This window comes from Arachis stenosperma, chromosome 5 (assembly GCF_014773155.1).
Source record: "Arachis stenosperma cultivar V10309 chromosome 5, arast.V10309.gnm1.PFL2, whole genome shotgun sequence".
Classification (NCBI taxonomy): Eukaryota; Viridiplantae; Streptophyta; class Magnoliopsida; order Fabales; family Fabaceae; genus Arachis; species Arachis stenosperma.
This window is the reverse complement of record NC_080381.1, coordinates 3,901,211-4,023,715: the sequence shown is the minus strand read 5'-3', so window position 1 is coordinate 4,023,715 and position 122,505 is coordinate 3,901,211. Positions and strand designations below refer to the sequence as shown.

At 32.2% G+C, this 122,505-nt stretch overlaps 10 protein-coding genes and 1 long non-coding RNA gene across 12 annotated transcripts in view; 6 read left to right on the top strand and 5 right to left on the bottom strand.

Moving 5' to 3' along the window:
- Nucleotides 1–16,024: 16,024 nt before the first annotated feature.
- LOC130981863 (ubiquitin domain-containing protein DSK2b-like) lies at nt 16,025–20,402 on the top strand. The gene is made up of 9 exons (XM_057905600.1): nt 16,025–16,522; nt 16,963–17,658; nt 17,761–17,975; nt 18,043–18,153; nt 18,641–18,699; nt 19,016–19,044; nt 19,508–19,597; nt 19,668–19,819; nt 20,148–20,402. The coding sequence occupies exons 1-8, from the start codon at nt 16,276–16,278 to the stop codon at nt 19,814–19,816; spliced, it is 1,596 nt and encodes a 531-aa protein (XP_057761583.1). The 5' UTR covers nt 16,025–16,275; the 3' UTR covers nt 19,817–19,819; nt 20,148–20,402.
- A 5,963-nt stretch (nt 20,403–26,365) lies between these two features.
- On the top strand, nt 26,366–27,763 carry LOC130980291 (uncharacterized). Its single transcript, XM_057903980.1, has one exon. It carries the CDS (start codon nt 26,366–26,368, stop codon nt 27,761–27,763), a length of 1,398 nt encoding a protein of 465 aa, XP_057759963.1.
- A 23,390-nt stretch (nt 27,764–51,153) lies between these two features.
- LOC130980290 (uncharacterized) lies at nt 51,154–51,996 on the top strand. The gene is made up of 2 exons (XM_057903979.1): nt 51,154–51,670; nt 51,794–51,996. The coding sequence occupies exons 1-2, from the start codon at nt 51,154–51,156 to the stop codon at nt 51,994–51,996; spliced, it is 720 nt and encodes a 239-aa protein (XP_057759962.1).
- Nucleotides 51,997–54,115: 2,119 nt separating this feature from the next.
- Nucleotides 54,116–56,637, top strand: LOC130980289 (uncharacterized). The gene is made up of 2 exons (XM_057903978.1): nt 54,116–54,644; nt 56,432–56,637. Exons 1-2 carry the CDS (start codon nt 54,116–54,118, stop codon nt 56,635–56,637), a joined length of 735 nt encoding a protein of 244 aa, XP_057759961.1.
- Nucleotides 56,638–61,734: 5,097 nt separating this feature from the next.
- On the top strand, nt 61,735–62,103 carry LOC130979573 (uncharacterized). The gene is made up of 3 exons (XR_009086679.1): nt 61,735–61,762; nt 61,856–61,933; nt 62,063–62,103. It is a non-coding gene; the product is annotated as an uncharacterized LOC130979573 (long non-coding RNA).
- Nucleotides 62,104–64,369: 2,266 nt separating this feature from the next.
- Nucleotides 64,370–65,008, bottom strand: LOC130980288 (uncharacterized). The gene has a single exon (XM_057903977.1). It carries the CDS (start codon nt 65,006–65,008, stop codon nt 64,370–64,372), a length of 639 nt encoding a protein of 212 aa, XP_057759960.1.
- Nucleotides 65,009–86,354: 21,346 nt separating this feature from the next.
- On the top strand, nt 86,355–96,140 carry LOC130981780 (phosphoinositide phosphatase SAC7-like). Its single transcript, XM_057905482.1, has 21 exons — nt 86,355–86,502; nt 86,702–86,869; nt 87,001–87,084; nt 87,575–87,702; nt 87,793–87,881; nt 88,687–88,744; nt 88,900–88,956; nt 89,059–89,092; nt 89,322–89,402; nt 90,194–90,300; nt 91,820–91,906; nt 91,993–92,070; nt 92,290–92,360; nt 92,462–92,560; nt 92,836–92,935; nt 93,222–93,330; nt 93,447–93,519; nt 93,853–93,946; nt 94,384–94,476; nt 94,999–95,065; nt 95,513–96,140. The coding sequence occupies exons 2-21, from the start codon at nt 86,722–86,724 to the stop codon at nt 95,641–95,643; spliced, it is 1,788 nt and encodes a 595-aa protein (XP_057761465.1). The 5' UTR covers nt 86,355–86,502; nt 86,702–86,721; the 3' UTR covers nt 95,644–96,140.
- Nucleotides 96,141–96,296: 156 nt separating this feature from the next.
- On the bottom strand, nt 96,297–98,701 carry LOC130979942 (protein MODIFYING WALL LIGNIN-2-like). The gene is made up of 3 exons (XM_057903504.1): nt 97,938–98,701; nt 97,636–97,838; nt 96,297–97,160 (listed from the first exon to the last, which is right to left on the bottom strand). The coding sequence occupies exons 1-3, from the start codon at nt 98,049–98,051 to the stop codon at nt 96,926–96,928; spliced, it is 552 nt and encodes a 183-aa protein (XP_057759487.1). The 5' UTR covers nt 98,052–98,701; the 3' UTR covers nt 96,297–96,925.
- Nucleotides 98,702–100,087: 1,386 nt separating this feature from the next.
- On the bottom strand, nt 100,088–100,987 carry LOC130979489 (dirigent protein 19-like). The gene has a single exon (XM_057902946.1). The coding sequence runs from the start codon at nt 100,911–100,913 to the stop codon at nt 100,332–100,334; it is 582 nt and encodes a 193-aa protein (XP_057758929.1). The 5' UTR covers nt 100,914–100,987; the 3' UTR covers nt 100,088–100,331.
- A 10,311-nt stretch (nt 100,988–111,298) lies between these two features.
- Nucleotides 111,299–118,041, bottom strand: LOC130980239 (probable serine/threonine-protein kinase CST). Of its 2 annotated transcripts, none has more exons than XM_057903907.1 (6): nt 117,846–118,041; nt 117,083–117,477; nt 113,885–114,020; nt 113,631–113,776; nt 113,366–113,489; nt 111,299–111,911 (listed from the first exon to the last, which is right to left on the bottom strand). In XM_057903907.1, exons 1-6 carry the CDS (start codon nt 117,916–117,918, stop codon nt 111,544–111,546), a joined length of 1,242 nt encoding a protein of 413 aa, XP_057759890.1. In that variant the 5' UTR covers nt 117,919–118,041; the 3' UTR covers nt 111,299–111,543. The 2 variants fall into 2 exon arrangements, with proteins under 2 accessions (XP_057759890.1, XP_057759891.1); XM_057903908.1 differs by having other exon boundaries at nt 111,299–111,869.
- A 4,025-nt stretch (nt 118,042–122,066) lies between these two features.
- LOC130982809 (protein RKD5-like) overlaps nt 122,067–122,505 on the bottom strand; it is a 4,013-nt gene continuing 3,574 nt past the window's right edge. The window contains exon 5 of the mRNA XM_057906908.1: nt 122,067–122,503. Within this exon, the coding sequence (XP_057762891.1) occupies nt 122,300–122,503 (204 nt within the window). The 3' untranslated portion in view covers nt 122,067–122,299. The remainder of the gene's footprint in view (nt 122,504–122,505) is intronic.

Below are 122,505 nucleotides of genomic sequence, written 5' to 3'. Positions count from 1 at the left end.
TAGAGTTTAGGTTTTAGGGTGTAGGATTTAGGGTTTATGTTTTAGGGATTTAGGATTTATGGGTTTAGGGTTCAGTGTTCAAAGTTCTGGTTTTAGTGTTTAGGGTTTAGGGTTTAGAGTTCAGTGTTTAGGGGTCCATAATTTTTTGGTAAACAGGAGAGCGATTTGGATTACTCTTCTGAAACGAATTAAACTGACAAAGTTCAGATTATTCAGTTTTGAATCGAATTAAATGGACGGAGGTGTATTGAATTGAATTGAATTGATAATATGTAAATTGTAGGCAGAGTTATTTGAATTTGATTTTATATAATGAATTATATTTCATTTACTCAATACTATACAATTGTATTGTTTTCGATTCACCATGAGTACTATGTTCGGTTCACCATAAGTACTGTGTTCTGTTCACCATGCACTATTCAAAACTTTTCTTCCTCGCCTTCTAGTGCTTCTTCACCAGAGAGAGAATGAGGAAAAGATAAAAAAAAAAATACAGAAGCAACAACAACAAAAGAATGACGATAAGAAGAAAACACGTGAAGAAGAAGGAACGCGAAAAAGGAGGAGAAGGATGAACGCAAAAAAAAGAAGGCGAAGAAGAAGAAGACGCTCCGTGCATAAACGAGCATGAGAAGAAGAAGAAGAAGCGTTGGGCGATTTCGTGTGTATTGGACGTGTATTTCACGTTTGATTTAATGGTATTAATTCTTTTTTTTTGTTGGGCCAACTTGATTACATGATTACATAGATGTGTAGCATCAAAATAACTTATTCTTCAAAAGATGGATATAATTGTTCATACTTTGATCTAAAATAAAACTATGTTCAAGAAGAATAAAAATCCACCTTTATAAATGAGGATTTCTCTACTCTTATCCTACTTTATAGAAGTTGGGCACAATTAGGGTGTACATTAAAAAAATCAAAATATGATTAATCGGTTAAAAAATCATAACCACATTTTGGTTAATTAATTTAACATATTCATATTTTTTAATATTAGTTAACCAAAACTAAATTTAAAAAATCAATTAACGAAAACCAAAATAAAAAAAAATAAAAAATTGTTTTTTTAAATAACAGGTTTTTGGTCTAAAAATTGGGTTTTTTTTTCTTCCAAAAATCGGTTTTAATTTTCCAATGGCCAATTCTTTTATTCAAGAACCAGCTATTTTTTTAAAAATTAGTTTTTATTTTTATAACCAGTTAAAAATTGAATTTTAAATTTTATAACAGGTTAATAATTAATTTTATCATATAAAATTAATTTGGTTAATTAATCAAGATTAAATTTTTGGTTAACAAAAAAATAGGTTTGGTTTTTGGATTAACCAAACCATATACAGTCCTAGGCACGATGATAAAAATTCAACCTTACTTATTTGAATAAGTAATTAACTCCTAAAATATCTCTTATCCATCTAGAAGAGAGATCTAAATAACTTCTTTAGAAAAGAGAAAATGACCATCAACCATCTAAGGAGAATTTACTCTAAAAGGTGATTATCTTTTTATTATAAATACACTGAGACCCTCAGGTATATTCAAACCCCAGCTTACTAAAAATTTGCCTAAAAACTTTGCTAACTTAAGCATCGGAGTCTCTAGCAGGAACCACCTCCCACCTCCTGATGAAGAATCCGGACGACGGCACTTCGGCACCAGTACAAGTCGGACGCAACCAAAGAAAAATCTGGACCTTAGGTTCAGACCCAAATTACCGTTTTAGGTAACTCCCGAAACATTGGCGCTGTTACTAGAGACCTAGAAGTCTACACTTTATCATGGCAGACGAACAATTTAAAAATGAATACACAGCGTCCAAGTCCGAGCCAGAGCCCCAAAACGATGAACGAGCCCTGTTGTACCTTTGCGACAAAAAGGAACAAGTAACTCTAATAGGGAAGGAACATCGCGAAATTCGCACACCTGATGACTACAATCAAAGGTATATTCACCTGAGGACGAAGAACATCCTCATCTCACAGAAATACTAGGACTCGTACATAGTCATGGCGGCCAATTGGAACAATTCGAACAGGAGGCTGAACGACAGCAAGAAGCAAAAAGAGAATTACAAAAAGAAGTAAGATGACGAAGAGAGATGGAGAAAATTAGAGACCAACCTTCGAAGTTGAAGCAATCAGACGGATACGTGTTTAAAAATTTGTAGCTTGTAAACGAGATATATTTTTAATTAATTCGTTTACACCATAAACTAAATAAATAATAAGATATAAAAACGTAAATGATATCTAAATTATTTATATCAATAAATAAAATATTTAAAATATTTAGTTAAAAAAATCCTAAATCCTGCTAGCAATTGACCGAATTAGGTGTTAATCACTTAGGGCCCATTTGAGAAGCTTTAAAAATATTTTTTTTGAATTTTTGACTTATGAAAAGTAGTAGTATTAATAGATTAATAGTCGAATTCGTCCCTGAAAGATCACTCATTCTTCAAATGATTTTTTTAATCATATTAATCCTTGAAAGATAAAACATAAGTCAATTTGGTCCTTCTATTAGTTAGACGATGACATATCACGTTAAGTGTCACGTGACATGATGATGTGTCATGTTAAGTGCCACGTGTCACCAGATGATTGGTTGATGTGTTAGGTCAGTGACACCTAACACGCCACGTGTCACTTGACATGTAAAAAAGTTATTTATAATAAAAATCGTCCCTGAAAGTCCAAACATAAGTCATTTTCATCCCTAAAATTTTAAAAATTAATCAAATTAGTCCTTATATATATTTTTAAATTTTTTTCATAGTATTAAATTTAAAATATTTTTTGATAGTACTAATTAATAATTATAAAGTTATTTTGTCACTTGTATTTTAAAATTTTATCTTTTCAAATTGTAATTTTTTATAGTAAAAATTTTGTATAGTAAATTTTTTTTATTTAAACGAATTTATCAAATTATTGTTGATTATATATTTAAAAATTTAATAATTTAAATCTCACTAAATAATATAATAGTTATTTTAAAATTTAAATCTTTTAAAGTTTTTAAATTATAATTTTATTATTGTTTAATTTATATGGTAAAACTCAATAATTAAAAATTCGATTTGTTGGATTACTTGTTGAATCTTAACATTTTAATATAAAATATTTATATGGTAGAACTCAAATTATTGTTAAATCTTAATAACTAGTATATACTAAAATTTTTAATGTTTTGGATTTTACTAAATATATATAGTAGTGATTTTAAATATTTTAATCTTTTATTCAACAAGTAATCTTATAAATCGGTTTTTTAATTATTGAGTTCTATCATATAAATTAAATAATAATATAAATGATAATTTTAAAAAATTTAAAAGATTTAAATTTTAAAATAACTAGTATATTATTTAGTAAGATTTAAAATATTAAATTTTTTAAATATATAATCAACAATAATTTGATAAACTCATTTAAATAAAAAAATTTCACTATAATAAAAACTTACAATTTGAAAATGTAAAATTTTAAAATACAAATAACAAAATAATTTTATAATAATTTAATGATTTTTATTATTTTATATAAAGAGAATTTTGTTTATTAAGATCTAAAAATAATATTAAAATTAGTACTATCAAAAAATATTTTAAATTTAATATTATGAAAAAAATAAAAAAAATTATATAAGGACTAATTTGATTAATTTTTAAAATTTTAGAGATGAAAATGACTTACGTTTAAACTTTCAGGAACTATTTTGATTATAAATAATTTTTTTACATGTGAAGTGACACGTGCTGTGCTAGGTGTTACTGACTTGACACATCAACCAATCATATGGTGATACGTGGCACTTAACATAACACGTCATCATGCCACATGGCACTTAATGTGACACGTCATCATCTAACTAACGGAATGACCAATTTGACTTACGTTTTATCTTTCAATGACTAATATGACTACAAATATCATTTGAAGACTGATTTGAAGAACCATGATCTTTTAGGGACGAATTTGACTATTAATCATAATATTCATAATATTAATGTTTGGTGTAATTTTTAAAACCAAATTGCGATTTTCTAAAAAACTATTTAAGAGTTTATAAAAAAGTTAAAAAAATGATTTCTTTTATAATACTATTTTTTTATCACATTTTTATAAAATAAACACTTTTAAAATTAAAAATTTAAATATAAAATAATTTATTTATAAATTACTTTTAATATAATTATTTATTATTTAAATTATTTTAAAAAAATTAATTATCCAAACTGTACCATAATCGCTTTTATATTCGCATGACATCTTTGACTGACACGGGCAGGGGAAGCAAGTGGATCTAATTTACCAATAACAACCAACCTCAATTCTTTCCTGCTTAGGTGGGTTAAGTACCTCTGCCTCGGTGCCTCTGTTTACAACTTTTTTTAACAAATAGCATACAAAATAATTTTTTTCATAGTATTATTTATTTAAACGTTTATGATTTTCAATAAGTGAATGATAGATTGATATGATAAAAAAATATATTTGTAATATAGAAATATAATTAAATATTATTATAATATTTTATAATTTTATACTAAGCATCGAATAATACTTTACCATTATAACCAATTAAAAAGTATACTACAATCTGATCTATATTGTGAAATAAATAAAAGATATATAAAATAAAGATGTATAAATAAAAGACTCTATTATTAATATAATTAGCTCAATAATTTTTATATATATATAATAATATTATATGTTGTATTGTGTATATATATACAAAGATAAGAAAAAGTATTAAAAATAAAGAGAGAGAGAGATTTGTATTTGATACTATCTCAATATAATAAAGATGGTTAATATTGCTATTAATATTATATGTAAAGAGTAATAGAAAATAGAATTTAAAATACTTATAAAATAAAAGAAGAGAAAGAATTGTAATAGTAATATAAGGAGAAGGGTATTTGATTGCAACATAAAAGAGAATCGATCTCTTATTATTTGGTTGTGTGTAGAAAGAGAAAAGAAACTAAATACTTTATAATAAGAAAGAGAGAGAGGGAATATATTAGCTTTTATTTATTACCGTGTGTTTATTCAGATGGATGCTACTCCTATTTATACACACAAATGGTCATCACTTTTCAACCTTCATTAAATCCATTCTCTCTTGAGAATGATTCCTTCAATATTGAGAAGGTGAGTCTACGTGGTCATCCATATCACAACACTTCCCCTTGGATGACCATTTAGGGTTATTGCCTCATTAAAACCTTACTAAAGAAAACCCTGTGGGAAAAACCTTAGTGAAGGAAAAAGAGTACAATATCCTTTGTGATGGGGATTGCCTCATTAAAAACCTTGTCAAGAAAAACCTAATGGGAAAAAAACCTGACCAAGGAAAAAAGAGTACAGTCTCCCCCTCTTGCCGACATCATTTAATGTCTCGAAATCGGCGCATCCCAATCTCATGTACCAATCTTTCAAAAGATGATTTTGGGAGTGACTTTGTAAATAAATCTGCCAGATTGTCACTTGAACGGATCTGTTGGACATCAATTGTCCCTTGATTTTGAAGATCATGAGTGAAGAAGAATTTGGGAGAAATATGCTTTGTTCTATCACCCTTGATGTATCCACCCTTAAGTTGAGCAATGCATGCTGTATTATCTTCAAACAGGACAGTTGGAGCTATCTTATGATCAATCAGTCCACATGTTGACAAAATATATTGAATCAGACTCCTCAGCCAAAAACACTCGCGACTAGCTTCATGAATCGCCAGTATTTCAGCATGATTAGAGGATGTTGCAGCAATCGTCTGTTTCGTGGACCTCCAAGATATAGCTGTACCACCATATGTGAACAGGTATCCTGTTTGAGATCTCCCTTTATGTGGATCAGACAAGTATCCGGCATCTGCATAGCCAACTAGTTGTGATTTGGATCCATAGGGATAAAACAATCCCATATCAACCGTTCCATGAAGATATCGAAAAATTTGTTTGATTCCACTCCAATGTCTTCTGGTTGGAGAGGAACTATACCTTGCTAGTAAATTCACCGCGAATGATATGTCAGGTCGCGTATTATTAGCAAGATACATTAGTGCTCCAATGGCACTAAGATATGGTACTTCAGGACCAAGGATATCTTCATTTTCTTCTTTAGGACGGAATTGATCCTTTTTCACATCCAAAGATCTTACGATCATTGGTGTACTTAATGGATGTGACTTATCCATATAAAATCTCTTCAAGATCTTTTCTGTGTATGTTGTTTGATGAATAAAGATCCCGTCTTTTATATGCTCGATCTGCAGGCCGAGACAAAATTTAGTCTTTCCAAGGTCTTTCATCTCAAACTCTTCTTTTAGAGTTTTTATAATTGTTGGAATCTCTTCAGGAGTCCCAATGATATTTAAATCATCAACGTACACAGCAATTATAATGAACCCAGATGTAGTTTTCTTTATGAAAACACATGGGCAGATGTCATCATTCTTGAAACCGTTTTTGGCTAGATACTCAGTAAGACGATTATACCACATTCGTCCAGATTGCTTTAGACCATATAAAGATCTTTACAATTTGACTGAGTATAACCCTTGCGAATATTCATTGGATGGTTTAGATATCTTTAGTCCTTCAGGGACTTTCATATAGATATCCCGATCTAATGAGCCGTATAAATAGGCTGTTACCACATCCATTAAATGCATATGCAGTTTATGATATGCAGATAAGCTGACCAAATAACGCAAAGTTATCGCATCCACTACAGGGGAATACGTTTCTTCATAATCTATACCGGGCCTTTGTGAAAAACCTTGTGCCACAAGTCGGGCTTTGTAGCGCACGACTTCATTTTTTTCATTTCGTTTTCTCACAAATACCCATTTGTATCCAACAGGTTTTACATCTGCAGGTGTACGGACTACATGTCCAAAGACTTCACGTTTTGCGAGTGAGTCTAATTCAGCCTTCATGGCTGCTTCCCATTTTGGCCAATCATTTCTTTGTCGACATTCTTCAACTGATCTTGGCTCAAGATCCTTACTTTCATGCATGATATCTAATGCCACATTATATGCAAATATTTCATTGACAATTGTCTTATTTCGGTCCCATTTCTCTCCTGTAAAGACATAATTTATTGAGATCTCATCATTTTCACAATTTTCAGGTACCTGAACGTCTTCTGGCGTTATATCAGAATTTTGGACAACTGCCGGTGTCTTTACTATGTCTTTTTCAACAGGAATCGTATTTATCTCTTTTCTCTTTCGAGGATTTTTATCTTTGGAACCGACAGGCCTGCCACGCTTCTGGCGTGTATTTGCTTCCGTGGCTATTTGTCCTACTGGGACATCAATTCGAATTGGGGCATTTTCCGCCCTGCCACGCTTCTGGCGTGAATTTGCTTCAGTGGCTACTTGTCCTACTGGGATGTCAATTCGAATTGAGGCATTTTCCGCTGGTATGTAAGATTTGGTTATTCTCTTTGTATCGGAAAATGCATCAGGCAATTCATTTGCTATTCTTTGCAAATGTATAATCTTTTAAACTTCTAGTTCACATTGCCCTGATCGAGGATCTAAATGCATCAACGATGATGCATTCCAATTAAGTTCCTTTTCAGGAAGCTTATTCTCTCCCCCTAATGTTGGAAATTTTGATTCATCAAAATGACAATCCGCAAACCGGGCTTTAAACACATCACCATTTTGTATCTCAAGATACCTCACTATAGAGGGAGAATCATATCCAACATATATCCCCAATTTTCTTTGGGGTCCCATTTTGGTGCGATTAGGTGGTGCAATGGGAACATATATTGCACACCCAAATATTCTTAAATGGGAAACATTTGGCTGCTGGCCAAAAGCTAATTGTATAGGAGAGAATTGATGATAACTCGTTGGCCTCAAACGAATAAGTGCTGCGGCATGTAAAATAGCATGCCCCCAAACTGAGGTTGGGAGATTTGTTCTTATAAGCAAGGGTCTAGCAATTAATTGGAGGCGCTTAATAAGTGATTCTGCTAACCCATTTTGCGTGTGAACATAAGCTACTGGATGTTCAACACTTATTCCATTAGCCATACAATAAGCATCAAAAGCTTGGGAAGTAAATTCACCAGCATTATCAAGACGAATTGCTTTGATTGGATTTTCTGAAAATTGTGCTTTTAATCGAATAATTTGAGCCAGTAATCTCGCAAACGCCAGGTTGCGAGAAGATAATAAGCACACATGTGACCATCTCGAAGATGCGTCTATTAGAACCATAAAATATCTAAAAGATCCACATGGTGGATGAATAGGTCCACATATATCACCTTGAATCCTTTCTAGGAATTCAGGGGACTCAAATCCAATCTTTACTGGTGATGGCCTTAAAATTAACTTTCCCTGAAAACATGCAGCACAACAAAATTCACTAGTTTTAAGAATCTTCTGGTTCTTTAGTGAATGTCCATGAGAATTTTCAATAATTCTCCTCATCATGGTTGTTCCCGGATGACCCAAACGGTCGTGCCAAGTTATGAATTCATTTGGGCTAGTAAACTTCTGGTTTACAGTGGCATGTGATTCAATTGCACTAATCTTGGTATAATACAACCCAGATGAAAGAGAGGGTAATTTTTCTAATATAACTTTCTTATTTGAATCATGAGTTGTGATACATAAATACTCATGATTTCCCTCATTCATCGTCTCAACATGATATCCATTTCGGCGAATATCTTTGAAACTCAACAAGTTCCTCAGAGACTTGGTAGATAATAGTGCATTATTTATTATAAATTTTGTTCCTCCAGGAAACAAAATTATAGCTCTTCCGGAGCCTTCAATCACATTGCCTGAGCCAATAATAGTATTAACATATTCCTCTTTTGGCACAAGATGGGTAAAATATATATCACTTTTGAGAATAGTGTGCGAACTTGCACTATCCGCAAGGCATACATCTTCATTACATATCCTTGCCATTTTCTGAGTCTTCCTAAAGATTTGACCAGAGTCTTGTGCTGATAACGTATTGTGAAATAAATAAAAGATATATAAAATAAAGATGTATAAATAGAAGACTCTATTATTAATATAATTAGCTCAATAATTTATATATATATATAATAATATTATATGTTGTATTGTGTATATATATACAAAGATAAGAAAAAGTATTAAAAATAAAGAGAGAGAGATTTGCATTTGATACTATCTCAATATAATAAATATGGTTAATATTGCTATTAATATTATATGTAAAGAGTAATAGAAAATAGAATTTAAAATACTTATAAAATAAAAGAAGAGAAAGAATTGTAATAGTAATATAAGGAGAAGGGTATTTGATTGCAACATAAAAGAGAATCGATCTCTTATTATTTGGTTGTGTGTAGAAAGAGAAAAGAAACTAAATACTTTATAATAAGAAAGAGAGAGAGGGAATATATTAGCTTTTATTTATTGCCGTGTGTTTATTCAAATGGATGCTACTCCTATTTATACACACAAATGGTCATCACTTTTCAACATTCATTAAATCCATTCTCTCTTGAGAATGATTCCTTCAATATTGAGAAGGTGAGTCTACGTGGTCATCCATATCACAACAATCTAAAATTAATTTTAGTTCAAAATTTTAAAAACTATTTGCATAAGTGAGATGCAAACTTTTGGTTAACTCGTGATACAATAAAATATGAGTAAATAATTATTTTTAATTATTAAAAAGTTAGAAGTGGATTAAATTAACCACGAAAAACTAAAATTAATATTGTAATTCTAAAAAAAAATTATAATATTATCCAATTATTAAATTTAGTGTTAACGGCATAAAATTTCTTTTAAAATTCTTAATTATCCTTTATATCATGTTCATTGCAATTCTTTTACTTGTTCTATAATTATTACTCAATCTATTACCAAAAAAAATCAAAGAGCAATTTACTTCTCTTTCTTTTTGTTTTCTTCTTCTTTCAACTACTAATTTACTCTTCTTTTTTTTTTTTAATCTCTTCTACTCTTTTCCCCAAATTTTCTAGCATATTCCTTTTTTGGCTATACATTGTCACTCTTTCAATCCCTTCTCACAATAAACTCAAGACAAAAAAGATCTTTCTCCATCATTTATATTTTAAATGTTGCCTCTCTATCATCGTCTCCCGCACTAATACCAACCGTACCACTGCCCTCTCCGCCAGCCATCACGACTCTAAGATCACAACCCATGAATATCTGATATATTTGGAATCGATACTGACCTGAAGATTTTGTCACTGCCAATTTTTTCATTCATCGACAACGTCTGTTAGACTGCATTTGTATTTTCGAGAACAGGATAGAACAAACACTGAAAATAGAATAAAACAAGACAAGATACAGATAGAGACACAAAATTTTGTGTTATTATATTATTTAGTGATAAATTAAAATAAAGGGTTAAGTATGATTTTGGTCCCTAATGTAGAGGCTAAAAATTTCTTTCGTCCCTCGGCTTCTTTTTGCTTCAAAATGGTCCCTAAAGTTTCAGTTTATTTTAAAATCGTCCTTTTTACCAATTATATTTTTTTTATTACCAAATTACCCTTTATTAAAAAATTATAAAATAAAATAAATATAAAATAAATAAAAAAAAGAAAAAAAAGAAAGAAAAGGGGATAGGATACAGAAGGGGGGGAGAAAGAAAGAAAAGGGGGGGGGGGGGGGGGGTGGAGGGTGGAGGGTGGAGGGTGGAGAGAAGAAGGACGTCATGCCGCCGCACCGCCGCTCGCCAACCCCACCGCCGCACCGCCGACTCCACCGCCGACCCCACCGCCACTTCTTCTTCTTCTTCTTCTTCTTCCCCACCGCCGCACCGCCGCCCGCTGTCCGCCTCTTCTTCTTCTTCCCGCCGACACCACCGCCGAGCTGTTATCCGCCGCCCGCCGCTTCTTCTTCTTCTTCTTCTTCTTGATTCTGGGTTCTTGATGATGATGATTTTCTGATTCTAAGTATATTGTTGTTTGATTTTTCTAGATTTTTTGAATTCTGGATTTTGATGAGGATGACAATAATGATGTTGATTTTCTGATGTTTTGATTTTTCTGATTTTCTGATGTTGATTTTTCTGGATTTTCTGATGTTTTGGTGTGATGGATGCTGGTGATGGAGTGATAGTGGATGAGGGGTGGTGGTGGTGGTGGTTGTTCTGATTCTGAGTTATGATGATGATGATAATGATGATGGTGGTGGTGGTGGTTGTTGTTCTGATTCTGAGTTCTGGTGGTGGTGGTGGTGGTGGTGGTGGTGGTGGTTGCATAATTTTGGAGAAGAAGGGAGAATTTTGGGGAAGAAGGGATAGGGGCATTTTGGTCCGAAGGACGATTTTAAAATAAACTGAAACTTTGGGGACCATTTTGAAGCAAAAAAAAGCCGAGGGACGAAAGAAATTTTTAGCCTCTACATTAGGGACCAAAATCATACTTAACCCTAAAATAAATTATGAAAATTCAATTTATTCTCATTTTTTTTTTCATTCAAAAAATTTGAGGTGAAAAATATAATAATAAAAAATATAATTATAAAAAAATTAACAAAAATAATGAAAGAAAAAATAAAAAAATTGTGTTCCTTGCTAGTGTCTCTGTATCCTTCCTGTCATGATGAACACAAAATATACATTGTCTCTGTCCATGTCTCCTCTACCAAACATAATTTTGTGTCTCTGTATTTCTGTCTTAGTGTTCTATTTCTGTAAATAAACGCAGTCTTAAGAACATCTATATCGATCCCTTCACATTTTTCGGTATTCGAATTTTTTTCTTCTGAACTTCATGCAACTCTAATTAATACCAACAACGTTACTCACACTAGATTATAGATTTTATCCCCAAGAAAAAAAAGTTGGTTTGATTTTGCTCTTGATTTTAAAAAAGGTATAATAATTTGAACTTCAGTTAGTTCTGAATCTAAAAAGATTTTCATAGTTTAAGATTAATTTTGGTTCTGATTTTAAATGTTTTTTTAGAGTTAATTCTAGTTTTAATTTTAAAAGAATTTTTATAGTTTAGGATTGATTTTCATTTTGATTTTCGAAAGATTTTTATGGTTTAAGGTTGATTTTAGTTTTGGTTATTGAAGAGATTAATGGTTGAAATGAAAAAAATAATATAAAGAGTAATTTACAATTTTTAAAAAAAATTTAATAAAACCAATTCTAAATTTAACAATTGGTTATTATTATCAAAGAACATTAATCTTTTATAGTTATCATTTATAACATTAGTTTTATTTATTTATAGTTAATTTTGTCATTGTCTAAATTTTTGTAGTAAAAAATAGTTATTTATTCCGTAAAATATTTATATTTTTTATTATTGTAACAATATAACCAAAGTTTAATATATTATATATATTATTTTAATTCGTTATCAATAAATAATTTTCAATGTCTTTTAAAATTAATTTTTATATAATATATAATATTAATTTACTGACATATATCTTTTAAATTATTAAATCATTATTTATTTTATATATGTGACTTTACGATATTAGTAAATAAATAACAATAAAATTAGGTGTTCAAATATTTTGTAAACAAAGTTTATAACTAAGTTATTCTAAATATTTTTCTTCTACCTCCTCATTTATTACTTATTATGGTTGTCGTGGTCTTCTTCTTTTATTGCATGTTTCTTTTTTTTGTTATTGTTGTTGCTACATTTGTCGTTACCACTACTACTATTGTTTTATTGTTGTTTAGCTTTTTCTCATTTTTTTAATTATTTGTCTTTTTTTATTATCATTATCATTATCGTACTTTTTATTTTATTCTTCTCTTATATATATATTCAAAAAAACTAAATTATTAAAATTTTAATACATAATACATAAATTTTTGTGTATAATACAAAAAATTTTAAAAACCACATATTTAAAATATTAATATTCAATTAATAAAATACGTACAATATATAAATTTTGGTATATAATATAAAATTTTGATATATAATACAAAATTTGAGCATAAAACACAGTTAATTAACAAAATATATTCAAAACAAAAATTTATGTGTTATATAAAAGTTTTTTGTAATTTCTGCACTCAAAAAGTGCTAGAAATGAAAAAGTGGGGAGTTGTGTGTGTGTTTTTTTTAAATAAAATTTTACATTCAAACAAAATACTTAATTAAATTTAATCAAATTGTTATAACAATTTTTTAAATTATGCAATCCTTCTCTTTCTCCTTTACGTCTTTCTTCTTCTTCTTCTCCTCCTTTTTCTTCTTATTTTTTCAAATTTGAACACTCAAGTTCTTTTTTGCGAACATTTTTATTAGTTCTAATTTTTTCTGCTGCAATTATTAAATAATTTCGGTTTATTTATGTGTTAATTGAGATTCACTTGATACTGCTGATAAATATTGACCAAATTTTTTTATTCCTTATGTAATTTTGATTTATTTTTTAATTTAATTGAGATTCAAATACAGAAATTAATTCGATGTGTTTTTGTTAATGATAAAATCTTTTTTTAGCAAAAAAAAAGAAATTATTTATTATCACTTTATTCAAGTGGATTAGATTTCATTTCATTCAATTCAATTTGTCTTAAAGGCCATTTCAACCATTGGGACAAATTATTCATCACAACACATAAATGAACCAAAAATATTATTAAAGCGAAACTATTTTATAATACCAAATAAACATTTGTCCATTATATAAATTCAGATTCAAAACCACCTGCGTCTAGAATGAATCGAAAATATTATCAAAGCAAAACTATTGTATAATACAAAGTGAACCGAATATTTGTCCATTATATAAATTCGAATTCAGTTCAATTCAAAAAATTGTTTTTGTTAGTAAAATGTTGGTAGTGTTGGACTGTTGGTGATTACGATAACGAAAGAGAAGAAGAAGAATTTATGTGCCTGAATTAAAAAAAGAGAAGAAAGAGGAGAAAGAGGATGAGGAGGAAATGAAAAACAATTCAACTAGGTATTTTTTAAAAATGGTACAATATTCAGCTTTTTATTACAATAATTTAAAAAATTAAAACAAACATATTTAAAAATTATGAATAGATTTAGTATTTTTTTAAAATTAAATACACATTTAAAATACAAACTAAATAAAACTAAATTTTAAATTTTAAATTTTAAACTTTTGTTTCAGATTTAATATGTTTAATTATTAATATATTATAATTTAAATACATATCTAAAAATTAAATTATTTAAAATTTAAAATTTAAATTTTAAAATTTTAAAATAAATCTTAAACCATCTCATTATTAACTAAACCCGTAAAAAACACTCAAAAGAAGCAAAGAAGTCACATTTGCCCCACATTCAAAATCCAGAGTCGCACATCAAACACTCAGAGACGCACATCGAAAACCCAAAGAAATCATTCTCTACCGCTATTCATCTACACCACCTTCTTCTTCTGCGCTCATCCTCAACGCTGCCTTCCTCCTCATTGGCGCTCATTCACAACGCCGCATTTTGTTTTGTCAACACTCATTTTCGTCGCCAATTTTTAACCCAAACAATTTTTATTTATATACTTACCTTTTTATCCCCTTTAAGGCTTTAACCCAAACACATGAAGTTGCTCCCTGTGCCAATGGCTTTGAAAACTTGCTTCACTCTTCTCCACCATTCATAACATTCTTCTTCCAGAACCTTCTTCTCATTTCCCTCTTTCAATTCTGCTACCTGCATTCTTGACAATGAATCTCACAACAACCACATCCTCCATTTATCAACATTTTTGACTAAGAGGAAGCTCCAGCTTGTTCTTCTTGGTAAGGTTTAAATGGGTTTCTCACATTATTATTATTTTTTATTATTTTGTATAAATTTTTTATTTTTGTTTTAAAATAAAAAATCGAATAAAATGATCTGAAGAGATTTTTATATATATTGTAATGTTAAATTATTTTTATATGTGTAATTTTTATATTTTAGAAGTATTTCAAAAATATTTTTTTTTGTATAATTTTATAATTTTAGATGTGTTACAATTGTTTTTTAATGTTTAAATTTAAATTTTAAATTTATGATTTTGAATGTGTTTTAAAAATATTTTTGGTATAATTTCATAATTTAATTTTAGATGTGTTACAATTATTTTTTAATGTTTAAATTTAAATTTTAAATTTATAATTTTTGATGTGTTTCAAAAATATCTTTTGTATAACTTAATAATTTTAAATGTGTTATACTTGAAAAAGAAATTATGACTGCCGTAAGAATATCTTTTGTATAACTTAATAATTTTAAATGTATTATACTTGAAAAAGAAATTACGACTGCTGTAAGGATATCTAATAAACTCTAAAATTATAAAGAAAGAAGAAGAAGAAGAGGGTGCTACTTGACTTCACCGATGATAACGTTCTGGTTGAGTTCCAATACAAATGTAAAAGAAAGTATAAGAAATCGCCAAACGTTCTGGTTGAGCTCCAATACAAATGTAAAAGAAAGTATAAGAAATCGTGTTATATGAAGTCACGTAAAAAAAGGAAAAAAATAATAACTAACTATGAAGTAGGTAGAAAGTTAGAGAAATTTAAGTTTTTAAGATTTAAATTAAGTTTAATTATAAATTATAAATATGTATCTAAAAAATAAGGATATTAAGTTTAATTATAAATATGTATTTTTTTTAGTGATTAATTATAAATATGTATCTAAATAATAGAGATATATTTCTCTAAAAAATAATTAAATAATATTAAAGACTGACTAAAGACTAATTTATATTATATAAGTAGCAAAAGCGAAAGACAAAGACAATTTTTTTTTATTAAAACATACGCTAGTGTGTGATAAAATTAATTTTTGTTGAATTTGAAGCAATATGACTAAATTTGATTGTCAAAAATACTTTTAGATGTATATAATTGGACTGTTTTTTTTTTGCCCGATTTATGTTTCTTTAGGTACTAAAACGCTTATTCCAATAAATAATGGGGGTGTTTTCAAATCAAATTTTTTGTTACATTTTTAATGTATTTAATTAATAATTAACGCACACCCAATTTTGTCATCGTCATTATTATTTTCGTGTCTAATTTTTCATTTCTCTGTTATCCCTCGAATTTCCCAGCTCCCACTTTCTCCTTCTCCCCCAATTCGTACGCTTCCGATTTCACCTTCCCTTCGATAAATTAATTAATTTAGGGTTACCGCTTTGATTTTCCTTTTCTTTGTTCCGTTCATTGGATTCAATTTGTCTTTTTGAGTCACCGTTTCTGAGCAGCCTCCCATTCTTGCTTGCAAACGGAGGAACGCCATGGGAGGTGAAGGCGCTGTGGAGGACTCCAAGGCCAACACCACCGAGGGAGGAGGCGGTGGAGGAGGAGTCAACATCAACATTCGGTGCTCGAACGGTTCAAAGTTCTCCGTTTCAATTGGTCTAGATTCCACCGTCGTCTCCTTCAAGGAGGTTGTGGCTCGCAGTTGTGACATACCTGCTAACCAACAGCGCCTGATTTACAAAGGTCGCATCCTCAAGGATGATCAAACTCTCCAGAGCTACGGTATTTCCTCCCGATCTTTCTGTTTTTTTTTGTTGGTGTTCTTAATTTTAATTGGCACTGTTATTTTATTTACTTTATTCTGATTATAGGTTTTGCTCAACAGTTCTATTTTCCTGCCTTTTCAAATCATATAGAAAGATTTATATTCTGTATTTTTTGAATTTTTTAATTTTTTTATTACCACGGTTGTTGTGTTTTTAGGTTCAAATTCTTTAATTAGAAGTTCTGATTATGGAATGAGCCTCTTTGCAATTCGTAATAGACTAATAGTGTAGTATTAATTTGTTGAATGTCGACATCGTTAATATTCTATTTGCACATGTTTGGTTAGGCACCGGATGGAATGTTTATGTCTTGTGTTCCTCGAGTTGAATGTAACGTGGAAATAATTTTTGAATACTTTATTCAATTAATCTTTGTATTTGTATTCATATTTATAGGTTTGGAGGCAGACCACACTGTCCATTTGGTTCGTGGCTTTGCGCCTTCAGGTGCTGGTGGTGGGACCAATAGTACTGGTGCTAACAGCACAGCTAATACGAGAGGTGCCGGTGCTACTGAGGGTGGGGGCTTAGGTGCTTCACCATTCCCTGGGTTAGGACTCAATGGGATGGGGGGCAATGGCCTTGGTGGCTTATTTGGAGCGGGCTTTCCTGATCTTGAACAGATGCAGCAACCATTCTTGTCGAATCCCAATATTGTGAGGGAAATAATGAACACACCTGCCATGCAGAATTTAATAAATAATCCCGAGATAGTGCGGAATCTTATAATGAATAACCCACAGATGCAAGAGCTCATGGATCGAAACCCTGAGCTAGCACACATCCTTAATGATCCCAGCACACTTCGCCAAACACTTGAAGCTACAAGGAATCCTGAGATCATGCGCGAAATGATGAGGAATACGGACAGAGCAATGAGCAACATTGAATCCTCTCCTGAGGGATTCAACATGCTGAGGCGTATGTACGAAAATGTTCAAGAGCCCTTTCTAAATGCCACTACAATGACTGGTAATACAGGAAATGAACAAGTTAGGAACCAAGCGACAAATCCCTCAACTACTAGTTCTGATGCAACTTCCCCCGTGCCCAATACTAACCCACTTCCCAATCCTTGGTCATCTGCTGGGAGTAAGTTTTCATACTTAATTTCTTCCTTTTCTAAAGCTACTGGCTACATTTTCGAGGGGTTGGGACAAGTACTATTATGCTAATTCATTTTAAATATTGCAGCTGGAGGTGCCCAAAATACCACTAGAAGATCAACTACTGGTGCGGATGCTCGGCAGCAGACACCACCCACTGGCTTAGGAGGGGCTGGTCTGCCCGATCTTGATGGTATGTTGGGTGGCATGCCAGATTCTGCTTTACTCACACAGTTAATGCAAAATCCAGCTATTTCACAGATGATGCAAAGTATCCTCTCCAATCCGCAGACTATGAATCAGGTATTTACATATGTGCCATCTGAGTTGTGCATATGTTGAACATATCTAACATCCTTTTTTACTTTAGATTCTTGGAGTCAATGCTGAGCAGCGTGGCATGCCTGATTTAAATTCTCTCAGAGAAGTGATGCAAAACCCAGAATTTCTTCGTCTATTTTCCTCACCAGAGACCCTGCAGGTTGAGAGATTTATTGTTTCAAATTTGTTGATGAATATGACTTAGTTTTCTCCCTCAAACACAGGGTTGATTGCATGTCATTACGTCCATTAATAACTATGTGATCTCAAACTGAAACATAGTCATGCTTATGTGCTTTATGCCTTTATTAAGAATGTTAATTTTGAATGTTGGTGCAGCCGTTTGCATTTAGTTTATTCTGTAATGGGTTATAGACTTGTATTTAGTAATTAGTATTGAAGAAATGATGAGTGACAGTCATAGTGGGATATGGGCTGCTTAGTTCAAATTGTTGGATAATGGCCCTCCTTGCTAAGCATTCAAGAAAAATTGACTTACATTCTGGGGTTAAATTTGATGCTTTTCTTTAGGTATTAAGACCGGGTTCTTTAAACTACGATCTAATATGATAATGAGGTTGTAGTATTTTGTTTGCTAAAGTAATATATACAAAATAATTTTCTCATTAATGTGTGTTCTATTGCAGCAACTTATGTCTTTCCAGCAAGCTCTCTTGTCCCAGCTTGGTCAGCAACAATCAACACAGTAAGTAATGGAGAAAACGTGGCATTTCCATTCTCATATGCCAAATTTGTTTTACCCCATGAAAAAAAGGAACTCTCATTAATTGTTGCTAACTTTTTGCTGAAACATGCCAATAATGGAGGATTTTCCTTTCACCCTAAACTTTTTTTTTCTCTGGGGAAAGAATTGTACACAATAGAATGCCCTTTGAATGTGAATTTTCCTTGTTATAAAATAAGTACTTATGAATTCTGATGAATTTGTTGAATTTTATTTTGTTTCTTATTGTTGCTGGCTTGATGCTCCAGTAATCTAATCTGCTGTGCATTTATTACAGGGAACCAGGTCAAACAGGTGGAGGCCCTGGTAAGGCAGACAAATGACATTGTTGGTTACTGTCCAGTGTCCATAGAATTATGTGATTTATTGGAGTATTTTGTTGTTGTAGTCATGCATTGTCAATTCATAATGTTTGATATATCTTCAGATTTCCAATAGATAATTATTTGAATTACAAGTTTTGGACCTGTTTAATTGTTTATCATTTAATACTGTGAATGGGTTTCCCCTTCTATATTTCTGCATATGTGCTATATAAGTGAAGAAGTAGGGATAATTGGTTTTTTCTTTTACTTATTTCTTTTTGTTAAACTAGAGAAGAAAATAATTGTTTGGAGAATGGTTTTTTACTTATTACTTATTTCATAAATCATGAAATTGGGTTTGGGTGTTGAAAAATATCACTCTTCAGGAATGGTTTTTCCAATTGATTGCATGCAAAAATTGATAAGCATTTTCAGTAATTGCCATCGGTTGTTCTTGTTGGTAGGATCGATGAACAACTTGAGTTTGGAAATGCTATCGAGCATGTTTGGCGGACTTGGAGCTGGCAGCCTAGCTGTTCCAAACAGATCAAATGGTTAGTGTTATTGTTATCCTCCAATTCTCCAATCATATTACACTGCTCTAATTGACTGTTGTATTCTCAGAACCACCTGAGCAGCTGTATGCTACCCAACTTTCGCAGCTGCAAGAGATGGGATTCTTCGACACGCAAGAAAACATAAGGGCTCTTATTGCCACGTCGGGGAATGTTCATGCAGCTGTTGAGCGCCTTTTGGGGAACTCTGGACAGTAGCAGGTAATGTTGGCTGATTTCATTTTTGTGAAGGTCCTTCAGTGAACTCCTAGTTTTGTCGTTTTGAAGTTATCAGTTGGGGTTCAAGGTGCTTTGGAATTATAAATAGAATCAGGATTCTATCCAAATCATCATGGCCAGAACTGACTTGGTGTACGTTATAGATTTAAATTGATCTGTGATCCCATTTTAACTTGTGATGTCATGCGTTTTCTTGTATATATACTAAAATATTGAAATAAGTATAGACATGCGTTTTCCTCTAGACACTATTTGTATTGATATTATTTGTGTAAATGCTTCAATAACTTCATAATTACTGATTTGGCAGGTGGGAACGGACACGAGACTAGCAATTAAATCCCAAATGCTAAAAATTGGTGTGAGATATTAATCAATTTCGCTTCTATTTTCGTCATGGGAATTGTTTTAAACAAATCTGTTGATTTTTTCCCCTTATACATGATTTATAGAATGTAGTAGGATTTCCAATACTTACATTTTTTTAATTATACATTCACATGCAAGAAAGTACCGGCCTTTTGTACCATATACGTATAATTCCAACTTGGGTTATTTTCAAGTACTTAATCCGGAAAATATTATATTTACAGCTGTTTAAATATTTTTACACCAAATAAGTTATAATTGTTGATGCTTCTGATATGTTGTAATTTTTGCATAAGGAAAGGAAAAACGAAAGGCCAGTGGATGATAATTTTACACATTTGCTTTCTATTTGTTCTATTTATTCAAACATGAAAACTTATTTCAAAACAGGCTTCATCCAAAAGAAAATGTAATTTCTAATTATTCATTTTGCAATGTATAAAGAGGAAGGTAAAAGAGAAAGTTGGAATTACCTGCCAGATTTAATTTCTTGTATACAAGAAAGACAAATGAAGCTTGGCTTTAGTGCAGTGCGATCCTGTTGGGGTTTGACTGCTTTGTCCCCGTTATATTTATGGGATACGGGTCTCTGCATGTGTATACATGTTATGCTAAGTCATACTGCATAATCGAAGACTAAAAAAAGAGGGGGATTATCAAATATGATTTTCCCCTTGCCAACAATAAAGTGAATTGTTGATCAAACAATAATAAGAAAAATAAATAGCTAGGCTTATAAAAAAAAAATAGTATATAAGAGCAAAAACCGTGTTTAAGAGAGAGTATATTTCTTTGTTATAGACTTTACTTGAATGTAAATCTTTGATCTGTAGTGATAACCCATAGATAGTGAAATAATTATCTCAAACATTAATTATTTCAAAGGTGAGGATAAGTATATTTTAAACTTTAATGGGCAATAGTCACCAAAAAAAAAAAAAATTAAAGGGCAACATGGACTTTAAATGAGCTAATATTTAAAATGGTCTCTGAAAATTTGACTCTTGGTTTAATTTAGTCCTCCAATCTCTAATTGATCCAAATTGTACAATAAAATTTTAAGACATGACTCAATTTAGGTCTATCCATTTCCGTCACTGAAAAGATGATGTGACATGTTATTTTGCTGTTTGTACCTAAACGAGGTCGTTTTACTCCTTCGTTCTTCTTCTTCCTCCTCCTCAAAAATCTATGTGACAGACATTCAGTCAATTCATATTATCACATTGCAATCACTAATTAGTTGTTATTTGCAAGTTGTTCAAGTTAGTCATAATAGATTTAACTGTATATGCAAAGAAACTAGTAACAGAGGTAAGTTCTCTTCCATCTATACATGAAACGATCCTAAATGAATAGCAATATTTCTCATTCAAATCAATTCATGGATGCTTCAGCACATGATAAAAATGAGAGATCTCTTCCTATACCACCACAAATCGTGGACATTCTGCTCCCTCTCTCTTTCCACTTCGCATCGAATTTTTCATTCCCTTCATCTTTCACAATTGAAAGATTCGGTAAGGTTTCTTTGAAGACATGCAGCATTGACTTTTAGAGTTGTTCCTCAATGAAATACGACCGAACCAGACGAAGTTTCATCAACACAAAGAAGAACTAGGCCATGGCTCAACTTGCAGCAAGCTAATTGCACTGATTTGACGCTCCAATGCCACAAACACACTGGTAGAGTTTTAATGAAAATAAATAAAGTAAAAAATTTTATATTGATAAAGAAATTTGTTGTTTGATTTTGCTATATCTCTGATTTCAAGCTCCTTGAATTGAGGTTGCTACGTTTGGCTTTTAAGTTTTTTCAATTGAGTTGATTGTTTGACCGTTTTTTTTTATTGAGGATGGTGGAGTTGGGAAGATATGATTGAGGGTTGTGATAATGGGGTGGCGGGAGATTAAGACATTGAGGACAAGGAGGAAGTAGAGGGGAAGGAGTAAAACGACGTTGTTTAGACGTAATTAGTAAATCAACGTCATTTAATAGTGCCACGTTATTTTTTTGGTGATAGAAATGAACGGAAGGGCCAATTTGAATCACATCTTAAATTTTTAGGTATAATTTGTGTCAATTAAAAATTGAAAAGCTAAATTGAGTCGAAAGTTAAATTTCAATGATCATTTTGAATATTAACTCGACTTTAAACCCATTTTAAATATGTCAACTCTTTATGAGAATTTTAACTTTCTTACCTAGGTTTCTTTTATCTTACCTAATTAGGACTTTCTTTAAGAGTAAACACTAATTCGATTTCCTAATAAAACGGACAGCTTGGACCTTGAACCTATGAAACATGGGATAACGCAAATCCTTTGTCATCTCTATTTAAAACTCATAGTGGAAATTACCTAATTAGCACATTAGGGTGATGACCTGGTGGTTAAGTATCATGCTGGAAGTGATAGGACTGGTTAAGATTGATTTGTCCTTTTATTAGTTTTTAACTTTTTTATGATTCCACTGCCACCAACTTGGACCTCTACACAAAAGTCAAAACCCTCTCGTCCTTTTATTTTTTGTTTGGGGTGGTAGCTATTGTGGGATTTGGAATGAGAGGGTGGTGGACTGGGGAGCAGTAGCGGGTGGTGAATGTTGTTGATGAAGATGGAGAGTGCCTTCGGAGGAGTTGTGTTGTTGCACGTTGACCAGGTAACGGGTCAAAGCATGGTTATCAAATCCAGCTCGATTCGACCGGTTCGACCGAAAACTCTGTCGCCCAGTCATCTAACTGGACCGAGCCACTCATTGGACCAGTCATGCATCAAATCCGTCGAAATTTGAGTTGATTCGGCCAGTTTTCAGCAAAACTGGCGACCCGTCCGATTTATTCGACTAATATTATCAAAAATAAAAAAAATTCATCATATAAATAACAAAAGACATAGTTGATAAAAAAAAGATTTGGATCTTTTAAAGGTTGAATTTTACTTTAAAGAGTAAAGTGTGATCTTTTACTATTATTTATCAATGTAGTTTAAATTTTAGTCCAACAAATTCATCACTCAGCTTAAATTTGTTCGTTGCTGAAAATTATTACCGAATTTATTAAACCCTGAATTTAAAACTGTTTTACTGAATAATCACTTAGTTAAATTTTTTATTATTGTAAATCTGTAAATTATGTTGAATTTGTTACTTATTATGATTACTCAAGATTGAATCAGTAAATCACTTATATTGAAAGTGTCTTTTTCTTGGTCACATTGTTATTAGAAAAATAAATATATATCGAAAATAGATATTTACTTTTTTTTGTTGTAATACAAAAAATGTAATTATTAATACTTAATAGTGCTTAAAATATGGGTCTAAGTTGTCAAAATATTAAAATTTAATATTTAAAATTTAATGTAAAAAATAAACGCTAAATCACAGATACTATTCATGAAATGTCTTCATGAAGAAGCTCCAAAGTAGTAGTTAAGGTTGCGAGAACCGGATCGATCAATGAACCGATAAAATTATTGGTTCAATAATTTATTGGTTCGACCGAAATTCAATCGGTTTAATTAAATATTAAATAAAATTATTAAAAACCTAAAAATAATTTTAAATATATAAATTTAATAATTTTTAACTTAATAAAATTTAAAATTTCACATAATAAATTATCTATAACTTAATATTAGAGCTTCACAAACAACTTCAAATATCAAAGTTTATAACTAAATAAAAGAAACGTACATAATGACAAACCCATAATGTTCTACATTCAAAAGAAATAATTACTAGCAAGTTTTCAACTAATCAAAGGTGCAACTCATCAAAAATCATAATCATCATTAAGTGTTTCAATATCTCTATCATAAACAGGTAATCCAAAAAATAAAAAACAAAAACAAAAATAACCTCAGAAAATCATGAACAAATAAATAACCTCAGAAAATAAAAAATCATGAATCCAAAATAACATCAGAAAACTATGAATTCAGCAACCAGAATCATGAAGCAGCATACAAATAAATCATGAACAAATAACCTCAAAAAATAAAAAATCAAAATCATGAATCTAGCAAACAAATAAATCAAGAAATCATGCACAGAAAATTAGAAGGCAGCGAGGAGGAATAAGTGAATAACAGCCGGCGCCGAGTAACGGCGACGAAAGAGAAGGCGAGCTCGGTGACGAAAGAAGAGGCGAGTTCGGCGACAAAAGAGGAGGAGTAATAAAATGACGCTGTTTAGATGTTTTATTTTCAAACCAAAAACTTGCTAAAAAATCGGACAGTTTTACCGGTTTACCGGTTAACTGCCGGTTCAACCGATTTTTTTATCGATTTTTTGTCAAACAATTTCTACATTTATCCAAATCGACTAAATGACTAATTTTCGGTTAATCCGGTTGAACCAGTCGATTTGGTTCAATTTTCAGAACCATAGTAATAATAGTTTAATTAGTACTAATGTGTTAATAATTTGAGTATAATACAGATAACTTTTTGTTATCAATTAATACGAAACATCGTACTATACCATTTCAGTTAAAGAAAAATATTAGGAGAGTAATAAAATTTATTTTTTTATAAGTAATTAATCATAATATTTAAATAATATAAATTAAAAATATATTATTAAATTATAAAATAAAAAAAATTAGATTAATAATTAAAAATAATAAATTGTGCTAACTTTTTAATATTATTATTTAATATAATAATTAAATTTGAGAGCACTCCGTATAATTTAATAAGAAATTTTTATATACACAATGGAATAGTTAAAAAAACCTAAAAAAGAGTACGTAAAAAGAAGATGAATGAATAATAATATTATAAACAAATATAGTGTAATTTTTTTTATTATTGTTCTATGAATTTTGAGATAATTTTTCTAATAATAACTATTGTAAATATTTACTCTTTACCGTTAATACCTGATGAGTTGATGTTTATAATTGAATTTTTTATTTTTTTAAAAATGTTATTTTGCATTATGTAACAGGTTTGGTTTATACAATATTATTGTGTTTGATTTTGAATTTTATAATACCTAATCTGAATTATTTAATATGATTTACTGTTAAGTAATAAGTATTCTTAGAAAAATAAAGAGTAAGCTAAATCTCAAAGTAGGAAACATAAACCACTATTACTTATCTAGAATGAATTTTTTTTATCAAATAATTTATTTTTTAATTTTTAGTTTAATCTAAAATTTTTTATTTAAATGCATAGACAGAACTATTAAAATTAGAAAGCTAAAAATCAAAGAAACTAATAATTTATCTAGAGATAAATAAGTTGTTGTAAATTTTGAAGATCAACAAGCTATTGAAAAAGTCCAAAGTTTACTCATTGAATATTTAAAAATATTGGTAGTTGATTGTAAGTTATTTCCAATCAATTTCTAAAAGTGGTCAAGACCTTTATGAGTATCTCGATCTAGATTTGAAGAGTGTTTTAGCAACTTGTTGAAAGTACGTATTTAAAATATTTACGTGTATTAAATTACTATTAAAATTATATATTTTTAACGACATTTTGTTATTTACGTATGATTCTTTTTTAAAGCCCAAATTTTATTTCAAAATTTATGAGGGCATTACAAAGCAATATTGCAAAATGAGCCTTACGAAAAAGTAGTCACAATGCAACATAGAATTAAGTTGTAGAAGGAGTTCTATAATGGTTTAATTACTCTGTTGGTCCCTATAGTTTAGCGAATTTTTCAATTAGGTCCCTACACTTTTTTTCCTTTCAATTGGGTCCCTGCCCCCAATTTTTTTTTTCAATTAGGTCCCTACCGTGACCAAACTGTTAGATTTAACGGAATATTCCGTTCCTAAGTTAAAGATTCCCTAACTTTATATGAAATCCCTAATGCTCTTTCACTCATATTATTCTGAAATACCATTTTACCCTCTTGGAAACTGTTCGGTCTCTTCTCCCAAACTTAGAGAAGAAACTCGTGTGCATGCCTTGCTTCCCAACTCGCTCAGCTGCAGAGATTAATCCCACCGGAATATTGCGGGAGGGTTTGGCATCTCCGATATCACTGCCGTCGTCGTAGGCGTTGCTTCTTCCTCTAGGTAAGGGTTTTTGTTCTTTTCTCCTGTGAAAATTTGTCATTCTGTTTATTAGAGCTTCCTTGTGTTTCTCAAAGTGTTTGAAGAGGGATTTATGGCATTTTTTTTTTGGTATGCAGTTATGGGTGATTTGGATTTCAGTATCGAAATCCACCATGGTGGCAAATTTATTGACAGTGGACAACGATTAGAGTATTTAGGAGGAATGGTTGTGGAGGATTTACATTTTGAGGTTGATGAATGGTCATTACAAGAGATTGTCAGTCAGCTAAAGCAACTAGGGTATAAGGGTTTCGCTAGGGTCTGGTACAAGGAACCTGGGATGGATTTGAAGTCAGGTCTTAGAGAGTTGAAGTCCGATGGGGATGCAATGAGAATGGCTAGGTCACTGGTGTCAAATTCCTGCAAACATTGCGAGGTATATGTTGTCGATGGAGCCAGAGAAAGTAATGGGATTCAGATCACTTCAACTGATGCTGATTATGTGCCAGAGGAAGGTGAGGACAGTGCTGATGATGATGGGTTGTTAGAGGTTGAAGTGGATGATGAGTCAGAGCCTTCTACTGAAGAAGAGGTATTTGATGATAGTGCTGATGATGGTGACCATGATGATCAGTTTGGGTTTGAGGTGGAGGATAATGATCCACCATCAAATGCATTTGGGGAATTTACTGGTCCACTAAATGATGAGAGAACTGCAGCAGCTGGAACAGCTGAAGGTGATGAAGGTTTAAGGGAGGGTGATGAGCAAGTTGGGGGCTTATCTGATGGATATGAGACTGATGACATAGATAGTTATGAGGGAGACTCTGATGATATGATAAAAAAGAGGAGGTTCCCTAAGTACAATGAGGCAGAGATGAACAGAGAGTATGAATTTCAGGTGGGGTTGGAATTTAAATCACTTAGTCAATTCAAAGAGGCTATTAAGGAGCATGCCCTATTGAATGGTAGGGACATTAGGTTTCGAAAAAATGATAAGGTGAGGTGTATAGTTGTTTGCAAAGGAAGAAAGGGAAAGTGCAAGTGGGTTTGTTTTGCGAGTAAGGTGGGGGGTTCTGACTGTTTCCGGATCAAGACGTTGAATGGAAAGCATACATGTGGAAGGAACTATAGCGGAAGACTTGCATCAAGTAGTTGGATCTCAAAGAAGATTGCCAACAACATCAGTAGAGGGGAAGAGATGAAACTTGCGACAGTTATTCAGACTATACAAGACAAATACATGGCCAATATCAGTGTTGGTAAGGCTTACTGGGCAAGGAGGAAGGCAAGAGAAGAGGTACATGGGCGGGCAATCCAACAGTATGCTAAACTAAGGGATTACTGTGCAGAGATACTTAGGGCAAATCCAGGATCTAGTCTGACCATATTGGTTGATAGGCCTTCTCTTACGCACCAGCCCCGATTTATGAGAATGTACATGTGCCTTGATGCAGTCAAGAAAGGCTTCTTGGCGGGGTGTAGATCTATTATTGGCGTGGATGGATGTCACTTGAAGGGCGACCATGGACAGTAGCTGCTAGTTGCTGTTGGCAGAGATCCAAATGACAATTACTTTCCCATTGCCGTAGCTGCAGTAGAGGCAGAGACTAAGGACAGTTGGGGGTGGTTCTTAGAGATGCTGTTAAATGACATTGGAGAATCAAGAAAATGGGTTTTTATGAGTGACCAACAAAAGGTATCAGTTTAATTTTTTGCAACTAATTTTATTTAAATATAAGAATGCCATGTTTATGATGATATATGCAACTGATATGAGTTTGTGAATATAAGTTTGTGAATATAAGTCTGCCATGTTTATGATGATATATGAAATTTGTAGATGTAAATCTGAAATTTATATGATCATATATGCAATGCCTCTATACAAGTGATGATATTTAATTTGGAAAAAGCTGTTCCTGAAATAAGAATAGAAGGAGTGGAGTTTTCTTGGTAAGACACATGGTTTTCTACGCATTATTTATAATTGAATAGTAAGTTGTATTCTTAATCTATAAATACAGTATATATATTACTCTATATTCTCTATTCATTAAGTCATATATGCATTAACACATATAATTTGATTATTAATTAGTTCAGTATAGCGAATCAGCGAATGTAATTAGTTTGAATGAAATCAATTAGTTGTCAATTTCAAGTTAAAAAGTTAGGAAATAATAATCTTATTCTATTTGTTTAAGATTTTTTTACATTGTATGATTTTATAAATTAAGAAAAAGAGTGAGAGTGAGATTATTAAAATGAGTAACATAAGGTATATTAAAAGTTAGGAAATAATAATCTTATTATGTAATATGTATAAAGCTTTAAAAATCAACTGATATGATATATGCAACTGATATGAGTTTGTGAATATAAGGTTGTGAATCTAAGTCTGCCATGTTTATGATGATATATGCAACTGGAGGCTTGTGAATATTAATCTGATATGTATATAATCATATATGCACTTGATAAGTTTGTAGATGTAAATATGAAATTTATATGATCATATATGCAATGCCTAAGATTGTGAACATAAGCTTGACATGTTAGTGATGTTATGTTTAGATGCAATGGCTAAGCTTTTGAACATTAATGTTGAATATTTGATATGTTAGTGAACATTTACCTGACTATATTGTGTATATTGTGTTCTGGACTGAATCAATAAAACAGGGGCTGATGCAAATCTTTCAAGAGGCATTGCCAACACTGGAGCATAGGCTTTGTCTGAGGCATTTATATGCCAACTGTAAGAAAGCATATGGGGGTGGTACTATACTAAGGGACCTAATTCTGTCTATTGCCAAAGCTACCTATGTGGAAGAATGGGAAAGAAGGATGAATCAACTAAAGGAGCTCAACAGAGACTGTTATGAGAAGTTGTTTGCTCTGGAGCCAAAATTGTGGACAAAGAGTCACTTTACATTTCTGGCCAAGAGTGACATGCTGATGAACAACATCTCCGAGGCATTCAATGGAAGAATCCTAGAGGCAAGAGACAAGCCAATTCTGACAATGTTTGAATGGATTAGGTGCTATTTGATGACAAGGTTTGCAGAAAAAAAGAAGAAGGCAGAGAGGTATGATGGTACACTTTTGCCAAAACCCAAGAAACGGCTAGATATCATCGCGGTTAGAGCTATGGAGTGGCAAGCTAAATGGGCAGGAGACCTGAAGTATGAAGTCCACCATAAGAACAGGATGATCATGGAAAGGTTTGTGGTTGATTTGATGGCTGGAAGGTGTAGTTGTAGGTTCTGGGGTTTGTGTGGTATGCCGTGTCCCCATGCTTGCTGTGCTATCTTTGAGAAGGGTGACAACCCGGAAGATTATTGTAGTAACTATTACAGCAAGGCAGCATACCTTGCTACATATGGGCAGTCAATATCACCAATCAATGGAGAAAATTTGTGGCCAAAGATACAATGCGATACCATCATCCCTCCAATTTTTAGAGTTAAACCAGGAAGGCCAAGGATGGTTAGGATAAGGGAACCCGATGAAAACAGATCACAGACAAAGTATAGAAGATCTGGAACTTCTGTTACCTGCAGTAATTGTGGCCAATACGGACACAATAGGAGACTCTGTCCAAACCCTATAGTGACAGGTATTGTTTGCCAACTTATTTTGTTCAATTGTTGATGAACTATTATTAACTGCTATTTCATCTTGTAGCTCCTGAAGGCACACAAGGATCTGATGCTGCAACTGGAACTGGAGGAGTTGACTCTGCTGCTAATGAACCTGCTGCTGCTGATGAAACAAATGGATCTGCAGCTGCTGCAACTGCTAGATCTAGGATGGTTAAAGGGAGAGGCAGAGGAAGAGCAGCAGCAGGGATGGTTAAAGGCAGAGGAAGATCACCAGGAGGGATGGCCAGAGGAAGGGGTAGAGGGAGGGCTGCACCCATGACTGCAACAGCACCAAGGCCTTCAAACACCCCTGCACCCACATCCCAGCCACCACACACCCCTGCACCCCCATCCCAGCCACCACACACCCCTGCACCCCCATCCCAGCCACCACACACCCCTGTCCCACCTTCACAGCATACAAACACCCATGCACCACCATCACAGCCTGCACCACCATCACAGCCTACCACCTTACCCACACCCGCATCACTGCCCACCACTTTGCCTACACCTGCATCACTGTCCACTGCACCAGCATCTCAACCTTTGCCCAAGACCAAAATCTTTGGTGTCAGAAGAAGTGGAAGACTGAAGATTGGAGTTAGGAAGCCAACAAATCAGCCGCCTGAACATGTTGACCTTACACTTGATTGAGGCTGAATAGAGTTTAGGGTTTCTTTTTGATATCTCTTGTGTTATGTAGGATTTGTGTTCACCTGTGACTCTGGTTTCTTTATTGTTTGGACCACTGTTGTTATGTGTTGTGGACCACTTTTGTTATGTTGGTAGAAAACTGTTTTGAGTGGGTGTCACATTTATTTTGTTGCTATCTAGGTGTCCTACATTATATAATGTACAAAACAATGGTATCTACTATCATACAATTCATCACTTAGTATCACATTTCATATAACTTCATTGAACCCATGCTAAACAGTACACTATTGTCTTATATAGACTATTACATTATCATAACAACCATGCTTTCTACATCTTTACATATAACACTGCAACAATCAAAACACCTAATATCAAGCCCAGCATAACTAGCATCTTGTATTGCTTTTTCATACTATCTTCCATCTTAGCAAATTGCTCCTCCACTGAACTCAACTCAGCACATAACCTTCCTACCCAGGCATCTACTTCTCCAACCTCTGCAATTAATCTTTCTAGATCAACACTTAATCTGTCTATCTTCCTTTCTTGTGCCTCCAATTCTCTAACCCTTCCAAGTACTTGCTGTGAACTATTCACTGCATCTTCTCCAGATATCTTTTTTTCTTTCCCATCAACCCACTCAAAAAACTTGCATCTCCTATTAGGGCAAGAAATGAATCTTCTGTTTGGATTTTTTGATGTACTTGAACTACGAAGAATCAGAGTGTCTCCACAAAAGCACCGGACCCTCCTTTCCTTTTGCTTCAACCATCCGCTCTTCTCATCTTCTTCATCATCAATCCACTCGAAGAACTTGCATTTTGGCATTCTCCCACTACCAACATACCTTCTTCCATGGCTTGCTACTGCCGAAGAAGACATCACAGCAACTGCCTCACCACAAAAACAAAGATGTCTCTTCTTGACGAGGGTTCTGGAACTACAGACTCCTGAAGATAACTGACTCTGATCTATGAGTATTGACATAGTAAGGGTAAGGGTTGCAAAAAGAGGGGCAGAAGTTTGAGGAAGAGGCGAGAAGAAGAGAGTTAGAACTCAGATCCTCAGATCCCTACTGAGTATCCTTCATTTGTAAGGGATAAGTGAGGGTTATAATGGTCAAATCACTCAATCTTAACGTTTTTTGTAACGTTTACCGTCAATAGGGACCTAATTGAAAAAAAAAATTGGGGGCAAGGACCCAATTGAAAGGAAAAAAAGTGTAGGGACCTAATTGAAAAATTCGCTAAACTATAGGGACCAACAGAGTAATTAAACCTTCTATAATCTATGCATGAGTAGACAGGCATAAACAAAGATTAATGGATATCCTTTGTTCAGTATCGTTTTCTACCTTCTACAATGATAACATGCTAAATTTTTTAACATTAATATTAATACATAATCATTTTTTTAATCTTCAATTTTCTTTCTTAATAGGAGATGTGTAGGAGAAACAAAAAAGTTCTTAGTAAGCAAATAATTTATCGTGGCTCAAAACCCATCTAAAAAAAGACATAAAATAGTATGAAGCATAATTTAAATTTTTTGTATTTACTCTTATTTACCATATGCTTTTTAACTTTATTTGATATTTTTTTATATAATTTTTAGAAACGGAACAAAAAAATAGCCGTGAAGAAATGTAAATAGAAAATCATAATTAAAAAGAAAGATGTGGCGTTTGTAACCGATGAAGCAAGGAATATAGCGGTAAGTTGAATTTATTGGCCAATTTTAGTATAAAGTGAAACTTGAAATTCCGACAAACATTAATATTACTTTGTTGTTTTTCGTTGTGTAAATCTCAATTGTAAGAACAAATTAAACTAGTCACTCAAGATGAGAAAGATGGATATGATCCATCCCAAATGATGCTATTGGCAAAGTGTTTGGAGAAGAGCATTCTGGTAAGGTGCGATGCATGGATACCGGAATGATGATTGGATTTTTGACGGTTTAGAATTTCACAAATGAATTCTCGTTGCAAGTATAGTTTCTAAACCAATCACTAATCCTTTCATACAAAAAGTTGTTTGTCACTAAAACAAACCCCTAAAATTAATAAACCGAAGTATTCAAACCTCAGGTCATTCTCCCTAGGAATTACAATAAAGTGTCTTGTTATTGGTTAGAAATGTGTTTTGGGGTTTTGGATAAGAAGCATGAAAGTAAATGGCAATGAAAATAAACTAACAACTATAAAAGGCTCTTGGCAAGGTATGAAAATTAGAAGTCCTATCCTAGTTATCCTTCTCAATTGTGATGAGAATTGTTCATTGCTACCACTTAGTTAACCCTTACTAAATAAAGGAAAGTCAAGTGGATGAATTGACTTGAGCCACAAGTCCTAGCCAACTCCCAAGGAAAGAAGTGCACTCCAAACCAATTAGCAATCTCTCCAATTACCAATCAACAAAGGAATTAGATAACTCAAGTGTCACTAATTACTCTCCCTAGGCCAAGAGGAACAAAATCTATACTATATCTAAAAGAGGCATTTCAACAAATACATAAAAGGCAATAAAAGTAAACAACATAAATTGCCAATCGTCCTAATCAGCTAGCCAATTCTTTGACTTCAATGTCTTCTACCAATTACTCCCAAGCTAATTTTAAACGTTTTGAGTCTAAATTTGATGGGACATTGACCGCACTAAAAACATATTTTCTTTCTAAAAAAGGAAGAATTCATGATAAATTTACTAGTATCTTTGACCATGGAGTTCGATAAATTGCTTCCTCTTCCTGAATTTATGTTGCAATCCTTATTTTGAATTTTATCTTAAATGATAACTATTATATTAAGCTACTATTCTAGCATTGATAGTCTCATATATTCTAACCTCACTCACACATCTTATTAATTCATTGTTCAAATTTTTGACACTTGAAAAAGTTAATGCTTTTTTTTAAAATTTTTTTTCTTTGAATTATTTTTATAGTGCTATAGATGTTGGCCGTTGTTATGTTGACATTTTTTGTTTTTAATTTATTTTATACTAATGATGGTGAAAATGATCCTATTACACCAACAATAGAAAGAACATTATCAAGCGAAAGCAATAAAAATCGTAAACGCATTGTTTAGTGTTGCTTTAAAGACTAATTAGTTGTTAATTCTTTGACATTTTGTTTAGGTATTATGTTGTATTTTATTTACTAAACAAACTTATTCAAGTAGTGAACTTATTAATGGTAGATGTGAATTTATTGAATTTTAACATGTTTAATTTTTAGGATTAGATATATGAAGATAATGTTGATTACGATATTATGCATTTTATTATAATATAAAGAAATCATTATTTATTACAATGAATTATGAATTATATTTATATTTTAAATAATTTTATTAGTATTAATTTTTTTTATATATTAATATCTTATAAAATAAAAAAAATTATATATATTGTAACACCCTACCACACAGAGCTTTACGTTTAAGTCGTAAAACAGAAGTGGTGTGGTATTACGACCTCTAAAATAAAATATTTAAATAATAATAGTGAAAAGAATATAATAAACTAGAAGTCTTGAAAAACAGGTGAAACAAAAATTGCGAAAATAAAAGCACAACGCTCAGGAACGAGATAACTTGTGTGCCAAGAAGCTGTAGTTAACAAGTGAAAGATAACAAAATTAGGAATAGAGGATCAAAGATACAAAATAACAAGCTCCTAACTCAGCCTGCGAAGCGAAGCCTGACCGGAGAATATTTACATGCATAAATACACATCCCAAAAACCCCAAAATACATAGCTAAAACCCCAACTCTCCTTAAACCTCTAAGAGGAACAAAATAAACAAGTTATTCGGAGAGAAAGTTAAGTACATATATATAAAACTGTACATCAAAATAAAACCCAGAGACTACTCCACTTCAGAAGTCTAGACGTCTAGCAAGGAGCCTCTCGACCTGCATCTGAAAATAACAACACAGTATGCGGTGAGAACTAGAGGTTTTCAGCATAGTTAAGGTGCCACACACATAATATATAAGATCCTGGGAATGTTAGAGGCAATCCTAGAACGCCGACACTTAGATTATAAAGCTTAAAATTACTAAACAGAAACCATAAAAGGGGTAGGTGTCTAGGGAATTCAAAACTCAACTTAAACTTTATCTTAACACTCAACCTGTCCACCTTTCCTCTGTTCCTCTATCTCCAATGAGTTTGCAAAGACAGCCAAACAAGCAATTGCAAGCACAGGTAGGAGACAAGTAATACAAGTAGCAATTATCACAATTATCATAATATATTCAGTTAGGCAATCCCAAATAAGGCATAGCAAACAAACAAACAAAAATACATATGATGAATGTCTGTCCTACTGGCCGTGAGCTCACATGTTGGTTACTTTGCCAGAATCCGACATATCCGGCAGCTAACCCGGATATCGTCCTCTCGAAAATCGATCGGCGGTACACTACCATGAACCCCACCTGGCGGGCGGTACACCACCACGAACCCCACCATTGCGAGGTGTACCTCACAAGATCTTCAATTGGAAAAATAACACACACATGTGGGTAGTAAACCACCACGAACCCTACAAAGCATTCACTTTTTAAAAAAAATATGTGGGTGGTAAATCATCACGAACCCCACACCAGTCCCTTTTAAAAACATGTCAGCGGTACACCACCACGAACCCCACATACTTCTCGACACTAGGCAAGTGGTAAACCACCACGAACCTTGCCAGGTCAAGCTTAAAAAATTTCGATTCAAAATCATTATACATATTCATCATTCTCAATTCATTAATCATACATAATCACAAATTCTACACTTTTCCAACCCCAACTTATCCTTCCAAACCTTTCTTCTCTTCCAAGTAACCTTGCTTTCTATAGTCTAATATCATCACTTTCAACCTTTTACTTCATCTCCAAATTACCTCTATTCCCCAACTCCCTTTTTATTACTAATCTTTCTATCCAAATTTAGAACTAACAATGTGAAAACAGAGGTTTAGGAGGTCAAACTGGCTTGAAAACACAAAATATCCATTTGTTGAAAAATAGGGGTATGCATACGCATGTCATATGTATGCGTATGTATACGTGCAATTTTGCCCAGGTCACGCGTACGCATGGGCCACGCGTACGCATAGACTCATTTGCGCACGCATGTACGCGAGGCAGTAGCTACCACATGCGTATGAGAGGGTATGTGTATGCATGCGGGGGTTTTTTGGTAAAATTTTGGCTAAGTTAAAAAGCTGCAGAATTTAATTTAAAACCTCAAACTTCCGACTTGTACAACTTTTTCATTTCAAAACATTTTTCATCCATTCTTTGAACGGCGTAAACTTCACGGACCAAATTTTTACATAAAACAAGTTTGAAACCATTTGGGGGTATGAAAACAAAGTTATAGCTCGTCAAAGTTCGTCCAAAAATCCATTTTTTACAAAAATCTAAAACCTCAAATTTTTATCAAGCCAACCTTCAAAAATCAACCTATCATGCCTAAATTCAGCACCAACTCAAGCAACATCGTAGCAAATCACTTCCCATCCTTCCTCCACCCAATTAAACTCCAATTTAAACAACTCTAGTACATGAACTTCACACTTATATCAATAAAAACATCAGTAAATCAATGCCCATACAAATTCATTATTATCAACATGGCAATTATCATCATAGCATCATTTAGCACTCCATTTTCCATGCCCAATATCCAATCATAGTCAACCCTCAACCTAGTTCACAATTATCATCAAGGCACTAAACCATCACATATATTCATTCTTATCCTATGGTTACCTAGCCTAAGTTTTCATAGAACATTACATATTAAATACGTGAAACCTAAACCATACCTTTGCCGATTTTTGCATATTGTCCAAGGCGAAACACCAACCAACACAGCCCCTCCAGCCCCAAAACCATCAAAGCTCGAATACCCAACCTCCACCAAGTTCCAAAGCTCACAATTCAAGCTCCAACATATACTTATATACACCTAATTTCACATATATCACCATACATACTCAAAATTCACAATTTAACATACTAGAACCAAATTTGGCTAGGATTAGAGACCTTACCGTATCCACAGACCAAGAGAGCCAAGTCCAAAAAGCTTCACGAGCTAAATTGAATCTAAAGAACCAAAATCAACTAATTCTCAACTTGGATTCTCTTAAATGTCAAAAAATTGAGAAGTAGAGAGGCTGAAATGATAGAAAGGCTTACCTTTGAAATTATTCTGGTAGAATCGTAGAGCTTAACGCGGTGGTCACGTGACCGCAAACAGTACGACAATCAGAACTTAGAACGGAGAGTTATGGTGGTTTAAATTGAAGTTAGGATTTGAGAGCTCTCTTCCTTCCTCCCCTAATGTTTTGCAGCGTGAATGATGAGAAGGGAGGAAGGGGAAGCTGTCTTCATAAGGGTTATTGGGTTGAATTGGGCTTTGGGCCTATTTTGGGCCCAGTTCGGTCCGTTCGACCCAATCTTGGGCCAAATTCTTTAAAATTAGTGTCAAAATTCTCTCTATCACATTAAACTATCTAATCTCATTTTCTAATTATTTTGATTAATAATTAAATTATTAGTTAGTTAATTACTAATTGCTCGGGGTTTACATCCTATCTCCCTAACAAAAATTTTCGTCCTCGAAAATTCACTCTCAAACCTTCTTATATGCCCTCTCAGATTTAACTAACCTTCCATCATTAATTTTGTCATTCTCCCAACACTAATTCGAATATAAAGTCACATTCTCTAGTCTCAGATACAAGATTATAGACTTATTCAAATTCAAGCTTAAACTATACCCGTTTGTTTCAATCTTAACTTAGTCTAGTTCTTTTTCAACGACTACAAATTTCCTTATCCTGGATAAATGTCATCTAATTCAATTTAAATCTCGAGTCCTTCTCAACCAATTCAAACACTATACAATTACCCTATCTCCTAGTCTGAGTCAAATCATTCTAACCTAAACCCATATACATGCACTCTCGATTTTCTTGGTCCTATGTCAATCCTCAATTTATTCTCATATCCCAATATTCCTTTCTCACGTCATTACAATTCTATAGCCACTAAATTCACAGCGCTTCCACCGCGTCACTCTGATTCTAAACCATTAAGGACCTAATCACTCGCCTATTCTGCCAAAACACTTCTTGAATCTCTTTATCCTTCTAACTAAGCGTTATTGACCTCCACTCTGACTCCACGAGTCCTAATAACCTCTACCACCTAATCAATTATTGCCTCTATTACAATTCCTAAGTTGTCCACTCCATTCCTTCAGCAGTAGCTCGTACAGTAGCAACTAGAGAATCTACCATATTACCTCACTCGAGTCCACGAGACGCCATTTGGGTTTTGTCCATACCGAAATATTGATATTAAGGTGATCAGTCTTAATATCTAAAGTCTAGTGCTTCGAAGCTCCAAAGGTAATGCTCATGAACATTTATGTTATATATGTCAAGCAGACATCCTAAGTAGCATGTACACACAGCCATAATATGCTCAGAAGCATAGTTAGTCGATTTTTCAGGCTCTATGGGAACGAACAGCTCTGATACCATAATGTAACACTCTACTACACAGAGCTTTATGCTTAAGTCGTAAAACAGAGGTGGTGTGGTATTACAACCTCTAAAATAAAATATTTAAATAATAATAGTGAAAAGAATATTATAAACTAGGAGCCTTGAAAAACAGATGAAACAAAAATTGCGAAAATAAAAGCGCAACGCTTAGGAACGAGATAACCTGCGTGCCAAGAAAGATGTAGTTAACAAGTGAAAGATAACAAAACTAGGAATAGAGGATCAAAGATACAAAATAACAAACTCCTAACTCAGACTGCGAAGTCAAGACTGGCCGGAGAATATTTACATACATATATACGCATCCCAAAAACCACAAAATACATAGCTAAAACCCTAACTCTTCTTAAGCCTCTAAGAGGAACAAAATAAACATGTTATTCGGAGAGAAAGTTAAGTATATATATAAAACTGTACATCAAAGTAAAACCCAGAGACTACTCCACTTCAAAAGTCCAGACGCCTAGCGAGGAGCCTTTCGACCTGCATCTGAAAACAACAACACAGTATGGGATGAGAACCGGAGGTTCTCAGCACGGTAAAGGTGCCACACACATAATATATAAGGTCTTGGGAATGTCAGAGGCAATCCTAGAACGCCGACACTCAGATTATAAAACTTAAAATTACTAAACAGAAACCATAAAAGGGGTAGGTGTCTAGGAAATTCTAAACTCAACTTAAACTTTATTTTAACACTCAACTTGTCCAACTTTTCTCTATTCCTCCATCTCCAATGAGTTTGCAAAGACAGACAAATAAGCAATTGCAAGCACAGGTAGGAGACAAGTAATGCAAGTAGCAATTATCACAATTATCATAATATATTCAGTTAGGCAATCCCAAATAAGGCATAGCAAACAAACAAACAAAAATGCATATGATGAATGTCTATCCTACTGGCTGTGAGCTCACGTGTCGATTACTTTTCCAGAATCCAACACATCTGGTAACTAACCTGGATATCGTCTTCTCGAAAACCGGTGGGCGGTACACCACCATGAACCCCTCCTGGCGGGCGGTACACCACCACAAATCTCGCAAGATCTTCAATTGGAAAAACAACACATACATGTGGGCAGTAAACCACCACGAACCCCACAAATCATTCACTTTTTTAAAAAAAATATGTGGGCGGTAAATCACCATGAACCCCACACCAGTCCCGTTTAAAAACATGTGGGCAGTACACCACCACGAACCCCACAAAATTCTCGACATTAGGCAAGTGGTAAACGACCACGAACCTTGCCAGGTCAAGCTTAATAAACAATTTTGATTTCGAAATCATTATACATATTCATCATTCTCAATTCATTAATCATACATCATCACAAATTCTACACTTTTCCAACCCCAACTTATCCTTCCAAACCTTTCTTCTCTTCCAAGTAACCTTGATTTCCATTGTCTAATCTCATCACTTCTAACCTTTACTTCATTTTCAAGTTACCTTTATTCCCCAACTCTCTTTTTATTACTAAGCTTTCTATCTAAATTTAGAACTAACAATGTAAAAACAGAGGTTTAGGAGGTTAAACTGGCTTGAAAATACAAAATATCCATTTACTGAAAAACAGGGGTATGCGTACGCATGTCATATGTATGCGTACGCATAAGAGCAATTTTGCCCAGGTAACGCGTACGCGTGAGCGTGCATATTGGCCCATTTCGCGTACGTATGTACGCGAGGCAGTAGCTACCACATGCGTATGAGAGGGTATGCGTATGCATAGGTGGGATTTTGGGTAAAATTTTGGCTAAGTTAAAAAGCTGCAGAATTTAATTTAAAACCTCAAACTTCCGACATGTATAACTTTTTCATTTCAAAATATTTTTCATCCGTTCTTCAAACGACGTAAATTTTACGGACCAAATTTTCACATAAAACAAGTTTGAAACTATTTGGGGGTTCGAAAGCCAAGTTATGACTCGCTGAAGTTCGTCAAAAAATCCATTTTTTACAAAAATCTAAAACCTCAATTTTTTATCAAGCCAACCTTCAAAAATCAACCTATCATGCCTAAATTCAGCACCAACTCAAGCAACATCATAGCATATCACTTCCCATCCTTCCTCCACTCAATTATACTCCAATTTAAACAACTCTAGTACATGAACTTCACACTTATATCAATAAAAACATCAGTAAATCAATGCCCATACAAATTCATTATTATCAACATGGCAATTATCATCATAGCATCATTTAGCACTCCATTTTTCATGCCCAATATCCAATCATAGTCAATCCTCAACCTAATTCACAATTATCATCAAGGCACTAAACCATACAGCATACACATATATTCATTCTTATCCTATATATGGTCACCTAGTCTAAGTTTTCACAGAATATTACATATTAAATATGCAAAACCTAAACCATACTTTGGCCAATTTTTGCGTATTGTCTAAGGTGAAACTCCAACCAACACAGCCCCTCCAGCCCCAAAATTATCAAAGCTTGAATACCCAACCTCCACCAAGTTCTAAAGCTCACAATTCAAGCTCCAACATATACATATATACACCTAATTTCACATATATCACCATACATACTCAAAATTTACAATTTAACATACTAGAACCGAATTTGGTCAGGGTTAGAGACCTCACTGTATTCACAGACCAAGAGAGCTAAGTCCAACAAGATTCACGAGCTAAATTGAACCTACAGAACTAAAATCAACTAATTCTCAACTTGGATTCTTTTAAATGTCAAAAAATTGAGGAGTAGAGAGGCTAAGGTGATAGAGCGCATTACCTATAAAATTGTTCTGGTAGAATCGTAAAGCTCGACGCGATGATCGCGTGGCCGCAAATGGTGCGGCGATCGGAGCTCAGAGTGGAGAGTTATGGTGGTTTGAATTGAAGCTAGGGTTTGAGAGCTCTCTTCCTTCCTCCTCTAATGTTTTGCAGCATGAATGATGAGAAGGGAGGAAGGGGAAGCTGTCTTCATAAGGGTTATTGGGTTGAATTGGATCTTGGGCCCATTTTGGGCCCAGTTCAGTTCGTTCGGTCTAATTTTGGACCAAATTCTTTAAAATTAGTGTCAAAATTCTAGTTTTAATTTTTTCTATCACATTAAACTATCTAATCTCATTTTCTAATTACTTTGATTAATAATTAATTTATTAGTTAATTGGTTACTAATTGTTCGGAGTTTACATATATACATAATAAAAATATTATGGCAATTTTATTTGTGCAATAATTTTTAAATTTAGGCAGTTTACATCTCCGACAAATAGAAAAACAGTTTTCAGTCTAAGCACTACTAGAATTTAGATATTTACTCACACTTTTTATCTAACATTTTTTAAAATGTTAGCTATATTAATAAAATTATACTTTTAGTAACATTTATAAAATAAATGTTAAAAAATATATTTTTTTCTTAAAAAAAAAAAGAAAAACTAGATCTAAATGTTACCAAATGTGTAAACATGTGAAAATTATACTAAGACATCATTTTTTAATCTCTTTTATGTTCTTCACAACGGAGAAACCACTTCACTTCCAAAGTTCCAAGTTCCATCGCATCTCCTTCCTCTACACTTCATCTTCTTCCTCGATCTCAATCGCAATCTGAATCCTTCTCCAGATTCAGATTCTCTTCTCAATTTTGGTTATCATTTTTTCTCTTTTTCATCGCAATCTGAATCACTCTGTTCTTTAATTTCTCATCTCTTACTGATTTTGATACAGATCTGAATCATGACGTGATTTCTCGCCTCTAGTTCATCCTCTCGTCGCCTGCACTGCCGTTGTGCCGTCCTCTTCTTGCCTACGCCATCGTCTTCTCGCTGCACAGTCGTCTCTCGCCGATTTCATCGTTTGCTCATCCCACGGCTTGGTGAGTTTCAGTTCTTTTGTTCAGTTATCTTCTTGCTCCTTCAATCCTCTTTAATCTTTCCTTGATAATTAATCTGTAATTAATTTGTTGTATAATTATTAGTTAATTTAGGTTTTTAATTGGTTATTTAGTAGTTAGATTTTGAATTTAGGTTTTGATAAAGTTGTTTATTTGAATTTAGGTTTTGATTAAGTTGTATATTTGAATTTAGGTAGCATTATACTAGTATTACAATGATTTCTTGTGGCATGAATTGGAGAACTATGCTCCAATCGTAGAGTGAAAATGTTCACTGAGAAATTGAACAACTTCTCTGGTGTGAAAGGATACTATGTGTATACTTGCATTACTCTTATTTTTTTATATTAATTTCTTCAAAAGAAATTGATTGTCTCTTGAGCCAACTTTACTTAAAAAGTTCGTTTGTTGTAGCACAATTATTTAACAAATTTCCGAAGCCTTGAATCTACACTTTTTTACTAAATTTTATTGATGTAAAAATGATATGATAGAGTTGTACGAATTATTTTTGCAGTTCCTCAGTTGGATGCAGAATAAATTCAGTGGAAATCAAGGGAGCACAAAACCAAACTCATGTACAACTACTACTACATGTAAGTCTTCGTCTATAGTTTAAACAAGTATGTTAGCTGTACACATCAAATTAGCTACTAATTTAATTTGGTGCTTTGATTTCATTGAATAAAATATCTCATCAATAAAGTTCAAGATTAATTTGATTCATTATTCATTCACCAGAATGTGCTTCCATTCAACATTATCTTTCGTGAATGAAGAAAAGAATGAGAATGAGGAGAAGAAGATCAAATTTTTATATACAACGTTCATTTGCATCACATTTTTCTTACTTGTTATCATATATATCATCACTCATGCATCATCAGACAGTCCTGGAAACTGTTTAATCAGGATACCATCTTTAGTGTTCACATCCTTGGCTAGAACAAGTTATACTAGGGTTGGCAAATTGAGTCATGACTCATGAGCCTACTAATCTACATCCATCTAATCCAATTAAGGCAAAACCCAAACCAATATAGTTTCTAGGAGTAACTCATCCATAAATAGAAAACACATACACATTAGTAACTAAAGGAATAAAAATGCTCAGCTTAGCCACTGGAAATTAATAAAATTGGAGATATTAGTGCTTTATAGGGACTCATGAATGGGCTCATATGAATAACATTTTCAATTATCAAAGACTATGTAAGCCATTTTGATTTCTTAGGGACTAAATGGATTGTGATCTAATTTCTAAACGGATTGATTCCAAGGTCCCAAATGCAGTCTCACATAACACGGTACAAATACAATGCAAATACAATTTTACTTTTGAATCTCTCTCTAGTTCATTTTTTATGTGATCCTTTCAGATCCCTTTTCAATTCATGTGTATGAATGTTGAATATAAGTGACACTTCTAATCCAACAAGTTCCCTTAAATTCCTTAGAGGAATTCTCTATCCACATACTTCTATGTTATATAACAAGCTTCCCATTTTCTTGCAGAAATCCCTTCTTGGCAGAATTAATTATTTAATTATGCCATGGCTCAGCGGTTTTTGTTTTGCTTTTCTGCTTTCAAGGTAACAAGCTGACTATGTCTCTGTATGATAGGTGTAGAGAATATAAAAGAATAATAATTTGTGAGTTCCATTAGAAAAAAGAAAAAGTATAATTATATGTTTGATTAGAGTGTGGATAATATAAGAAAGGTCAATGATGTCAAAAGGGCTCTCCCATTGGGTGAATCCACGTGATTTCAGGGCCTTCAAATGTTTATAGTTCAGCGTTCTACCTTATAGATGCGCAAATTATTATTTCCACCTTTCCATGACTATGGTTACTGGTTTGGTCATGAAATTCTCTAACTCAACTTTTAGATCCTCATGAAATTCTTTAACTCAATTTCTTTATTTCTTTTGTTCATTGTTATATTCTTTATTTTCATTTAATTTGTTCTTGTTTCTTGTTCAAGAGTGGAATGCATGTATACATAAAAAGTGAAATTTGCTACTGTCAATATTAAGAGAGTGACATTTCTATATTTTTTATACTATTAGTTAATAGTTAATGCTCTCACACTCTCGGTCAGTCACAAAGCTCTCAACCTCTGACTCTGGCCAATCTATGTTCACCTCTCTCTTGCCGGTGCTCGCCTCTCACTCTTGACAGTCTGTACTCGCCTCTAGCTGGCTCATCTGCTCATCTCTGTGTGTGCTCCTCTGCTCGCTTTCGTCTGTCGCCTTGAATTTCTGTTTGAATAGGTAAAAGTTTAATGCTTCTGATAAGTACATCTTTCTTTCAATGTATTGGTTTGCAGAGAAATAAAAATAACTAAGTACTTGTGTGTACTGCCACACACACACTCAGTAGTGTCTCAGTGTCTGATAAATCATTTTGGAACAATCATAGCCATTTTTATATGCATTGTATATCTTTGTCCCGCTCGTCAAAGATCCTCAAATCTGAAACAGGGAAAAATATTTAAACAAGGTGTGTCAATAGAAAAAGTTGAAGGGAACATATATATCAAAGTTGGAATAACGAATTATTGTATATCTGCGTTGTCTTTCAATTACAATGATTTAAAATATAAATGTAACAGTGTGTTGTGAATTATTTGAACAGGAAAGGTGTAAAGGGTGAAACACAATTTGAGTATTGTTCATTCCTTTATATATCTTTGAGCTTTGGCCTTGAGATTTTATCTTACGCACTTTCTATAATTGTTATAGTGTTATAGGAAACAAGAAAGAGAAAACTTTAAGGTCAAGCATCTCAATGAGAGATATTATCTATGAATAAGAAGAGCAAATTGGATTAGGTCTTCGTCAATCCCGATTAATATCAACGGTGAAGAAAAGTAGAGGATTGAAAGGTGGTTCTATGGTTAATATCATTGGTGAGCTAGAGGATACTGCATCAAGCCCTTCTCAAACACCTTTAGTACCATATGCTAATGATGACAGTAAGTGTGCCTTTATTTCATGTGATTTGAAAGAAATAAAATAATACTATTTTTAATTTCCTGCTTGTGTATGTGTATTTTATTCTTGAATTTGATAATACCTTAATACTATTGCCCAATTCTTTTTTAAAAAAAGAAAAAAAAACACAAACAAACAAGTTAGAAAATTGAGATAAATTTTTTACTTTTGTCACAGTTAATCTATTTCCTTTCAAATGACTTTTGCTTTTAATACTTGATAACAGGACCAGTTTTAGCATCACCCCAAACTAATGATGATGATAGTAAGTAATTATGTTTTATGTTTAGTTTAATACTTATAATCAATGTATATTATTCTTTGCATTATTGTCTTTTATTTCTTTATTTCCATAACAGGACCAGCAACCAAAAGAAAAAGGGGTCCGACAAAGTGCCTTAAAACTCATGGTTTAAGCTATGAGGATCGGCTGCCAATAAGATTAAATAAGTATGGTCAACCAATTGGTTGCAATCGAGCCAAGTTAAGCAGTCATTTAGGGACTTTGGTTAGAAATGCACATCTTGCTCCATTGACATACACAAGTTGGCATAGACTTAAAGATAATTGGGAAGATTTGTGGGAAGCTACCATTGTATTACACTTTTACCTCTTTTAACTTAGGTGTTTTTTTTTATTGATCTTAAAAACTAAGTATTACTACATCATGGTGTAGGAAAAGTTTGACATTGGAGAAAGAGCTAAAAGGTGGGTTTTCAAAACCTTAAGTTCATCTTGGAGGACATATAAAAGTCGCTTAAAAAATTAATATTTTAAAGAAAACATGCCACTAGTTTACAATATAAAGAATTGTCCTCGTACTGTTCCACTTGAACATTGGAAGATTCTTGTTCAATTTTGGAGCCTAGATATGATTAAGGTATATTAATTCTTAGCATGTAATTTCCATGACATTATAATTAGTTATACTATCTAATTTTGCTTGTTTATGTATTTTTAGGCTTAATTATTCAATTATGTTTTTATGATTTTAAAGGAACAAAGCAAGAAGAATAAAGCTAGTAGAGCAAAGAATACAAGTCAGCATACAACAGGATTAAAAACATTTGCTGAAATACGTGAAGAAGAGGTAGAATTAATCTGTTCACACTTGTCTTATTTGTATTTATTTTTTTAGTTGATTGTGCTTTTTCTTAATAGGCAATGAAAAATCCTGATAGAAGAGAACCATCTTGGGTGAACATGTTCTTTTTAACATACAAACCAAGAGATGGAAAACCAATGAGTGAGGGAACAAGTAAAATTTTTGTAAGATATGTATTTCTTTTAATATATACTTTTTGTGATATAGATTTTTTGTCATAGATTAATGTAGTTTGAATTTTGGATTTTAGTCTGAGCTTGAGGATGCCATAGTTTCACATCCTAAAAAATTAGAAAGCACAAATCAAGATGATATACTTTTTCAAGTATTAGAAAAAGATCAACCCGATCGTGTCCGTACTTATGGTAGAGGTGTTGTAGCTTCAGATTTGTGGGGATCTAGATCTCAAGTTGAGACGGAGAGGTTAATTGAAGAAGTTAAAGAGAATGCTTAAACAGAAATTCAGAATATACAACAAAAGATGCAAGAGGAGATGGAAATAAAATTTCAAGAAAGAGTGGAGGACATGAAGTCACAGATGTTGTGTGGATTTAATGTGTTTTTGAATCAACTAAAGAAAAATCTCCCAGGAGTAGAAATTCCAAATCTCTCTTTTCTGTCAACTACTTTAAAAAATACGAAGGAAGTAGAAGCTACTGCAACAGCAAATCATAAATTTTTTACTGCTAAAAAAGAGGTATTTATATCATTCTTTGCATTTTTTCTTAATAATAATTTATAAAATTTACTTTTCATAGTGTTAAATGTATTCAATCATTTAATCTACAATGAACCAATCTTAGCGTGTATAGACTAATCGTATCATTTGCATTCATTCCGAATTCAAAGAATGATATTTAAGTCTATAATTTTCTGTTTTAGATTTAAGCTACCCTCAAAGTATTTGTACAATAGTACTCAAGCTATATTATATCTATTTTATATTTAAATAAATATTAACTACTTCTTTTCTTACTAAAATATTGGCAACTAGTATTTTCTTATTATTTTATTTTGTTCAATAATTTTTAACTTGTTTGTAAATTTTCAATTTTTCATAGTGGGCTGATGAACGCCTTTGGACCTCTCTTAAGATTTTTTAAACCTTTACATTTCTAATGTGTTTGTTCATTATATTTTGATTCTGGTTTAATATATCTCTTGTTTTTAATTCCTTTATTTTTTATCTTCACTTTACAAACACTTGCAATTTGAATCAATATTATTATTTTCTATTTTATTTAATAACCAACAACTATAACGATAAAACTTCTTAACAAATTAATATGTGAATTGAATATTAAAAAAATGAAGCCATAAAACAAACAGAGTTCTGCATGCACTTTTGAGTGCCCCTTTATTTTTTTTCCCTTTCTTATTATGGGTGGTTTAATAATATTATGGGTGGTCTAATAATATTTTATTTTTCTTATATTTTAGGTTCCAAGTAAATCATCTACTATAACAGAAAGTGTTTCTAAATCTCATACTAAATCATTATCTCAAACAAGGGAGAAGAATGTGATTCTTTCACCTAAAAAGAAGCAGGTATATTTATACCTAAAATTGAAGAGTTTAAAATAGCATTTATAATTCATGCTTTAATAATCATATTGAGATTTATTATAGAAATATTGGTATTGGTGTCTTAAAATAGTTATTTTTTGCAGGCTTTTTGTTCTTCTCTTACTCAAGAGGTTCTTGACTTGAAATTGGAGAAAATGAAGCATGACCAGCATAAGAAAATATCAAAAAAAAGAAAGTGGTGTGCTTGTAATATTGAGATGAATTTGTGAATTTAATGAAAGAGACAAACTTGTACAATGATTATTGATTAAAGAGGCTATAAAAATTTCATTTTGTGAATTTGTGTATTTAATGAAATATTTCATGTTGTAGTAATTAATTTTAGTATATTTATATTGTGTATAATATAAAATAAAAAATAGTATAATAGAACTAAAAAAATATTACTAAAGATCTATTGTAACATTTTATAAGTGTTAAAAGAAATATTTATGGTAATATTTTTTTAAGTGTTACAAAAAATATCTATGGTAACATTTCTTTAAATGTTATAAAAAAATATTTATGGTAACATTTTTTAAGTATTATAAAAAATATCTACGATAATATTTTTCTAAGTGTTGTTACAAAAAATATCTACGGTAACATTTTTCTAAATGTTACAAAAAATATCTATGGTAATATTTTTTTAAGTGTTACAAAAAATATCTATTATAACATTTCTCTAAGTGTTACCAAGAAATGTCTATTGTAACATTTCTCAAAATATTACTATAGAATATCTTTTGTAACATTTTTACTAAATGTTATTAAATCTTTAAAAAAATGTTAGTAAAACTCTTTAATAACATAGGATATATTTAACATTTGTTAAATTATTACTAATATACATAGATAACATTTTAATATGATTAATTTGGTAACATTTTTTAAATATTAGTAAAAGTCAAGTATGTAGTAGTGAAGTAATTTGCAGGGATTTAAAAACCCCACAACCTCAATCAAAATTGCTGCAAAACAGTGTAGTTGTATGCCTTTAGAAACCTGACGCAATATACTAAAAACCATCATAAATTACAGAAGGTAAAAAACCGTCATAATTTAAATTTGAAATAGTGTCGCTTTTTTAAAAATTTCGGTAACTAAACTTCAGGCCACCTAATTCCGTCAGTTAATAAAATCGTCGTAATGTAACTTGCAGGGATTAAAAATCGCTGCAAAACTTAAAAAAATCCTATAAATTAGCGCCTTTTTTGTAATGATGCCTTTCAAAAATCTTTTTTATTTTTCTAAAATAAAATTAAGAAAGGAGCTACACACTTTAAAAGTTTGAGATATTGTTAGTTTATTATTTATTACACATGGTGTAAATGTTATTCAAGCTAAAAAATTTTACTTTGGGCGGGGCAAGTCATGGATATGTAATTTTTTTTTTTTGGACAGAGATATGTAATATTTAAGATTGATAAAAAATATTTATGATCTCGAACTTAATTTTCATATATTAGCGGTGTATATGTATAATATTTTATATAAAATATTAAATTATATGTTATTACATTAATAATAAGTATCATACTTTCCCTATTTTAAAAGGGATATAAACATAATATAACATATATAATAGGGTTAATAATAAGTATCATACTTTTCCTATTTTAAAAGGGGTATAAACATAATATAACATATATAATAGGGTTAAGTATGATTTTGATCCTTAAGGTATAAGTCAAAATTTTTTTGATTTTAACCTTTTTTATATACTAAATCATCTATAAGGTTTAACTTAAATTTTAAATTGTTCTTTTTACCTAAATTTTAAATTTTATTACCAAATTATTCTTAACCAAAAAACTATAAAAAAAAAGAAAAAAAAAAGAGAAAGAAATAGATGAGAGAGAAGGAAATCACGAGAGAGGGGAGGGAAGAAGAAGAAGGCCCGGGAAGCGGGCGGAAGGAAGAGAAGCAGGGGGAATCGACGCCATTCTTCTTCTCTTTTTCCTACCACAGTGCCGCCGCATGTCTCCTTACCCACCTCCCTCTTCTCCCTTTCGCGCTAGCTCTATCGCGGTGAGCTCTCTGTCCCTCTCTCCGCGAACCCAAAATCCCGGATTCCTAGTGTTGCTGTCGACACTCAAGTCGTCGTAACGTCTCCCTCCTTTGTTCCTGTCCAACCTAGCCATTCACCCTTGGTCGCCCTCAGTTTTTTCACTGAACAGAGGCCACTGAAACCAGCCTCTTTTCTCCAACAAACTGCTGGCGACGTCACCATCATCTTCATCAGCTTCTCTATCGCTGAACCAGACATAGAAGACAGCCCCTGTTCTACCTCCACCACTAGCGGCCAACACTGCCACTGCAACTCTACCAATTCTACTTCTGTTTGTTTTATTAATTGCATTGTTAGATTTATTAATTTATTAATTTTGTTAATCACATTGTTGTTGACTCTGATTTCATTCTGATTAATTTTATTATTCTTTTACTTCTGTTTTTTCTGTTTTTGATTCTGATTTCATTCTTCTGTTTTTGATATTTTGGTAGTTAAAATTCTATTTTTAATTTTTTGATATTTGTTAGTTGAAATTCTGTTACTACTGTTAAAATTTTAGTTGAAGAAAAAAAAAAAGAAGAATAGGTGATGCTATGATGAAGAAGAAGAAAAAGAAGAATAGAAACTGAGTATTTTAATGAAAAAGGAGAATGATATTTTGATTTGAAGGATGATTTTAAAACCAAATTAAATTTTAGAGACGATTTTGTATGCAAAAAAGGTTAGAAACGAAAAAAATTTTTAACCTATACTTTAGGAATCAAAATTGTATTTAACCCTATATTATATAGGTAAATGCTTATAAAAAAATTATTATAATAACAGTGTATTAGAATTCAACTCATATACTCGATTAATTTATTAGAACTATTTTAACTTTTAATGCATTTTCCATAAATTTATTATATATTAAAATTATTGTTTTAGTAAAATTATGTTCTTTTAATAACCGTGATAAATAGATACTAACAATATAATATAATATAATATAATATAATATAATATTTGACTTAGTATTTATGTAACTAAATTTACAATTAGCTATATGATTTTATTCCTTTCATATGTGTATGTTTTGCATTATTATATCAAAACTAAACTTTTGTATATATACCTCGTCCATTTTATTATTACAAACAAAGAAATATAATTTGGACATTATTATGATTTCCATTTCCTTCACTAACTTTTGAAATACACGTAGAAATGAAATGAAGAGACAATAGTTTTAATTAATTTGGCACCAAAATTTGTGTGTTGGCGCTAAACATTTAAACTTGTTCCGGCGTCTCGAAAAGGTGTTTATTGGCATCGCATCCTTTCACAAAGCTACGTGTTCTCTTAAACACGCACACACCCTCTTAAACTTGATTCTGTATTTCTCTGTATATATATACATAACAGTAATTAATCATTTTCATTCATGCACCCTTTCTTCTCCTTCACACTCCGTCTCATTTCTTGGTTCAATTATGGACAAAAATGCTTCCTCCTCCTCCTCCTCCTCCTCTCCTTCAACCTCCACCACCGAACAACCACCACCACCGTCGCCGCAAGATGTCCCTGTTGAAGAGCCACCAGTAATTCTGAAAACACCAGAAGAAGTGCTGGCTGAACTCTCCGAAAGCGGGGAAAGCCCGCCGCCTCCTCCGCCTTCGGCTGCAGAAGAAGGAGGGATTGGCGGGTCGGCTATGGCAATAGCGGTTGGTGTTGGTGGAGAGGGAGTGGTGTTGGGTGAAGCGGGTTCCGGTGGAAGTGGTGCAGGTGGTGCAAGTAGAAAGAGAAAGGCATCGGAAGTGAAGGACCCTCCAACTGGAACACCAACATGCCCAGTTTGTAACAAAACTTTTGCAAGTTGGAAAGGTGCTTTTGGACACATGAGGAAGCACCCTGATCGCCAGTACCGTGGCTTCTTTAAGCCACCAACTTTCACGTCCTCTGCCGCCGCCTCTGCCGCTGTCGCTGCTACTGGTGGTGCCACCACCCAGGGTATATATTGTTATGAAAATTAAGATCAAAGAAAATATATATATAATTGATTAATTTCTCACGGTGTGTGATCTAATGATTTGTTGTCTTTGTTTTTTATTTTTTATTTTTTATGTGGTTTAGGCTCTGCGGAGGGAGGAAGTAGTGCCGCTTCTGGCGAAGGAGGAAGTGCTGGCGCCGCCGGGCAAGTTGGAGAAGGCGGAGCATTTGATCTCAACCAGCCAATTGGAGGAGCCGGCGGTGGTGGTGAAGGAGGGAACGGTGATGAAGGAAAAGATTTAGGGTTTGATCTCAATAAGCCTGCCGATGAAGAAGACAAGGCATGATGATGATGAGAATTTTTGGAAGATTAGTCAAGTTAATTAATCACATTTATATTATTATGCTTGAGTTGTATAATAATATGCATGCATGGTGTTTTATTTTGTTACTTTATGGGTTTCTTGGTTTTAAGTTTTTTCTGGTTTATAAGTTAAATTATGTATGGATTGGTTACTTGTTGAAAAACATATTTTTAAAGTGAGAAAATGGGGGTTGATTTATAATTTTTATTTGGTATAATCATTATGAATACAATAATACTGGTGATAGATATCCTACTTATTTGGAATATTTATTTTAATTTATGAGTAAATATCAGTGATATATATTCACATCCATGCTCTTTCATTTTGTTGCTTTATATTCATTTCCGGATTCATATTTACCCAAAAATTTTGTTGTATGTGCAACCTTTTAATTAAGCAATTTAGAAACAGAATCTTCAGTGTCATCCTTATAAATTAAACCTGAAAATTTATATAATTATATAAGAGGTGTATATCCATACTTGTGGCAACATATCCAAGTGACTAGATTCCATGTGTGAAATTTAGTGGCTTAGATACATATATTGGAATTGACATAGAGAATTCAATTAAATTAAAATATATTTTTTATTATAAATTAAAATACATCCAATCAAGTTATGTTAGCACATAAAATTAAATATTATTTTCTCTGTTTTTATTTCTTTTAAATCTTTTTCTAATATTTTAGGTATTTTTTGTATTCTTTTGTCATATAAATTAAATATAAAGGAAGAGAGTGAAAATGAATTAATAATAAAGAGCTTTTTTAAAATAATTAATTAATAACAAGTTCAATAATAATAATGATCTATTTGACCAAATTATAATTTAATTAAGTTCATAGATATCTTACCATATATAAGAAATGTATTTCTTTTATATATGAAGCATCATCAAGCATCTTGATGATAAAAATTTATATATGTATTTATTTTTTCATTTTGCTAAATTTATGTCATACAAATGAAACAAATAATAAAAGAAGCTATATATATAAAAAAGGTTTTGTTAGGTAGATCATAACTTTTGTAAATAATATAAATAAAAAATTTTAAAATTGACCTAATAAAATAAAAACATATTACACTTTTAAATTACTTATCTAAATCTTAATATTAAAATAATTATCTACACATCTAATAAATTAAACATCTAATATATCAATTGTTTACATTGTTTAATATTTTTATTATCTATTTATATTTTTTCATATAAAAAAGAATTAAAAAAAAGAGAGACAACACTTGGCCAACTTTTGTAATCCAAAGAAGTAAATAACATAATTAGGGATTAATTGACATTAAATGTTCCTTTGTACTAATTATACTCATCCCACCACATGCCACACTTTTCATTCCCTCTCGAGAAGCCCTATTGGCAACGTTTTTTTCAACCCCACGAGAATAATACATACACATTAATTAATTCAAAATGTTATTTGTATACTAATTAAAATCAATTATTAAAATTAGTCATTATATATTTATATATAAATGCATGAATTTAATTTTGATTATATATTTATATATATATACATGAATTTAATTTTAATGTATTGTCAGTATATAATAATTTTACACGTACATCCAATTATTTAACACCATATTAACAGAAATAACTACCTTTCATATTAATACCTAAATGATTATCCAAAAAAAACAAATGTGATTACACGACTGTGTAATACATATATATTTTAACTAATTTTTAATATAAATTTTATATTTTAATATATATTTTACTTTAATAATCAATTTTAATAGTTGATTTTAATATACACCTAACTAACATAATTATATGAATTAATATAATAGCTAATCATGTAAAAATATTTTTATATAAAAATAATAATTTAAAGTTGGTAAACAACTTTAATATTTATATTAAATTATATATTTGATATAATAAATATTCATATTTTAATGATTATATTAAGATGAAAATATCTTGACGTAAATAGTTATTATTAAATAATAATATAGACGATTAATTGAGTAAAGGATGATTCATGCACCTCCCATATATATATTGACATGCAAATATATATCCTTTTATCGCACAATTTCCTTCTCAGGCTCACTCTCATTATCAAAAAATGGAGAAGAACCAATCTACCTCTGCTTCCACCACCTCACTTCCATCCTTGTCCCTTTCAACTCCCGTTACTGAACCACCATCTTCACCACTCGTTGATCAACCCAACTTAAGCGGTGAAGAAGAAAAACTAATCATTCTCAAGACTCCTGAGAAAATTCTCACGGATCTCACAACAAATAATGATACTAATGGAGGAGGAAGCCTTCCACCATCACCACCACCACCATCACCACCGCAGATGATGACGAGTGGGGCTATCGCAACTGCGGTGGGTGGTGGTGCAGTGGTTTTGGGTGGTGGTAACATTATTGGTCCTGTTAAAAGGCGAAAGGCTTCCGAAATTATTGATCCTCCAAGCGGTACACCAACATGTCCAATTTGTAGCAAAACATTTTCGAGTTGGAAGGGAGCCTTTGGACATATGAGAAAACACCCTGATCGCCAGTACCGTGGCTTCTTCAAGCCACCTACTTTCCCCTCTGCCTCTTCAAAGGCCGCCACCAATGCTAGTGGCAACCGTCACGAGGGTATATCTCGTCATACAATTATTTATTCTAAAAATTTAAATTATTAAATAGAAATATATAAGTATAAATTAATTAAAAATTGAATTATTTTTTTATGTGTGTATTTGATTATAAGATATTTGAATTTTAATTCAGTCAATGCGTTATATATTGTGTTTGTATAAATGTGGCTGTTTTATTATTTTGAATCTATTTGGTTATTTGGTTAGTGTCTATGTCTATTAAAAATATAAATACCGTAACATATGTGCATCGTTTGTTTAATGAGATACAAAATTATAATAAACATGATAACATATATAAATATAAAGATAAAAATTCAGGTATCAATTTTATCGTAAAATTAATAGTTAAAAACGGTTAAATAATTTAAATAATTTAACTAAATTTTTATCTAAACATTTTTAGTTATCAACTTTATATGAGATTACACCTAAATTTTCACCTTTTACTTGTATCTTTCTTTCTTAGTCTTCACACCCTCCTTTCTTTCTTGATGCCTCCCACCTAAACTGTCGTCTCATTTCCTCTGTCTCTCTTCACTACCTCTATTCCTTTATTCTTTTTCGCTGTTACTTCTCCTCCATTTTCGCATCCTCCTTTACCGTCTCTCTTTCTCCTCCCTTCCTCTCTGGCTCTCTATTGTCATCATAGCTGACTCATCCATCATCGTCTATCTCTTTTCATCTTCGAGTCTCTTTCTATCAAATTTGTTATCGTCTCTACCTTTGCTAAATCAGCTATTATCGTCGTCACTTTTATATCTCCCTCTACGTATTTTGATTTATTTTCATCTCTTTGCTTCTTCAAGTTCCATCTCCGTCTCTCTTCCACCATTTCTCTGCTTCTTTTTTCTCGAAGTCATATCTCTATAGTTTTCTTTTTTATTTTTAATTTATATATTATTTATTTGGATTATGCTAAGTAATTAATAACTTTTTTAAACAACATGAACAATTACCAATCAAATCAAAACAAACTACACCTCCAAATTACTCACCTAAATCTTAATATTAGAATAATCATCCTCACACCTAATGAAATAAACATCCGATATATCCATTGTTCACATTGTTTAGTATTTTCATTGTCTACCTATACTTTTCCTATTTATTTTTTATTTGGATCGAATGTTGATTAAAAATTGTATTCACATGCATGTTGAATTGAATTGGATTTGATTTTTTAATTTTTTTATCTGCTTTGCTATTTTTAATAGTGGTAATTTGAACTGAAATGGTGATAAAAAAAGTGGTGATGGTGATTTTAATGGCAGTAATTTAAACTGAAAGATGGTGGTAGTGATTTGTGACAAAAATAATATTGTCATTTTATTCAAATAATGAATTACAAGTAGTGTTATATACTTAAATACCAAATAAGTATTTAAATTTCATGTCTTGTGTTTATCATTTTATGTTTTTATATTTATGTCTTATTTGTCTCCACCCATTAATCAGATAGAGTCTTTCGTAATGTTTATGATGTTTCATGTCATTCACGGTCAAACGTAACATCAGAGAATCAATCTAATGAAGAATCTTAATTATACATGTGAATCTAAGAACGAATTCTATATGGATCTAAAATTCTATCTAGATCTAGTTTGATAATGTTTGTGTGCGTGCGTGTTTCTCTAAATAAAAATATCTGAAGTAGGACAAGTTTTAATATCTTTTATTTATTGCTACTTAATGAAATGAATTTCACATATACATTCATGTGAGTATCTAATGATTCATTCATTGTCTTTTTCAATTTTCCATTTTGTGATGTATGTGGTTTAGCTGCTGGCGAAGAAGGAAGCAGTGCTGATGCCTCCGGCGAGGTTGGAGAAGGTGGAGCTTCACCGGCGGTTCGCAACCTGCTGTTTGACCTCAACCTCCCAGTGGAGGGAGTAGTTGAGGAAGAAGGGAAAATTGTTTTAGGGTTTGATCTGAATGAGCCTGCGGCGGGTGAAGAAGAAGAGGAGAAAGAAGACAAGCAATTTTAATGAGATGTTGGAAGAAGAATGAAGTAGTAATAAACTAATAATAATGCGTTTTGTGTTTTCATATATGCATGAATTGTGATTTTGAAGTTTTTTACATTTTTAAGCAATCATAATATAAGATGGCACCATGTGTCCTTCAAATTTACCTGCACCTACTTTTGCTATATTATTATTATTATTATTATTATTATTATTATTATTATTAGTAGTAGTAATAGAATAGTAGTAATAAATAAATAACTATTTTTGACTATAAAAAATTTAAATGCTCACAAAATTGACTACAAAAAAATTAAATAAACTTTATATTAAAAATAAATAAATTATATTTAACAAAAATATTTAATCGTTAAATTTTAGTTAATTCTATTTAAAAAACACATTAAATTCTAAAATTAACTCTGGAACTAATCATTTTCAATATTCAACCCTCCTTTATTTTTTCTTCTTCCATCACAAAAATAATATAAAATGAGAAACAAAAAAAAAATTCTAAATCCAAATTTATCTCTTTTCCAAATCTGTTTACCTCCCTTCTTTCTAACTCATCACCTAACATTATCATTTAATTTTCAGGTACTAATTCTCGAAAGAAAATAATCCACAGTTCACAACAACAACAATGTGGTCATGAACAACAATAATAACAATAATAATCTATTAATATCTTTCGAGTTTCAATTTTCACAACAACAATAACAACAAACATTAAAACTTCATGGATCTCCATCTTCATCATTTTTTATTCTTCTCTCTTATCTCTATTTTCATAAGACTTTGCTTCTCAAATCAAATAACAAAGGGACAAAATTGAACAATTTTTCTAAACTCAGGTACCAAATTATTCATTCTTGTTTACTCACTCTTTTTTTTATTGGATAAAAGTTCAAAACAACCAATCATAACGCTTCCAAGATCAACACCATCCTTTTCATCGGATTCACTTTGCTCTAAATCTTCCTTATAGTTTCCATTTACTTTTGGCGATCGCTGATGCGAACGATTTTTCTCCTCAGAGTAGGGTTTAGGAGTTGTGGCGGATATTGGCAGAGAAAAGGCAGAAACACTACCAACTGCTGCTGACCGCCATGAAAGAGGTGGTGGCACGGCAGCTCAGAGAGAAGGAGGCGGAGGTTGAGAAGGCCATATGGCAGAACGCCAAACTAGAGGCACATGCCGCACAGCTCGCGGCAGAGGCGCAAGTGTGAATAATTATGGACAAATTTGGAAAGAAAATAGATTTGGCCTTAGGGTTCTTTTGTTTCCATTTTGTTTATACAATGAAAGAAGAGGAAAAAGAAGAAATGAAGAAGGAGGCATATCAAAAGATTAAAAGTTGAAGATGATTGGTGATAAGGTTAATTTTGAGATTTAACATGGTTTAAATGAAATTAATAAAAATTTAAGAATTAGATATTTTTGTCGAACACAGTTAATCTTTTATGGATATAAAATTTATTTAATTCTTTCATAGTCAATTTTGTTACCATTCGAATCTTTCATTATTGATAGGAATGGTGGACTTGCCTCTCTTTGTTTTTCCGTTAAATGATGGTAATCTACAAAAACTGTTTCCTAATATTCGAAAATGTTGATAATTTTTTTAAATATTTTAAAATACTATAAAAATGTTCAACCATAAAAAATCTTTTTTTTATATAAGGAAATTGGTTGAAATGACAAACAAAAATAAAAATGTGACATCCCTTGTATATTGAATCACGTTCCTTAGTTTAAAACTCTAATTTTTCCAAATCAAAATCCAAATTAAATGCACAATAAATTTAACAAAAATCGTGTCTCTAATTGTTCAAGTTCTGCCACCACCACCAGCAACAATGGCGATGGAGCATAGTGAAGATACGACTTAAATGGATGAAGAATCGAAGCCTCGACCACATCATTAACAAAGAAAGCGATCTGTTTCTCTCCTCTAGAGGTTATGAGTCCAAGAAGAAGGTTAGGAATTGGATGGATGAGTTCGAGAAGTTTCCATATATATATATTTTTCTAGAGTAAATGAACAAAAGTATTAAGGTCATAAAAATACATACGACAGAATCAAAATTTCAATGTACACATCGAAGATGATTAACAATGGACAAAACTAATATGCCGTTAAAAGACTCCGTTTTTGTTAAATTTAGTGTATATATTGGCCATTAAAATGGTGAATCGGCACTCCTTATCATTGTTTAGGATATCTTATGTGGAAAATAACAATTTTGCTTGTTTTAAAACCAACAAAATATTATTGTTAAAGGGTAGAGTGTTGTTTTTTTGAAGCAGAATCCCAAATAACCATTCTCGTATACAATTTAATTATCAACTTCTTTAGGTCACTAATTTCAGCTCTCATCCTAGTATTCAAGTTCAACATCAATTTCACGCGTTGCAACATATAGGTCCATCCATTGACTCGAAATATCATTCTGTTCTCCAAAATTTGAATGTTGCAACAAATTAGCATCCAAAATAGTTTTGTTGTTGTACTCATCTTGAACTTTATCAAGACAAAATACTCATATCTCAACTCAGATTTCTGCTACATTGAAAATAAACAGAATAAGATATGAATATAAAGGAAGACTTCCAATAAACACAGTTTGAAACCAAGTTGCAAACGCACACCTTATACAAAGGACAACAAAAGAACCATCTTTTTGGATTCTCTATTGTTCGCGACTTTAACAACAACACCTCAATGCTATAGTAGCATTTGTTACCATTAAAAGGGTTTTTTTTCCTTCTTCTTTCTCTTTGATGCAGCAACTCCGATTGATGATCTACCAGTATCACTTAAGCTGTTTTAACGTGAAGTGTTCTCTTCCAATCTTCAAATCTCATCTCTAGACATACATGTCTTCAACCTCTCACCCTAGTTGTCACCTCTAGCGAATTTTGTAAAACTAGAGTTCAATCAATTTATGACTCAAAAACGACGTTCTATCCTTTAATAATAATATTTTGTTGATTTTAAAATAAACAAAATTGTTGTTTTTCACTTAGATACCCTAAACAATGATAAAAAGTTCAACTCAACATTTTGATGTGGTCACATATATACTAAACTAAACAAAAACAAAACTCCTCTAATGGCAGGTTAGGTTTGTTCATTGTTAGCTATTTTTAGTGTGTACATTAAAATTTTAATTATGTGATGTGTACTTTTGTGATCTCAAAATTTTTTTATGCATTTCTTGTCTATTTACTCTATATTTCTACACGCACGAGTTTCTGAGTTTGAGTATTCATCATAAGAAAACAAAAGAGGTACTATCCAACAGGATTGAAAACCCAAGAAGAATAGAAGATCAAAAGATGCCACATTTTCATTTCCATTGCCATATCAACATATTCTTTTAACTAGTGTAAAACCCGCGAGATGCGCGAATTATATACATAATCTATTTATTGTATTTGTATATAAATTGTTTGTAAATTTAATAGTTCATACTAATTAGTAATATTAATGTAGAGTTTGAATTAAAAAATTAATGTATAGAATTTGGCATAGTTATATTTTTAATATTTTAGTTAAAATTAATATATGTTTAAAAATTTCTATGTAAAATTAGTATTATAAATATTTAAAAGAAACTATAGAAATAATTTTTGTTAATATATTAATAAACCATTACGTAAAAGGACTAATTGTCGGTCACTTAAAAGATTTAAAAAAATGCACTAATTATTATTAAATTAATATTGTGCACAGTTTATAAAAGAATAATGCTCTTATATTGGTCATAAATAATATAGTTAAATTTTTTTAATAGCATTCATTAGACATATTTGTTTAATTATTGGACGTGAATTTAATATGTATTGATACTTCATAATTATTGCACTCTATATTAATGTTTAATAACAAATGAGTTTATTAGTCTAATATAAGAAGTAAGAACCTAATTTCCTATCACTTTTAGCAAAACCACGTGAACAAAAATGGTCTTATGTATAATAGCCCTTTTTTTTATACATAAAATTGGTTACCTACCTCATCAGTCACTAATGAGTCTTACTGTGTGCACAATATTTTTTTTTTTTGTTTCATTTTAAATCTATCTTAAGACATGGTAGAGATTAAAAGGTGACTAATAAGTAACAATAATGATGAGGCTTTATAAAGATAAGTCACATTTTAGGGAATAGATTTTCTCTATTTTTTTTAACATTTAGAGAGAATAAAGTGTAATCTCTCACTTTTAATTCTATAAATTGGACTAAAATTAAATAGGAGAGAGAACAATCAAGAGTGAGATCCTACACTGGACACCATCCAGTTTTTTTTCACTGGAGAGGATCCACTCCTCACATTTTAAACCTTTCTAGCTATGACTTTTGTAAAGATAAGGGATAAGTATTGTTTTGGTACCTAACGTTGAGGATTAGAATCGAAATCGTCCTTAATGTTGCATTTTATTTTAAAATTGTCCTTTCTAATTAATTTTTTTTATAAATGACAAAAATACCCCTTTTTTTAGAAATCATCCTTTTTTATAAAAAAAATTATAAAATTTAAAAAAAAAAAGAAAAGACACCAGGGGGAGGGGAGAAAGGGAAAAGACGAGGGGGTGGGGGGAAGGAGAGGGGGAAGGCGCCGGCGAAGCTTGGAGCTGCCGTCGCCGGTCAAGGAGAGAGCTTCTGCTTCTGCACCGCTGCTCCTCACCGCCGCGTTCTCGCCACTGTTCTTCACCGCCTTGCCGCTGCACCTCGCCACTTCTGCTTCTTTATTCGGTCTCTGTTTCTACTTCGTCTTCAGCTTCATCTTATGCTTCTTGATTCTGCCTTTGCTTTCTGTTTCTGGATCTGCTTCTTCGTCTTCTGCTTTCTGCTTCTTCATCTTCTGCTTCTTCTGGGTCTCCATCTTTAGCTGTATGTAGAAATTTTGAAACAGATCACGGTGCTTGGTTATGGTTAAATGGGTTCAAAAGCAAATTTAGACCCACACCCACCAACAAATTCAGAGGTCCTATGGTTACCAATTTTTTATGCCTGTCATGTATTCATACTCATTATAGGGTTGTAAAGAAAAAAGGAATTAACAAGCGGACACATGCAGATACAGAGACGCCTTGCACAAAATCGAGAGGTTGCTCGTAAGAGTCGTTTGCGCAAAAAGGTTTGGAAGGTTATACATTGGAAATCATGTTAGATGTGTAGCAAATGCTTAGATATACTAATTGTTCATGTGATAGGTGATATTTCTATGCAGGCCTATGTACAGCAACTAGAATCATGTCGTGTGAAGCTAATGCAGTTAGAGCAAGAGGTTGATCATGCAAAACAACAGGTGAAGTGAAAGACATGAAGCTGAGTTTGATTCACTCCAGTTCCTGCTGTGGATCACTTCATATTTGTTCAATATATACTTGTTTTTTCTCGGCTCTCTTTTCAATTTCTTGGGGCAACAAAACTGTAGGGATTACATATTGGTGGTACTGGATTGGGTTCTAATAGTTTCGGTTTTACTGCCTCTTTAAATTCCGGTTTGTTTGTTATCATGCCGCTAGTGCTAGATATTGATTTGTCACTGATCTTGAGTTTTTTCTGTTACTGAGGTAGCACAATATGTTGGTGAAATCAGTATTTGAACTGTTTCTATGTCATTTTCATGTTGAATATACCTTTGTTCAGAAAGTTCTCAATAAGCTTTACTGCTACTACTTTTAAGTTCTCCTGGAAGAAGAAGAAGAATGAAATGGTGAGAAAAGGGTATTTTTGTCATTTAGAAAAAAAATTATTAAAAAGGACGGTTTTAAAACGAAATGCAACATTAAGGGCGATTTTAAGTCAAAAATTACATCAGGGACGATTTCAATTCTGACCCTCAACGTTAGGGACCAAAACAATACTTATCCCTAAAGATAAAGTGATTAATAAGTTTCTTTAGTATAAATTACATTTTATGCATGGGTCTATTTATAAAACAACTGTAACCAATGTGTAATAATTAGGTACCCCACCCAACAAAGACCAATACATGAAAGTGGAAAGCTTTCTTTCTTATACCAATTAGAATGGAACTGACAATTGGGGTTATTGGCTCTGCTTCAATGGGAGTTGAACGGGTTGTACATAGCCCTGCTTTGCCAGCATAAAGTCTCCTCCAATAGAGATTGAGCTTTTGGTATTGGTTAATTTTATGTTTCTTTGAAGTTGATCGTGTTCAGGGTGATGCTTTGTTATTTTGTGAAGGACCCTAAGTTCCGTGAACTGAATGGAGATGGAAAGCCCTGATTTATGTTGTCGTAAGGGTTAAAATTCAGAGAATTTGCTAACTACATTAATTTTACAGCTGATGTTGTTGTTTGTGATTGGCAAATTGACGTAGGCAATTGAGCTTTTGCAAAATGTTTAACCTTTTAGGATTGACACTTTTGAAAGAATGGTTGGTGGCATATCCGTGGATGTTGATCAGACCGAGGATACAAAAGGTCCTTATACATAAGAAAGATGGTTAAGGTACCATTTTTACAATTTTACCACACGAATTTGGTTTGTTAAGCCTGTATTGATTGAAAAACTATAAATTTTTATTGTTTGCCAACTTGCAGCTTGGCATGTGAAAATTTGAGGTTTCAGTATATGTAAGATACCTGGTCACGGCTGGGCTAGTTCCTCCTGTAAAAGTTGTAAGTGTCGTGCGGAATACTTGAGGTTAGACCCAGTCTTAGTGACTTGCTCAAATAAAAAATTTGATTTTGTATGCCATGGTTGATTTGTATGTTTAATTTACTTTGTTGATAATATCGACAAATAGTAGATTAGTTTCTGCCAATGTCATGGAAATTGTAAGGGAATGGATTGTTCATAATGAAAAAGGAACTGCTATTAAGACTATAAGAACATGGGTGTGTTAAAAGTGCTACGCTTACCAAATGACTGACTAAATCCATGGTAGGAATATCACCTTTTTTAAAACCTTGTGAGATGAGGTAGTAAGAAGTGCAAAGACTTCCTAATGCCAAATTGAAAACAAATGTCATTTATTAGGTAATAATTAATCATGGAGTAAAATAAACTAAGCAATGAAATGTAAATGCATGATTACCTCTCAAGTAAAGTGACATAACCATAAAACAGTATCATGTGACATGGGAAGCCAAGAGGCTATGTCTCGGATGATGATTGACAAATTTAATGCATCTGGTTGTGCTATAAACCAAAAGAAGTTTGGGATCAGTAATGATTTTATAAATATAAATAACTTAATAAGTTATTAATTTGGCCCCAAATGGCCATTCACAACTAATTTGTCATGTGTTGAAAGATTTTAACAATAATATAAGCAAGGTAAATCTCCATGAAATAGGTTGGGCTAACTACACAAATATATCCTACAATTCATATGCGATTGTAATCACCTAATGCTAAGTTGGACAATATAATTTCACATTAATAAAGCATTCAATAAGGATGGGTAAGTAATAAGTTAAATGCAGCCAAATGCATGTTTTCTTACCTTCAATTGGTATGAAGATTGAATCTAATCTACGTTCCGAAACACCTCTTTATATACCACATTATCTGTTTCCTTCCTTTGATGGTCGTCATGACATATCAAAACCTTGAGCACCCTCCTATGAGTAACCCTGGATATAGCCACGTACAACTATCCATGTGTGAGGACAGGTTTCTTCAAAACAAATCCGACATTTGACAATGATTGTCTTTGACTCTTGATAATTGACATAGCATAGGAAACCATGATAGAAAATTGTCTCCTTTAGAAACTGAATGGTATCCTATGATCAGATGGAGTTAGCGTCATCCGCGGAATAAAGACTTTCTGCTCCATGTCGTTCCCTGTTAGGCTTCTTGCTTCAATGATGTGGTTTCTCAATTTAGTTACCACTAACCTAGTACCATTACATAGACCTGCGGAGTGGTCTATATTCCTTAACAACATAATCGGGGTCCCTACTTTGAGTGTCAACTTATGGTTAGAAATTCCGGAGCATCTGATGGTGTTAAGACTATCTGGTGTATGTACTGATGCCAATATATCATTGTTTGCATTATTTTGACATGTGTCAGAACTATAATAAATTTTGGCTTCTCCGGGATTCAGATTCATCATGAAACTATTTATTTCATCCACCATTTGAAGTGTAGGTGCAAGAATGGCTTTGTCCTTAATGTGTGCTATATTATTGGAACACCCAAACAATTCAAGGTATGTTGCTTTGCAAATTTCAAGTATAGAGTCGTCCCACTTTTCAATAAGAATATCATTGGGGATTTGAATCTTCTCTATCCCCTCAATCGATGTTCCACATTTATCATCTCCTATTGCAAGAATCCATTCAGCAAACAATCTAAGATCATTGTTGCTCTCATCATCATCCTCATCTCTGAGTCTCATGTTCTTTGTTAGTGCCAAAAGCTTGCAATTGTCCCACAGATAAGATGAGTTTATTGTTGCGTTTACAATATCTTGTCTGTTGCCTTTAGGTATCACCGGTAATGTTTGTCAAAAATCACCCCCAAATACGACAGTTTTTCCTCCAAATGGCTAGTCAAGGCTTTTTGGATTCTTAAATCGCAAGATGTCTTTCATCGTCATGTCAAGGTCTTCAATGCAAAGTCTGTTTACCATCGGAGCTTCATCCCATATAATAATCTTGGCCCTTATAATCAAATATGCCAAACCACTATTTTGCTTTATATTACATGTTGAGAATTCATCTAGGTTGATTGGGATTGCAAACTACAAATGTGCTATTCTTCCACCGGGTAATAACAGAGATACGTGGTGCAGAATTTACAATCACAAACTAACGGCAAGTGCACCGGGTCGTACCAAGTAATACCTCAAGTGAGTGAGGGTCGATCTCACGAGGATTGATGGACTAAGCAACAACGGTTAAATGATTTACTTAGTTAGGCAAGCAGAAAAGAGTTTTGGATGTTCAAAGAGCATTAAATAATAAATTCAGAAAATTTGAAGACAGGTATGTAAATAAGTTGAAAACCAAATATGGAGAAACAGTTAAGGCTTCAAAGTTATCTATTTTTCAGATTGACTTTTCTTACTAATTTATTTTAATCATGCAATATTTAATTGATGGCAAACTATATGTGACTAGACCCTAATTCCTTAGACCTTTCTAGTCTCCTCTAAAATTCATCAATCGCCAATTCCTTGGTCAATTAATTCCAATTAGAGGGTGATGATCAAATTCCAGTTTATATGCCACAAAAATTCTAATTACCTAAAAATAAGAGGATTATATGTCACGTATCCCATTAAATCCAAATAATTAAAATTTAGGAGAAATTGTTTTCAAGCTGTTGTTCAAGTAAAGAGCTTTTCCAAGTTATACAAGAACTCAATTAAAAAGAGGGTCATACTTCCGTTCCACCCAAATTCATAAAATAAAGAACAAAAACAATTCTTTAAATATAAATAAAAACATGAATTAAAATAGAAAAATAATAATATCAATCCATACAATAGACAGAGCTCCTAACCTTAACAATGGAGGTTTAGTTGCTCATGATTCAGAGAAGAAAACTAGGATTGTAAATTGGGCTGAGGTGGAATGAAAAGTTAACTAATGGAATCCCCCCTCAGGGAAGTTTCTTTTCCCTTTTATATTTAATCCTAATTAATTTAAAAATCTAATTTCTAAAAACTAAAATAATATCTTTTCCTAATTTAAAGATAAAAATAAAGTTTTAAATCATAATTAACTAAATAATCAGCAAGTCTTCAATTGATGGATGGGGACCACTTGTTTTGTAGGGTCCACGCTTAACTTGGGAAGTAACAGGAAGTGTTCCTCTGAGTCCTCCATTCTGCAACCTCTAATCTGTGTTTCTTGGGCTGAAAACTGGGTTAAAAACAGCCTAGAAATCGCCCCCAGTGTTTTAAGCGTTTTCTGCACGTGGCGCATGTCATGCGTACGCATCAGTCATGCGTACGCATCGATGGTCATCTTCGCGTGTCACGCGTAAGCGTCAGGTACGCGCACGCGTCGCCGTGTAAATATTCAAATCACGCGTATGCGTCATTCACGCGCACGCGTCACAATGGAAAGCTCCAAATACGTCGCTTCTCGCTGTCCTCTTCTTTAATTCTTGTGCTGCAGAAACTTCATCAAATCCAGCCGAATGCTACCTAAAATAAACAGAATTGCACAAGACTCAAAGTAACATCCATAGTGGCTAAAAAGCAATTAATTATTGATTAAACTTAACAAATTAAATGCAAATTCACTAGGAAAAGATAGGAAAGATGCTCACGCATCAATACGATTCCACTCGAGGCAACCAATAGGACAATTTGCCCTTTTGACCTGATCACAGCAGCTAGGGTCTTTCAAACAAATGTCTTCCTAGTGCCACCGTAACCATATAGAAAAAATACACCACCTTGTTCGTTGTTCACAGCTGCCATGATGGTGTCAAATACCTTTTTTGTTCATCAGTTAGCTTTGTCAGAGTCATCTAGTTCTGCGCTAAGCCTGCATCTAACATAACACAATTTGTCCAATATCAACCTGTTAACCCCCGACTGAAATAACTGCTGTGAGGATAGGTCGATGTCTGGAAATGGCATGGATGAAATCTCTTTTAAACTCTTGTTGTAGGATTTAAGAATCTTTTTCATTTCTAAAAGAGTAAGATCCCTCATCTCTTGATCCGTCAGATGTAGATATGTAAATAGAAGCCACATTTTCGTTGTTTTTAATTATTAATGGTATAAAATCTAAAATAGGCAATATTCAACTAATCCCTTCGAATAAATAATCCAAGAATACAAAATGTGTATTATGATTGAGTAAAACTAAACTTGTTAATGGTAAATATAGATCCATCCCAAATATAAGCCTCGGTGCCGAATATGATTACCTGTGTTTTAACTTATAAAAACATGTGAAAATAGCCAGATGCAAAAAATAATTTATCTGATTGGCACAAACAATTTCTGATGTCAAAAATATACCAATTTTTATTTTTGTCATTGACACATGTTGATCAAATACATTTTGCCCGTATAAAAACTTTGTAAGATACATCAAATAGTCATAGATTGCCAAGTAATCACATGCTGAGGGGCCTATTTAATGTACATGGATATAAAATAATATAATCATTAATCAATGAGATGCCAAAAACTATTTGTGTGCATGTATGTCTTGGCCATGGTATGAATTGTGGTAAGATTATAATAATTTGTTTCCTTTTTAGTTAATAAAAACATAAATAATGTGTAACGTCTAATATGGGAGCTTATTATTTGAAAGTTGAAATAGTATTGCACATAGCAACATACCAGGATTCTCGTATAAGTTCCGTTGAATGTATAGGATATCTTCAGATAGGATTTTCCAACTCTTTTCCCATACATATTCTAGCCTTGTTATTGAGTTTGATATTAGAAGAGTTGCAAACAACTTTCTTATGTATCTACCAGAGCCCCAATGACTTGCTTCCTTGATGGCATCAATGTACTCCTTGTCATCATCAAGAATACCTTTCGTATAGTATGCATCTCTATAGGTGGGTTACACAACACCGTCAATGGTTCTAATATCCTCATAGCTTGTAGGGCCTCTCGAAAAATTTAACAATAATCAAAGATAGTAAATTTCACCGGATCTAGGAGGAACAAAGAATATCCGTCCAATTACGGAATATGATTTCTGTGGGAACTATTTTCTCGGTGTCGGATTCCAAACAAACTTAGAAGAAAACTCTGCATATGTTAGATTGCAGGTTTTAGGGTACCTCTTATTTGCTTCAAAGTTCAAACCATCCTAGGAACATTGATTCTTTGACAGGCGCTTTCCTAGCAACATCTTGTAGGATTTCATGATCTTGGAAAACTACTAGTTGCTCACCCGACAAGTGAAAGCCCAAATGTATAACTGATGGGTCTCTATAATGAATGTTGTAACCAAATATCCTCCATACTGCTTCACATGGAGATATGTATCTACAGTCATAATACATACAAACTTCATTACACTCATCATTTTATGCATCCGTGTTAGCACTACTATAGAACGAAGTAGTGACTCAATCATTCCCTTTGTTTACATACTTGAATAGACACTTGATTGATCTTGATTGATTGCACCACTTCACATTAATGTGAGTGCCATACCTCAGTAATAATGTCCTGTTGTGTGGGACAACATATCTGTTATCTTCAATTCCAGATTTAATTATTGTCTTTCCATCCTCCCTCCGTCTGTAAACAGGATATCCATCCTCATCAACCGTTGTACTATCAACAAATCTCTTGGAAAAATGTCTGATGCACTTTCCATTTTTCATGCATGGTGAGGCCTGTTTAATAGTTCCACATGGTCCATGCATCATGTGTTTCTCTACAGCTTCATAGTATGTTAGGTTGACATCTTTATCTGGTATCTCAGCGCATATAATCTTATCAATATCTTCTGGGGTTAGATATTTATCATCTCTATGTATAAACACCAAAATATGCGCATGTGGCAAGCCTCGCTTTTGGAATTCAATAGTGTATACAACTGAAAGTATTTAGGAAATTTCTTAGTTAAACAAATGGATTTTTTTGGGAGACAAAGAAAAGAGATATGATGATGCGTTATCCTATGTCCTTCTAACATCCCTTTTAATAGTCTTTCTTTGTAAATTGTTCAATGTATGAAATATTAAGGAGTATAAAAAGGTGGTTCTGCCCTATAAAATAGATATAGATTGTATTCATAATGTGTTTGATCTATAATTTTTTGTCATAGCAGTGTATGGATGATTATTTAGATTGCAAAAAACTACCAATGAAAAACCCTAAGATTATGAATGGTCAAATACAAATTTAAATCTTATTATACCAATTAATAGTAAGGTTGGAGATTTACCTGCAGTAACCCTTCTGAAAATCCTTTTTTTCTTATGCCTTGTATGAGATGATCAAGTTTTACTTTAAAAACTCTACAAACAACATCTGGTCTGTCTTCGGCATTAAGTTCCCTATTCTTAAGAAAATCTTCTAGTTCTGGCCACTTAGGGTTGCAAGTGAATGTTAAGAAGAGATCTGGATAGCCAACCACTCTACAAATAGACATTGCATCTTGGTAATTTTGTATTATGTATCTCGGACCTCCTGTGAATGATGATGGTAGTATGATACGTTTTTTCCTTGATGAAGGCGTTGTTTTACCTTTCAAGATAGCTTCTGCTAAACCCTTATACATCTCACACCTAAACTTGTTCTGGTCCAAGTGAATATACATCAACCTTGAAGACTCAATCATTGAATATGCATCCACCAAGAATTGTTGAAATAGTCTCCTTGAGTAAAGCAATGGCGATCCATCAGCTAACCTCTCTTGTACCCTAAAGGCAAAGAATTCCTTCATTGAAACATGTTCGCGAGGCTTTTCAGAAGACCTTGCCCTTCTATTTAGTGGTATATCTTCCTTGTAGCCATCTAAGGAAACAATAAAGGATACTATAATCCCAGGTATGTAGGGTTAAGTTGGTTTATTCTCTATAGCCTTCCCCCTCGTGTCTCGACCAGAATGTCCCTATCTGTTTTCTTAAGATCAAAATCACTTACTATCAGTGCAACTACTTCATTTGTAGATGGGAGATTATACCTTCTACCATCTTTTCCAAGCTTGCCCACAATCTTAACTTTACATTAGATTGGCTATCAACTACTATTTTTTCTCTAGCCATGTGAAATGCCTTGACTAAGGCAGTTTGTTCATCTAACATCAACCTCAAGTCCCCAACTATGTCTTCGTGAACTATTGGATTTTTCTCCACTGCATGACAGTATAAAGTAACACACCTTTAATTGTCTAATAAACTGGTTAAACAATCTAAATCATGTATTAATGAAAAAAAGTTGCACATGTTGTTCATATATGACTTACCTTACTGCTAAAATGCAATTTTGAATCTCATTATGTGTATAAAAAACATAAAGTTGTGCAAATTTAGCCGTGTCCCCTTCTTATGGTAAGAGACTTCCCATTAGGGCTGGCAATGGGTAGGGTAGGTGGTGGACGAAATTGTGATCATCAATGTTGTACTCTTTGTTGTTGTATGGAATAATTATAATGGCTCTTTGCTATGTGTGGACACAACTCCGTTCAACTTAACCAGCAAGTGTACTGGGTCATCCAAGTAATACCTTACGTGAGTAAGGGTCGATCCCACAGAGATTGTTGGTATGAAGTAAGCTACAGTCATCTTGTAAATCCCAGTCAGGTAGAGTCAAATGTAATTGGATTAGATATTTAAAAGATAAATAAAATAAAGGGATAGAAATACTTATGTAAATTAATAGTGGGAATTTCATATAAGCGTATGGAGATACTGTGCCCTTTCTTTGTCTACTTTCCTACTTCTTCCTTCAATGCCTCTTACTCCTTTCCATGGCAAGCTGTATGTAGGGCATCACCGTTGTCAATGGCTACATCCCATCCTCTCAGTGAAAAAGGTCCAAATGCTCTATCACAGCACGGCTAATCATCTGTCGGTTCTTAATCAGGTTGGAATAGAATCCCTTGATTCTTTTGCGTCTGTCACTAACGCCCCGCCTTCAGGAGTTTGAAGCTCGTCACAGTCATTCAATCCCGGAATCCTACTCGGAATACCACAGACAAGGTTAGACTTTCCGGATTCCCATGAATGCCGCCATCAATTCTAGCTTATACCACGAAGATTCTCATTAAGGAATCCAAGAGATACGCGTCCGGCCTAAGGTAGAACGGAAGTGGTTGTCAGTCACGCGCGTTCATAGGTGAGAATGATGATGAGTGTCACGAATCATCACATTCATCAAGTTGAAGTGCAACGAATATCTTAGAATAGGAATAAATGAAATTTATAGGAAAAGAGTAGTAATTGCATTAAAACTTGAGGTACAGCAGAGCTCCACACCCTTAATCTATGGTGTGTAGAAACTCCACCGTTAAAAATACATAAGTGAAAGGTTCAGGCATGGACGAATGGCCGGCCCCCAAAACGTGATCAATGGCCTCCTAAGATGAAGAATAAAACAAAACTGAGACCAAAGATGTAACGTGGTCAAAAGACGACTAATACACTAGTAAAAAGTTCTATTTATACTAAACTAGCTACTAGGGTTTACAGGAGTAAGTAATTGATGCATGAATCCATTTTCGGGGCCCACTTGGTGTATGTTTGGGCTGAGCTTGATCTATCCACGAGCTGAGGCTTCTTTTGGAGTTGAACGCTAAGTTGTAACGTGTTTTGGGCGTTCAACTCCGGGTCGTGACGTGTTTCTGGCGTTTTACTCGAGACAGCAACATGGAACTGGCGTTGAGCGCCGGTTTACGTCATCAATTCCCGAATAAAGTATGGACTATTATATATTGCTGGAAAGCTCTAGATGTCTACTTTCAAACGCCGTTAAGAGCGCATCATTTGGAGTTTTGTAGCTCCAGAAAATCCATTTCGAGTGTAGGGAGGTCAGATATCAGCAGTCCTTTGTCAGCCTCCTATCAGAGTTTTGCTCAAGTCCCTCAATTTCAGCCAGAAATTACCTGAAATCACAGAAAAATATACAAACTCATAGTAAAGTCCAGAAATGTGAATTTAACATAAAAACTAATGAAAACATCCCTAAAAGTAGCTTGAACTTACTAAAAATATCTAAAAATAATGCCAAAAAGTGTATAAATTATCCGCTCATCACAACACCAAACTTAAATTGTTGCTTGTCCCCAAGAAACTGAAAATAAAATAGGATAAAAAAGAAGAGAATATACTATAAATTCCAAAATATCAATGAATATTAATTTCAACTAGATGAGCGGGACTTGTAGCTTTTTGCTTCTGAACAGTTTTGGCATCTCACTTTTTCCTTTGATGTTTAGAATGATTGGCTTCTCTAGGAACTTAGAATTTCGGATAGTGTTATTGACTTTCCTAGTTAAGTATGTTGATTCTTGAACACAGCTACTTATGAGTCTTGGCTGTGGCCCTAAGTACTTTGTTTTCCAGTATTACCACCGGATACATAAATGCCACAGACACATGACTGGGTGAACCTTTTCAGATTGTGACTCAGCTTTGCTAGAGTCCCCAGTTAGTGGTGTCCAGAGCTCTTAAGCACACTCTTTTGCTTTGGATCACGACTTTAACCACTCAGTCTTAAGCTTTTCACTTGGACCTGCATGCCACAAGCACATGGTTAGGGACAGCTTTGAATTAGCCGCTTAGGCCTGGATTTTATTTCCTTGGGCCCTCCTATCCATTGATGCTCAAAGCCTTGGATCCTTTTTACCCTTGCCTTTTGGTTTTAAGGGCTATTGGCTTTTTCTGCTTGCTTTTTCTTTTTCTTTCTATTTTTTTTGCCATTTTTTTTTCGCAAGCTTTTTACTTTTCACTGCTTTTTCTTGCTTCAAGAATCAATTTTATGATTTTTCAGATCATCAATAACATTTCTCTTTGTTCATCATTCTTTCAAGAGCCAACAGTTTTAACATTCATAAACAACAAGATCAAAAATATGCACTGTTCAAGCATTCATTCAGAAAGCAAAAAGTATTGTCACCACATCAGTATAAATAAATTAAATTCAAGGATAAATTCAAAATTCATGTACTTCTTGTTCTTTTGAATTAAAGTATTTTTCATTTAAGAGTGGTGAAGGATTAATGGAATTATTCATAACTTTAAGACATAGTTACTACATACTAATGATCATGAAGTAGAGATACAAAACATAGATGAACATATAACATAAATAAAAACGAAAAACAGAAAAATAAGAACAAGGAATGAGTCCACCTTAGTGAGGGTGGCGCCTTCTTGAAGAACCAATGGTGCTCTTTGAGCTCCTTTATGTCTCTTCCTTGCTTCTGTTGGATGATCCCTAGTAATTTTGGTGCTCCTATCCTTAGTTGCTCCCAATAATTGTGTGGAGGACAATTTATCTCCTGAGGTATCTTAGGGGTCTCTTGATTTGCAGTCAAATGTTCTACCACTAAGCTATAAACCCTTTAGATGAGTCTTTCCATCTCCCATGACTCAGAGGTGGAAGCTTTTGTCTTCCCTTTTCTCTCTCTTTTTTTTTTCTGAGGTTTCTCTGGCCTTAGGTGCCATCAATGGTTATGAAAAAATAAAAAGCTATGCTTTTACCACACCAAACTTAGAAAATTGCTCGCCCTCGAGCAAGAGAAGAAAGAAAAGATGAAGAATAAGAAGAAGATATGGAGGAGATGGAGGGATGTGTGTATTCGGCTATATGGGTGGGTTTGGGTGGGAAAGAGTTTTGAATTTTGAAGGTGGGTGGGGTTTATGGGGAAGAGTGGATGGATGTGAGTGGTGAAGGGGGTAATTGGGAAGAGAGATTGAAGTTGTTGGGAAGTGTGTCTTGGGGAAGAGTGTTTATAGGATTAGGAGGTAAGGTGGGAATATGTTAGGTGGAGATCCTGTGGGAACCACAGATCCTGAGATGATCCTGTGGGGTCCACAGATCCTGAGGTGTCAAGGATGTACATCCCTGCACCAATTAGGCATGTAAAATGCCTTTGCACACCATTCTGGCATTTAAACGCCGAGATGATGCACATTCTGGGCGTTCAACGCCCATGTGTAGCATGTTTCTGGCGTTGAACGCCAGTTCTATGCTTGTTACTGGCGTTCAGCGCCAGCTTTCCTCAAGGCACTTTCCTGGCGTTCAAACGCCAGGATGTTGCTTGTTTTTGGCGTTCAGCGCCAGATTCATGCTCTGTTCTGGTGTTGAACGTCAGCCAGATGCTTCTTACTGGCGTTGAACGCCAGTATGTCCTCCCTCCAGGGTGTGATTTTTCTTCTGCTATTTTTGATTCTGTCTTTAATTTTTATATTTTTTTTGTGACTCCACATGATCATGTTCCTAATAAAACACAAGATAACAATAAAATAAAAATTAGATAAATAAAAATTGGGTTGCCTCCCAACAAGCACTCTTTTAATGTCATTAGCTTGACAGTGGGCTCTCATGGAGCCTCACAGGGGATCAGGTCAATGTTGTATAGTCCCAACACCAAACTTAGAGTTTGGATATGGGGTCTTAACACCAAACTTAGTGTTTGGTTGTGGCTTCCCAACACCAAACTTAGAGTTTGACTATGGGGGCTCTGTTTGACTCTGTACTGAGAGAAGCTCTTCATGCTTACTCTCCTTTGTCACAGAGGGATGGCCATGTGCCTTAAACACAAGGTAGTCCCCATTCAATTGAAGGACTAATTCATCTCTGTTAACATCTATCACAGCTCCTGCTGTGGCTAGGAAAGGTCTTCCAAGGATGATGCATTCATCCTCTTCCTTCCTAGTGTCTAAGATTATGAAATCAGCAGGGATGTAAAGGCCTTCAACCTTTACTAACACGTCCTCTACTAATCCATAAGCTTGTCTTAATGACTTGTCTGCCAATTGTAATGAGAACAAGGCAGGTTGTACCTCAATGATCCTCAGCTTCTCCATTACAGAGAGTGGCATAAGATTTATCCCTGACCCCAGATCACATAGAGCTTTTTCAAAGGTCATGGTGCCTATGGTACAAGGTATTAAGAACTTGCCAGGATCTTGTCTCTTTTGAGGTAAAATTTGCTGAATCCAGGTATCTAGTTCACTAATGAGCAAGGGAGGTTCACTTTCCCAAGTCTCATTACCAAACAACTTGGCATTCAGCTTCATGATAGCTCCTAAATATTGAGCAACTTGCTCTCCAGTCACATTTTCATCCTCTTCAGAGGAAGAATAGTCTTCAGAGCTCATGAATGGCAGAAGAAGATTTAATGGAATCTCTATGGTCTCTATATGAGCCTCAGATTCCTTTGGATCCTTAATAGGAAACTCCTTCTTTCTTGAGAGACGTCCCAGGAGGTCCTCCTCACTAGGATTTTCGTCCTTCTCCTCCTTTGTGCATTCGGCCATATTGATCACATCAATGGCCTTGCACTCTCCTTTTGGATTCTCTTCTGTATTGCTTGGGAGAATACTGGGAGGAGTTTCAATGACTTTCTTACTCAGCTGGCCCACTTGTGCCTCCAAATTTCTATTGGGGGATCTTGTTTCACTCATGAAACTGAAAGTGGCTTTTGACAGATCAGAGATTAAGTTTGCTAAATTAGAGGGGCTCTGTTCAGAATTTTCTGTCTGTTGCTGAGAAGATGATGGAAAAGGCTTGTTATTACTGAGCCTATTTCTTCCACCATTATTAAAGCCTTGTTGAGGCTTTTGTTGATCTTCCATGAGAAATTTGGGTGATTCTCCATGATGAGTATAGGTGTTTCCATAAGGTTCACCCATGTAATTTACCTCTGCTATTGCAGGGTTCTCAGGATCATAAGCTTCTTCAGAAGCTGCCTCTTTAGTACTGTTGGATGCATTTTGCCATCCATTCAGATTTTGAGAAATCATGTTAACTTGCTGAGTCAACACTTTGTTCTGAGCCAATATGGCATTTAGAGCATCAATTTCAAGAACTCCCTTCCTCTGAGGCGTCCCATTATTCACGGAATTCCTTTCAGAAGTGTACATGAATTGGTTATTTGCAACCATGTCAATAAGTTCTTGAGCTTCTGCAGGCATTTTCTTTAGGTGAATGGATCCACCTGCAGAATGGTCCAGTGACATTTTCGAAAACTCAGATAGACCATAATAGAATATATCTAATATGGTCCATTCTGAAAACATGTCAGATGGACACCTTTTGGTCAGCTGCTTGTATCTTTTCCAAGCTTCATAGAGGGATTCACCATCATTTTGCTTGAAGGTCTGAACATCCACTCTAAGCTTGCTCAGCTTTTGAGGAGGAAAGAATTTATCCAAGAAGGCCGTGACCAGCTTATCCCAGGAGTCCAAGCTATCTTTAGGTTGTGAGTCCAACCATGTTCTAGCTCTGTCTCTTACAGCAAAAGGGAAAAGCATGAGCCTGTAGACTTCAGGATCTACTCCATTTGTCTTAACAGTCTCACAAATCTGCAAGAACTCAGTTAAAAACTGGTAAGGATCTTCAGATGGAAGTCCATAAAACTTGCAATTCTGTTGCATTAAAGTAACTAGTTGAGGTTTAAGCTCAAAATTATTCGCTCCAATAGCAGGAATAGAGATGCTTCTTCCATCAAACTTGGAAGTGGGTTTAGTGAAGTCACCAAGCATCCTCCTTGCATTGTTATTATTTTCGGCTGCCATCTCCTTCTCTTGTTCGAAAATTTCTGAAAGGTTGCCTCTGGATTGTTGTAATTTAGCTTCTCTTAGTTTCATCTTCAGAGTCTTTTCAGGTTCAGGATCAATTTCAACAAGAGTGCCTTTTTCCTTGTTCCTGCTCATATGAAAGAGAAGAAAACAAGAAAGAAAGAGGAATCCTCTATGTCACAGTATAGAGATTCCTTATGTTAGTAGCAGAAGAAAAGAAAGAAGAAGGAAAAGTGAAGAATCCAAACACAAGGGATAGACTGGTTCGGATTTTTGGGTGAAGGGTTAGTTTAAAAAGATATTAGAATCAAATTTGAAAAGATAAGAAGATAAGATAAGATAGGATATTTTGAAATCAAAATTTGAAAAAAGATAAAATTTTGAAAAAGATATGATAAAAAGATAAGATAAAAAGATAAGATAGATAAGATATGGTTGAAAAAGATTTAAAATTAAAATTAAAATTAATTACTTAACTAACAAGAAACTTAAAAAGATAATATTCTAGATTTTAAAGATTGAACATTTCTTAACAAGAAAGTAACAAACTTCAAATTTTTGAATCAATCATATTACTTGTTAGTGTAATTTCGAAAATTAGATATAAAGATAAGAAAAAGATTTTGAAAATAATTTGAAAAAGAATTTAAAAAGATAAGATTTTTAAAATTGAAATTTTGACTTGACTTGTAAGAAACAACTAATTTTAAAAAATTTTTGACCAAGTCAACCCAAAATTTCGAAAATTTGGAGAGAAAAAAGGAAAAGATATATTTTTTATTTTTGAATTTTTAATGAAGAGGGAGAAAAACACAAACATGACCCAAAACATGAAAATTTTGGATCAAAATACAAGATGCATGCAAGAACACTATGAATGTCAAGATGAACACCAAGAACACTTTGAAGATCATGATGAACATCAAGAACATATTTTTGAAAAATTTTTAATGCAAAGAAAACATGCAAGACACCAAACTTAGAAATCTTTAATCCATGGACTCTAACAAACGAAAAATGCATATGAAAAACAACAAACAACACAAAGCAAGAAAACATCAAGATCAAACAAGAGGACTTGTCAAGAACAACTTGAAGATCATGAAGAACACCATGAATGCATGAATTTTCAAAAAATGCAAGAAAATTTTTTTTAAAGCATGCAATTGACACCAAACTTGAAAGTTGACTCAAGACTTGAACAAGAAACACAAAATATTTTTTATTTTTATGATTTTATGATTTTTTTGTATTTTTATTATATTTTTTGAAAATTATTTTTTTTGGAAAAACGAAAAATAGAGAAAAAATTTTGAAAAATTTTTGAAAACTTTTTTGAAAAGAAAATTACCTAATTTGAGCAACAAGATGAACCGTCAGTTGTCCATACTCGAACAATCCCCGGCAACGGCGCCAAAAACTTGGTGGACGAAATTGTGATCATCAATGTTGTACTCTTTGTTGTTGTATGGAATAATTATAATGGCTCTTTGCTATGTGTGGACACAATTCCGTTCAACTTAACCAGCAAGTGTACTGGGTCATCCAAGTAATACCTTACGTGAGTAAGGGTCGATCCCACAGAGATTGTTGGTATGAAGCAAGCTATAATCATCTTGTAAATCCCAATCAGGTAGAGACAAATGTAATTGGATTAGATATTTAAAAGATAAATAAAATAAAGGGATAGAAATACTTATGTAAATTAATAGTGGGAATTTCAGATAAGCGTATGGAGATACTGTGCCCTTTCTTTTTCTACTTTCCTACTTCTTCCTTCAATCCCTCTTACTCCTTTCCATGGCAAGCTGTATGTAGGGCATCACCGTTGTCAATGGCTACATCCCATCCTCTCAGTGAAAAAGGTCCAAATGCTCTGTCACAGCACGGCTAATCATCTGTCGGTTCTCAATCAGGTTGGAATAGAATCCCTTAATTCTTTTGTTCAGGAGTTTGAAGCTCGTCACAGTCATTCAATCCCGGAATCCTACTCGGAATACCACAGACAAGGTTAGACTTTCCGGATTCCCATGAATGCCGCCATCAATTCTAGCTTATACCACGAAGATTCTGATTAAGGAATCCAAGAGATACGCGTCCGGCCTAAGGTAGAACGGAAGTGGTTGTCAGTCACGCGCGTTCATAGGTGAGAATGATGATGAGTGTCACGGATCATCACATTCATCAAGTTGAAGTGCAACGGATATCTTAGAATAGGAATAAATGAAATTTATAGGAAAAGAGTAGTAATTGCATTAAAGCTTGAGGTACAGCAGAGCTCCACACCCTTAATCTATGGTGTGTAGAAACTCCACCGTTAAAAATACATAAGTGAAAGGTTCAGGCATGGCCGAATGGCCAGCCCCCAAAACGTGATCAATGGCCTCCTAAGATGAAGAATAAAACAAGACTGAGACCAAAGATGTAACGTGGTCAAAAGACGACTAATCCACTAGTAAAAAGTTCTATTTATACTAAACTAGCTACTAGGTTTTACAGGAGTAAGTAATTGATGCATGAATCCACTTCCGGGGCCCACTTGGTGTATGTTTGGGCTGAGCTTGATCTATCCACGAGCTGAGGCTTCTTTTGGAGTTGAACGCCAAGTTGTAACGTGTTTTGGGCGTTCAACTCCGGGTCGTGACGTGTTTCTGGCGTTTTACTCGAGACAGCAACATGGAACTGGCGTTGAGCGCCAGTTTACATCGTCAATTTCCAAATAAAGTATGAACTATTATATATTGCTGGAAAGCTCTGGATGTCTACTTTCCAACGCCATTGAGAGCGCGCCATTTGGAGTTTTGTAGCTCCAGAAAATCCATTTCGAGTACAGGGAGGTCAGATATCAGCAGTCCTTTGTCAGCCTCCTATCAGAGTTTTGCTCAAGTCCCTCAATTTCAGCCAGAAATTACCTGAAATCACAGAAAAATACACAAACTCATAGTAAAGTCCAGAAATGTGAATTTAACATAAAAACTAATGAAAACATCCCTAAAAGTAGCTTGAACTTACTAAAAACTACCTAAAAACAATGCCAAAAAGCGTATAAATTATCCGCTCATCAGTAGGGTAGGGTAGGGTCCAAACCCTACCCTAACCCTACCCGCAGGTTAAAAATTTTATTAAAACTTTACCCTACCCTACCCACGGGTTGAGAATCTCTCAACCCTAACCCTACCCGCACCCTAAAATTCTAAACCCTACCCTACCCTACCCTACCCGCAGAAATATCAATTTTTTCAAAGTAAATATAAAATTCAATCATTTCAAATTTTATACATATTAATAACATAAAAAATTAAAAAACTATTGCTCTAAATTATTAAATTAACTAACTAGTTTAGTGGTTGTTCACTTATTGTAAGTTATTACATAAGGAAGATTGTGGGTTCAACTTTCACTTTCTACACCATATACCTAATTTTTATAAAATATGTGCTATATATGAGGTGCGGGCCCTATCCACAGCAAGTTGAGTAGCCTACCATACTCGAACGGATTGAATCTGGATACCCGTGGATAGAGGATAAGTTGCCAGCCCTACTTTTCATCAAGTGGTAATTCTCGCCATATAACACAAATGTACGTGGTCCTCTCCCAACGGCTCGAGCACGATCAATCTTGCCAAGCCAATTTTGGACTGTTAATCATGCTTGATTGTAGAAAATAATTAGCTTTATTTGAAATTAATTTTTGTGAATGTATTTGTTTCCCAACTAGCTAAATCCACTTTGACCGTTGAAAACCATCATGCCTGATTGAATTAAACTCAAATATTTTATTTGAATTATTTTAAAACTATATTATTTTATGAATTAGTTGATATATAGATAATTCATAGATCTCAATTCCCAACAATTATTGTATAGACGTAAATATATGGTTACTTTTTATAAACTTTACTTAAATTTAAGATATTTATTTCTTATGTTCAATAACAAAAAAGTAATTTGGTTATTTTAATTTTATATATTATTTTTTTCTAATTCAATCTTTGACGTCTAATAATATTGAGTTATATTTTATAGATATAGGTGTAATCAGAATGTAAATAATAAAACTTAAATTGGATTTGTGTTTTTTTTTTTTATAAATGACTGTTTAGAGAATATATAGAAAGGAATATTATATTCTTTTAAAGTGAATACTTTTTTAAAATGGGAAATACTATTTTATTCTAATTTAGATTAGCAAAGAAAATTCGCATGTTGTGGAAATTGTCAATTCAATAATCATTAAGATCTTATTTTCTCACTTCAAAAGTTCTTTTTCTTAAAATGTAAGTGCTTAGAGGAATTGACAATAAGTTGTCCTATATTTCTAAAAAAATAAAATCAATAATATATAAAATTTGAATAACATTTTATTGATTTAGCTTGTTGAGTTTTATTGAATAAATATATTTGTCAAATAGGTTAAAATGGATTATGTTTTATAGTAATAAAATACTTTTTCTCCTGTCATGGGGGACAATTATAATTGACGGACTGAGACCTGACATTTTGATTTTTTTTTCTTTAGTTATATTTATTCTAATGCAGGTTGTGCATATACATATCGATATTACCATATGGACAAAGGCTTATGCATACGTTGGAGATCACCAAAATACTATGAATTGTTTTGCCTAAGAATACAAATTAATTTCCGTTTACCTTTCAAACTTAAAAGTTTAAGGTATGATGCCTTCATATTAGCCTTATTACATAAATTTAATCTATATTCTAGATTGTCCTCCTGTACTAAAATAAATATAGCTATTCATGTTGAAGCAAAAGTGAACTTCAATGGATGATGAAATTTAAATACAAACTCAGCAAACTAAAATGGATATTTTAATCTTTGTTGTTTTGCCCGTTTTTTCGAGCAATTCGGCTGGACAGGGACTCCAAGTTTGATATGCTAGGCTTGTTCCCTTTTTACGATGTTGTTTGATTTTATTCACATGACTCCCAATTTTATGTTAGTCAAAAATAGATTTGATAATAAGCCTTGAAGAAGCGTGACCAAATATGAGAACATGCTTCAAAGCAACATTGGATTTCAATGGATGTTGAAACAGCATTTGAAAAACACATACATATATACATATGTATATAAGACTTGAATTTCAATTCTGATATCAATAGGTCTAAGATTACATTTCATATAGAAATATCCATACATGCATTAAATATAAACTACTGCAACTTGCAACTTAAAATATAACAATCACTGATAGAGAAATGCACCAATGTTTAGATTCAAGATTTAACTATCAATATCTGACTGTTGGGATTTCATCTTCTTAGAAAGCTTGCGAGTAAATCTATTGGTGGAGTGATGAACTTCCTCCTCATCCTGGTTGAGATTGATAGTTGCAACCTTTACACCACTGGCAACTCTTTTAGCTGGAGTTTTGAACTTGATGCTACTAACACATTCCTGAGTAAAATCCTTAGTAAAAGAAAACAGATTGTTAGTAAAATTTGATAAGGTGTTCTCCTTTGCTAAATGTCATTGTAGTTTTACATCATTAGAAACCACTAAAGTTTCACTAACCATATTAAAGTGAGTATCATTGTCAATTGTAAGATTAACAACAATGCCTGATATATCGAACGAATTATTGTTCCCAGCCTCCTAAGAACATGAATACCCTAAAAAAATTAGATTTGAAATAAGAAGAACATTTGGTTTAGTATCCATCCAACATAATACTTATAGGGTTTGGTGTTTACGTACATTAACTACATGAGTATTATTGTCGACTAAAGTCATTGGGAGGTTCTTCGATATGGTATCCTCATCATCACACACCTTCATCACAATGTAGACTGGATCGTACTGCTTGACATTTGCAGCCTTAACATTAAGCTTAAACAGCACCTTTTTGTCCATCATGTTGTCCAGCGTATGTGGATACTCATCGTCTGGAGCAAGCTGCATTAATTGTATATTAGTGTGAATGTTTGGAACCACTTATTATATACATGATTAAACCAACGATCCCACTAGGAAGACAATGGACCATTTGTACAATGTGTACAATGAGCTATTGAGTTACAAAATGAACATCCCCCATATTATCTAGAATAACCATTCGAGTACTAGGGATAATAAATATCTTCCCAGAAGCTTAAACTGATTTTTGGGTTCACCAAGGATTAAACTCTTGACCTTTCGGATCTAGAGCTCTAATGCCATGTCATGATACCACTCATCCCAAAAACTTCATCTAATGAAAAAAGGTAACACTAATAATTATATCTCTAATACTCGCTAAACATTCATTGTACACATTGTACAAATATTCCATTGGCTCCTCATACTTTCCCTTAAAGAAAATAGATATACGTGAAATGGAAGCAATTTATGGTTTAAAATTGCAATTACCTCCTCATTAAAGATTGACTCGGCTGGCTTTCCGCACAACTGTGTGGTCTCCCTGTCCCACAGTAGCAAACAAATGCTACCTGTCCCATCATGAGCCATAACTTCAACCTTGTACCTAAAAGTTCATATGCAACATAGATAGTTGATATAACTCATAGCATAACATACTTATTAAAACAAAGTAAAGGAATGTTCACAAAAGTCAACCTGAGTGCAGCTACTCCATGTGTGTGGCCGCACTTTGCACATTCATATCTAGTACCGATAGGGGTTTCAACCTTCTTTAGACACCTTCGACATGCCTTATAAAACCAACCTGCCTTTCCAGCATTAATGGATACAATGGTGCCAGCGATCCATATAGGACCTTCCTGAAACGCATTCAACACATTTCTTTTATGAATATATTCTTTGCGTGTATATATTTATTTTAACATGTTTTTTGACACATGACCTGAGCAACATTAAGAGCTTCTTTTATTGTTTTGACAGCGACACAACCATTCTTAAGCTCGTCTGCTGCAGACCAAGCCCTAGGAGATGATACATGGCTTATCCTGGATACGCTTGATGGGCCAGCACTAACAACTCTACAATTTATGGTAAGGAAAAATTTATTTTACCATTGAAATAAACACTGCTTGAAAAGGCATAGGCAATAGAATATATGATGTATATAATGTTAACCTGGTCTTGAAAAAATTGACTTCTTCTAGATCCGGGTTGATGTGGACCTTGGATATTGCAAAATTACTTTGAACAGATGTTTTTCCATTCCACCTGGATACCTTAAAGTACTGCATAACCACGATGAGTGGTTCTACCCTCTCCTCCTGTAGGTGAGGTACGATTTGGTCCACCAAGTCACCAAACAAAGTGCAGCTCATCCGGTTGTTGCTGCCATTTTAAAAACAGTAGCATTAGTTTCAATAGTTAAGAAATATCAATCTCGATTGTTTAAGCGTACTTACTCTAAATCTTGGAGAATAACCACCAATCGCTTGGTCTTCTTCCCCTTGCTAGTTATCAGATCTCTTGGTTCTTCCTTTCCCACTACCTCGCCAATAATATCTCCGTGTAGCAAAATAGATGGGAAAGTTAATATATGCATTCACGTGTAAATATTATATGCATTGCAATATATTTGATGAAACTCACCAAATATATCAGCATCTCCAAGCATGGCAGCATTTTGGAGATCAACAAATGAACGAAAGCGAAACGCTTGTAAAGGGAATGTAGGGACCTCCACATGAGTAACTTTAGTTCTGTGCGAAAATGTTAACACATATCTACTGACACCATTTTTTGCCTTTGCCTTATTGTCAACTACTGTGAAATTTGTCACTGTATACATTTGAAACTCGTGCAGAATCGGAGTCCACTTCTGAACCAAAGCTCTTGGCACAGTAGAGTAAATCCTATCTCCCTGTTTGTACAAAAATGGTGTCAGAATCATTTTAACATAAACTGATCTAAAAAAACCAACTAATTGATATAAAATTCCATAAATGACATTTACCTTATTGTCTTGCAAAACCATTTCAATAGACCAAGTCTCTTGTTTGTTGTATTTGCTAGGCTCTTCCCATATCCTAACAATATATACTTTAAAATTCCACCAAAGCCTCTTGAGATTTACTTCCGATATTGAATCATATTTTTCCTCCATGTTTTGTCAGGACAGTGATAAAGTGAAGATGTGTGAAGAAAGTTTGGGAATTCTCTAAATGAGCGGGAATTTTTAATTGAACATTGACAACGTAGCTTATATATATAGCCTGACGTGAAATCTAAAAATTTTGCATGTATAATCGACTATTTAACCCCTTCTTGATACAAATAATGGTAACTGTTGCTGTTATGTGATATGTCATTTCCAATTTGAAGACACATATCAACTAATGAAGCATGACACTTGTTAATTACCTAGTCATGCACTATTCACTTGTTATATATTAATAGAAGATAGAAAAGGGCTTTATTCCACCATTAGACATTGTTGTAGTATTTTAAAATACTTTAAAAATATTTTTATTATTATCAAAAATAAAAATAATTTAAAATTATTTTATTTAATTTAATATTTATAATTTTATATATAATATTCAAAATTATATATTTATTATATTTAATATTATATATTTATTTATAAAATAAAATAATTTTAAATTTATTTGAGTGGTTTTTAATTTAGTATTTCCTGCACATTTTCAGTTGGCTACATATATAATTATATATGATCCAAATGAACTTACATCGTGTGCCGTAAATTTATTCGCTATTAAAGCTCCCCCTTGTCATGTTTTGGGATTGATATATATGATTAGGGGCGTGGAATATCATTGTGGTGTGAGGAAACCTTAATTAACAGTAATTACTATATGGAACCTTAAAAGCATGCCACAATTATACTTTACCTGTTTACCGTGGTTACAGTTAATTAATTAATAATATTTTTTTAACCAATTGACACAGTTGAGTTAAAATAATCAAATATAAATTATTAATTTCAAACTCTCAACACATGTTTCTGCTTACACCCGATGGACTAGTGTAGCTACTATAGTTAATTACTATAGAATATAATAATTTTAGACTGCACCTAAGTCAAATTAACGGAGCAATAACATTGTTTTCAGAAAAAATTATAAGCATAATGCATATAAATTTTTAAGAGCACCCACAAATTAAATTTCTTAAAGGAAAAAATGGTAAAAACTCAAGTGTAGTCGACTTCACATGAAGTTGATAGCCGAAAGTCGTGTGAAAAAAATTTAGTTAAATCAGTCAAATCATCTAACAACTTTTAATTTTTAACTTTATGTGAAGTGGAGTGCAGTTGAGTTTTCACCTAAAAAAATACTATATTATTCGATAATGGGTGTGGATTATCCATTATAAGTATTCCAATCCAACGGTGACAACGGATGAACGATCTCAAAAGTGCGTTAACTACGTTACTGTTACGCCACAGTAGTATCTCACGGTCTCACGAACCTATAGTAGACCTCCACGTGGCACTGTCATAGCGGAATCGGCCCAACCTTTCTCCTTAGCACCGCATTTGGACAACAAACGAATCTAACTCGGAGTCTGGGCCTAGGACAGGAAAGTATCCAAACACGCCCTTATCTTCAAAAAATGTAACAATATAATTAAAAAATAAAATAAAATGAAAGTGGCATAATGAGGAAGCAATGCAGCATCATTTCCCTTCGTTAGTTACAGTCTTACACACTCACGCTAAGATTCCATAAGCCACATCGAATTCGAATTCGAATTCGAAATTTGGATCTCTCATTCTCCGATCGTGCGAGCCAGGTAAATAGTTTCTCTCTCTTGCTTCCTTCTTCATTTTCTCCGCCGAGAAAGTGCGAGAAAATAACACAATCCAACTTAGTTTCACTGTTTTAGCGGGAAAAAAATAGTGTTAATTCGATTTTGATTGGATCAAGCTCAAATTCGAATCTCAGTAACTCTTGGTTACTTCAATTACGGATCTGTGTTTTGTTTTCGTCAGTGAGTTGAAGAACTTCAACGATGATGGAGAAGGCGGATTCGGTGCAGAAGCTTTACACGCGGATGCGGCTTTGGGACTTTCCGGATCAGTACGTGATTGAACCAACGGATGGTTCTTCTGGTTCTTCTTTGGCCATTAGTAAAGTCGATGGTTCCATGAAGCTAATCGGTTTGTTGCTTCCTTGCTTCTACAATATATAATTGTTCTTTTATTTATTTATTCTTACTATGTGACTTATCTATGATCGATCCTTTTTCTTTTTAATGTAATTTTCCTGCTTTATTATCATGCTATGACAGATGAAGTTCCACAAGGTAACTCCCTTCAAGTTCCTAAGATTTATACCATCTTCGGTGTGGTTGGCATGTTGAGGCTTCTGGCTGGTAAGCAATCCTAGGAGGCACTTATCCTTTATTTTCTGATTGATATTGTAGATGCCATAAGTGATGAGTGATTATACTATGCCTCTCTTTTTGGTTGTGCTTTGAGTTTTTATTTGTTGAGCATGTTGATTTATTGTAGGATTTATCTTTGTTTGATATGATTGCGCTATAATGTTAAGTTATAAGATTAGAGGGAAGGAAATAAATACCAATATTGCTTATATCTTTACACCTTATGCAGTAGCCAATAGGTGCCTACTCCACCCGTCCCTGTTTTTCAGAGTCTGCTTCTCTTTCTTTCTTTTTTTTCCCTGGATAAATTCCTGTTTTGTCTGTGTAATTGTGATTTTGATCATAGCATGTTGATTTTCTAGCTGTAGTTTGCATTTCGAATTTTTTTTCTTCAGGACTCAATGCATTGCTTTTTGACTGTAGACTTCAATATATTGACTAATCATTTTGATGTTGCTAAATTTTACTGGGCCTTTAGGATCATATTTGCTGGTTATAACTGATCGAGAATGTGTTGGATCTTACTTGGGGCATCCAATTTTTAAAATATCTTCCTTGAAGTTTTTTCCCTGTGATCATTCTCTTAAAAGTGCCCCTGCTGAACAGGTTTGCTTGCTACAACTCCACTTGTTTCTTATTTAGTTCTATGTCCAACCAATTTGCAACTCATAATTTTTATACCTTATTTGGCAACAGAAGACAGAAATGGAATTTCTAGGGCTGCTAAATGTTGCTGAGAAAACCCATGGTCTGTTCTTCTCATACGAAACTAACTTAACTCTGAGGTGAATCACTTAAATATTCATCAGCCCTGTGTACAAATTTGTTACAGAAATATGATATTGGTTTTATTCATTCTAAAACTTGAGACAAGTACTTGTATTAATATCCACAAAGAAGGAAGTAGCATTCTCTGTTGATTACTTGCTTCATCCATGCACCCTGTAAACCTATAGAGAAAATGCATTTTCCCTCTCTATTCTATTTTGCCAATTTAATCTTGTATATGCTACTTTTAGTGCCTCATTTATGATAGACTTGCATCAGAATTGACACTTTGACATTTTTCAAATTTCAAACAAAGAGATGTTTTAGTGACAAAAGGTGACTGATTACTTCTAAGTTAGAAAGATGGCAAGAACTTTTATTCCTTAATTGAAAATTGAGTGCATTTTCTAAATGGAAATGAAAAGAAAGTGCAAAACAAATGTAATAATTAAGAGGAGTTGCTTGACTTGCTTCTGCCAAATTAGTTTCAGCATGCAAGTCTGTCTAGTTTTACAACTAGGATTTAGAATAGGTGCTTGACTACATAAGCAAGCAACATCTGCTAGCTGAGCTCTAGGATAAGTAAAAGATATACGCCCTTTTCTAGTAAAGAGCCACTGGCAAGTTAGGTTACAAAAGTACTTGAAGACTGACTCATTTTGATGTCATATGTGAAATTCTTATTTGTTATATTAATATTCTGAGTCACATATTTTAGAAAACTTAAAGTGATTAATTGAAATAACCTGTTTTTTTAACTTTATTGAGTGTCAAAATTAAATATGAAATTGCATTTACTGATATCATATCAATGTTCTGCAGTGCACAGCGTTTAAATGCCCTAGGTGATGAGTCTAAATTGCTTCCTCTTTGGAGACAGGTAATTTATTTCATTCTAGCCAACTACTCTGCTAATTAGGAGCACTGAGTGATTTTCTATGTCTAGGCAAAGATTTCCTGCTTAAAGTGACTCTTTCTGCTGTCTTTTTGTTTTATCCTGCTAAAATGCTTATGTTACCAAATTCTTGACTGCAGGCAGAACCTCGCTTTCTTTGGAACAATTATATGTTGGAAGTGCTCATTGATAATAAGGTGGATCTGTGGAAAAATTTTCCGTTCAATTTCTTCCATGTTTATTCTGTACTTATTATTGTTATATTACTAACTAATAAGTGTATGGTCCTGTTCTTGCAGTTAGACCCATACTTACTCCCAGTAGTCCAAGGCAGTATCCTTATTTGATTTCCCCCATGTTGTATCATTATTTTGTTTGTTGTTATTGTTATCTAACAAAAATATATTTTTGTTTGTTCATTTAAGTATTTCAACTGTTTGTATGTCACTAAACCATCTTTCATTGTTTTGACAACAATATTTTGTTTGTTCATTTAACTATTTCAACTGTTTGTATTTCACTCAACCATCTTTCTTCAGGGTTGACCTTAATAAGTAATTAGGTTTTCATTACTTTCAAGCAGCCATTGGGAAAGAGACTATTGATGTCACTTTAATTGCTAGGAGATGCACAAGAAGAAATGGTATTTTGAGGCTTAAGAATATAGTTTCTTTTATCCAAATCCGCCAAAAATAGTTCTATTCATTTCCAACTTGACTGTGCATGTGTATCATAAATATAGCAAGTAGATGTGATCTTTCTTGCTTAATGAATCAGTCTCTATTAGGATATCAAATTAATGGAGTGGTTAATTAGGTGGTGATAATGGAAGATTGCTAGAATTTTTTAACTGCTTTATGTATTAGAATTTAGGATATGCTGATGATTGAAGTTGTACTGAATATTTAATACTTGGTAGTATAAGAAGGAAAATAATTGATGAGATTACTAATGGTTTAGGCTAGGGTACTTGAGTAAGAAGATCCATGGTAATGATAAATGCTTTTGCGACCACAGAGATAGATGTGGTGGAAAAATGCCCTACTATAAGAAGTATATTAACTTGAGGTATTACAAAATTTGACCCAGTCTCAAACTGTTAGGAGCAGTATAGAGTTGATAAATATTAAATGCAATGATTGAGTAGGAGAAACAAAAAGGATTCATTCTAGGTCTAACTGGCTGCAGTATCTATAAATATGTATGGTGTAAGCAGAATTTATTGTGACATAACTTGGGTTACATGATGTGCAATTAATTCCGTTCGTTTTAACCCCAGCACATTGATTTTATGTGAGACTTAAAAGTCTACAATTTGAGTAGTTTTAATGAGAAAATATGGTTGTCATTTCTGGCTGCTTGAAAAAGGTATAATCCATCACCTTTTATTGGTTGATTTGCTAATGTTCCACGTGCAATTTCCTTTTCTGAAAGGAACTCGATTATGGAGAAGAGGAGCTGATGCTGATGGGTATGCTGCGAATTTTGTGGAAACAGAGCAAATTATGCAGCTCAATGGGTATACTGCATCATTTGTTCAGGTATATCTTTCTATGATCATGAAACTTTTCTATGGTGTGCTTGCCCGGTGAGATGGGATAGTTCTAACAATTAGTAGTGGTCTTATTGCTGGGGATAGTTGTTGTTTTCACAATGTTGAACATTAGTATTTGTGGTTTAGGGTTTTCAGCTAGTAAGCGGAAGCTTAATTAATAAACATCGGATAGTTAATTAAAATAGTTCCTTAATGAGTTGACAATGAAAATTTAACTTTTTTACATCAAAGATAGTTCAGAAATTATTCGTTGCCTGTCTGAATCATTATTTACAACTTGTGGTCCTTTAAAATTAGTGGTGCCGAACCTTAGAGAAGCCAGCTTCTTGTCCTTCAGGGAAAAAAAAACAAAAAAAAAAAACAAAATACTAGAAAAATTGTTAATCATGCACTTATTCCCTTTCAATTGTATAATAATATCTTTAGGCTTTGCTTGGTGATCATACTGTAGTGAGTGTAATTAGAAGAAACAAGATTGGAAAGACTATTTAAAATGGGGAGTAAAATACGTATGCTGAGTAGTAATTGGTTTGGCAAGTAAAAAATTGTAATTAACTAGTAAAAACTGGAATGTAGAACATGTCCCCTGTTTTTACCTTACAATCAACAAGTATCCCATAAAAGGGAAGTGCAATGATGATGGCAAGGTAAAATCAGTGTCACATAAAAACAAACCTCTTTTTTCATTGCCAGTCATAGTTGGAGCAGTTTTCTTCAAATAACGACACAAGCCAATTTTGGTTGTGAGACTGCTTTTCTGTCTCTTGAATTTCTCTAAGGGGAGTCAATGCCTTGGCTTTGTGCTCTCTCTATATCCGTAATGTGTATCATCGTATATTATTTTAATTTCTTACATTTTATTAGAAACCGTGGAAATATCTTATAATATCCTAATTGTATCATCGAATCAAAATAAATCCTACATGATCTTTTTGAATTGGTTTTCATATTATTTTGTAACAATTATATTTATTACCTTATATAAATAGACATCAATACTGGCATCCAATTAAAGCATTCCATCTATCTTTTTCTTTCCTATATCCAGTCTCGACTTCTTTGCTCTACTATTCCTTATTCACTTTGACTCAATGTATAGTGTTTTAAGTTTGGAAAATTACCAAAATGGAAGACATTACAATACACTGCTAGGCCTATGTATCACCACATGCAATGTAGCTTTAAGATGGGTAGGAATCCAAATTACACCGTAACCTTTAATTCTAAGAATCCTCTGATGAGATTTGCTTCTAGTAGGATCCACATAATCATATTTTAAAATACAAATTTTGTGGTAATTATTCCAACTCTCTTAGGTTATAGTGAAAATGGGTGGTTCATGTCCATATATGATCAAAAAGCACGTCTGTGTGACAAAATTGACTATGATTCTTGCTTTTACTTTTGTGGATGATAGTGAACAGTCTTTGTGCTCCCAAGATTTTCTCAGTTAAACATGTTTCTTGTTATATGTCTTATTAGCTACCTCGGTTGAGCTTCTGCAGGTTCGTGGTTCAATTCCATTGCTATGGGAGCAAATTGTTGACCTAACTTATAAACCAAACTTTGAGTTAATGAAACATGACGAAGCTGTAAGTGGTTGTTGATTGTTGTATTTCTTTGGCTAACACCTAATGTTCTATGTATTTCACTGCTATTTTCATTGCTTGTAATGCAGCCTCGAGTTCTGGAAAGACATTTCTTAGATTTAAGAAAGAAATATGGGGCAGTGCTGGCTGTTGATCTTGTTAATAAGGTGAATATTCTGTCACTGATTATTGAACTGACAGGTTTTATCTGATGGTTGATAATTATACTTGACGATTTTTTAATGTATTCACATAGTAGTTTCGTAAACAACTATAGAGAATATGTACTGTATAGGTGGACCTATGATAAAATGATGTGCATGTAAATGTTACGCATGAGCGAGCTTCTGTTTGATTCCCTTTCTTTCTGCTTTGTATCTTATCAGCATGGTGGAGAAGGTCGGCTGTGTGAAAAATTTGGCAGTACAGTGCAGCAAGTGGCTAGTGATGATGTAAGGTAGAAGTCTCTTTCGATTAACCTTTAAGTTGATGTACATACATGCATTTGATTTCTTCTTATTTGATATCTATGCATACCTTTTTATTTTCTTTTTGTAGATATGTGCACTTTGATTTTCATCAAGTATGTGGGCACATTCATTTTGAACGTCTCTCAATCCTTTATGATCAAATTTCGGATTTTATTGACACAAATGGGTATGTATTTATTGCATTAAGTAGTTAAGCTACTAAATGCAATCCGTTCAGAATTTAGTTAATATTTGAATTTCACACTTCTATTGCTTGGTTTCATCCATGCAGGAAACTACCTATGAGCTACTAATTTCTAGCATAGTTTTCAGCTATTTTTCCTGGAAAAGGGTCTTAACCATATTATTCTGTTTTATAATATAATATGATGCTGTACTCATATCTAATTGAAGCATTTTAAATAATCTTTTGCGTGTTTCAATTCTGTTTTGGAACTGTAGATATCTTCTACTGAATGAAAAGGGAGAGAAAATGAAGGAACAACGTGGGATTGTTAGGACCAATTGTATTGACTGTCTGGACCGTACAAATGTAACTCAGGTTGGTTACTTCTATTATGTAAAATGTTTTGTGCATTACCTGATGAGGAGAAAATATTTCTTTCCTTGTCTATAAGAACATGTCATCCTTCTGTTATTATCTATTCTGGATTTATTGCATGGGGAAGAAGAAAAGAGCTCCTCATTGTACACATGTATATGTATGTGTATGTACAAGTATATAAAACTGTGACTTTGATCCCCATAATTGTTTGTACATTGTCTATGTGTGTGCGCCTCTATGTGGCATCATTTTTCTGCTTAACTATGTTAAAAAATTTATGCAGAGCATGATAGGCCGAAAAATGTTGGAATACCAGCTTAGAAGGCTTGGTGTCTTTGGTGCCGAAGAAACCATTAGTTCACATAAAAATCTGGATGAAAAATTTAAGATCTGTAAGTGGTTCTTGATTCCAAATTATGTCCTTTAAAATGCACGTGTATGTGTGTATAGGATCAATAGTTGCTTCAAAGGATTTAGTTCCTATCTCTAATGGTTGCTCTTGGATCAGTGTGGGCAAATCATGGAGATGATATAAGTACACAGTACACAGGAACTCCTGCTCTGAAAGGAGACTTTGTAAGGTACTTTTTCCCATGAATTTCTGAAAAGTCAAAAGCTTTCATTGTTCCTCACATATGAATAAGATCAGTAAACTATGCATGCACAAAATGTTTCTAAGTTGTAATTGCAATCAGCATTGAATTCTTTGAAGAGCAAGTTAAACATCATATATTGTGTAATGGCAAAGCTTGTCAATAACATGGAAGTATATAATGCAAGTATGCCATTGTTTTATAATTTAAGGTGGCGGGATTTTATGATAAGATTCAACATCTCTAAAGTTTCAAAGATGTTGGTTATAAATTATATATAACCTTTGCACTATCACTTTTTAATTATGTGATGGGATTCAGATTTGGACATCGAACATTTCAAGGGATACTAAAAGATGGCTGGAATGCTCTTCTACGCTATTATTTGAATAATTTTAGTGATGGAACTAGGCAGGTTTGTGATCCTCTCATTATATACTCTAGCTTTGCTGTAGCATTTGTTTGGTGTTTACTTGGCTGTTATAACCAAGATTGGTCTGGTTTTCAAAACTATGGTCCTTACTTGTTATTGACTTGGCCTAGTCTTCTATGTATTTTGCTTTTCCCTTCTCCTTCCTAATACAGTTTTATTGAATGTATGCTGCTTCTTGCAGTATTTATTATGCATTAGATACTGGCTTTTTCTCTACATGTCTTACTGTGTACATATTCTGAAGAAATTATATTCAATGTCACTTATCAGTTACCCCAGCTGAACAGATCATGAGTAGTTTAGTAAATAATTTTCTTAAGTTTTCTGTGTCTTAATATATCTTAAGCTGTTGATTTGAACATTTTCAGCTCTTTATTTGTTGGTTTTATACTGTTTATGATTTTCTTAATTATGTGAAGGACGCAATTGATCTCCTGCAAGGACATTATATAGTTTCTGTCAGCAGAGATGCAACTCCCTCTTCCAAGAAACAAGGCCTTGAATCTATAGCTGTGAGTAAAGTTTAGATGGAAGTATTTCGTGGTTAAATTAGAACAACTAATTTGGTTTGAAAAGGTTAAATTTATTCTGATTGTCAATTGACATCTATCTCATTAGGACACAAAATAATTTATTTATTTGTTTTTTGTTTCTTTGTTTTGCAAGAGATACTTTATATGGTTTATAAAATGTGGGTTTGAACCCAACAGAAAAGTGAGAGATTGTAATGGGCCACAAGCCCATAATACGACAGCAAAAAATGATTCAACTTTTATTTGGTTGAAAAATTGCCTTTGCTATTAAAATGAGTAACCTTATCATTCAGTCAAGGAAATTGTTTTAATGATTAGGTTCTCAGACTGTGCATTAAGCACTGCCTCTTTGTTGAAGATTAAATAAGATTGTCTTGCACTACACATTTAGCTAGTATGCTGTAGTTGATCAATATAGCTGCTGAAATGCTTTAAGAATATTATATACATTTAATTCAAAGTTCAAACTGATATTGATTTGAGTTACATTAAACTTTGCAGTCACTTCCTCTAGCTTTGGGTCTGGTTTTAACTGGATTCTTTTTTGCAATCATGTCATTGAATCAAGGTGAGTCAACTTTTGTATGTTCAGTTTAATTGTAATTACGCGAGAAGGGAAGTAGCCTTTAGACTAATTAAATGCTCTAGGTTGATTATGTTTCAATTTAGTTATGGTATATCACCAAGATCAGCGAGCTTCAAAAGTAACTTAAAGTGGTTGCGTGTCTTGTATGGTAATCCTCTGCTGCAAAAAAATGGCTTGCCCAAGGTTTATGGATATTGAAAGCAAAAATTGACTTCAAAATTTATGAGAATTTCTTAAAATAGTATTGGGCTATTACAATGTTTGATGCATCTGAGGAAGTTGCCTATAGTCCTAGTTAACTGGATACATACTTAGACTTGCTAGCTCAGGTTTAGGCCATTATCTACAAGAGCGTGGCAGTGTTACACATGCCACATGGTGTGAAATCTATAGCTTTTAAGTGATGATCTTTTATCTGTTTTCAAACAGGTCGATATGATTATCGGCACTTCTTCTTATCACTAATGTGGGCTGGCATTAGCATCGGGATAGCAGCAGTTGTGAGGGCGAATGGTCGTGTTTTCTGCAACAGGCCTCGCCTACACAAGCCCAGGAGTTAAAAATATTTATGCAGATCACGCTGAGCAATTACATTCATTTATGTGCAGTGTGCAGCTTCTGCAACACAGGACTCATTGGCATAGCCTTAGTTACACTTCCAGATCACTTTAACAGATTCGATTCTTAAATCAAGGTTCCCTGCTTGCTATTATTTATTCTTTCTTACTAATTCTGTATTCATCATTATAGCTTCCAGAAATTTATTTATCATGGTCCTGTGATCCTGTCCACGTCCCATTGGAGGGGTTGGGGTGGTTGTTTTGTCAATGTTTATGGCGAATTGCAGATCCTCCCCACCTTGTATATTTGGCTCTATCTGTGCCATGTTTGAGATGGAAGAATGTTGAGGTTGTTGGAACTCATCAAATTTGATAATATTTTGTATGCTTCATGCAAATCGAGATACATAAAATAGAACGCTTAGAAATATTGGCACTTGTTGTTATTTCTATTTTTAATATTTATAATGATAGTATTAGCTGTGTACTTACTATCACTATTTCCGGCAAGAATTAGAATGCCTTTGGATAAATTCTTTTAAAAAGACTTCGTTAAACTGTTTTTATTTGAGCTTCATCTCATTATGAACTTATATTTAATCACTTTTTCAAATATCGAATAATGATGATAATAGTTTATTGCACTGGTCACATTCATTTAATTTAATCAATTACAAAATATTGAACTCGGCTTGTGGATATTTGTACTTGCAATTCATATGACAATGCTCAGTTACTATTATTATACCATGCGTGTTTGTTTGCGTATTTTTATACTTAAATTTTAGCTGCTGCACTTTATGCATCTTTGGGGGGACTAGGCATCTGACTGGTTACGGGAATCAATTCCTTTTTGTGATAATAAATATCATCCTTTCATCTCTGGTTATTTGTAAAGTACAATTTTATTAAACAAAACAATAATGAATGCAACTAAGCAGGTGAATATAAATACATAAGATATACAAACCAATTATCTATCTATGCAGATGGTATCCTAAATGGGTTCCTACACGAGGCAATGGCCACCTCAGAGAATGTGTACATATTAAGTTTCTCTTTAGTGTAAGAAGAAGAAAAATAAAGTTATTCCTTAGGACATTGTACAAGCATGTTAACTCATCTTAATTGGATGTGGCAACCCTTTTTAATGAATAACAACTTATTATTATAATATTAGTATTTCTTTGGAAGCATGTCTTTGGAATGTAAACTTGGATTTTTACCTCAGCAACTTGTAACGCATCTTTCTAAGTATAATAATTGGATGATCAATTCTTCCTCACCCTGTTTGTGCATGTATTTTGCGATCTTGTTCTGTTTGATTGGCCTTTATTGTTAACAAAACCGAACCAATTACCGAACCTACGGTTACTAGGATCAATATGGTTGAGCCGGCATAAACACCCCTTTTGACTAGGTAGCATTCACCATTCAACCAACCTATCCTATAAGGCTGCCTCTTACTCATGCTTGTGGCAGTTATCAATAAGATCATTGCAATCCCAAAGCTAAGCCTGCCAACCATCACATCATTCAAATTTTGAGTCTAATGTTGGTCATGTATTGTATTTAGAAGGCTAATCTAATCTCAATTATTTGCTTATATGAAAAATGTTTCTGGGGTTTTCATGTGCTTTCCCTCCGGAAAAAAATTATATGATTCAACTATTGTCAACATGTGGCCAATAAAGGGCAAGACACATGGTACACCGTATTCATTGTCAAAACCGATCCAAATCACAATTCACAAAGAAAGAAAATTTGATTTGACAACTAGATCGGATGGTGGTGTGTCCATTTCATAGAACTAGATTCCAAGAGTGAAACTTCCTTCTAGAGCAACCATATGTCATTTCTAACATTGTAAATTATGAGCATTTAATAAAAGTTCAGCAAAATCTGGTTTGTTCCTTTATCTGGTTATGTACTTGTGTTAATATGAAGTAAGTCACAACTACTAACAAATATGAAAAAAAGATTGGTACCTACCAAGAGATCAAAAGCAGAACCATTGCAATGAGTGTTATCTTATAATGTGAGTTTCTTTTCCCTCCTGAACAATAATTCTTGAACAATACACAGTTGCCAATGATCTGAGCCAAACTTAAACAAACCAAAGCTGCAATCCCCAATCCAAATGCTTGGCTTGATGGTAAGTAACATTGTTTACCATTGAATCTAAGATCCTCCTTCTGTAAAATAGGACAAAACAAATGCATCATCATAACCCATTTCTAAAAAGATCAAAATTCCCCAATAATAATAACTAATAACTCTTTTATGTACACTACCTTGTTCCTCTTAATCTCAGAGGCTATACATAATAAGCATGAAACTAAGGCAAGTGTGAGGGAGATAATGACGGAGAAGATCACTGTAAATTTACACCTATTTGGAGTTTCCATTATTGAGATTTGTGAGTGAATGATTATTTGAAGATGAGACTTGAGAAGAGAGAATATATTGGAAGCTAAAAATCAAGAAATAGAAAGATGACTTTGCTGCTGTTGTTATTTCCTTGAAGGTATTGGCCATGTTCTTCTTCTTCTTTGAGTTTCTTCTTCTTTTGTGGTAGTTGAGACTTCCTTCCCAATAGGTCTATCATTTTTTTATGAAGGAGATACCATTCCTAATTGCAACTAGCTTGAAACTTGTATAGCTACAAATCTAACATAACTCTCCATTCTTGATTTATAGCTAATTAACTATTGATGAAAATTGTTTATTACCATGAAATACACACATGCATGACAATCTCCCAAAATCAATAACAAAAAAACTATTTGGCCAAAATGGTCAATTTCACACAATTTTTTAAAACAGCTATCCAAATAGTAAATATAAAAGGTAACTCATTAATTAATAATTATCTTAGCTAACATCAGAGCATGTATATATATGAAGAAAGCATATAAATTAAAGTTTTATTTAAGTTGGTACTAAGTACTAACTACTACTAATAATAATATTAGAGCAATTAAGTATGAATATATTTTTATTAGTTGCTAGTTGCCACGTTTTTAGGCAAGAGATGTAGCTGTTCACGCGGTGAGGGTTCTCTTTATGCCACTTCTGATACAAGCTTCTTATCTCTTTTGTTGAGTTGTGTGGGGCCATTGCCATGAAAATTCTAAAACTAAAAAACTAGGTTCTTCCTTCCTTCACCTTGGTAATTGACATTTCTCTTTCTATTGATATTGAGGGTTATTTCTTTGATGTTTCCTTTAAGATTCACTCTCTTAATCATAAGTCACTTTGATTTGATTCCATTGGAGGCATGTGAGCAAGTGTGTGTGTGTGAGAGAGAGAGAGAGAGTTAAAAATGTAAAGGCATCAACGCATTCTCCTCATAGTAAGAAAGAACCCCATTGACTAAGATTTGTTTAATTGTTTTGTTTGTTTGACCTTGTTTGAAACCCAATTCCCAACGTAGAAATGGTTCAGAGTTCAGAGAGATGGTGCCTTTGTTGATTCTTAAATGTTCAAATTGCAGCTTTTTTTTGTTTGGCTGCCTAGGTATTCCCCAATTTAACAGAAGAACAAGAATTAATTTGTTGTGGATTGAAGCTCCATTTAAAGGTCTATCATTAATTAATGGATTGCATGCACAAAGTGAAATTTAAATCTCGAACACTTGTTTATTCAAACGCAATTAATTGCAGCTTTCTTTATCAAAATAGTATTACCAACAAACAAGGCTTGTAAAGATACGTATTTTGGTGACTAGGCTTGTAAAAGATATGCAAATGCCAAATGGGTGCTGTTGTTGAGAATATTTGGTACTATTTTATGGGAAAAATAAATTCACAGCAAAAATAATCTCTGAATAAAGATCGCCAAGCCCAATTTGTGGGAATATTTATCCAACGGGCTCAGTCAAAATATCCTTTTTCAGTCCAATTATAGAATTGATCTCTATTAAAAAAAAAATTTGTCATCTCTTCCAATTCGGCATATTAAAAAACTAATCTGTTAAAAATTTGAGTTTTATTTAAAAGTCTATTATTAGTCAATGAATTGCTGCTGTCGAATCCTTGATATTTATTTAAATAGACAAATGAACTGACCACTCGAGCAACCCAAATTTATTTAAAGAGTTATTTTTTTAAGATGCACTTGATAAGAAAAAAAATAGAAAAGCTAATTCAGTCCCATTTAAAAATACTTGTTTACGATTAATAGTTTTAGTATTTAAGTTCTGATCAAAACACAAAGTTTTAGAATTTAGACAGTTCAATTTTTAAATTTGTTTAGCAATCTTGAAGACAAGTCTTGGGTTGTTTTAATATTTTTGCCACAAATGAAGCAAAGAACATGTTAGCCTTTTGTTAAAATTAGCTTATCTTTCTATTTAGTTATTTGTTAACACTAAATTGATGATCAAATAGACATTATCATCAAATATATCATACATATTTATCCAAACTCTTTGGAAAAAGTATAAAACGAGCAACAAAATAGAATTTACTCATTGGTACTAATTTATGCTTATCTAAGAAACCAAACTCTAAGACAAGCTTTCCCATACGACCACACCTCATTAAAAATGTTCTAAAGTTGAAATTAACATACTAAACAAAATCATAGTTACATTGTCCCCTTAGGATATAAAGTTATTGAGCTAGCAAGAAATCCAACAAAAGTAACAATATGATACAACAAATCAAAAACATAAACAATCTTAATTAAGATGCTTGAGTAGTTGCATATGGAGGCCAATACAAATGAAACTCAACCTTATAAACAACGGTGAGACCCTTCAAATCAACCGGAGAAGAAGTAACATAACCATTCACAAACATAAAATCTTGGGTGCCTCCAACTACAGGAAGATCTGAAGGCTTGATGTTGTTCACATCACCAAGAATAGAAATAGACCCTTTATGATTCTTAAGATTCAGAGTTATCTTTGCAATGGAAATGCTTTGCAACCCATCAAAGCCTGAAGTGATTGAAGTCCCTTCAGAAGTTCCAACAACTTTGGAGGTTCTGTTTGCAGTGAGAGTCAAAGGGTCATGGAACACAAAAAGGGTACCAAAAGGTGTTGTGGTTTGAGTAACACTAGCACCACCTTGGACACCATTTACTATGATGTAACCTGTTTTGTTTATGGTTTCATGTTGGTACAAAGAGAAGTGAAGGGACTTGAGATGTTTATGGTGATGATGATGGTGGTGCTGAGAACCATTGGTGAACTCAAATTGGATCATAGCCAAAATAAGAATAATAATTGCAAGAGCATAATTATGATGAAAAGAAAAAGCCATATTTTTTTTAGGTTTGTTTTGAGTTTGATTCACAAGAAGGGTTGATTTTTATATATATGTATATATCTCTCTCATTATATGCATGAATTGGGTTGGTTTAAGTCTCATAAATATGAACAAGTGGTTGAGACTTCATGGGTGGATGGCAGCTGGGTCAATGAAAATGACTCCAAGTAAGAGTCTTAATAATTTTTTAATGTTATTGTTCAATGTTCAGTCTAATGTTTTTTTCATTGTTTACTTAGATTTCTCAGGATTTGACTGTGGAATTTTGTGTGAAATACCAAAGACCTCTGTAGTTGAATTGTGACTCTAGAAGCTATATACTTTGAAGGAGTCTTAATTACTTTCCTGCATTTTCATGTAGAAAAATGTTCTTTTATCTATATAATGAAATTATTGTTTGATCTATTCCATTCAAATATATTTCATGTTTGCCAATTTGGTATATTGAAAAATTGATGTAATATGATGCTATGTATAGACCTTAGTTTGCGTGCAATTAAGAGTATATGATTTCATATCCATATTAAAATCTTTACAAAGTGAACGCAGGTGACATGAGTTTTTCAAAAAGGAGCGGCCACAAATGAAATTGGTTTAAGTGGTGATTGGTGAATTGGAACACAAATTGAAAAGTCAAACTTCACCCACTATGTTCAATTGCATACTTTAAATTTCATTATCAACAGAACAAGAAGAAATTCCACATATACATATTAAAAGAGAGGCTTATTTGTGAAGAATTGATTCATATTTGTCAAGTGTGAACATTAGCTCACATTTGGACTAATTATGTGAAATTGGTATGAGTTTATACACATGATAATCCCTAGTGATTTCATGTGATATTTATTCTTTTTCTATAAAAAAAAATGCCAGTATAAACATGTTGAATTTTGAATTTAGATAAGCATTCTGGGAAAAAAAAAAAGGAATTTGGAGTAAATTAATTGTTCACACAATAGTATTAGTGACTGAGACTTAGTTTTAGTAGAACAAATTTGATTAATCTACATTTGAGTAAATTGAATCATTTTCTTAAATTTTTAATGCTATTTGAATATACATTGATTTGAACGTTGGAATATTTTTTATACGTTGTAGGTATTTTTTTTTCTATTTTAAAAGAATGATATATACATATCATGACAATAAAATATTTTTTATAATAATTTAATAATATAATAAAAGCAAATATATATCATCATTATGTATTATTAAAAAAAAATTAGTGGAAGCACTTATCTCCATAATACATTACATAGATTCATACCTTAAAATAGTTAATAAAAAGTGAGAGAAGATAAATATTTTTACTTTTTATATACCATAAAAATATACAATAAAAATATATAAAAAAATAACATAAATATTATTTCTTGTTGTGACAAGGATGTTATAGATAAGAATAGATGTCCATTAATGAGCAATTCAATTTCCTATGTTAAAAGGAGCAAGTCTTTATGTTAAAGGAAATTAAACGAGATTTGAAAAAGCAAATTTTATTTGCCTATAAAAACATGTACGGGTAAATGAAATATACACAAGCAAGCAATAAAACAATATTCTCTCTCTTATACTTTATTATAATAATTAATTATATCTACTATATTGATATAGTAATTCTAGTGAATATTACTACTTGAGTTATCTAATTATGTTTTCATATTTTATATTTGTTATTTCTTTTTTATTTATTTAGTTATTTTACAACACGTTATCAGTACGAAACTCTATCGAAAATTTAGAAAGACTCCAGGTAACCAATTTTCATTATGTCGAAACTCTTTCATCTTTAATATTAATGCTCTTAATATATTTAGAAATAATTATTTATCATGGATACTAGATGCTAAAATCCATCTTGATTTAATGGATCTTGGAGATATTATTAAGACTGAAAATAATACATTCCAAAAGGATAAAGTCAAATCCATGATTTTCCTTCGTTGTCATCTTGAAGTATGATTGAAAAATAAATATCTCACATTAAAAGATTCTGCAGATCTGTGGAAAGACCTTGAAGAGAGGTATAATCATCAAATACTTCCTTAAGTCCGATATGTTAGAGAAAACTTTCTCAACCTTTCATGCCTCGAATGTGCTCTTGCAGTAGCAATCGAGAAAAAAAGATTTAAAAATTTTTAAGCTAATCTCTTACTTTCTTGTTGTTGAACGCAACAATGAGTTGCTCTTAAGAAATTATGAAGCGCGCCCAATTGGCGCCGCCCCATTTCCTGAAGTAAATGCGGCAAATTACCCCAGAAGAGGTAAATGACAAGATTTTGGTAATAAGAAAAATTATGGAAGGAAGAAGAATTATATTCATAAGAAAGGATCTCACCAGAAGTGGGATAAAGAAAGAAACAATGGGCAAAGTAAATCAATTGAGGATAAGTGCTTCCGTTGTGGTGGAAAGGGCCATTGGTCACGTACCTGTCGTACCCCAAGGCACCTAGTTGATCTTTATCAAGCATCCTTGAAAAAGAATGACAAAGGAAAGGAAACAAATTTTGTTTCAAATTATGAAAATTCTACCACTCATTATGATGTATCTAATTTCTTTGAGGATCTTGAAGGAAATATTGGCTATTTGATCAATGATGAAATAGTTTGATATGTGTATGTGTTTGTTAAGTATTCATGTGAATAATTTTATTGTGTATGTACTTCTACTCATTTTATTATTATTATCATTTGTTTTTGAAGAAAAATGGCAAGGACATATTCTGAAGATATTTGCCTTGCGGATAGTGCAAGTTCGCACACTATTCTTAAAAGTAATATATATTTTACCCATCTTGTGCCAAAAGAAGAGTATGTTAATACTATTATTGCCTCAGGCAATGTGATAGAAGGCTCCGGAAGAGCTATAATTTTGTTTTCCGGAAGAACAAAATTCATAATAAATAATGCACTGTTGTCTATCAAGTCTCGAAGAAACTTGTTGAGCTTTAAAGATATCCGCCGAAATGGATATCATATTGAGACTATGAATGAGGAAAATCATGAGTATTTATGTATCACAACTCATGATTTAAATAAAAATATTATATTAGAAAAGTTGCCCTCACTTTCATATGGGTTATATTATACCAAGATTAGTGCAATTGAATCACATGCCATTGTAAACCAGAAGTTTACTAGCCCAAATGAATTCATAACTTGGCATAATAGATTGGATCATCCGAGAACAACCATGATGAGGAGAATTATTGAAAACTCTCATGAACATTCACTAAATAACCAGAAGATTCTTAAATCTAGTGAATTTTGTTGTGCTGCATGTTCTCAGGGAAAGTTAATTTTAAGGTCATCACCAGTAAAGATTGAATTTGAGTCCCCTGAATTCCTAGAAAGGATTCAAGGTGATATATGTGGACCTATTCATCCACAATGTGGATCTTTTAGATATTTTATGGTCCTGATAGACGCATCTTCGAGATGGTCACATGTGTGCTTATTGTCTTCTCGCAACCTGGCGTTTGCGAGATTACTGGCTCAAATTATTCGATTAAAAGTACAATTTTTGCAGAAAATCCAATCAAAGCAATTCATCTTGATAATGCTGGTGAATTTACTTCCCAAGCTTTTGATACTTATTGTATGGCTAATGGAATAAGTGTTGAACATCCAGTAGCTTATGTTCACACACAAAATGGGTTAGCAGAATCACTTATTAAACGCCTCCAATTAATTGCTAGACCCTAACTTATAAGAACAAATCTCCCAACCTCGGTTTGGGGCATGCTATTTTACATGCCGCAGCACTTATTCGTTTGAAACCAACGAGTTACCATCGGTTCTCTCCTATGCAATTAGTTTTTGGCCAGCAGCTAAATATTTCCCATTTAAGAATATTTGGGTGTGCAATATATGTTCCCATTGCACCACCTAATCGCACCAAAATGGGATCCCAAAGAAAATTGGGGATATATGTTGGATATGATTCTCCCTCTATAGTGAGATATCTTGAGATACAAACTGGAGATGTATTTAAAGTCCGGTTTACAGATTGTCATTTTTGATGAATCAAAATTTCCAACATTAGAGGGAGAGAATAAGCTTCCTGAAAAGAAATTAAATTAGAATGCATCATCGTTGATACATTTAGATCATCGATCAGGGCAATGTGAACTAGAAGTTCAAAAGATTATACATTTGCAAAGAATAACAAATGAATTGTCTGATGCATTTTTTTGATTCAAAGAGGATAACCAAATCTTATATACCAGCAGAAAATGGCCCAATTCGAATTGACGTCCCAGTAGGACAAGTAGCCACTGAAGCAAATTTACGTCAGAAGCGTGGCAGACCTGTCGGTTCCAAAGATAAAAATCCTCGAAAGTGAAAAGAGGTAAATACTATTCCTGTTGAAAAAGACATAGTAGAGACACCTGCAGTTGTCCAAAATTTTGATATAATGTTAACGCCAGAAGACGTTCAGGTACCTGAAAATTGTAAAAATGACAAGATCTCGATAAATTATGTCTTTACAGGAGAGAAATGGGACCGAAATAAGACAATTGTCCATAAAATATTTGCGTATAATGTGGCGTTAAATATCATGCATGAAAATAAGGATCTTGAGCCAATATCAGTCGAATAATGTCGACAAAGGAATGATTGGCCAAGATGAAAAGAAGCCATGAAGGCTAAATTAGACTCACTTGCAAAACGTGAAGTCTTCGAACCTGTAGTCCGTACACCAGAAGATGTAAAACCTGTTGAATACAGGTGGGTAATTGTGAGAAAACGAAATGAGAAAAATGAAGTTGTTCGCTACAAAGCCCAACTTGTGGCACAAGGTTTTTCACAAAGGCCCGATATAGATTATGAAGAAACGTATTCCCCTGTAGTGGATGCGATAACATTACGTTATTTGGTCAGTTTATCTGCATATCATAAACTGCATATGCATTTAATGAATGTGGTAACAGCCTACTTGTATGGCTCATTAGATCGTGATATCTATATGAAAATTCCTGAAAGATTAAAGATATCTAAACCATCCAATGAATATTCGAAAGGGTTATACTCAGTCAAATTGCAAAGATCTTTATATGGTCTGAAGCAATCTGGACGAATGTGGTATAATCGTCTTACTGAGTATCTAGCCAAAAATAGATTCAAGAATGATGATATCTGTCCATGCATTTTTATAAAAAATCTACATCTGGGTTCATTATAATTGCTGTATACATTGATGATTTAAATATCATTGGAACTCCTGAAGAGATTCCAACAATTATAAAAACTCTGAAAGAAGAGTTTGAGATGAAAGATCTTGGAATGACTCAATTTTGTCTCGGCCTGCAGATCAAGCATACAAAAAAATGGGATCTTTATTCATCAATCGACATATACAAAGAAGATCTTTAAGAGATTTTATATGGATAAGTCACATTTATTAAGTACTTCAATGATCGTAAGATCTTTGGATATGAAAAAGGATCAATTCCATCCTAAAGAAGAAAATGAAGATATCTTTGGTCCTGAAGTACCATATCTTAGTGTCATTGGAGCGCTAATGTATCTTGCTAATAATACGTGACCCGATATATCATTTGCTGTGAATTTACTAGCAAAATATAGTTCCTCTCCAACCAGAAGACATTAAAGTGAAATCAAACAAATCTTTCGATATCTTCATGGGACGGTTGATATGGGGTTGTTTTATCCCTATGGATCCAAGTCACAATTAGTTGGCTATACAGATGCTGGATACTTGTCTAATCCACATAAAGGGAGATCTTAAACAGGATATCTGTTCACATATGGTGGTACAGTTATATCATAGAGGTCCACAAAACAGATGATAGCAGCAACCTCCTCTAATCATGCTGAAATACTCGCGATACATGAAGCTAGTCGAGAGTGTTTTTGGCTGAGGAGTGTGATCCAATATATTCTATCACCATGTGGACTGATTGATCAGAAGATAGCTCCAACTGTACTGTTTGAAGATAATACAGCATGTATTGTTCAACTTAAAAGCGGATATATCAAAGGTGATAGAACAAAGCATATTTCTCTCAAATTTTTCTTCACTCATGATTTTCAAAATCAATGGACAATTGATATCCAACAGATCCGCTCAAGTGATAATCTGGTAGATTTATTTATAAAGTCACTCCCAAAATCCTTCTTTGAAAGATTGGTACACGAGATTGGGATGCGCCGATTTCGAGATATTAAATGATGTAGACAAGAGGGGGAGACTGTACTCTTTTTTCCTTAGTCAGGTTTTTTCCCATTGGATTTTTCTTGACAAGGTTTTTAATGAAGCAGTCTCCATCACAATGGATTTTGTATTTTTTTTCCTTCACTAAAGTTTTTTTCCATTGGATTTTTCTTTAGTAAGGTTTTAACGAGGTATAATCCTAAATGGATATCTAAGGGGGAGTGTTGTGACGATGATGTTATAGATAAGAATGGATGTCCATTAATGAACAATTCAATTTCCTATGTTAAAAGGAGCAAGTCTTTATGTTGAAGGAAATTAATGAGATTTGAAAAAGCAAATTTTATTTGCCTATAAAAACATGGGGCAAATGAAATATACAGAAGCAAGCAATAAAACAATATTCTCTCTCTTATACTCTTCTCTCTCTTTCATACTATTCTCTCTCTTATATTTTATTATAATAATTAATTATATCTATTATATTGATATAGTAATTCTAGTAAATATTACTATTTGAGTTATCTAATTATATTTTCATATTTTATATTTGTTACTTCTTCCTTATTTATTTAGTTATTTTACAACATTTCTCTCTATTTTAAGAGTGCATAGTCCCATGTGCTTGTTTATTTCTTTTCTCCGAATCATACTGTATGTGTTGTGGATATAATATTCGTTGATAATGCTATAATGTTGAAGTTATCAATCTGAATGCATATACAATAAACCCTCCCTATATATAAATATAAGATGATATAAATATTAAGTATAGAAGAATTTTTCAATAGAAAAAAAGTTTGACCCCTCCCTTTCTATAATGTCTTAGTTTTCTTTATTTTTATTATCAAAATAAATAATTTTAAAAATATTTATCGAAATAAATATCTCTTTTTTATCTTATTTATACTATAAACAAGATAATTTTGTATGTATCTTGTTTATAGTCTAAACAAGATAAAAGATAGTATACGACACGTATTTATCTCGTTAAACAAGATATATGTATTTAAAAAAAAAATTAAAAATAATAAAAAAATATTAATAATATCAATAATCTAAATTTTTTTGCATACAATTAATACATAAAAAAATTGGTAGAAGAGATTAAAATAAATATGTTTGATCAATTTTAGTCTATTTTAAATAATAGAGATTAACACGTTTACTTGAAAACCATTAAACTGTCCACTATTAACACGGTTATCTCTTTTTTAACTACCCATTATTTAAAATTTTAAAATATAATTTAAATATACGTGATTTATTTAATGACCCAACTAATGTATGTCACTACTCTATTGGTGTATAATATAAAAATTTTTTTCGCTTAAATTATATTTCAAATTTTTATGTGCTCTTATATGTACTTCCGTACAAAAAACAAAAAGAGTAAGTGAATATAAAAGAAAACAAATATGCTGTCCACTATGAACGGCGACGGAGATGCGGCTGACGAATTGCGATAGAGCACGATGACGCCGAGAAGTGAAAATGGATGGAGGCAAACGAACTGCAACGGAGCGCTGGATGGCGTGAGGCTTCGAGAGGTTTCGACGAACGGCGGCAGAGAGAACTGGACTGAGAGAGGAGAATTGAGTCTGCGTGATTGAGAGAGGAGTTTATGGCTTTCTGGTTTCTGTGGCCTGAGTGACTGAGTGAGAGAGAGTAGTGTATATGTAAAGTGTTTTAGGGTTGATTTCGGTTGAGTGGAGTAGGACTAACTTATATAGTTATATGTATTTACCGATTTAGTTCGGTTTGGTTCATGTTTTTAATGATAGAATTGAAAACCGAATCAAACCGAACAAAAAACTACAAAATTTTATTTTTTTGGTTTATTCGGTTATTGATTTTTTTTATTCGGTTGATCGATTTTATTCAGATTGGATCGATTTTAAACACCTCTAATAGTGTGTTGGAAATATATTTATAATTACTCATTATCAATAGTGAACAGTATATTTGATTTTTTTCATATTCACTCACTCCTTTAGTTTTTTGTACGGGAATACATATGGGAGTACATAAAAATTTGAAATATAATTTAAGTAAAAAAGATTTCATATTATATGCCAATAGAGTAGTGACATGCATTAACTGAGTCATTAAATAAATCACGTGTATTTAAATTATATTTTAAATTTTTAAAAAGTGAGTAGTTAAAAAAGAAGTAACCGTGTTAATAGTGGACAATTTAATGGTTTTCAAGTAAATGTGTTAATCCCTATCATTTAAAATAGACTAAAATTGATCAAACATATCAATTTTAATCTTTTTTACCAACCTTTTTATATACTAGTTGTATGCCAAAAGTTTGGATTATTGATATTATTAATATTTTTTATTATTTTTAATTTTTTTTATAAAAAAAATTCATAGATCTCGTTTATACTGTAAACGAGATAAACAAGTATCGCATACCTCTCTCTTATCTCGTTTACAGTGTAAACGAAATACATGCAACTGTAAACGAGATAAGAGAGGAGTATTTATTTCGACAAATATTTTTAAAATTATTTATTTTAGTAATTATTATATTATTTAATTTATAAAAATAAAAAATCCAAGGAATTACGTAGAACTGAAAATCCAGCCTTAGGAGTAGAAATTATTTTTATGATGAGTTGTTCACTTTATGACTTGGATCATGTACAATTTAATAGATTTCTAAAAGCAATTAGAGTCCTAATATAAAACCTTATGATGAATTCATATACTGATTCTTCTACACAGAAACAAGGGCATATGAAATAATCAATCCCCTTACCACTTTGAGTTCCATTTTGTTAGAAGTTCATATGTATGCCAAAAATCAATATTTTCCAAAATAAATAAATAAGTATAAAATCATACCTTATAGGCTAGAACACTTCCAAGGCAGATATAATAAACACCATTTGCATCCAATGTAATATTCTTTTTTTTTTTTTGGTCAAGCATCCAATGTAATATTCAATGATACACAATCTCATGGCTTCCAGGCAACCAGCAGGCTTGAATGGATCGAGAGTAATGGGCTAAGTTCAATCTGCGCTTGAATGTATGGGCCCATTTAAATGAAGTGGGCCTTACCCTATTCAGGACTAATGAGGGGGTCAGTCTGAGTCCGGAAGCAACTAGCATAATTTTATTTCCTTTTTTTATCTTCGGCTTTGTCCTTTTCTTTTCTTTCCTTTGTAAGTTCATTGGTTCTATCCAAAAATTTGAATATCTTCTTACGTGTGTCCTGTCCAACAAAACAGAACAGGTCTAATTCTGAATATCATCTTCTTCTTCTTTTCAGGGCAAAAAATAAATAAATTTTTATTTTGTATACTGTCCAATCATATCTTAATAAAAATAATTTTTTTAGAATATGTTTGAACACACTTAAATATTATTACATGTTAATATGTTCAATTTTATTCTTAACATATATTTTTGAAATAAATTTAGAAATAATATATTTTATTATTTATTAAAACAAAAATATTTTAAATATTTTATATAATTAAAAAATATTTAAAATAATTAAAAAATTAATTTATATTTTAATATTAATAAAATATTAAAATATTATTAAAATTTATTTAAAAAATACTTTATATTATATATATATATATATGCATTTTTCTATATCTTATCAAATTTTAAAATTTATGTATCTATGTATCCCATATTGTAACGTATTCCTCGGCCGTGTCAGCGTGATGGAATGGAAGAAACTACGATGAGGACCGTTGAAGTCTTGGATTAGATAATGATGAAGTGTAATAAGAGTGTACTACTTTTAGTTACGAGTGCACTACTTTTATGTGTTAACTTTTCTTCCAAGTATCATATTTATAAGCTAAGTCGTTCCTCTAAGGTTTTTGGTATGTTATATCTGATAAATCAACGAAAATCCAATGAACATTATATTGTACTAATGTATTAATAAGTACATAAATATGTGTAATATAAATATAAGATTAATCAAATTATAAATACTTTATACTATTTTAGAAAAAAATTGTCTACATTTTTTTTATATGTAATAGAAATAAATGGTATAGATAAATTCAGATTAATTAAGTTTTTTCTTCTCTTCTCTCCTTTTTCAAACAAGCTTAATCTTTTAACATTTGATATTATCAAAATTATATATTTTTATAAGTTAAACTTACTTTAAAGCTGCTGCTTGTATTATGAAAATTCAATAAATTTTGAAGTGATGTTGGATTGCCTAACATACCTTTTTCCTAAGAATTTTATTTCTACAATATAAAAACAGAAATCACAACAAAAATGGAGGCTATCATTATACATCAATGCTAATGTCTCTAATCCTAAGGGGAAAGAAAAAAAAAAGAGACCAGAGTAGTAAAAAAGGTGTTGTAACAAAACTAAGCAAGTATATATCTTGAAAAATGATGATGATTGATTAAGAATATATTTACTGAATGAGAATGATGTTACTTATTAATTAGCACTATGCATGGTGTTTAATTTCTTGGAAGGCTTCTTGGAGGTTCTATGTTTGATAGCAGCAATGGATTCCAAAGACTTCAAGACTTCATTCATAGAAGGGCGGTTCTTGGGGACAGGTTCAAGGCATTTAAGGGTAAGTTGAGCTGCTTGTGTTGCAGATTTGAGTGAGTATTGATCCTCAATTCTTGGATCCATGATGTTCTTATTAATGTTCTTCTTATCAGAGAGTGAATGCCTCTTCCATTCAACAAGGTTCTGCTGATTTGTTGGTCTCTTTGTGTCAAGTGCTCTCAGCCCTGTCAGCATTTCAAGCAGCACTACACCAAATCCATACACATCACTTTTCACATACAAATGACCTGTTTAGTTTAACATATAATAATAGTTAATTATTCATCACATAATAATAATAATAATAATATAGTATTATTGGATTGGATAATTCTGTTTGCATTGTTCACTTAATTAGTTTAAGAGCAATGTTAGGCCAGCAACTTTGGTATTTTGTAACTATCAATTGGCCATCAACAGTGATTTGAATCCTCTAAAGTTTGAATTTCACTTTAGAGAATAAAGTGTGATCTCTCATCATTTATTTCATAGGTGGGACCAAGAATAAATATGAAAGAGAAACTATTCAAAGGATAGAAGATCACACTTTACTCTCTAAAGTGAAATTCAAACTTTAGATGATCCAAATCCGTTTTTAATGGTGTGAGATTACATCAAATGGTAAAAAATCACTCACTTTTCTTTTGATGGTTAAATAGAAAACACAAAAGTTACTGGCCCGTAGACTTTTCCTTAGTTTAATTCTTAAACGTTTCTTATTAAATAAAAAAATTGTATCTTTTATTAATTTAATATATTTTAATTTAAAAAGAATACCAACTAATTATATTAACCACTTTTTTGGAAGATTATAAAAAAAATATATATTAAATCTTATTAATTTATTTGTCACTTTCAATAACAGGTCATTTAAGGAGTGCCGCATTTCAACCTTTTTTTTAAGTACATTAGTATTTGCCATCTAATTAATACGATTTGTTAAACATTATTTTGCTAACTACTAAATTAATTTCTTTTTAATATTTGAAAGACAATATGTATCCACATTTTACTTTGTTTACTCCCTCATGATTTTTGTTATATTGAAAAATCAATATATATTAATAAAAAATGTAAAATGACAATTAATTAAATTAATTAAGAATATATATACTAATATAATTAGGAGGACATTTAAAATTTTATATTAATTAATAAAAAAACTTAAGGGCCATCAACTTTAATTTATATTGATCAGCAATCCAACACATTTAATCCAGCATATACTTTTAATCAATATTTTTAAAAATTAATAATTAACGTACTGTTGGTCAAAAAATAAATTATACCAATCTTATATCATTATTCTTAATTAATTACTCTTGTTCTATGCACCGCTTTTAATAAATATTCCAAGACAAAAAAATCCAAAAGCATTAGTGAAAAAAAAAGTGTTTGGAGAAAAAATAATGATTTTTGTAAATTTTATTTTTTACTTGAGAAAAAAAATATGATTTCTCTCACTTTTGAATATTTTTTTATATTTTTTTTATTTTTTCTATAAAATAAATTATAAAAAATCACACTTTATCCTCTCAAATAAAAAATAAAATTTAAAAAATAAGAATGAACAAATAATACAATTAAGTTGTCTCCATTCAACTTCAAGATCACATATTCAAATCCAATGGTTACATTACTCTGCCTACGTTACTATATTATGCATTTAGTATGAACTTAATGGGGTGAAATAGATAATTACCAGTTGCTATGTATTCTGGAGCAGCATAACCATAGGTGCCCATGATTCTGGTACTCACATGTGATTCTCCTCCAGCAGGCCCCAATTTAGCTAATCCAAAATCCGAAATCTTTGCATTGTAATCCTGTATGCATCATAAAATAAACATTTGCTTTTCAATACCATATTCCATCCATATATGATAAAGTTTGTCAAAGAGAATAAGCGTGACATGTAAGGCAGAAATTAAATAAAATAAAAGAAAACTAGAATAAATCAAACTTACCCCATCTAATAATATATTGGAGGCCTTAAAATCTCTATATATAACTTGCTTTTCTGAAGTGTGCAAGAAGGACAAGCCTCTAGCAGCATCAATAGCTATTTTTAGACGAGTATTCCAAGAAATTGGTTCTGTTGTATTAGAGTTTCCTGGGCAAGAAATAAAGAAAAAGAATAATGGAGTTAAACTCAAATCCTGCATTCCAATCAATTAAATTTGTAACTATTAATTAATTATTGATAAATTGATTATCATACTTCTGAAGAGATGGCTCTCCAAGCTTCCCTTAGGCATGAACTCGTAAACAAGGAGAAGTTCATCAGCTTCTCTACAATAACCCAAAAGCTTAACAAGATTTGGGTGAGAAATCCTTCCTAAGAAGCTGACTTCTGACTGCATATTACAAAATTTATTAGTTACGAAGTCAAAGGGTTGGAATTTAGAGGCACAAAAAAGTTGTTGAGTGATGCATACATGCACATGTTATTCAATACGGTTTTAATTCTGTGCTTACCTTTAGAAATGATTGGACTTTGTTAAAGAAAGCCAACTAATTCTTTTTTCAAAAACTATATGTTAAAATAATATGAAATCATTGAGAACTTTTAGATTAAAAGGCTCATTTTGGATATACCATATATATTTTAGTAATAAGACAAATAGGTACTTACAAATTTTGAGATAAATTTATAGGATTTTGAGATAAATTATAATAGAATTATAAGTCAGAAAAAAATATCAAATAAGTCATTGAAAAACTACAACTGCTGAATTTCCAGGTCTTTAACAAAAAGATGAATCATTAGGGCCAATATTATGATCTTTGAAGGACCTATATTTTAATTTGAGAAATACTAGATAATTATTAGAATTTTTTATTTTTTATTATCAGTTAATTAGTAATGTTTAAAAATGTGAATTAAAAATATGTTATTAAATTATTAGATTAAAAAATTGAGTTAATATGACAAAAAATAATACATGTTGATGAGCCTTAAGTATTTTTCTTTTAATTTTATAAATATTAATTTGATTTTTTTTCATGGACCTACAAATTCATAACAAACTTTTCTCAAGACTTACTTAATATTTCTTTTTTCTTAAAAAGTTTTAAGTCCTTTCAAAAAAATTTAATTAAAAACTTACTTATTTTATTACTCTGTATATCTTTTTAAGAAAAAAAGAAAAGTTTGGAATAAGGAGTGAAAGAACTCATTTTCAACTTCTAAATGTTGAAAGTTTATGTCGAATCAAATAGTCAATAGATTAAGCAGCGTATTTTAACAAACCATCTTTAGATTCAATGCATGTGAAAAAATACATAGTTTTTGTAAAGAAAAAGACAGGTCCTTTTTAAGTAGGACCCGAATGCATAAACCTCCTTTGATCTTTCTTCCATAGATTTATATTCCATTATTTCGTGTAACAATGAGAAAATGGAAAACTCATGGATAAGACTTCCAAGCTATCTGTGGCTCCAAATTGCCACAGCTATCTAGATCTTAAATAAATGATAATCCATATTTTAATTTCAAATATAAATGCATCTTTCTCTCCATTTAAATTATATTACTATTAGGATTTCCATTAATTCGGCCAACTTAATCATAAAAATAGTGTCCCCCGCCCCCCCCCCCCCCCTTCATTTTAAGATTCAAGCTTAAAACCATTAGAAAATAAACAAAACCGATATCACTCAATTAGGTTGTGTTAATTACGTATTCGATTAATTCCAAGTGAAATACCGCAGTTATTATAATATAAAAATGAAAGTAAATAAATAGTTCACAACAAAATTGAACTAATATGTAAAAGCAAATGTCAGTTTTTTTTATTTTTTTTAGGAAATTCCACTTGTATAAAACTTTGTATAAACATAACACTTGATATCCCATTCTAGTTTTAATAATTAATTAATTATACAAGCCTCCCTTTAGTGCTGATTATATATTATATTATATTTACCTTTCTTATATAACATTGAAATGACTTCTATAACCTTGTTCATCTTTCTCTTTCTCTATCTTTCCCTTTCCACTTTCTATATATAGTTTCTGTATATCGTTAGTGGCTACTATATATAACTACCCAATATAGATTAGCACAATGGCACTAGATTTTCAAAGATTCCAATTAACCTACCACAAACATATATAGCTAAGGAAGCCCCATTAAGAAAAGGGTTCACTCTCTTTTGTTTGTTTGTTTGTTTTTGGGTCATATCCAATTTGCATGGACTACAAAATATGCAACATACCTCCTATTCTACTTGGACAAGAAAAACGTGATTAATTAGACAAGAATGGTGGCTAAAACACTATAGCACTGGGTGGTAGGGTATGTATATGATAATGGAGAGAAAGGGATAATTTAGTAATTTAAAACAAAAATATAATAATATAGGACCAAAGGAGATATGTATAATAATAGGAAAGATTATATTAATGCAAATTTAAAGGAAATCTTTGTAGTTCATCTAAAAAGTTAAAATAATTTGAATGGTACATTCATGATACATATGGCCATATCTCGAAAAAAAATAACATTTTATATTTCTCTTGCATGAAAACGACATTAATCTCTGAGTATATATCTCTTACATGTGTTTATATAAAATTCGATTTCATACATCATATTTATAAATATATTTTACATGTATGCCTAGTTATATATTATTATATCAAGCAAAAATATAAAATTATATAATAATATAAATTTAATTTTAATACATTTCCAATATAAAAAAATTTATATAATAATTTTATTAGATTTATGTATTCAGATAAAATTTTAAATAATAAATTTAAAAATTATTTATTTTTATTGATATAACACGGTAGGATTAACAATCTATATTAAACTCTTTTACAATAAGATTATATAAAAATTAAATTCAGATAAGCATATAAAATGTTTTATAAGATCCGTATATCCAAATCCATAGTGTACAACAGCCTAACACTTACATTATTTATGCAATAAACAAATAAGGTGAAAACTAGTGCAGTCTAATCAACTTCAGTTGAGAATTAAATAATTTGATTGCTTTAATTAAATTATTATTTAATAATTTTTAATTATTAAATTTAAATAAAGTTGATTGGATTTGAACTTGTACTAAGAAATAAATAACAATTTTGTTATGTTGTTAACAACATTTTTGTTAGTTTTTACTAACTCTTATTTATAATTGAATTTAATAGAAGTGTTTTTGTAAATGTGTCTAATAAAAATATTTTTTTTATAGTATTTAATAAAAATATTTTTATATATTTAAAATATAATAATTAATTATTATTAACAATAAGTTGATAAATAATATATTAGTACTCTGTAAATTTCCAATAAACAATGATGACCACAAAACCCCACACAAAAATGTTATAACTACCAACCATCCAACATTAAAAACTTGGAACAAATGAATAAAAAAATGTTTAAAGAAAAAAACTGACCTTCCACTCTTGAAATCCCTGAACGCTCTCGGTGTTGAGTCTCTTGACGGCGACGACCATGCCGGAACCCGCTTTGGCCGGAGAAAGCGTTCTCTGATCCAACCAACCTTTGTAAACCTTTCCGAATCCACCTTCGCCCAGCAATGTATCCGGCTTGAAGTTCTTCGTTGCCACTCTCAATTCCATGAAACTGAACACTTTCAGATTCGGAGTCTCAAGAATCTGGCCACTGTGAGTTATGATCGATCCACCGAAGCTTCCACCGAAGCTTCCACCGAAACTCGAAATCTCCGATGCCGAAAACTGATGACTACTAATTCCTTGGCTGCTTGTTCCTCCATCATCAATTGTTGATGATGCCACCTTCTTGCTCTCATCACCACCACTCCAAGAACCTGTAAAAACAAATTGAAATCTAAATACTCTTTCTATTCAACAAGAGTTAATGGTTTCGGATTTGAGCCTATTAGAGTGGCGTCCATTATATGAAAAGGATTATAAAGAGATATGTGAACGAATCACGTGAAGCAGCTGAGATGGTTCTAGAAGAAGCTGAGTCAGCAGTTAGTTATCAGGCAGTTAGAGTTTTCTCTAATCTGTTAAGTTTGTTAGGAGGTTAGAGTTGTAACTTGTAAATCTCCATAAATCACTCTCTTGTAACCGTCTGCTCTCATTCGGTACTTGAATCCAAAATAACATCTAATTAAGACGATTATAAAGAGAAAATTGAATTAATCTAAAAAAAGAAACAAATTAAACTTGCCTGAATAATGACGAGGTTTATTGATGGTAGAGTGTGATTCATTCGTAGGTGGTGAACCAAAACAATTACCCATTGCGTGTTTGGTCGCAACTCAACCAACAAAGAATGAAGTTAGAGAAACAGAGAAAGAAGAAGAAGAAGAAGAAACTAAGTGTCGTTTTCGATGTGGCTATGGTTATTGACTAGTATTTCTATGTTTATGAGTTATATATACTATGCTTCCAATTGCTATGTTAATGTTATATCACTATGTTTGCCCATTGCCGTGTTCACTACGCGGATCATCTAAAAAAGTGATAAATTTTACTGATTATAGTTAATTAATTCGTATTAGGCGCCCGCCAAATAATAACAATTATTTGGGCCACCAATCATATACCTAGATCACTATCTTTGTCCTTTATTTTATCTTTTAGAGGTTGTTATACTATATATAAGTAGTTATGTTGTTTTTTTTTATATATGATATTTGCTGTTTGGATAATAGTTTATAATACAAAATGATTAGCAGCTGGAGTTAACTAAAGCATTATAATATTATATAGTACTGTCATGTATAAACTACTGTTATTGTTACACATGGACTTATTAATTAATTGGAGGTCTATTTTATTTTTTACCTCTTAATTATCATTATTCTTACAAATGTATATAGAATTAATTTTTAATTGATTAATATTAATTAATCGATTTTATTGCCAAATAATTATTTTTAAATTTTTATTGTTTGAAGAGCTTCAAGTTTAGAATTAGGATATAAATTTAAAATTGAGAGTTTAACATTTAAAATTAAAAAAATAACTTAAAAAAATAACTGATATTAATTTAAAAAATTTTAACTTCCTAATTTAACTTTACATTTACCATTATTCTATGCCTACTATTGGCTGTTGCCTAGCCCTTTTCTGTATTGTTTTGTTTCCTACTATATGGGACATTGTTTTCCTTTTGCATAATGTCTTACATGCAAATATGCAATCATGCATGACATCATATAATTTTGAGTATATGCCGAATATATCCTAAGAGAGTTTACATTGGATGTTTTCAATTTGAAAAAAGAAAATTATTACATTGAGATTATTTTAAAAATATTATTTTATTCATTCTATCTATTTCATTTTGATATCTGTTCTATATAACTATTCTATAACTATATAGTTAGACTTATATTTAGTTATACTTATATACTAATATATACTTATACGAAAATGTTTGGTAACCAAAGAAAATCAGTCAAAAACAGCCATAACTTACCTTATTTAGTATTCATTAATTGTCGTGACCTACTCTTTTCTATAACGAATGAAATAACATAAATCTCATAACTTAATTGGTACCTATTTCGACTTGTTAGAATTTGATGAAATTCAATACAAAGAAAAATTCCATAAATAAAAAAATTTTTGTTCGTTATCTAAATTTTATAAAAATAAAATATATAGATTTTTTTTATCACATTTTAAAAATTCTATTTATCCAAGTAAAAATACTAGATCTAATTAAAATAGAGACTTACTTTTATAAAATTTAAGAATTTTAATATAATAAAAAATTTAAAAAAATAAAAATATTTGACATAATATTTTTTAGAAATTTATTTTAATATATACTCTATAATTTTTAATGATACCAAAATATTAGTAATAATATAATTCATTTAATTGGACTTGAAATTATAGTTTGACATCAGCAGGTAATTATATTTATAAAGGTAAATGTTATAGTACTTATCAATTTTTATCTAAATTACTAAAAAAAATTAAATAATATTTAATAAATTTTATATGATTTATTTTTTATTTTAAATATTTTATTTTTTATTTTTAAAAAAAATAAACAATTTAAACACCATAATAAAAACACCGTAAAACTCACCATTTAAGAGTACGCTGCAAATATTCGGTATTGGGTTCAAGTATTTGTTGACTCAAGATTTTATATACATGATAACATTTTATTAATTTTTCCGCCATGCCATATTCTACTCTGGAATTGTAGACAATTTAACTTTTTATAGGCACTAATATTATTTTTAGAATGCCTTTTTATATATAGGTCACATTTATATTTGTTAAATAGATTTGCACATAATTGAAGGATTTGTATATATATAAAAAAAATTTAAAGACTATTTCAATTATCAACTCTCTAAAAAATATACACGTGTCCCTTCACACTCTACAGAATTATTGATGTTCTATTGCATAAAAGTCTATGCAAAAGGAGAAAGGACCACAAAAAAAAAAAAAAATTCAAAGCCATTATTCTATTTTATGTTTAAAAGAGACAAATATATATAATTAAATAGTGTAGCTTTGACAAGCATATGGTCATATAGTACAAAAAATACTTTCTTTATCCTAATTAGGGCTCCATTATTATTTATTATATTATATTATGATGATAGCGACGAAATTTCAGCATTCATACTACAATATATATTACAGTCAGCACCGCGTTTTATGGTTTGGTACAATTTATTATTATTATTACACCCTTCGCTTTAATTTCCAGAATGCTTCCTTTGGTGAACTGTGAAAGTAACATCATATATATGGTAACCAAGAAAAAACACATCCAAAAAATTCTAAAATTGAATTGAATATTTGTGATTATTTATTTACTGTGCTATTAATAATTTTATTTGTAACTCCTTTTATATCCTAAATTTATTATTTTAGGGGAGGTTATTGTAGTGTATATTATGTAAAATAAGATAGAGTGTATTTGAAATATTACGTTGATATAAAAAATATTAAATGTACATATACAATAATCAAAATTTTAAGAGTAGCCCATGTGAGTTAATTTTGGCAAATACAAATTTGAAAAAAAATAGTTAATATATATCTTAAAAAATAAAAATATACATAAAAACATAATAAGATTATTATTAGTAAAAATTTTTAATTTTTTTTATTTGGAGGGGAGGGACTACAATAAATAGCAATGACTAATAGTATTTGAACTTTAAAAAAAAATTGCAAAATGGATAAGCTTTGTTTTTCAACAAATTAAATTATTTTGGATCCGTATCTAAAGGAAGAATCAATTATCCAACTAAATACTTAAGAGAATAAGATACTAATTAAGTATGTGATTTTGAGAGAAAATGAGGTACATAAATGAAACGATATTAATTATGAGCACGTGAAAGGAACATGTTTATTCATATATTTCTTTGTTGTATTTTCTATATTTGAAAAACAAATTCAATCCAAGCAAACAATCGCCATGACTTGACTAAAATCTTAACACAATACTTACTTAGTTGTTTAGCACTTCGCTGAAAAAGACACATCAATTTCTTTCACACACTGGTCCACCCGTATCGATATTAAATTTATAAATGAATATGAAAGAATTAAAGTCAAAATATATTTTTATTCAGTAGCTACTAAAAATGACCTTAAAAGATTTAGAAATATTTTTAAAAGATTAAAACTATAAAAACGCTTTAGAAATTTATAAACGCGATAAAAATAATTAAAAAATACATTTTTTTTGGGTATTTGACAAGCTTAGACATGTGATATGATTTTCTGTAAAAATTATTTGTATAACTATTTAAAATATATATATATATATATATATATATATATATATATATATATATATATATATATAAAATCAGAATAAAATTTGATTTCTAAAACTCTTTCAAAACATAAGATCATTAAATTTAAAAAAAAAATCTCATTTTTAAATAAAGTTCAATCTGTATTTTTTTCAAAATATATGTAATATTTAATTATTTTTGTTTTCTAAAATCATTTAAGGGTGTTTTTGTTGATTTAATTTTCTTAAGAATATTTTTTTCAACATCTAAATTTTTTGTAGATTTTTTATGGCTTCCTTTTTCTTTTCTACTTAGGCACAAGCAATAAAGGTAGCATAGCACGTGTGACAATGTATATATGTATCATCTTAAAATTTAAAGACGAAACTTCTAAGTTCTAATACCATCTTTAAGGTTTAGACATCACTCGACTCCTAAGGCAAGTTTAATTTGGATACATTAATAATGTAAAATATTTTATATAATTATTAAATTATATTTAATTTTTAGAATTTATTAATGTGATATTTTGTAATTAGATATACATATAAAATTATTAACACCAACAATACATTAAAAATTAAATTCAGAAATAATACAAATAAGAAACATCTTCAAAATTAAAGTCTGAGAGAGAAGTTTAAGCCTAATACAGCTCATACTGTATTATATAGAAGACTGGAACATTGAGCTCCAAGGATATATTAGCAGATATTGAAATTAAAATTCATATATATGTAAAAAACAAAATAAAATAAAATAAAAAAGGGGCCAAATTGGCCATAAGAAGCAGAAAACAGTATAGGTTTCAGTATTAAACTATAAATCTGCTACTGCAAACTATGATTTTGTTTGTCTCTTTTTTACTCTTTTGAAAAAAGTGCTAAGTGCTTTAAACTGCAGAACTTTGTTTTTCAACAGCTCTAGCTCTGTGCCTTCTCTTGAACACATCTTGCCTGAATCTCTTGGTCTCAGTTTGTATGTCCATGAAGGGCTTCTTCTCCATGTTTTCCTTTTCGCATTCCAACATCCTTTGCCTCCTCACCATCGCCATCGCTGCCACCTTGTCCTTTGGTTCTTGGTGTTTCGCCTCTTCCT

What these genes read in the sequence shown, in the direction of transcription:
- LOC130980288 (XM_057903977.1), bottom strand. Translation starts at nt 65,008, where the DNA reads ATGAGACTCAGAGATGAGGATGATGATGAGAGCAACAATGATCTTAGA.
- LOC130979942 (XM_057903504.1), bottom strand. Translation starts at nt 98,051, where the DNA reads ATGGAAACTCCAAATAGGTGTAAATTTACAGTGATCTTCTCCGTCATT. An exon ending in CTGAGATTAAGAGGAACAAG is followed by an intron (nt 97,839 to 97,937) that starts GTAGTGTACATA and finishes CCTATTTTACAG; the next exon opens with AAGGAGGATCTTAGATTCAA. An exon ending in GTTCTGCTTTTGATCTCTTG is followed by an intron (nt 97,161 to 97,635) that starts GTAGGTACCAAT and finishes GATGGTTGGCAG; the next exon opens with GCTTAGCTTTGGGATTGCAA.
- LOC130980289 (XM_057903978.1), top strand. Translation starts at nt 54,116, where the DNA reads ATGGAGAAGAACCAATCTACCTCTGCTTCCACCACCTCACTTCCATCC. An exon ending in TAGTGGCAACCGTCACGAGG is followed by an intron (nt 54,645 to 56,431) that starts GTATATCTCGTC and finishes TATGTGGTTTAG; the next exon opens with CTGCTGGCGAAGAAGGAAGC.
- LOC130980239 (XM_057903907.1), bottom strand. Translation starts at nt 117,918, where the DNA reads ATGGGTAATTGTTTTGGTTCACCACCTACGAATGAATCACACTCTACC. An exon ending in TAAACCTCGTCATTATTCAG is followed by an intron (nt 117,478 to 117,845) that starts GCAAGTTTAATT and finishes TTGTTTTTACAG; the next exon opens with GTTCTTGGAGTGGTGGTGAT. An exon ending in GGAGAGCCATCTCTTCAGAA is followed by an intron (nt 113,777 to 113,884) that starts GTATGATAATCA and finishes TTTCTTGCCCAG; the next exon opens with GAAACTCTAATACAACAGAA.
- LOC130980290 (XM_057903979.1), top strand. Translation starts at nt 51,154, where the DNA reads ATGGACAAAAATGCTTCCTCCTCCTCCTCCTCCTCCTCTCCTTCAACC. An exon ending in TGGTGGTGCCACCACCCAGG is followed by an intron (nt 51,671 to 51,793) that starts GTATATATTGTT and finishes TATGTGGTTTAG; the next exon opens with GCTCTGCGGAGGGAGGAAGT.
- LOC130981780 (XM_057905482.1), top strand. Translation starts at nt 86,722, where the DNA reads ATGATGGAGAAGGCGGATTCGGTGCAGAAGCTTTACACGCGGATGCGG. An exon ending in ATACTGCATCATTTGTTCAG is followed by an intron (nt 90,301 to 91,819) that starts GTATATCTTTCT and finishes GAGCTTCTGCAG; the next exon opens with GTTCGTGGTTCAATTCCATT. An exon ending in AATCATGTCATTGAATCAAG is followed by an intron (nt 95,066 to 95,512) that starts GTGAGTCAACTT and finishes GTTTTCAAACAG; the next exon opens with GTCGATATGATTATCGGCAC.
- LOC130981863 (XM_057905600.1), top strand. Translation starts at nt 16,276, where the DNA reads ATGGGAGGTGAAGGCGCTGTGGAGGACTCCAAGGCCAACACCACCGAG. An exon ending in TCAAACTCTCCAGAGCTACG is followed by an intron (nt 16,523 to 16,962) that starts GTATTTCCTCCC and finishes TCATATTTATAG; the next exon opens with GTTTGGAGGCAGACCACACT. An exon ending in TCCTTGGTCATCTGCTGGGA is followed by an intron (nt 17,659 to 17,760) that starts GTAAGTTTTCAT and finishes TAAATATTGCAG; the next exon opens with CTGGAGGTGCCCAAAATACC.
- LOC130980291 (XM_057903980.1), top strand. Translation starts at nt 26,366, where the DNA reads ATGGGTGATTTGGATTTCAGTATCGAAATCCACCATGGTGGCAAATTT.
- LOC130979489 (XM_057902946.1), bottom strand. Translation starts at nt 100,913, where the DNA reads ATGGCTTTTTCTTTTCATCATAATTATGCTCTTGCAATTATTATTCTT.